This window comes from Canis lupus, chromosome 5 (genome assembly GCF_048164855.1).
Source record: "Canis lupus baileyi chromosome 5, mCanLup2.hap1, whole genome shotgun sequence".
In the NCBI taxonomy this organism is placed as follows: domain Eukaryota; kingdom Metazoa; phylum Chordata; class Mammalia; order Carnivora; family Canidae; genus Canis; species Canis lupus.
The window spans coordinates 79,743,860-79,857,342 of NC_132842.1; the positions used below are offsets into that span (position 1 = coordinate 79,743,860).

At 47.4% G+C, this 113,483-nt stretch overlaps 2 protein-coding genes and 4 long non-coding RNA genes across 9 annotated transcripts; 4 read left to right on the forward strand and 2 right to left on the reverse strand.

The window, feature by feature from the left end:
- Positions 1-204: 204 nt before the first annotated feature.
- On the reverse strand, positions 205-62,552 carry NBL1 (NBL1, DAN family BMP antagonist). 4 transcript variants are annotated; one of them, XM_072828072.1, is made up of 4 exons: positions 62,424-62,552; positions 3,186-3,380; positions 2,952-3,063; positions 205-1,636 (listed from the first exon to the last, which is right to left on the reverse strand). In XM_072828072.1, the coding sequence occupies exons 2-4, from the start codon at positions 3,350-3,352 to the stop codon at positions 1,388-1,390; spliced, it is 528 nt and encodes a 175-aa protein (XP_072684173.1). In that variant the 5' UTR covers positions 3,353-3,380; positions 62,424-62,552; the 3' UTR covers positions 205-1,387. The 4 variants fall into 4 exon arrangements, with proteins under 4 accessions (XP_072684173.1, XP_072684170.1, XP_072684172.1 ...); XM_072828069.1 differs by lacking the exon at positions 62,424-62,552 and adding an exon at positions 27,835-27,857; XM_072828071.1 differs by lacking the exon at positions 62,424-62,552 and adding an exon at positions 11,169-11,318.
- On the forward strand, positions 1,183-3,748 carry LOC140634310 (uncharacterized). Its single transcript, XR_012031827.1, has 2 exons — positions 1,183-2,108; positions 2,284-3,748. It is a non-coding gene; the product is annotated as an uncharacterized lncRNA (long non-coding RNA).
- Positions 28,630-62,562, reverse strand: MICOS10 (mitochondrial contact site and cristae organizing system subunit 10). Its single transcript, XM_072828074.1, has 4 exons — positions 62,424-62,562; positions 32,683-32,730; positions 31,369-31,478; positions 28,630-28,880 (listed from the first exon to the last, which is right to left on the reverse strand). Exons 1-4 carry the CDS (start codon positions 62,485-62,487, stop codon positions 28,866-28,868), a joined length of 237 nt encoding a protein of 78 aa, XP_072684175.1. The 5' UTR covers positions 62,488-62,562; the 3' UTR covers positions 28,630-28,865.
- Positions 29,865-42,480, forward strand: LOC140634309 (uncharacterized). Its single transcript, XR_012031826.1, has 3 exons — positions 29,865-30,053; positions 35,781-35,934; positions 40,378-42,480. It is a non-coding gene; the product is annotated as an uncharacterized lncRNA (long non-coding RNA).
- LOC140634311 (uncharacterized) lies at positions 61,141-69,789 on the forward strand. The gene is made up of 2 exons (XR_012031828.1): positions 61,141-61,241; positions 69,682-69,789. It is a non-coding gene; the product is annotated as an uncharacterized lncRNA (long non-coding RNA).
- Positions 69,790-106,800: 37,011 nt separating this feature from the next.
- LOC140633066 (uncharacterized) lies at positions 106,801-112,686 on the forward strand. Its single transcript, XR_012030705.1, has 3 exons — positions 106,801-106,961; positions 107,037-107,173; positions 112,614-112,686. It is a non-coding gene; the product is annotated as an uncharacterized lncRNA (long non-coding RNA).
- Positions 112,687-113,483: the final 797 nt, after the last annotated feature.

The window sequence follows — 113,483 nt, forward strand, 5'->3', positions numbered from 1 at the left end:
CAAGGCCAGAAATGGGTGCCCAAGGAAAGAGGTGGGAGCCAGGGAGGCAGGAGCCTCGGGCGCACCACACAGGAGGGACGTGTGAGGAGCGCCAGGCCGCAGGGCGGGCTGCCGGGGGGGCTCGCTGTGCAGCCGGACCCCCTCCCCGTGGCCCCGCTGGGGGACCCTGGGTCAGCAGAGCCACCCAGTGAGGAAGAGAACACAAGCATTGAACGAATTTATTCATGAGAAAACTCAGGGAAACAATCTACTCGTTACAAGCTCCAGAAGCTCTTGTCGGAACAGCCGTGAGGACGGGCCGGGGCACCCCCGGGACAGGGGCTGGGGGAGCTGCCGGCGCCCCGGGGACAGAGGAGCAGACTCACCCGCCCTGTCCCCAGGACCCCACTCCCCCTCTGGGTTAAAGTGCAGCTGGGAGGGAGGTGTGGGAACTGGGTGCCGGGAGAGCTGTGGGGACACTGGCCGCCAGGAGCCCTCCCCCCTCCTCTTCCTCGTTTCTTGAGGCTCAGCCAGGGTCCATCCCACCCGGGGCCCTCCCTGGAGCCTCCACACCAGTCAGATATTTAGGAAGAGCCCCCCAGGAGGGGAAGGCTGGCTCCATCAGCTTTCTGTGGGGTCCAATTTGGGGGGGCAGTGGGAGGCACTAGCATCTGGGATGGGGAGGGGTACTCAAGAGATGCTCTGGGAGTCCTCCCCTCCCCCCCAGCCCAAGTAAGCTCCTCCCTGGCCTTCCTCCACCCCCTGGAAAGCCAAGGAAGCCCGAGAGCCTGGCTCCAGGCTGCAGGGCCATGAGTCAGCAGGGTCCTGCCCAGACCTGACTCCTGAGCACGCCATCGAGGGAGGGCCACTTTGGTGCCACTGGGGAGAGGCTGCCCTGGGGATGGGAGGCTTTGGGGGAGGCCTATGGGGCTAGAGCTTTGGCCAGGGGTCTTCCTGGCCGGACCCAGCCCCTCCCTCAAGGCTGCTGTGGACAAGGTCGCCGCCCTTAGCTCAGGGCCCCCCACCCCCACTCCACCCTCTGCACCCCAGGGGCCCTGCCCCACCGGGAGCTGTGAGGACCTGATGCCCACCTCAGCAGCTTAGCCAACCTCCCTCCCCCCAAGGCACATCTCTAGGAGGCAGAAAGGAAGAGAACCGCCCCCCCACTCCGAAAAAGAACCCTGAAGACCTCCGCTACCTCCCCTCACTCTTGAATATATTAAATTGTGCGGCTTGGCCCCGACCCCGCCCTTCAGATCTCCATGGCAACCGGAAAGCATTCCAAGTCCAAGTCTGAATCCGAGTCCATCCAGTGCCAAAGGGGGGCTTCGGCCTTCCTCCCCACCGCTCCCCCACGGGTGAGACCCAGCATTCCACAGGGGACGAGAGGGGAGGAAGGGCTGGGGCCTCAGTCCTCGGCCCCCTCTTCCTCCGCGTGGGGGGCCCCGGGGGGATCCTCGGGCTCAGGGGTCTGCCCTCCAGGGTGAGGGTGGGGACGGGGGCCCGGCTGGGAGCCCGGCGCATCCTCGCCCTGCACGTAGACGCTCAGCCCGTGACTGGGCTCCTTGCCGCACGCCTGGCAGCTGCAGTGCAGGATCTTCTCCACCAGCTTGTCCACCCTGGGCACCTCCTCGTGGCCGGGGCACTCCAAGGTCACCTGGGGACGATGGGACAGAAGGGAAGACCTGTTTCCCAAGGGCCTACTCCTCATGGGACCCACCATCCCAGAGACCCCAGAATGCCTGAGCCAGGACAGGGTGGGGTACCCCAGGTAGCTCTGTTGCCCCTCGCAGGGAGGAGGGTGAGCATCAGCAGGAGCCACCCGGCGTGTCTCCTCACATCCAGTCCCGCCACCTCCCTACCCATCCCCTCACAGCAGCCTGAGGCAGGATATCCAATGTGGCCTGCCCCCGCCTACAGTTCCCCTCGGTGCTCCCCACTGCACTCAAAGAAGAATCCAGACTCCTTACTAAGACCCCCCAGGACCTCCGGGCTGCCTCTTGCTGACCTGGTGCCACTCCCACCAACTCTGAGCTGCCCGACCTGCCTGAGGCTTTGCACATGCTGTTCCCTCTGCCTGGAAGGCCCTCACCTAACGCAACCCCGACCACCTGTCCCAAACTGGCCAGGTAACTCCTACTTAACTGTTGGGTCCAGAAATCCCAACCCCAAACCCGCAGCCCAGCCTAGGTCTGCCCCACTGACCCCTTCAGCACCTTGTGCTTCCCCTAATGCCACACTCTTCCCACAGCTCTTCCTGTTCCCTGTCCTTCCTTCCTTTTCTCTCCGTCTTTCCTTCCACAGAGCACCCCTCCCTCCCAGCTCTGAGCATGGTGGCTCAAAGAATTCAGAGTCTAGCTGGGGGAACAGACTTGTCAAAATCACGGCAATGCAGGTGGAAAACTGTGACGGGACAGATGTCAAAGCAGAGGCACACAGTGTTCAGGGGAAGGGAAGGGCCCTGAGAATGACGCCGAGCTAAGGGCAGAAGAATGAACAGACGTTAACTGAGTGAGGAGGAGAAGAAAGGTATCCCAGGCAGGGGAAAGAGCATGTGCAAAGGCCCCGTGGTGGCAGCAAGCATAGCACGTACGAGAGTTGGAAAGAATGTCAAGTGTCAAGAAAGTAAAAAATAAAGCTGAGAGACGCGAGACAAAGCTCAAGGGATTGGTGAGCCAGGCCATGCTGGGCACCATGGGACACGGCAAGGATTTTGGTCTCATCTTAAGACAATGGGAAACCACTACAGGGGTTTCATCATGTGACTGACATCAGGATGGAGCTTCAGGAGGAGCTCTGGTCCTGTACACACTGGTGTCAGACTGCTAAGCCATCAGGCGGCAAGGACCACGTCCGTACCCCGCCCCCTGCACAAGCCCCGGACCCGTACACGGGGGGTCTGACTAGTGAACCCCGCGGCCAAGGCCAGGGCTCTGGGCGGAGGCTGGGCAGGGGCGGGCGGCAGTACTCACGATCTCCCACATGGACTGGGCCGGCATGCAGGAGTCGCAGTGAACCAGGGACTCTGTAGACTGTGGGAAGGTGTTGGGAACGCTGTAGCTGAAGCACTGTCCTAGGCACGCCCTGTGGGGGGAGAGGTCACTGTGCCCAGGACACCGAGGCGGAGGCAGGGATGGGCAGCCCGGGCCTCCGCCTCCCTCCCGGCCCCTGTCCTCAGCCCCTCCGCCCGCAGCCCCTGTGCCCACCTGTTCTGGATGGACTTGGCCTCACAGCCGCTGTGGCCCACGATCTGGGTGATGTTCTTGGCCTCGCACCAGGCGCTCTTGTCCGGGAACAGTGCCAGCTTGTTGATGGGCGGTGGAGCGGCCAGCAGCATCGCGGGGAGGACGGCCCCGACCAGGACCCGAAGCATCGTGCCCGCGGCCTCTAGAGCCCTAGAACTGAGCGGAGACTGCGGGTGAGGCCAGCGGGGCCCAGGGAGCTGTGGACGGGGGGCCGGTGGGGAGACACCCGACTGCCCGGATTCCAATCCTCGCTCTACTACCTACCAGCGAAGCACAACCTGGGACAAGTTATTTCTCTTTTCTGAACCTGGACAGTGAGGCTGCTAACCCGGGGGCCTGGGGAGGGCATCACCACGGTCACACGACAGCCCTCGGCGGGGAGGCTAGTAGAGAACGGGGTCACCGTCACAACCAACTGTGCGGTTCTGAGCAAGTTAACATTTTATGTCTGGGCCTTGGTTTCTTTGTCTAAGAAATGGGGATGGTGAGCGGGGATGGCAGGGGACTGTGATGCTGGGGGACCTCCGGGCAACACAAAAGCTAGCCACCCAGCGCGTCCCCTGGGCATGCTGCCCAAGTGTCGGCCACCAGGAAAGCTGACCTCCGCCGTCCCCCACGGCGACTTCTTGCGCCACCTCCGCTGGCTGGACGTCAGGTGAAAAAGCTAACTCTGGACCAGGCTATTTCTTTTTTGTTTTTTTGTGTCTGTTTTTTTTTTTTTTTAAGATTTTATTTATTTATCCATGAGAGACACAGAGAGAGAGGCAGAGACACAGGCAGAGGGAGAAGCAGGCTCCATGCAGGGGGCCCGATGCAGGACTCGATCCCGGGACTCCAGGATCACGCCCTGGGCGGAAGGCAGGCGCCCATCCGCTAAGCCACCCGGGCGTCCCAGGCTATTTCTTTTCTGGATTCCCCACCAGGGCTTCAAGCCCTGCGTCTACACCCCCACCCCCACCTCTGCCAGGTCCAACCCAACCTCGCAGACCAGCCACGCGCCTGATCCCGTCAACGGATGGGAGACGCTAAAGCAGAATCGGCCAGAAGGTGGCGCTGCAGGGCAGCGTGTGTGCAAAGCGCTGCTGAGCGGGGGCTCTCCCAGGGTGCCCCAGCTTCACCCTCTCCCCTACCTCCAAATGGTGGAGGAGGGAGGTGTCAGGGCATCTTGGAAACGAAGGCAGGGCCTGCAAGGGGGTCCTCTGGGGACAGGGCACGGGAAAGGGCGCTGGACTGGGAGCCAGCAGGCCACACCTGCTGTGCGACCCTGGGCACCAGGCCTCGGTGTCCCCGCCTCTGAAAGGAGCGAGGCGCCTCGGGACGCTGGTTTCCAAACCCAGCAGACCATGCAAGCCCCCTGGGGACTTGCGGAGTGAAGGTCCTGGGTGGAGCGGGAGTGGGCATGGCTAGCGAGCTTCCAAGGCGCGACAACTGGTCCCGCTCAGCCGGGGATTCCGGGCCTTGGGACAGTCCCAGGAGGGGCCCGGGCATGGCTGAACCGGGATCAGGGCCCGGGGCTGTCCCACAGATGCCCAGCCTCAGAGTGGGAGCCTGGTCCTACCCTCAGCCCACTTCCTTGGTGAAGCGTCCAGGAAGCGGGGGTGCCGGGGGTCTTGCCCCTTCCTACAGGGAACCCCAGGTGGGTGGCTCAGCTGGGCTTGTGCGGGGGGGGGGGGGCAGCCTGCAGGGCTGTGACCACGTCTGCAGCACCGCGCTCTCCACCCAGAAAGTCTGCTCAGCTCCATCTCCCTGCAGAGACCAGTCTCCTCTGCTCCCAGCCAGCGGGGAGGGGCGACAAGGGGAGAGGAGGGGAGTCGGGTTGGTGTGCCCCATCCCGCCTGCGTCTGTGTCACGACCCTGGCTCTCACCCCCAGGTTTCTGGTCTCGCTCACCAGACGGCCGGCAAAGCCCACGGTTTAAGTCCAACCACATCCTAACAAAATACAATGAGCTCCTTCCCAACTGGCAACCTAACTGATTTTTCAACAAGCCGGGCGTCCAGGAGGCTTCCTGACCCCACTGGCCCTCCTCCGTCCGTGCCCAGGGGGTGAGGCTCTGAGTCCACAGCACCCCACGAGGGTCCCTGCAGGCACCCCCCGCCCAGGCCAGAGCTCCCGGGGCCTCCCCAGGCTGGACGGGCCCCTCAGAGACCTCAGCCAGCCCTGGGGACTCTGCCCACCCGATGGACAGGGCAGGAAGATCGGGCCTGGGCCAGGAGGTGAGGGGCCAGGAGCAAGTTCATGGGGAGTAGCCTGCAGCCCAGGCGGGTCTGCTTTGCACCTGAGCTTGGGGGCGGTGGGGATGGCAGCCACGGGCCAGGGTCAGGCTAAGGGGGCAGCGCGGGGGCTGGGGGGGTGCTGGGGTTAATAACAGGCTTACTGAGACAGGGCAGGGGTGGGTTTTTAGGGGAGACACAGGCCTGGAGCACGGGGACTGGTTATTAGGGTCAGGTTCTAGCCATAGGGCATCTGCCTCTCCAGCAAGCAGCCCAGGGCTAATCCAGTGGTGCCCACGATGGGGGGGATGGGGGGCAGGGGCTGCAAGCCAACCCGCCAGGCCCAGCCAGGCCCTCAGAGGGGGCTGGAGCCACAGTCTGCTTGTCCAGGCCAGCTGCCCTGACTTCCAGCCAACTGCCCTGCTTGTGGCACAAGCAGGGCCCCCCCCCCCCACCCCAGTCCCCTGGGCCCTCCCACCTGGGAGCCGTGTGACTTCAAGAAATAAAGCTCAGCTCCCTGCCCCTACTTGCCTCAACCGTAGGATGGGGAGCACCGCCCCACCGCTGGGGAGGACGGCTGGGAGGATGCAATCAGCAGGCACCCAGCCCTGGCCAGGCCTTGTCCCCTGGGAGAGCGCAGGGAAAGCGAGGCAGGCCTCAGACTCCTGGTGCTGGAGCAGGAGGCAGGGGGGACCTGGGCAAGTCTCTCCCACACAGGCATGCCATGGGGATGCACCCACGTTCCGCCCACCCTCACACCCACCCCCCAAGAATCCCTGCTGCCCCCCTCGCACTGGGGTGGGCTCTCTGCTAGCAGGTTTTCTTCTTTGCTGGTTTATGTTTTGTTTTTTGTTTTTTTCAAGCAGCAACTTAGCTAATTTTTTTAGACAGCAGTGGGACCTTCCTTCCGGAACAAGAGCCTCACCCAGAGATTCTCATCTCTTCCTCCCTCCCTGAAGGTCACACCACAAATCACAGGACTCCTAGAAGGCCAGGGTGGGAAGAGGGTTCCCCCCAGGCCAACCCCCCCTTGCCTTGCAAAGGGGTCAGCCCCCAGCATCCCCCACACAGACACACACACCCCGGCAAGTCAGGCCAAGCAATGCTCTTCCCCGAGGCATGCGGGGTCCCCGCAGTGTGACGCTCAGTCCACTGAGCACCTTCTAGACGGTGGAGGAGACAGCAGAGGGTGAGGCAGGGCAGCTGGGGGCCCAGACCCTACGCCCCCTCAGAGCCAGAGCCTGGCCCGGGAGGTCCAGGGAGGAGTTGTGCAGGTGGGCAGTCAGGGGCGGCTGGGCCCGAGGGAGGAGAGACCCTTAACTCTGGACTTAAGTCAGGATTAGAGTGAGCTACCAGCGATGGGGCGAGGAGGGGGCTCCCGGCTGAGGGCACCGCAGGGGCAACGGCAACGAGAGGGGCTTCAAGGCTGAGAGCCCCACGCACGCCGGCCCGTCTCACGGGCGCAGGAGCCGCCGCGGACTGCGGACAGGGCACTGCTCTGGGCTCTCACACGTACGCATTCCCGCGTCCTGACACCCCCCAAGAGCTAGACACTGCTATGCCCCCCATTCTACAGATGGGAGAAACTGAGGCACAGGGAGCTTAAGAGATATGCTCAAGCTGACAAAGTGAAGGTTGACGACACCAGGATTTGAACACGGACAGTAATAAGGTAAAGCACCGGCCACAGAGGAAGAGAAGGCACCCAGGGAACCCAGGGAATGGTCCGGAGGCAGACGCCCTATGGCTAGAACCCGACCCTAATAACCAGTCCCCGTGCTCCAGGCCTCTGTCTCCCCTAATGGTCCGGAGTTGGCGAGAGGCCCGGGGCTCCCTGCCCCTGCCCAGCGGGCTGTGTCTCTCATCCTGACTCGCACAACCGGGGAGCAGAATTCAAGTCCCGCTCCCGACTCCCCCACCCACGAGATCCCCCAGTGACAGCGTCCAGCCAGGGCCAACCCCTGGCTCCTGGGAGCCTCCGAGTCGCGGCGCGGTTCCATCGGGGGTGTCGTCAGCCCGGGGTGACTGCCTTCTCACCACCCTACTGCCGCTCCCAAATCCAAGCCCCCCAGATCCTCAGGGGCCTTGTGCCACCAGCAGGCGCATCCTGAGGCTGCCAACAACACAGAAGGGAAGTTCCCTGGGGGGAGTGGAGGGGACGCTGGCTGGTGGAGACGGGGACAGCACCCAGCTCTCTCACACCGGGGACGAGAGGGCAGTGAGCAAACGCGGGAGAGCCACTGGGGGGCTGTCTCCCGCTCCTTGGTTCAGAAGGTCCCCAGGAGGGGCGGGGGCGGTCGCAAGAACGGGCTTCCCGGTTGGGCCCTGGGGTCCTCTCTGTTTCCACTCCTCCCAGAATCTAGCATCTTCCCGGAGATGCTCGGAGATGCTCGTCAATACCCAGAGGCCCGGGCCCCAGCCCTGGATGTTCTGACCCTACAGGTCCAGGGTGTGGCCTGAGCACGGACAAGTGCTCCCACATGATTCTGAGGCCCAGCCAGGTTAGGAGCTAGGACTCCCCAGACTCCCCAGGGAAGGGAGCCCCACAACAACACGGCTGACTGACGGGAGCCTCCCAGCCTGACGCCTGGATTCCAGGGCCTGGAATGAAGTCCTTGGTCACTGGAGGGGCCCAGGTTTCAAGGGAGACCTCCAGGCCACCCACGGCCAGCCTCGGTGAAACCCTTTGTAGAGCAGAGTCCATTTTGCATAAAAAGTGAATCACTGCCCATTTCCTCGTTGGGGTAAATCTGAATATTCGGGCCATGTAAATCAGGGTCTTCTCGGTAGCAAGGTCTACTCCCCACCATTCACACATACACACCGGCCCCTGGTGTCACTGTTCCCAGCAACCAGCCAGGTGTGGAAGCAGGTGAGGGCAGGGCTAGCAAATCCCTGGTGGCAAAGGAAGCCTCTCCTCTGCTTCCGGTACCTCTCCTGGGCACCTTTCCCACATAGGACCCCCTACCCCCTCCCCTCCCCCCCCCCCCCCCCCCCGCTGGATGGAGGCTTCCACCTGTGGGCCCACCATCCGGGACACTGCGACTGGCCCAGCCAGCACATGGGGTTGGTGGTGTGTTGCTCCTGAACCGATCGGATGACCCTAGTGCCCCTCTGTCCCACTTTTCCTGTCCACATAACACACAGGATCTGGGTTCTCCACAACACACTCTCCACCACTGACTGCCACAGACCCAAGTTCACAGCCTACCTCGGCCAACTTAAACTTTCCGTGCCTCGATTTCCTCATCTGCAAAGCGGGCACACACTGTGCGTGGAAAGGTCTGCAGAGGGCAGCTGCCACGGGATAAAGCCTCAGTGAGGTTAGCACCACTAGTGCTAGCCTGGGGTCCCTGAACCCGGCCCCCACCCTCCTGCCTCCAGAACGGTGCCCCTCCCCTCCCCACTTCCTCCCACCAGATCCTGGGTGGGTCCTGAAAAATACCTAAATCCGGCGTTGCCCCAGCCCCCATGAAACTGGATTTAGGGGGAAACTCAACCCTGCAAGATGATGGCTCAGAAAGGGTGTTTCAAGCTGTCGAGTGCTGCCTCACATGCTCACTGGCCAGGGTGGGAGCCCAGAGGGAGACCCCGCTCAGACTCCCACCCTGGGGCCAGTGACTGAGGCACAGGGTCTTGAGAGATCAGCCACCTCGAGCCCACCCTGGAGGAAACAGGCTGGGCCTGGCTGCCAGGCTGTCCCGGCTGCTGGTGCGGAGGGTGTGGCCTCTGGGGCCCGCGGGCCTCGGCTTGGGCTCAGCCAGGGTGCGGCAGTCCCTGCAGGTCCTGGACGGAGCACAAGGACTTCCTTGAATGGTGCAGCTGGAAAGGTCGCTCCGGGACGCCGGCCAAGAGGCGTCAGACCCCGGCCCGGCTCCGCTCAGCGGGCTCTCCCCGGCCCGCTCTGGGGTCCGAGGACAAGTCCAGGCCCAAGCTCACCCACGGACTCATTGTGCGCCTGGGCGAGGGAGAGTCTCGTGGTCACAGACGGAGCCACTGAACATTCGCTTTGCCTCCCTCAGCCTCCCATCTGCCGCCTCTAAAATAGGGAGCGTGGCCTGGGAATGTCCATTCAAGCGGGTTCCCTCAAGGGCAGCCCGGCTCGGGCGCGCTAGGACCACTGTGATTCCATGACCCCAGTCTCACCCAGGCTGGCTTCCTTCCTCCCCGGGGCCGGCAGCGCTGGCAGGGCATGAACTGACCGTCCCGGGGGCGGGGGGCGGGGGGCGGGGGGCGGACACACAGGGCCAGGCCCATGCCCCGAAGGCCGGCCCGCCTCTCCCAGGCAGCTCCACCTTGCCGGCCACAGCCCCCAGACCCTGTGGCCCCCAGACCCGGACCGACGCTCTCCCACCTGCAGACCCTCCTGCCCACAGCCCGAAAACTATCCCCCAAACAAATCTATGCTAATGGGCTGCTGCAGGGCCGGCCTGCACATCTGCTCAGCAGAAGTCCCACTGCAGACCTCACCAGCATCCCTGCCCACTCTGCAGCCTCCGACCCTTGGGGCTGGGGGTGGGGAGAAGGAGCCAAACTGAGCCTGAACTCTCACTTTAAAAAGAATGAGGATAGGCCCGTGGCTAATGCAGACCACCTACTCCCCCCTCCGCCCCTCCACGGAGGCCCAGGAGACAGAGGTCCAGCTTGCGGGGGCGGGGGGAGACAGGGGCAGGGGTCGCCAAGCAAATGCTCCAGTCGCGCTTTTTCTTTGGCCCCAACTAAAGGCAAACCACACCCAAGCAGTGTCAGCATCTGGGGGGAGTTTCTGGAGGCTGGTGGTTTCCACAGTAACAAAGGGTGAGGGGCTCCTTGTTGACAAATTGCTTCCCCACCCCCCTCCCCCCGCCAGCGCCCAGCCTTTGGCCTCCAGCCCTGACCTCTGTTTTCCTGGGGTTCCCGTAGTTACAGGCTGGTGTCCTCCAGCTGGGCGAGGGCCTCCGAAAGCCTGAAAATGTGCCCCGGTCCCCCGATGCCTGCCAAGCCCCTGGCCACGCCAAGGCAGGCAGCTGCCCCCTTTCCTGCGGCTTGTAAAAGCTCAGGATCGCCCCGCCCAGGGAGCAGGGCGGGCAGGTGGCCGGCAGCGGGGCCCCCGGTCCAGGCCGCCTCGCGGGGGTGGAATTCTTAAGAAAACTGAGCCCCCGGAAAGGCGGGCTCCCCCTGCCCCAGACTCAATTCCAGGGGGATGACCCAGGCCAGGCCCCGGGGGCAGGCGGAAGGGAGGGGGAGGGCTTCGCTCCGGTTCCCGGGTCTAGGAAACTATTCATGAACCCCGCGGAGACGAGGGGGGGCTCGTGCCTCCGACCCCGGGGATCCGGGAGATGCACACACACGGAGCCCCCCGCTACCCCGCGCCCGGGGGCAGATGCGAGAGACACGGCGTGGAGGCAGAGGCTCGAGCGCGGGGGGACCCGACACGAAGGCAGACCCGGGGGAGGGACAGAAAGGAAGGGACGGGGGCAGGGGGCGGACGGGGGCGCGGGGACAGGCGGCCGGACAAAAAGGAGGCAGGAGCCGCGGCTCGCGGGCGGGGCGGGGGGAGCGGGGGAGAGGGGGAGCCGGGGGAGCCGGGGGAGCCGGGGGAGCGGGGGAGCCGGGGGAGCGGGGGAGCGGGGGAGCCGGGGGAGCGCGCCCCGCGGCCGAGCTCCGAGCGCTGCCCCCGCGCCCCGGCCCGCCCTGCGCTCGGTGCCCCGGGGCCGCCGGAGCGTCCGGGAGCCGGTCCGGCCGGGACTTACCGCGCGCGGGGCGCCGCCGGGTCCTGCGGAGCTGGGTGCGGGGCGCGCGGGGGCGCGCGGGGCGCACGGGGCGCGGGGCGCGGGGCGCGGGGGGCGGCGCCCCCGGGGGCTCGGGCGGCGGCCGGCGGCGCTGGGGCGGCCCCGCGAGGCTGGGCTGGCTGCGCTGCGCTGTCTGCGGCCCCGGGCGGGCGCGCGGTGCGGGGGAGCGGCGAGCCGAGCGGCTCCGACGTCAGGGGTGTCTCCGCTCCAAATAGGGAGCGAGGGCGGGGGCAGCGGAGGGAGGGCCGCGCCGGAGAAAGGGCGGGCGCACGGCCGCTCCCTCCGGGCCGCGGGAGGGGGCGCCCCGGCCCCGGCCCCGGCCCCGGCCCCGGCCCCGGCCCCGGCCCCGCCCGACGGCGCGCCCGAGCCCCGCGGAGCCCCCGCCGGCCTCCCAGCGCCGGGCCCCGGTGACAAAGGCGGGGGCGGCCCCTCCGCGCGGCCCCGCGGCGCTCCCAGCCTGCCCGCCCTCGGGCGCGACCCGGGTCCCCGCGGGGCCCGGCCGCCGGGACGCCGCCGCCCCTCGCCCTCCGCCCGGCCTCCCCCCGCCCCGGCGCCGGTCCCAGCGTCCAAGCGTCCGGAGAAGCGCGCGCGAGCCCCGGAAGGACTCCGGACCCCGACTCCCTCGTCCCGGCCCCCGGGGAGGGCGGAGCGCAGGCCCCCGCGGCCCAGCTGCTCGGGCGCGCTCGAGGGTGGCCCTTGTGCCCCCTCGGCTCCGGGTGCTCTCGGGGGAAGGAGGACACGGCTCCGCTCCTGCAGAGGAGGAGCCCCGGACACAGTCGTGGGACCTGGAGATTTTGCCCTCAGAGCTGTGCACGGCCCTGGATTTCACCCCGGCCTGCCTGGAAGCTCCCGCCCGGGGACCTATGTCACAGGTGGCTGAGCACCCTGGGGGGCTCCCGGTGGGCTCTGATGGCCCCACACCCAGACGCATCCCGGTGCCTCTACCTCCTGCTTATGCCGTTGCCTCTGCCTGGGGTTCCCTTCTCCTTTCTTCTCCCCATAACGTGTTCTGCAAGCACCACACTGGAAAGACTTCCCAAGACCCTCGGGTAGCATAATCCATCCCTCCGGCTGTGCCAATTCCCCTCTACACCGGTTGTGCACGTCTCTCTTCCCCATTAGACCGAGAGCTCCTTGCAGGCAGGGATTGCCTGTTTATTCCAGTGTCCCCAGGGCCTAAGGAGGGGCCGGATGTATTTGGCTAAATGGAAATAATTATTAGCTCCCATAGATAAGTGTTCCCAGGAGAATGACAATAATACCAACCCTACAATATATAAAATGCATCTTATGATATGTATTTGGATGTGGAATGACAATCGCAATAGCTCACACATACCGAGCACTTCAGTGGGGACCCGGTCCCATTCTAGCCACCTGTCACCCGCACAATAATTCTATAAAATAAACAGTATTGTTATTCTCATTTTATAGGTGAGAGAAGCAAAACCCAGAGAGAGGTGTTAAGTAACTGGCCTAAAGTCACACAGCAGGAGACGAGGCCAGCTACTGTCTGTGGGATGACCCTGTCCCACAAAGTCTGGCCTTGCAGCCCGGTGCAAAGTAGACACTCAGGAAATAGTTACCGCTGTGCCCATCATCAGCCTTCTCTCTCTCTCTCTCTCTCTCTCTCTCTTTTTAAAGATATTATTTATGTATTCATGAGAGACACAAAGAAAGAGCCAGAGACACAAGCAGAGGAAGAAACAGGTCCCCTGCAAGGAGCCCAATGCGGGACTCGATCCCAGGACCCCGGGATCACGGCCTGAGCTGAAGGCAGACGCTCACCCGCTGGGCCATCTGGGTGCCCTGCCACCAGCCTTCTCAAGGCAGGGGGGAGCGGAGGCCTGCATTTTGAGAGAAGCCACTCCAGCACTGCAGGAAGCTAACTGTAGCCTCGTGAGCTTGTCAGATCACACAGAAAGCTGGGCGTGGTAGCCCTTGACGGTTCAGCCACAACTCTGAAACACAGGGAAGTTCTAGAGCAATCCCAAACACCTCATCAAGGACACGGGGCTTAGTGTTGAGTTCACACCTGCCTGGGGAAGACTGGTCATCTCAGAATGACCACAGTGTGGCCAGGGGTTCTGGAAGGTGACCTGTCAATAATACCACCAGCTACCGTCATGTGCCAGGTATTATGCCAAGCGCTATGCCTGCTTTATCCTATCAAATCCTTACCATGGTCTCGACATTATCCCCATTTTAGAGGTGAGAAAAATGAGGCCTCGAAAAGTTTAGCGACCTGCCCCAGATCCTACCAGTAGTGACTGACAAATTGTAACCTGAACCCAGACCCGACCAGTCCAAAGCCTGGGCTCCTGTGCCCACCACACCCTGTTGGCTGCCTCCGAGCCTCTCCCCATCAGGCTGCCTGCCGTGAGGATGCTACTCCACTGGGAGCCAGGGGGACGGGGCCCCTGCAAGAAAGGCAGAACCTGTCACGTCAGAGTCCCCGAGCTCGCAGAGACACACCTGGTTGGCAGCAGCGCGCCAGTTGCCCCGACAGGCCTGGCTGGCACAGGGCACGGGCCTGAAGCCAGAGCCTGCTGGCCCCGGGCCAGCCTCTTGGGGCCGAGTAATGTGGGGCCCAGGGCTGGGGTAGAGGCCTGAAAGCCTCTCTCCCCAGCTCATTAGCAAACATCTGGGCTCAAGAAAATGACCGACCTGGAATGTGGCTGGGCTGTGGGGAGCTGCTCCCTCCCCGAGTCCCGGGAATGTGAGCTCCCTCCCGCAGGGCACGGGCTCGGGCCAGCTGTTTCCTCTAATCCCGTCAGCCCGGCCTCGACAGGGGTGCAAACCTCTGCACTCTCCTGGAGAGTGAAAACAAGCAAAAGGCCTTCCTTCCCAGTCCGGCCCACTCAATCAGGGGGTTGGTACTGGGCCCGGGAGATGCTCGGTCCCTCCCTCTCCTCTGAGATAAAGACCAAGCATCTCCACGCTTCCGAGTTTGCAGCTGGGAGGGGCCGCTAGGACTCCTCACGGAAGGTTCTGGAGCCTTCCTGCTTGGGTCTGAATCCTCGCTCCATCACCCGCTGACTCCGCGACTCCGTGCAAGCTGTTTCCTGCCTGGGCCCCGGGTTCCTCCCCTGCCAAGCGTACCTGGTCATGGCACCCCACAGACTTGCTGGTCAGGACTCATTCACTTACTTAACAAATACTCATCGTGCCTACAGTGCGCCAGAAGGCACAGAGTGTGAGGACACAGCAGGGGACCCGACCCGTAAGGTCCCAGCCCCTGAGAGGCGAGCGTCCTGGGACACGGAGCAGAGCCCGCATGAGCAGGTGAATGGGTTTCCCATCGTCACGTGCTGTGAAGAACTAAGTAAGCCAGAGGGGGCGGTGGGACGGGGGAGCCCCAGGAGGCGGCTCAGAGGGGACACGGAAGGTAGGGATGTGATGAGTCAGGATGCGAGGAGTAAATGGGTGCAAAGTGCTTGGCACCGTTTCTGGAAAACACCCCGCGCTCCCCAGGTTTAAACCATCTCAGGAAGGTTCGTATGTAGTAGCAGAGGGAAGGCGGGGGTCGGGGTCCTAGGCTTTTGGCACAGGCTTCCTCCTCCCCTTCCTCAACTCCTGCACTTCCTGAGTCTGTTTCTTCATCTGTGAGAGAGGAATTTTAAGAGCAGGCAACGGCAGGCTCACCGAGAGCCACAGCCACGCACGCGGAGCAGCGCGGAGCCCGGAGCGGCAAGACCCGCTCTCAGGAAGCGGAGCGGCTGCTGTGGCCCTGGGCCCTGGACGAAGGGATTTGCCTGAGTCTGCGCAGCCTGGGAGCAGGTGCAGGAGCAGAATCAGATATTCTGACTCTGGGCCCGCCCCCTGGGCTGTGTCCTCTGGCCTTGGCGGCGGCCTCCTCCTCCTCCTCCTCCTCCTCCTCCTCCTCCTCCTCCTCCTCCTCCTCCCCCCCACTCCTGCCTCTGGAGCCTCAGGAAGGCTCTGGCCCCACCTTGGGCTCAGAGAAAGCGGAAGGAGAAGGTGGTGATGCTCTCCAGCGTCTGCAGAGGGATGGCCCTGGCTGGACTGGAGAGCCCCCAGGGGAGGCCCCGGGGGAGGGCCCGGGGCCCCACGAACAAATTTGAAATACCCTTTTGGGGGCAGCCGGGGTGGCTCAGCGGTTTAGCTCCTGCCTTCGGCCCAGGGCCTGATCCTGGAGACCAGAGATCGAGTCCTATGCTGGGCTCCCTGTATGGAGCCTGCTTCTCCCTCTGCCTGTGTCTCTGCCTCTCTCTCTCTCTCTCTGTCTCTCACGAATAAATAAATAAAATCTTAAAAAAAAAAAAAAAGGAAAAAAGATTACATTAGGAGATCCCTGGGTGGCTCAGTGGTTTAGCCCCTGCCTTCGGCCCAGGGCATGATCCTGGGGTCCCGGAATCAAGTCCTGCATCGGGCTCCTTGTATGGAGCCTGCTTCTCCCTCTGCCTGTGTCTCTGCCTCTCTCTCTCTCTCTCTCTCTCTGTGTCTTTCATGAATAAATAAAATCTAAAAAAAAAAAAAAAGCAATACCCTTTTGTTGGCGGGGGTGGGAGGCCAAGCATCAGAAAGAGGGATCAAGTGCTAAGAATGGAGGAAATGAGGGCGAGAAGACTGTCAGAGACGAGAACCGAATTCTGGAAATTTGTGAGAAATTTCAGCCCAGGTCCACCCGAGCCCAGTGGCTGTCCCTCCCGCACCCAGGCAGGCAGGCTCTCAAGGTGGTCCCAGCTGTACCTCCGCTCTGACGGTGGACGCCCTGATGTTGCCAGCGGTGGGGTGCTGGGGGCTGTGCCCAGCCACCCCCCTCGCCCCACACCTGTTTGCTTTCTCCCCCCTCCCCTGTGGCAGCGTCCGAGCGGGGCTGTCAGGAAAGGGGCACGTGTGCGTCACCCTGCTGCTCGTGGTGAACACAGTGAGCAGGGCTGTCATGCCGGCGGGCCACACCAGGGAAGTCACTTCCTGGACACCGTCACTTGCCCATTGTTTTCTCACATCGTTTCTTCCATTTCTCAGCTCCCGTGGCCACGCAAGCCCACAGAGAGGAAAGCTCTCCTTCCCCAAGAGTTGGTCCTTCTGGGCATATATTTACCATCCTACAGAACAAGAACAGCCTTCTTTCTTAAGGTTTCTGTGCTCCAGATAAATTCATTGAAAAGTACCCTTTTTAGGAACATGGGAACTCAGGGAGAAAAAGAAGGCACAGAAGCATATCATCTGGGGGGGTCTGTGCAGCCCCTCTCCTGGGGACACGGCCTCCAGCTACATCTGCAAACAGATCGGGCCATCTGGCAGTGAGTGTCCTCGTGGAACCTGCCCTCCCGCCCAGGCAGGCCAGACCCCAGTGGGTGGTGAGCCAGGCTGCACCCATCAGATGCTCTCTGGAGGAATCTGCACTGGGGCCACACGGGGCGGCTCAATCATGGTCCGAGTGGAATTCTAGAGATGTCTGGCTCCTGAAGAAGCTGACGAGGGCTTGGGTCTTGCCCTGTACATCCTTGACACGCACCTGTCCTTGGAATCTCTGAGTTTCTCGCAGTCTTTTTTTTTTTTTTATGATTTTATTTATTTATTCATGAGAGACACACAGAGAGAGAGGCAGAGACACAGGCAGAGGGAGAAGCAGGCTCCCTGTGAGGAGCCCGAGGTGGGACTCGATCCCGCGTCTCCAGGATCATGACCTAAGCCAAAGGCAGATGCTCAACCACTGAGCCACCCAGGCATCCTGAGTATTTTACAATCTTAAGCTAGTTTGCAGACGTTTATCATTTACCTCCCCAAAAAGTGTGATTAAAACGTCTTTCTTTGACCACTTCCTTAAGTGTCCAGCACAGCGGCAGGTACAGGGACAGAAGAAGGCACAAGGGGAAAGGACAGACACAGACAATGAGAAGTAGCAAAGTCCCAGGGGGCTGACATGCCTAAGAAAGGCTCGCTGGAGGAGGCAGGATTTGAACAGGGGCTGGAGATGTGAGCGAGGCTTGAGCCAGTCAGGAGCACTTGGGTGGCTCAGTTGGTGAAGCGTCTGCCTGTGGCTCAGGTCATGATCTCAGGGTCCTGGATGGAGCCCCACATCTAGCTCTCTGCTCAGAGGAGAGCCTGCTTCTCTCTCTCCCTCTGCCACTCTCAAATAAGTACATGCTCATGCTCTCTCTCAAATAAGTACATAAAATCATTAAAGAAAAAGGAGGGCGGGGGAATCCCTGGATGGCTCAGCGGTTTGGCACCTGCCTTTGGCCCAGGGCACAATCCTGGAGTCCTGGGATGGAGTCCCATGTCGGGCTCCAGGCATGGAGCCTGCTTCTCCCTCCTCCTGTGTCTCTGCCTCTCTCTCTATCATAAATAAATAAATCAATCAATCAATCAATCAATCAATCTTTAAAAAAGGGGGGGGGGGGGGCTTGTGCAAGTCAGGAAAGCAGTCCATACTAAGAAAGAAAAGGCCAGGAAAGGAAGTTTGTATTTGACAAACGTGTGGCCCCCAGGCCTCCACAGCACTACAGCGGATGACAGTAATGTTAACACCCCTGGGCTTGGCCCAGATACAGCCCCAGAATCCTTCACATCGCTCCTCTAGACAGTCACCACCAAATGGGTACATGTGGAGATGAAACATGGGTAACTGAAAATGTCACCCCTAGGGAAACGTGTCTCAGGAATAAATAATGAGTTTGATGGAAATAGAGTTAATAGACTACTATTCACTTACTCAGAAAATATTTATTGAGTGCCCACTGCGTGCTGGCTAAGGATACAGCAGTAAAACAAACCCCAATCCCTGCCCTCAGGGATCTTACATCCCAATGAGAAGAGACAGATGGCCAACCAAACATGTAGGTGCCAAGGTTGTGGGAAATGCTGGAGAGAAAAATAAAGCAGAGTGGTGGGTTAGGGTGTATGTGTAGGGTCAGAAAGACCAGAGTGGTCAGGGAAGATCTCGCTGAGCACGAGACATCGAGTAGAGACTAGAAGGAGACGAGGGCATGAGCTCTGTGGGTACCTGGGCAAAGAGCGGTCAGAGACCACGAGCCGAGGACAGCAAGTACAAGGCCCCGAGGTGGAAGCCTGCCAGTGTGGTCAGGCACAGCGAGGACAGAATGACTGGAGCAGAGGAACCAGGGAGAGGGTGGTAAGAGTCAAGGTCGGACAAGTACCGGGAGGGCCACACCTTGCAGGGTCTTTGGAGCCCACTGGATTGACTTTGGCTTTTTCTCCAAATGGGATGAAAGGCCACCGGAAGGTTTTGAGCAGGTGACTGACATAATCCAATTTCTGTTATAAACAGGCTGCTGTGTGGAGAATAAAGGGGGGGAAATTATGATATAACCCAACATGACTGTAGGCCAGGGACCAGGCAAAAGGCTTCTCCTAGAGTAACGAAGTCATATGTTGATGAATTTATTCTCCTAGTAACCTTTTGAAGGAATCGTCACCGTTCCCATTTACAGATGAGGAAAGCAGGGCATGGACAGAGGAAGTAACTTCCAGGACCCGACAGCGAGTAAGTGTCCAAACTGGAATTCAAACCCTCACCACCACCCCCACCACCCCCAAAGTGTGGCTCCAGAGCTCAGGCTCTTAGCCTTTAACTTACTCTGGAGAGGGCAGTGGGCAGAAGAGGCCGAGGGAGGAGCTGGTTGGTGGAGGGTCTTGAATGCTAAGCAAAGAAATTTGGACTGAGACCCTGTGCATTACTGGGGAGCTGCTGAGAATTTATGAACAATGGGCGCAAAACAGTGTTAAAACTTCTGGGGGTTCAGGAGGCACCTGGCTGGCTTCATCGGTAGAATATGCAACTCTTGATTTCAGAGTTGTTTTTGTTTTTTTAAGATTTTATTTCATTTTAAAGATTTTTTAAATTTTCTTACTCATGAGTGATGCAGAGAGGGAGGCAGAGACATAGCAGAAGGAGAAGCAGGCTCCCTACAGGGAGCCCGCTGTGGGACTCGATCCCAGGACCCCGGGGTCATGACCTGAGCCGAAGGCAGACAGTCAACTGCTGAGCCACCCAGGTACCCCAAGATTTTATTTTATTTTTTTAAAGATTTATTTTTATTTATGATAGAGGCAGAGGGAGAAGCAGGCTCCATGCCGGGAGCCCGATGCGGGACTCGATCCCGGGACTCCAGGATCGCACCCTGGGCCAAAGGCAGGCGCCAAACCGCTGAGCCACCCAGGGATCCCCACAAGATTTTAAGTAATCTCTATACCCAATGTGGAGCTTGAACCCATGACCCCAAGATCAAGAGTCGCATGCTCTACTGAGTCAGCCAGGGCCCTCCTCGGGGTTGTGAGTTTGAGCCCCATGTTAGGTATAGAGATACTTAAGAATTAAATCTTAAAAAAAAAAACAAAAAAACCTGGGGTAAGGGGGTGAGGCTGGAGGTTGAGAGGCCACCGCAAGTCTTACAGAGATTCTGGTAAGGTAAAAGAAATCCCCCAAGACCCCCCCTACCTTGACTGAACAAGGCTTGGGTTCAGCCCAAAAAGCAGCTTTATGACTGGTTTCTGGGGCCCATGGAGTGGAGTCAAGAAACCTGGAAGGATGTGGCTTCTGACCGACATGTTCTAACGCTCACCTTCTATGGCTCTATCTCCTGGTCTTTAAGGGATCAAGGTGGGACACCTGGACGGCTCAGTGGTTGAGCATCTATCTGCCTTTGGCTTAGGGTGTGATCCTGGGGTCCCAGGATCCAGTCCCACATCGGGGTCCCTGCGTGGAGCCTGCTTCTCCCTCTGCCTGTATCTCTGCCTCTCTGTGTCTCTCGTGAATCAATAAATAAAATCTTAAAAAAAAAAAAAAAAAAAAGAAGGGATCAAGGAAAGATCTATACCCCTTATACCCCTCGACAGGAGGACTTTTCCTGGTAAAACAAGTGGAACTTGAATTTTGTGCACAAAGTCCACCATAGAGTGAAGAGGAAGTGAAGTCTTTATTTCTGTGCTAAAAAGAGTCTGTCGGGACGCCTGGGTGGCTCAGTGGTTGAGCGTCTGCCTTTGGCCCAGGGCGTGATCCTGGAGTCCCAGGATCGAGTCCCACATCAGGCTCCCGGCATGGAGTCTGCTTCTCTCTCTGCCTATGTCTCTGCCTCTCTCTCTGTCTCTCATGAATAAATAAAGGAGATCTAAAAAATAATAATAAAATAAAAATAAATAAAAAAATAAAAAGAGTCTGTCGTGTGATATTGATATACGTCCATTTTAAACGGCAAAATGATTCACCTGGTCATACTTTGTTACATAGTTGATTATATAGTGAAATATTATTTAGTGGGCTGTCCCACTTTTCTCCAAAATAACACGGTGCACGCATGACCTCACATGTGTAGTGTGGCAGGAAGGGATCATTACAGCCGTCTTACAATGAGGCCCAGAGAGATCGAGTGACTTTCTCATGATTACACAGTGACCTAGGGAAGCAGCTCAGAAGAGAACAGAGGATGCTCTATAGTAAAAACCTGGGGAAGCCTTTCTTCTAATTGAAAGTCACTGACCCATACAAATGATCAGTCAGGGCCACCCACTTAATGATTCTATTTATTTATTTAGGAGAGAAAGAGTGAGAGAGAGCACGAGATGGGGGAAGGTCATAGGGAGAAGCAGACTTCCTGCCAAGCAGGGAGCCCAATGTGGGGCTCGATCCTGGGACTCCGGGATCATGACCTGAGCCAAAGGCAGACACTAAACCATCTGAGCCACCCAGGCGCCCAGAGCCACCCACTTGAAAAAAAGGTTAATTTAGGGGTTTTGAAAATGTATGGAACATTAAACTCAGCTCCCTAACTGAAAATTAATAAGGATAAAACTGTTTCATAATTATTAGGACAAGAAAAACTGTACTCTGGGTCCTGATCGCTTCCAGAGGTGTAGACAGCAGAAAAGGTAGAAGGTAAGGAAAAAGGACACGCCGAGAGACCAGAGGGAACTCATACTCCACCTCTCGGGGATCACAGAGGATTTCCACTCATCAACACACAGGAGCCAAGTAGATATCACGGATAATAAATACTGCTCTTTAGCAATTAAATCCCCAAAGCCAGGTTTCTCACTGCTAGATAAGGGAGTTACAAACTAGGATGGGCTAAGGCCAGACAAAACCCTAGGTCTGGGACTTTAGTTATCAGTACAAACTTAAGGTCACATACACGCACCCACACACCTATTTCCTGGCTCTGCGGAACAGTGACACATGGACAGAAATGGGCACAACTCTCCCCTAAAAGGAACCAGGGCTCCCTGGAGAAATGGCAGGATTCCAAGGCTGGGGTAAAGAAAACACTGGAAGAGTCTGGACTACCTTGTCCTTATGGAGTGGGTATGTCAGAAGAAAACAGGTGCCAGCTTGGAAGAGCTCCTAACAGGCGTACCTGGATAATCTGAGAAACAAATGTTGACAACCATGGATTATAATCAATTTAATAAAGTGAGACCCCATGAGTCCATAATGATAGAAATAAATGAACAAATAGCTTGGGAGGAAGGGAAAGTTCTTCCTCATAATGACGTCAAGTCATGAAAAATAATGAATTCTGGAAATTGCCACCGGATGCTAAAAATCACAATGGCTTGATGAGGAACAGGATATGTACGGTGTCAAAAGCATCTCCCCCATAATTTATTTATTAATTACAAAGAAAAATAATAAATGTATACTGGAGACACTAAGCCAGCAGCCCTTACACCAAGTGAGCGAAGTTCACTGCACTACTGTGAAGACACGTGGACATCCATGCATCAGAAAGATACATCTCTGCCCAAATTGCAAAACCTAAATTTAATCATGAATCGTGAGGAAACCACAGGCAAACCCAACTGAGGAACACTCTACAAAGCAACTGGTTTGTCCTCATCAAAAATGTCAAGAGCAAGAAGAAAAGCTGATGAACCGTTGTGGATTAAAGAAAGAGACTTAAAAAAAAAAAAGAAAAAAAAAAAAAAGAGACTTGACGACTAAATACGGCGCATGAGTCTGGACTGAGCAAAGGGCAGGAAGATGTGTTGTTCTGACAATTCACAAAATTTAACATGTACTGTGGATTGGAGGATACTACTGTATTAATGTCAATTCCCTGATTTATTAATTTTTTTTTAAAGACTGTGCTTGTTTACTTGAGCGAGCTTGCACGCCCATGAGACCACGAGTGCATGTGAGCAGGAGGAGGGGTACAGGGAGAGGGAGAGAACCTCAAGCAGACTGTGCACTCAGCACAGAACCTGACACAGGGCTCCAACTCACGACCCGGAGATAACCACTTGAGCTAAAAGTCGGAGACTGAGCCACTCAGGCGCCCCTTGTTTTTAAAGATTTTATTTTTACCATCTCATCTCATCTCATTTTCAACGTGGGGCTCGCACTCATGACCCCGAGATCAAGAGTTGCATGCTCTACTGACTGAGCCAGCTGGGCACCTATTAATTCCCTGATTTCGATAATTGTACTGTGGTTACCTATGAATGTCCTTATTCTTAGAAAACATACACTGAAATAGTTGTGTGTCTATGGACATAATGTCTCCATCTTACTCTCATATGGCTCAAAAATACTGCACACACACACAGAGATATACAGAATGGTACAGTGGACAAGGAAGAGTGTGAACAATTGGTGAACATGGGTAAAACGTACAAAGGAGTCCCTTATTTTCACAACTTTTCTGTAAATGTAAAATTTTATCAAATCAAGTTACTTATCCTCAGGGATCCCTGGGTGGCTCAGTAGTTGAGCGCCTGCCTTCAGCCCAGGGCATGATCCTGGGGTCCCGGGATCGAGTCTCACGTCGTGCTCCCTGGAGCCTGCTTCTCTCTCTGCCTGTGTCTCTGCCTCTCTCTCTCTCTCTCTCTCTCTCTCTCTCTGTCTTTCATGAATGAATAAATACAATCTTTAAAAAAAAAAATTTAGCCTCTTAAAAGTAGAGTATAAAGGTAGTATAAATATCACCAGTATACATTGTAAAGAGGGTTTTCATTTTCAAACCAGGCGACAGGTACATTTTACTATTTGTAAATAATGTCTTAAAAAACTAATTGAAAAGTGTAGTTTTTGGGATCCCTGGGTGGCACAGAGGTTTAGCACCTGCCTTTGGCCCAGGGCGCGATCCTGGAGACCCAGGATCGAATCCTACGTCGGGCTCCCGGTGCATGGAGCCTGCTTCTCCCTCCGCCTATGTCTCTGCCTCTCTCTCTGTGTGTGACTATCATAAATAAATAAAAATTAAAAAAAAAAAGAAAAGTGTAGTTTTTAAAATGCCCGGGTCAATAAAATGTCATGATGCTTCCTCATGTTTACAAGGAAGCTCTGATTCCCAATTATGTTTCTGATTAATAAACAGGAATTGTTTTTTAAATAAAGACAGCTGATTTCAAATTGGATCAACTTGTTATCAGTTTAAACTTAATGGAACGGATTTCAACTAGTTCAAGTGTGTCAAATCAGACTTAAACTGGATCGAGAGCCCCTCTGAATGACCCTCGTCAGTTTATTTATTTATTTTTTGGACCCTCCTCAGTTTGAACAGTTTACAACTGAGTAGTTAAGAGCTTAGGTTCTGGAATCAGATAAAAATCCTGCCTGTATCACCTCTTGGCTGTTTGTCCTTGGGCAAGTTCATTTATCCTTTCCAAAGCTGTTTCTTTTTCTTTTCTTTTTCTTTTTCTTTCTTTCTTTTTCTTTCTTTCTTTCTTTTTCTTTTTCTTTCTTTCCTTTCTTTCTTTTTTCTTTTCTTTCTCTTTCCTTTCTTTCTTTCTTTTTCTTTTCTTTCTTTTCTTTCTTTCCTTCCTTCCTTCCTTCCTTCCTTTCTTTTCTTTCTTTCTTTTTAAGATTTTACTTATTTTTTCATGAGAGACAGAGAGAGAGGCAGAGACACAGGCAGAGGGAGAAGCAGGCTCCACGCAGGGAGCCCGACGTGGGATTCGATCCCGGGACCCCAGGATCATGCCCTGGGCTGAAGGCGGCGCTGAGCCACCTGGGCTGCCCCGTTTCTTCTTCTATAAAATGAGGATATGAGTACTTCTCTCGTTGGGTGTGTTATAAAAATTAAGCATCATGATGTATATAAAGCCTTAGAACAGTAACTGTCACCACGTATGTGCCCCATAAATAGTATTATATAGTCACTTGAAGTGATCAAATTAAGCTCTGCCTGGCTCAGACTGGCTGGACCAGGAATAGGGAAAGATGACTCGGCTGACAGTTGATAATGGGCTCCTTTTTCTAGTCCCAGTTTCTCCCCTATTAAAGACTCTTCTCCTGCCCACTCCTGAATTCCTCCAAGAATTCTTGACATCGCCTTCCCCCACTCGCATCTCCTGGCTCTGTGCTCCAACCTGAGGATCGCATGATTGAAGCCAAATATCCTGAACACACATGTTCACTCGCGGTGCCGCCTCCTACCATGCCCGAAGCTCCCCAAGGAGGTCTTAAGTTCCCTTCCTATTCCTTCGTGTCCCCTGTCCTCCTGCCCCTCCCAGCATACCCCGTGCTCAGAGTAACTCTGAGTGTTAGCTCAGGTAGTTACAGAAGGGAGATGCCACAGTGGCTTTGTGCACGCGTATCTCAATGGAGCAGAGTGAAGACAAATGACACTAATACTCATGAAGATGCAGTGTTTTCTAACTACTTTCAGTTTATTACACGAAATTCATTTGAGACATCCATTCCCTCTCAGATCTTGCTAATTTAGACTCTTAAGAACTGGACTCCCAGGATGCCTGGGTGGCTCAGTGGTTGAGTGTCTGCTTTTGGCTCAGGGCGTGATCCCAGGGGCCTGGGATCAAGTCCCACATCGGCCTCCCCACAGGGAACCTGCTTCTCCCTCTGCCTGTGTCTCTGCCTCTCTGTCTCTCATGAAAAAATAAATAAAATCTTAAAAAAAAAAAAAAAAAAAAAAAAAGAACCAGACTCCTTGAGCCTTAGGATTACACCCATTCCGCACTGGGACAGTCCCCTACCCACCCTTAATAATAAATACGGTGTACTCCATTCTGATTCAAATAGCAACCACCTCCTTTTATTTATTTTTTATAAAAGATTTTACTTATTGATTCATGAGAGACACAGAGAGAGGCAAGACACAGGCAGAGGGAGAAGCAGGCTCCCTGCAGGGAGCCCGATGTGGGACTCGATCCTGGGACTCCAGGATCACACCCTGAGCTGAAGGCAGACGTGCAACCACTGAGCCACCCAGGCGTCCCTCACCTCTTTTTAATACTTGTGTTAGCACATATATGTAACTCCCAAAGCCTATACAGTAGGGATTCTTTTTTGTCCCTTTGCAGAGAAGGGAGTCATCTGGCAGGTAAGTGGTGGAATGGGAACTTGGACCCCCGCAGCCCCAACCCTGCTCCTGACTAAATCCTATGCTCTTTCCCAGAGTCCTCCTGCCTCTTCCTTGCTCCCCATCGGTCCTCTTCCTTGGGGACACTTCTGGCTCTAATAGTGATCACAGATTCTCACACCAGCTCCACAGACAGGCTGCGTGGTGAACACGGGAACCTCTGCCCTGCTCCTGCCCAGGCCTGTGCTCACCCCGACCTCATCCTTTGGTGTCCGAGGGGAAGTGGTGCTGCAAGCACACTTAAGGAAAAAAGTGGTGATAGCTTCCAGATGAGCTTGTTATTTCTAAACTTAACATTCTTTTTGGTACTTAGAATTTCCACTTTCTCCCTTCCACCCTTCTGCATTTATGTAATTAGAAAGCATGCAATGGGAAACTGTTTGTGTCTCTGTACGCTCAGGATGAAGGCTGCTCCAGCCCCATGGAGTACATCCTTGTGGAAGTAGTTTGCAGAGTTTATTTGGACAGATTCAAAAATAGTCCTTCAACAATACAATCAGATGGAACCACAACAAGTAAAATGTAATTATGGCTTGGTTACATTAAAAAAAAAAATGTAAACAGTGAGTCTTGGGAAAACTAAGTCTACAAAGATATCTCCTTCATTACCAATCTCTGCATTTCCTACAAGCAAGATTTCAAGACTGCATTCTTGGATCTTTTGGAATGGGTGAGAGAGGATGACACTCACTTAAGGAGACAGCTCAACAAAGTGTGTTCTGAGGCCATTTTTCAGAACAAAGACCTATTTCTGCATAAGGCAAATGCAGCCTGATAAAGACTCCCTCAGTGGGTACTTGGAATGCCAAAGTCATTCACCTAAATGAGTTCAAAATACATATTGTTCTGGGCCAAATTATACAGTGTCAAGCTCAGACTGTATGAATTTATATATGTTGGCAGAGCAGGCCACTTTCAGGGCGCCACAGCTTTATCCTAGTATCCTGTGCCCAGTTGGGTTCCCATCACTCTCTCCCCAAACCCATGAATTTCCTTGTATTTGGTTCCAGAAGGGCAGACAAGAAGCAAAGTCAAAGTTTCACGGCCCCACAAGGGAAAAGAGCCTCGGAGGACTTGAATTTCTGATGAAACTTAAAGTAGAACAGAATGTGTGCCTTTGCCAAAGAGCTGGAACTTTCTGGAGGTTGATTTGGGATGGGGGCAGGGAGTGGGGACAAGATTGAGTACTGTGCTTTGGGCCAGTCTCTGCTAAGAGCTACAAGGCAGGAATACAAAGTACTCTGGAATTAAAGCAAACAGTCAATGCTTCCTTTGGCCGGCCTTTGCCCAGAATCATTCCCTCACAGAGCTGACCAGTTTCTCAAACACATAAGTGGCGACTCAACGATGCTGGGCAAAGGGACCCTCCAAACATAATGCCCAAGCCCATGACTATAACGAGATAGGGAAGCTGGCTCCCGGTGTTCATTTTCATTCCGTACTCTCCTGACATTATCCAGAGAACCAGTGGGCATGCTGTGTTTTCTGTTTTCTTCTTTTTTGGAAAGGGACCTATTATTCTTCTCTCTGCCTGAATAAATACAGAAAAACTGGAGGGAAATAATAACTCTTAAAGCAAATGTGAAGACAAGAGTAAGGGATGAAACAGGTTGCAGAGGTATTTTTCTTTGAACGACATGGGTTGTCTTGATCACGGAATGAAGGGGGCAGAGTGGAAAACAGCAGATGGCTATGGCGAGCCATGGCTGTGACTTAGAGTCCTGGGCTCAGGCCCACTTTGGGCTTTAAGTGATTCAAATAAACAAAAAGGCCCACAGAGCAGAGGAGTCTGGATGGTTTCAGGGCAGAGAGCCACTGCTGCCTGTTCTGGTCCAGGGCTTAGCTTACCTTTTTGGAAGGGGGGATGGGATGAAGGAGGAAGGAGGGAAAAAAAGAGAGGGTATTTCTACCCTGAATCTACTCATTACAATGCTGGCAAGAACCGTCTAATCAAGGTTCCACAACTGGGCTGAGACACTGGTTCCACCCCACTGCCGGCCCCCACCCCACCCCGCCTTGCCCCCCGTGCTCTGGCTCCACAGACCCCCTCAGACGTTCCCAAACACCATACACACTGCGCGATTCTGCGCCTTTACATAAGCCACCTTCCTGCTCTTTCTCAGGGGCTCGAATGTCCCCATCAACTCTAAGTATCAGTCTGTGGTATTCCCTCCTCCACCAGGCCATCCGAAGGACACCTCGCTGCTCCTTCTCCTTGGTTCCTCTGTACTCCTACGCCCCTCTGCTTCAGCATCAAGAGTCTGCGTACCCGGTTTTCCAGCACATGCTAAGCACCTTGAGGGCAGGGGCTTGTGTCTTACCTTTCCATCTGTCTCTGCTGCCTGGAACGGTGCCTGGCTCACACAAGCTGCTCAGTCCACATGTACAGGATAAAGTGGGGTCAAGCTCTGCCCATCTTCTTTTTATTGTAAAGACAGAAACACAGTAGGAAAGCCTGAGCTCCCTCTGGGTTTCTGTACATTTTCAGAAGAAATGGCTGTGATATTACTTGTGAGTCCAGCCTCCTGGGTTCCAGTGAAACCAAAGGGATGAACTCAGGGAGGGGCATGACAAGTGGCCCCTCCGTCCACAACCTTCAGCTGCTGTGTGAAGGTAAAATTGACCCTACCAGGCAGACATGCCACCAGCTGTCCCCACCCCCTGGGGCAAAGCCCCCTGCACTGAAGCCTGGACTGTGTCCAGCCCCATGAAGCAGCAGGAAACCGTGACATGGATGGAGTGAGCCACCGCCATCGCCGCTCGGGTGTGCACCCTTCTGTATGGCCACCATCCGCCCGCGAGCGGCAGCCACAGCCGACGGGCCGCGACATGCGGGTCTCACAGAGCTGCTGCAGCAAGACAAGGCTCCTCGAGACGTCTGTCATCATCAGCAGACAAGGCAGCGGCCACCTCCAAGCACCAACTAAATGGGTGGAGGCAGTTTTGAACACAACCCGGCAGGGGACCAGGGGCGGGTGGTGGAAAGGGTGCACACCAGCTGTGGTTTCGGGAAGGCTCTGTGCGAGGCAGGGACCAGGAGGTTACAGCTGCTGGCAGTTCAAATACAGCCGTCCTTAGGCTCAAAGACCAAAGGCAAAGAAACGCAGGCAATGCACTGGGCTGCCTATTTTTAATTTATTTCCTTTAAGACCACCTCCTTGCGATTTCCAGAGAGAAAATACAAAACAAGAAACAGACTTCGTTTCAAATACATAAACAGTGTGCTGGAGTTTAAAGCATTACTGATAACATTGTTACAGAAGAATGTCAGCTTACTCCAGGGCACTTCAGTATTCCTGAGGAATAAACATGGTTTCTCTTTTCCTCCCACTGGGATGTTCTCAGGTGTAAGTCACTGCTCCTGCTCCTGGAAAGTAAGGACACTCTGATTACAAGTGTGCAGACAGCATTTTGACACCATTGCTGACCTAAGGGATCGAATGGCCCCAAACCTTAACACCTTGTTTGCTTTACAACAAGACGACTGTAAACACCCCTCCCAGGGCCTCAAGAGTGGCTCCCTAAACCTGAGGGGAGGACAGAGGGAGAGGACCAGAGCAGGACTAAATAGTCAGTATCCGGACAACTGTTCCTAAAACTCATCAAAGGGCCGCACCACAGGTGAGCGGACACAGCACGGCTCTGCAATCACACAGCCAACTACTGATGGGACCTTGTGCAACTTCCTTAACCTCGGGAAGACTGTGTTTCCTCATCTGCTGAAAGAGGGAAAAGTAGAACCTCTCCCACTAACCTACTGGGAGGGAGGTCTTGAGAAAGAACAGAAGGCAAGGCACCTAGGAGGGCCTCGCAAAGGCACAGCAGGCACTCAACAGACAACTACCATAAATTGACTACCTTGAAACAGCCCTGTGCTGTGCTCTTCTCTTCAGAGAATGGAGGATGAGCACACAGGGCCACAGACTCAAGTCCAGGTAAGGTTACAAGGCCATTTTGAAGCAGTACATACAAGGCTGTTAAAAAGGAACAGTGTTTTCCACAGTAGCTCCCAGCCATGAAATGTATGATATGCATATAATCACCCCTGAGCCATCATCCATGACAACTCAGTTTGAAACAATTAAAACATTCTGAACAAAGAAAAGACCTGAAGCTCCGCTCCTGTCCTTTCTGTTCTCTCCCCAATCCAGCTGTCGTGCCAAAAAAAAAAAGGGTCCGGGAGCGGTGGAAACTGCCTGTCGTCGGCTGCGGTGCCAGGCAGCTGCGCCTCTTCTCACACTGTCCCTATGATGACCCCACCCGGGCGCTGGCGCAGCGATGGCTCACTAACACGGAGGGCGGCCAGGCCTCCTGGCCAGACAACTGCCCCCTGCTCCAGTTCTATCTCTGAGCACACGTAGACTGGTGGCTCGGCCGGCAGTTGGCGACCTGAGCAGGTTCTATGACAGAGGCTACTGAGCTGCGGTGGGTCCTGTCGGTGGAAATTTGGTGACCCTTCTGGCTACAGCTCTTGACCAGAACTGGGACAATCCATTGTACCACATCTTCCAACTCCACTTGTTATTATGGTGCAACAACGGTAAGTCAATCACCCTTTCTGGGCTAGCCTCACTACCACCAACATTCTTATTGGTATAGCACTTCACAGCTTAAAAACATTTTCACAACAAATTCTCACAGCAACCACGTAGGCAGGAATTATTACTTTCGTTTTACAGACAGGAGACAGAAACTCAGAAGTAAAAACTCAAGATCACATAGGAAGCAAGTGGTGGGTGGCCCAGGACTCAAACCCCAGACTCCCGGCTTCGGGGCCCTTCCCACCAGCTCCCTGCTGCTGCCCAGATCAAAGCAACTAACTCTAGCTCAAGGGTGACCCAGAAAGGAGATGGTTTTACACATCCAGGCAACAGGATGCTCTTCACTGAAGGTGGTGTTGCTACGAAGAGTAGGCCTTAGTAAACCCAAGGCCTCAAGCACATCTAATAGGATATATAGTTTACTTCACTCATTCATTTCATATTTATTTGAGTGTCTACTTTGTTCCAGGCCCTGGGGATACAAAAATGAATACCACCCTGTCCTTGAGCACTTGGCCTCCCATGATCCTTTCCCCCAAAACCCACAGTAATCAATCATCTAACGTAAGGCAATGGGGAGAACCTCAGCAGATGTGCTACCTTCTCCCTGCGGAGGTGCGTGCTACAAGTTTTCATCTTGTCCACATTATTAAAAATCCATCTGTACACAAGAACTTACAGTCAAGAACCCACCCTCCTCAATAAAAAGCGGAATAATGTTGAGTCCCAGCTGTCTTTAGGTTTAGCCTGAGCATGTGTGAGCTGTTGACAGGGCACTCAGATCTTGAACATAAATGCTACTTACAGATATTTAAGACAAATCTACTGTACGGTGATGATAAACACCCAGGCAGGTTCATCAGTTCCACTCGCTAACATAAAAGTGTATAAGTGAATGCACAGGTACATCTCAAAGTACAGTGGGAGGGAAGGACTTCAGGCACCATATCGGTGTTAACATCTCTAAAGGTCAAAGAGCAATTAGGAGCTTAGTGGTACTATGATCACACACCTAATTTATTAATTATATGTGCTCTGAAGAATTCTTCAAGGACTCTGGAGAAATTCTTTGCTTTTAACAGAAAGAGAAATATTGAGATGCCTGGGTGGCTCCGTGGTTAAGCAACTGCCTTCAGCTCAGGGCATGATCCTCAAGTCCCAGGATCGAGTCCCACATCAGGCTCCTTGCATGGAGCCTGCTTCTTCCTCTGCCTGTGTCTCTGTCTCTCTGTCTCTGTGTCTCTCGTGAATAAATAAAATCTTAAAAAAAAAAAAAAAGAAAGAAAGAAAGAGAAATATCAATTCTGTACGTACTTTGACATATTTTCCATGTAGAAGATATGGAGCCTGGAAATCATGCTGACAGTTGGAGTAGGCCATTCCCAATCCCATGCCAGAACCAAAGGCTAATGGCCACATTCTTCCTAGTGAGCAGAAAAAGGAAATCCCAATAGGGAACCATTAAGAGAAGATAAAGCTTTTTCTGTGGCTTAAATCCATTTGCTTAGAGTTCAAAAAATATTCAACATGCATCCTATTGATGACTACAAGACGCCATACATTTTTATCGATATTTAATCAACAGCTAAAAACCAGAAAAGGGAGCCTATTAGTGAGTTTACTAATTTAGCAAATATTTACCAAGTACCTATGCTGCTAGGTTCAAGGTCTTAACAAGTGGTGCAGGACAGCCCGGATGGCTCAGCGGTTTAGGGCCGCCCTCAGCCCAAGGAGCGATCCTGGAGACCCGGGATCGAGTCCCACGTCAGGCTCCCTGCGTGGAGCCTGTTTCTCCCTCTGCCTGTGTCTCTGCCTCTCTGTGTCTCTCATGAGTAAATAAATAAAATCTAAAAAAAAAAAAAAAGTGGTGCAATATGAAAACAGTGGACATGGTTGAACCTTTGAATTTTTCTTTATCTATTCTAATCATTTGCTTATTCTAACTAATTTCTTATCAGAAATACCACCTTTCAGTAAGGTGCTTGAATTTTAAATGGAACCATGTGAACTTTGATTGCGGTAAGCCATAAGGCTTATTTATGCCAATACTATAAATGACTGTTTTGTATCAGCACTGTGAATTAATTATGACTCTCTAATGTATTCCCCACTCATTCTTCACAGAAAGGGGTCAAAGTGACCCCTCTGGCTTCTGTTCAATAGCCAAACCTTCAGAAGTTCTTCCACAGAGTGAAAGGGATATTGTCTGCCCCTTGCTTAGGAGAATTTCTGGCCAAAAAGCATGTGTATTTCTGGTCCACTTGTTTTTATGACCAGCAGGACTCTCATTTTCAAGTTCCTTTAGAAAAGATTATAATTAATTAGAAATATTTGTGCATGCAGATTTGGCCAAATGACTCACTGGCATAAAGTACAGGCTTTTCGGATGATATCATATTGAAGTTATCAGGCACCCTGACTCAACGCCCAGGGGAACTCTGGAGGTGCCCAACCCATTCTGACCTCTTCAGAGTCCACATTCTCTGCCTAGCACCTTTGACAGTGGCCTACCTAACCCCATAAATGGATGGGTGGCAACCACAAAGCTGTGTCCTCCAGAAGTGTGCCTGTTATGTATGTATGCACACTAGAACATTATGCTGAAAAGGCAGTAAAAGTCACACTTACTTTTAAAGAAGGTAAGTGAGAAAACAAGTCCTAATCCAAAACCAGTACCTACAAAGAGGGAGGAAAAACATGTTAAGTCTTATAATAGTAATTTAACAAAAGTAAAATGAACATTTCATAAATATGAACATCTGTAAAACAAATTGTTTCTTAAATAATTTGGTACTGAATTGATTTTCTCATTTCTAACCTTCTTATCACAGAGGCTTTATAGATGCCTTGGGTCCTTCTGCCTATAATAGAGGATAGAAACTTTATTCCCAATTCTGTCTAGACAAGTCTGGCAGGGTAGGGGAATGAGCCAAGAGACAGTTCTTGAGTAGACGCTCTCTGCTCCACTTACAAATAGCGTCTGGCTTCTTGGGCTCTCCTAGCCATCTTCCTTAGGGGTGCCAGAGACAGAACATTAGATAAACAATGCCGACTGGAAGCTCCCCTTGTCATTTTAGCATTTTGAGTGATGGCTACTTTTTGAGGAATAGGGAAAGGAGTGATCCAGAACATTCCCAAAGGCTGTCGCATGTCAGACACAAGTCAGAGTAACCAGACAGAGGGAAAGAATTTCCTCAAAAGCCCCAAATGTGGAGATCAATTCCCTTCCCTTGTTTACACTCATACTGCATTTTCAACCACTATCGGTCAAAATAAAAGAACAAATGCAAGCGTATTATAATTGTCTGGCAGAAAAAAAATTTAAATACCTAATTTCAGTCAAACATCACAGGAACTGGAACACCTGGGTGGCTCAGTGGTTGAGCGTCTGCCTTTGGCTCAGGTCGTGATCCCAGGGTCCTGGGATCAAGTCCTACATCAGGATTCCAGAGGGAGCCTGCTTTTCCCTCTGCCTATGTCTCTGCCTCTCTGTGTCTCCCATGAATAAATAAAATCTAAAACAAACAAACAAACAAAAAAAAAAAAACAAAAAACAAACAAACAAACAAACAAAAAAACACCTCACAGGAATCTAAGCTTGTGGAGGAAAAAGACTAGATCCCTATTTTTACCAGTATTTCTCAAACTTTGGTCATCCTAGTGCTGCCATCACAATTTTTGCTAAATCTACACCACCTTCACAATTCATCATTTTTTTTTCTTTAAAAGATTTTATTTATTTATTCATGAGAATACACAGAGAGGGGGAGGGGCAGAGACACAGGCAGAGGGAGAAGCAGGTTCCATGCAGGGAGCCCGACATGGGACTCGATCCCAGGTCTCCAGGATCACATCCTGGGCTGAAGGCGGCGCTAAACCGCTGAGCCACCAGGACTGCCCCATCTTTTTCTTTAAAAAAAAGAAAAAGAAAAAGAAAATCAATGCACGTATTTAAATAAATGAATTTGGCTTGAACTTAAATAACATTGGTGTAATTATAGCTTTGAGCGCTAGTTATATCTTTTTCATAAGATGTGTTAAGATGAATGTAAAACCATTAAAAGATTTTTTTTTGTCTATGGTACCATTTTAGGGCAAAAAAATAAATCACCCCTGGTACTGTAGCGATCAATACATGTCCCAAACTTTGAGGTAAACTCATTTTTCCATTATTGAAAAAATAAGTTATATATATCAAGGAAACACACCAAGATCTGATTATGTATTTTTTCTCCAGACTTGACCATTGCTTTCAGACCTCAGAGTATTGAGGCTCTTTATATAAAGCATCTACTCCAGAGTCCAACTGAGCCCCCAACCAATCTCTTGATAATTAAGCACCACCAAAAAATTCCAATTCTCACTTTGCCTTAATAGTTTTCCAATTTGTGCTGTTGGAATTCCAAGAGCTTCTTCCCAGTCTAACCATGACTGTAGGCTACTGCAGTATAAACATTCAAAGTACTCCCCGGTCAACCAGCCTAACCTCTGCTCCAAACACAGAACTTCAGCACAAGTAAGCAAGCCAAGTCACATAATCATGCAATCACCAAGCTGATGGTGGCCTGAAGAAAGTATTTATGCAACTTACTCAGAATGATTTCTGATCATTCTCTCCTGACACGTATATGGGGCCATGGTGTATGTTTCTTTCCTATGACTGAATGCTATACAAATATGAATTTTAATTAAAAATCATTACTTTGCCCTGTCCAAAGACCCTGCATTAGGTTTAGTGCCCAACTTTGAAATGCAGTATCTGAAAATCACTAAGGTCACCCTGATTTCTGTATAATTTATAATCTGGTGGAAAACTAGTCAGTTTACAGACCACAATAGTTAACTCTGTTCAAAGCTAACATCATCTGAAGGAAAAGGAACATTTTTGGTATTTCCCATGAGTACCCACCATTCTCTCCCCTTCCCACCCCCAAATTCTCTGTCAAACCAAATGACAACCTGATACAGGATTATCCCTTATTTTTTCCGATGCAGAAAATACTTTGCTCAGGGATACTCTGTTTAGTTAGGGGTATAACAGTGAACGGGGCCAAGGTCTGCCAGACTCCAAAGCCACTCTACCCACTATGTCTTGACACTGGCCCTACAATTTCAACCCCGAAACAATCACTATCCTCCCAAGGGAAAATTGGAGTGTCAAGATTTCTACTGCCAGTGAAGATAGAGCCAAAAACCAAACTGTGCTTCCCACGCAACAGCCCAGAACGCTCGGCAACCAGGGCAGTAACAAGTCTGCACAAGGCCAAAAGGGCTTGTTCAGATTCATTCCCAAACTAATCCTACTGCACACGTCACAGACACAAGTCCACCTGGTAGGTGAGATTCCAGAGCTTTAGAGAAATGCGAGCTATCACGATTGATACTCCTTGGTGAGAGAGAATCTGCTGTTCTCCGGTTTATAAAATGGCACCGGGTTCAATTTCAAAGCAACATGCCTCACCCCCTTGCAGCTGGAAGATGAGTAAGACAGTAAATTGGTACTAGAAAATGAGGTAAAGGATTTGGACTGGCTTACAGATTTCAAACCAGGCAATGGGATGGGGAGGTAGGCCAGTAAAAACATAATGGCTTACAATCAGAGCTTTTGGTCTTCTCCATCTGGAAGGCAATTTTTTGGCAAACAAATCAAAAGCCCAAAAGGAAAATATTTCAGCATTTTTCTTGTCCCTCTGACTCCATGCCTGTCTCTCCTATTTTTCCCCAAGGAAAGAAAGCTCTCTGATGCTCAACTTTTCCAAGTAGTAGACCAAGAATGATGGTAACCCACTGCTACCAGCATCGCTCACCACGGAGATGAGAAATGCTTCAACATCACTCAATACAGAACAAGAAATCTTTACCCTAGACACTTAAGCTCAGGTATATACCCCAACCACCTGGTTCTGCTCCCAGCAAAGGCAGCTATCTGCAAGTCTGAGATCCAAATCCTAGGTCAGACTAACCAATAGATGGAGTGTGCTCTGTGGTGTTCAACTGGGCTACTACCTCTTCAATTCTGAAGAGTGATCCCCCCCCCAACATCTTTTCTATATTTTTAAGACACAAAATAACAAGACTGTCCTCTTCAGAAGAATAGAATATGGAAACTGATTTTTCAATGCCAATGTTTTACTTAAACTTAGCTATCTCGGTTATTTGAGAGATTAGCAACCTGGAGCCACTGATGAGTTTCACAGGCTCAAGTTCTCACATGCTGGATTTGTTTTAAAAGGCAACATGTTGCTTCAAAGAAAGTCCCACCTGATCTGGGGACACCCACTCTGCAGCTGTTTCCACTAAAGATTGGCACCTCTAGGCCACGTTTAAACTTTGTAACAATAAAACATGAAAGGTTTGTCTTACAATAAAAACAAACCAACATGGAAAAGAGAAGAGTTTTCTCCGCCTTTGGCCACTTTTTTGTGTTGTTGCATGACAAGCTCTCTTAGAGGAAAAAAGCCAAAGGAAAAAGTACAAAGCATTTTTCACCTTCCCTGGAAGCAAATATTTAACTATGAATAAAGTTTATATAACTTTGCCTTCCCCCTACTCAAGCCTGTTCTTTTGCTCCATGCTGTCTGGAATGACAAATAACCCTACAGGAAAGAAATGCCTGATTATAGGTACACATCTTCCTCGTGGCAAAGTCCAGTTATGAGGGGAAGGAGGGGGGCAAGGCCAAAAAGGAAAAAAAAAGAGGAGCCTTATGGAATTGACATTAGGCAAGGAGCCCATGCTCTGAAACCATTTCTTTTGGAGAGGAAAAAGAATTGGCACAAATTCTTTCAAAAAGAAATTACTCCAAATCAATCTAACCCTGCACTTCCCTGCAAGCTTAGTGCCCAAAAGGACATCATAAAGCTGGCTAGCAGAGAAACAGATTTTTAGGAAGGAGCAATCCCTTAACAGTTCATCTGATACTATTTTTTTTATTTTTTTAATAATAAATTTATTTTTTATTGGTGTTCAATTTACCAACACAGAATAACACCCAGTGCTCATCCCGTCAAGTGCCCCTCTCAGTGCCTGTCACCCATTCACCCCCCGCCCTCCTCCCCTTCTACCACCCCTAGTTCGTTTCCCAGAGTTAGGAGTCTTTATGTTCTGTCTCCCTTTCTGATATTTCCCACACATTTCTTCTCCCTTCCCTTATATTCCCTTTCACTATTATTTATATTCCCCAAATGAATGAGAACATGTAATGCTTGTCCTTCTCCAATTGACTTACTTCACTCAGCATAATACCCTCCAGTTCCATCCACGTTGAAGCAAATGGTGGGTATTTGTTGTTTCTAATGGCTGGGTAATATTCCATTGTATACATAAACCACATCTTCTTTACATCTGATACTATTTTAATAACAAAACAAGAAAGAACTCACTCCCACTAATGACATGTAAAATACATATAAAATATTGCCATATCTTATGCCCAACTGGATTTTGTAACAAATTTAAAAGAAAAACAACCCAAAGCAGTACACCCATGTGTGCCTTAAGCTTTATTCTATGTAAGAAAGGGGAGGAAATAAATACATGTTGATGGCCATTATTGTGACATGTGGACAATTTCTAGTTCCAACTGTATTTAGAAAAAAATCTTTGCTCTTGCCATACCACCTATCATAAAGCTTTATTTCGCTGCAAATCATTAAGAAGCAAGCATAATCAGCAAAAATTAACAAGCAGGCTACATAATCTGATTGCAGACTTGGGATGTGAGCCCCTACACAGAACAAGTTGGAGCAGTACATGCTCCTGAGGAACCGACTTTGTAAAAGCTGCACTTGCCAATGGACTTCCAGGCAAGGAGGAGGGACTCATTGTTTGCAGAGACAGAGAAAAAAAAAATCCTCATAAAGTCACTTAGAAAACATTTCTATGAAAGATCACAGGGGGGAAAAAAGACCATGGGCCCATTTTATTTATCAATAAGTTATTACAATAACTAAACTCACTCCAGCTTATATTTAACGTCTTACTATTTTTTTATTTTTTCACTTTTATTTATTTATTTTTTAAAAGATTTTATTTCTTCATGAGAGACACAGAGAGAGGCAGGGAGAGAGGTAGAGGGAGAAGCAGGCACCATGCAAGGAGCCTGATGCGTAACTCGACCCCGGGACTCCGGGATCACACCCTGAGCCAAAAGCAGATGCTCAACCCCTGAGCCACCCGAGCATGCCTAGGTTTTTTATTTTAATTCCAGTATGTTAACAGCATACTAACACTATTGGCTTCAGGTGCACAATATAGTGATTCAACAATTCTCTACATTAGTACTCATCATGAGAAGTGGACTCACATGTCACACTTTAAATAAAGCTCCTATATTCATAAGCCTAAATCACAGTAATCAATGCTAAAATGTGATCTGTATCTAAAAATTAAGTGAAAATTACACAGCAACTCCATCGTAATTTCTATACCTTAGATCAAAATGTATGAGCAAAAACTTAAGTACCACAGCAATGGGCAGTTTTGTGAATATGAGAAGCTTCAGGAATTCCAAGCAAGTTTTTCAGATCCCTAGAAGCCATGTGCCAAGCAACTTTATCCTTAAATGTCGAAAGAAAAGATAAAGGTCCCAGGACACCTGGGTGGCTCAGTGGTTAAGCGGCTGCCTTCAGCTCAGGGCGTGATCCTAGAGTCCCAGGATCGAGTCCCACATCAGGCTCCCTGCATGGAGCCACCTTCTCCCTCTGCCTATGTCTCTCTCTCTCTCTCTCTCTCTCTCTATCGCTCATGAATAAATAAATAAAATTTTAAAAAGAAAAGATAAAGGTTCCAAAGCAAGGAGGGCTTTAGTCTCCTGAGTGGCCTGGCAAGAGAACTGGTGCCATCACAAGACGAGCCCACGTCAGCCACTGTTGGGCAGCTAGCTCTCTGACCTCATGTTCATTATCTAACACCACCTGGCCTCAATCCGCTCGGCCATAGAGTAAAAACAATCTCACAGGGTTACTGTAGCAGGAAAATGGAAGGTATCTTGGCAGTGTCTGGAACAAAATTCAACAAGTGGTAGGTAAGCTGTTACTTCTCTAATGAAACTCAAAATAGGTCAAAAGTGTCATGTAATAGTTAATCCTCTATTAAAATACAACCCACTGGCTTGCCTAGGATCACACTGTGGGTGGAAAGTCACAATTCCCCCCACCGCCAACTCTGCATAGGTATCAGCAATTTTTTATAGGAACACCTCCGGTTTTGACACACATTTTTTTAAAAATCAAGGATTCCTTCAGACTCATGACTAACTAGAACATTTTGCTTAAAATATGATAAAGATTTTCCTAGAGCTATCTGGTGTTTCATATTTATGCTTTGAATGTGGATTAATATCAAACTGATCTATTTATAACGGGCATGCTTTCCTGTTCAATCATGTTTCGATCAATGCTATTAAAATCATCAAATGCATTTGTTATGACAGAACAAATAAGAATGTGCTTTTATAGAGACATACCCTTGGGACTGAGTTTAGTGAGAATTACATTTCCAAGAAACATTCCTGATTTATGAAAGATGCTCAGGGCCCAATTTATGAGGGGAAAAAAAGTTTTAAGTCCACTCCAAACTGTGTTACTTAATGCTCTGAGGCAAAGACAGATTGTCCCAGGTGTCCATGTGTAAACGCCAAGTCATGTGAGTTAACCAGGAAAAGTGTGCCGGACCAGAGACCCAGAGATGGTAAATTCAGACTCTCAAAAGTCAACACTGCTGCAGGGTATATAGGAAACAGACTAAGAAGGTGGCTGTTTTACAAGACCTCCACCTTCCTGTGGCTCTCCGGACTAGACGGAGGCTGGAACATCTGTAGGAATTTCTCGAGTGGACGTCAATTCCCGGGATTCTGATCAGAACAAGCAAAGCAGTCAGCTGAAAGTAGTAAAGATAGGGAAGGTAAATGTGGAAGTCATTACTGGTGTGCTCTGCTTCAAGAAAGGCCCAACTCACTAAAAGGGTCCTTTTAAATGACTGCGTGTAGCACATGATCCAACTTACAGAATTCTGACAGCCATTCAACTTTTCAAGAATGCATAAAAGAAGAAACAGGTTTGGTACACATTTTCCTAACATAGAATTAGTTAATAAATTCACATGTGGGCATAGCATGCAGGAAAATGAAAAAAGGCTCTGAAGACCGAGGGAGACTGAAAAGAGGGAGACTGAAAAATACACACAATTACTAAGTTTCAATAAACACAGTAAAAGACGCAATGCATTACATTGATTTGAGGGGAGGGTGTTTGGAGGAACTAACATTTATAGAGTGTCCGGCACTGTATTATGTTTCTAAATATTATTTCATTTGACCCACAGAAGCACCTTGTAAGATGTACTATGATCCTGTCTTCCAGAAGAGGAAACAGTTCAGTGGAACTGACTTACCCAAGTACACACAACTAAAAAATGTAGAATCTGAACCCAGGCTGTCTGACTCCAAAGTCATGGCTCTTTCCTATACAAAGGGGTAAACTTCATGGAGAGTTGAGCAGAGCAGCAAGGGCAACTGGTCTAATGTTACATATTAATACCAAGCATTTTCTACGCTTGTAGCAGGTAGTTTATGACTATGTTACTCTTCAGTCACTCAAGAAAATAATAGAAACCACAGGAGTTTGACTTTTCAGGAGCGGTAACAAAAACCTGAAATTACTCAGAATCAATGAGAAAGAGTCAACAACTCAAGCTGGGAAGTACTTCCCTCTGTGCACCGGCTGTAGAGCAAATGACTCCAAATGGGCTGAGAGCTGATAAAATGGATCTAATTTCATCCAAACTGCTCAAAAGGGTGTCTTCTAGCGAGTTCCTTCCCTTCCAACACTCCCAATCCCTCTAGCCCATCCCCATTCATACAGTAACTGGATTCTCATCTTTGGGAAAGGAAATAGAGAAATCAGGGATTCAGGATACCCAAAATGTACATCATTATAGCAGTTATGTTGTTACCTACTCCTGATCCGAATGAAAAATTCAGTGGCGAAACAAGAACCAATAATTTCTTTTCTTTACACATTTACTTGAGCTACACTTATTAGCATTTATGAAGTAGAAGGCAAAGGTGTTTATTCTTTGGAGGTGGGAATTGTTACTCAGTGGTCTATTTCAAGTGATAAGGTTGTGTGGACTTGGGGGTAAGACAGGTTAAACGTGAATGAGAAGACCGGTTAGGTAACTTATTAGTTGTGTCTCAGTCCTTGGGCAGATGATAGAACGCTCCCAGCATCTGTTCATATGGAAATCAGGAATACTAAGAGCTCCTGCCCCAGACTAGGGACCAGTGAGGGTGACACAGCAGAATATGTGTAAAGAGTCTGAAGAACTGTGCATTGCGCATAGTAACTGTGATCCCCTTCTCCCAACCAGCCAAACCATCCTGGTGGGTCAGAGGAAGGATGGGGGAGAGGCTGGTAAGATTTGTTTCAAGAACAAATCAAAAGTTCAAATATTTACTGAGTGCTGTAGGGCAAGGCTACAGGGGTTCAACAAAGGTCAGAAATGAATAAGACAGAGCCTCTTCTCTGAGGAGCCTGTGATCGGGGAAGGATAACAAGTCAGGGACCCAGGAAACTGACTGGGACAGTCTTCTGCTGGTCCAGAGAGAACAGGTAAGAGGAACACACTTAGCTGGGAAGATTTTTTAAAATACTAATGAGGGAGGTCATTTGAGTTGTCTTAAAAGTAGACTTTGAACAGCCCTAGTTTGTGAGGAAGGGCACATGGCTCCATCCAAGGCTCACGGGGAAATTTGGGGGACTGGTGGGGGAAGGGAGGCAGTCTGCCTGAAGCTTGAGGTGTGTCCTAGAGAGGAGGTAAGGCTAGAGAGGGATTCAGCCCATTCTGAAGGCCCTAAAAACATGATGGCACTGAATCTAGTAGGCAAGAGGCTGCCCTAAAGAGTTTTTAAAAATATGACTGAAGCTGTGCTTTAGTAAGATTCATCTAACTAAGGTGTGTAGGATCACTTGGAAAGGAAGAGACATTTTGCTGGCAAAATTTACAGGACTTAACAACTGATTAAATGTGTGTATGTGGATCTGGGGTTTGGGGGCTGCAGCAGGGCAGGCTGTCAAAGAAAATGCTGAGAACTTCTATCTGGATAACTAGAAAAACATTGGTGCTATTTATAACATTCATCAAATAACCTTTTAATACCACAGTCCCTTAATCTAAAATATAACTGGGTTTATAAAACTGTAACATCTGAGGCACCTGGGTGGCTCTGTCTGTTAATCATCTGCCTTTGGCTCAGGTCGTGGTCCCCTAGAGTCCTGGGATTGAGCCCCATGTCGGGCTCTCTGCTCAGTAGGGAGCCTGCTTCCTCCACTTCCTTCCTGCTTTCTCCCCTTCTTCCTCTCCCTCTGCTGTTCCCCCTGCTTGTGCTCCCTGTCAAATAAAGTCTTAAAAAAAAACAAAAACAAAAAAAACCCTGCAACATCCAGGGGCACCAACTCTCAGTTGAGTGTTGAACTCTTGATTTCGGCTCAGGTCATGATCTTGGGGTCATGGGATTGAGCCCCATTCCGGGCTCCGGGCTCAGCTTGGAGTCTGCTTGTCCCTCTCCCTCGGCTCCTCACCTCCTCCCCAACTCAGGGTCAATCTGTCTAAAATAAGTAAATAAAATCCTTTAAAAAGGGGAACATGTACAATGTTTTCAGGAACACCACACAACATTTACTTGAAACACATTCACTAAACGCTTATGCTTCAGTATCCCATTATCTCATTTAATCCTCACCATTAAACTTCTTTTATTAGCTCCATCTTACAGGCCAAGAAACTGAGACTCAGAAAGGTTAAGTAACTTCCCCCAGGTCACACATCTGGGATTTGAACCCAGGCAGCCTGATTCCAGAGACCTGGTCCTTGATAGTCCGCTCACAGATACACAAAGCTATTATGATAATTGACTACCTAAAGTAAACTAAAACCTTCCCAAATTTGTCCTGACCAATACTATGTTGTGAGCATTTCCTTAATCACACAAGCTGAGTACCTACTGTGTGCCAGGTGCTATGGTAGGCCCTGCAATCGCTAGGTTCACTGTCCAGTGCTGGAGCCAACTGATCATCAGAGACTCCAAGGGCAAGGTACAACGATGGGAACAGGATGCATGAAAAGCACTGAGAAGGATGCCCAAACCATTCTGGAGGGTTAGAGAAGGGGCAAGGGAAATGCTCCCAGGAGTTCCACGTTGCCACATTATCCAGCGTGAGGGAGACAGAGCATGAGTTTTTCAGGCCACACTAAGGACTCCGACCTCTGTTGTAAGCAGCAGGGAAGCAATAAAGGGAATTAAGCAGGGAAACAATATATCTGATGAGCACTTGACAAATGGGGGCAGATGTGAAGAGACTCCCATCAGAGATGGGGGTACTGCAAGGCAAGAGCCATCACAGTAGCTCGAGTGGGAGGCAGGTCCAGACCGCAGACTCTCCTCTGTCCATCTACTGAAAAATGTCCTCTTACATACTGTAGTCTCTCAACAGCCCTGCCTCAGCCTCTCTTGTTATTCCCTGCTAGGTAGCACCGACAGGGACAGTATGAGGGACGGTATTTGAGGTGAGCAGCACAGGTTCCGCGTGACTCTGGCAGGGGATGGGAAGTGCTGAGCAGTGGGAGTGACCACACTCAGTGATGATTCTTAGATGATGGATCCTTAAGACATAGTCATGGAGGCACGTGGGTGGCTCAGTGGTTGAGCACCTGCCTTCAGCTCAGGTTGTAATCCCAGTATCCTGGGATCAAGTCCCACATCGGGCCCCCCCACAGGGAGCTTGCTTCTCCCTCTGCCTATGCCTCTGCCTCTCTCTCTGTGGGTCTCTCATGAATAAATAAAATCTTAGAAAAAAAAAAAAAAGACAGTCATGGACAAAGGTATAAAGAGATAAAAGGGGCTCAAATATTTGAAGAATATACCAATGGTTTTGAATTTCAGGTATCGTTGGTACAAATGGGAATATCCCAAATCAGCATTTGCAAAGGTATTGGAAGGGTTCACCTGAATTTCAGGGCCTTATATGAGTAAGCAACATTTTTTTCTGCTATTCAAATCTGACTCTAATAAGGGGCCCAAGCCTAGGCAACAGCACCCAGCTGACTTTATATTCCAGTGGTACTGTACTATCTTTCTTATAGGCATCATTATTGACAAAGCCCCATAAATAAACTTCTCCAAGTCACTGGACTTGCATATGTAAAGAAACCAAGAATTCAATTTTCATAAACTGAGTAAAGAAAAAAGTCTTCTAACACAGAAGTTATGAGCTGAAATAAAATGAATTTCAGGTTGTAGCGGGAACAAGAAAAATAAGCTGTGATTTTTTGAGGGTCACGGCCAATATTTTCTGGGAATTCGTAAGATTGGTAGCATATATTCTAATGTCAACAATATATGACTACAGCAGCAATATACTGTATTTATGCTTCTAATCAGAATGGGATATTTATGAGCTCACGAATTCAGGGTTTGTCACATATAGGTCTATACTAAAACAGTGAAACACACACACACACACACACACTCTCACACACAAACCCTACAACTAATGGATCTCAATTTAATCATTTGAGATGATGCCAAGAAAGTGGCAGCTTTCTTAGGACTGCTTCCTAGTAAAAGGTGAATTATGTTGCTTAAATCATTCACTTCAGTTAATCATTTAAAATCTATCACACACAAATTCTGAGTGGTTTACATGTGCAGGTCCTGACAATCAGAAACATTTGTTCTAACTTGTAAACATTTGTCAAAGTCTACAAATCTGTCAACAATTATGTCAGTGTTACAATAATTATAAATTATCCTAAGCATTCTAATGCAGCTTTATGTTGGATAAAGAAACTTGACATAAACACACTGGATTTCAATTCCTCCCGTATACAATGTTAACTATTAATCACACAGTTTTAAAATTCTATCTGAAGAAGACACCCAACTGAAGCAACTTTGGAAAGTCTGTATGGTTTTTAAAAAGCACTGCGATCTGCTCATTCTGCCAGCCATGCCTCAAACCATCTTGCTACTCAGCTCTTCATCATTCATTAATATTTTTTAAAAGATTTCTGTTTATTCATGAGAGACATGGAGAGAGGCAGAGACACAAGCAGAGGGAGAAGCAGGCTCCCCATGGGGAGCCCGATGCAGGACTCAATCCCAGGATCCCGGGATCATGACCAGAGCCAAAGGCAGGCACTCAACCACTGAGCCACCCAGGCGTCCCCGTCATTCATTAATATTGACTCATATTCTTGTATTCCATATTCTTCTCATATGCACACATGTGGTGTTTCTTTTTAAGGCCTTAAAAATAATGGGCTATTTTTTTTTTTTTTTAAACAGAGATAGAACCAGAGAGCATAGCAAGGGGAACGAATAGCAGAGGGATAGGGAGAAGCTGGCTCCCCCCTGAGCAGGGAACCCAGTGAAGGGTGTGATCCCAGGCCCTGGGGGTCATGGCCTGTGCTGAAGGCAGACGCCTAACCAACTGAGCCACCCAGGTGCTCCGGGTTACGCTTTCTTTAAAGTCATTCTAATTATTCTGTTTGTTCTTTTTTTTTTTTTCTTCATTTCCCACCTCAATTTCAGTTGCTGAAAGAGTATGTGCATATAGATATATGAATATATGACCTGTGTTGTGTATTAGTCTGAAAGGCTGTGGCAGGGGAGTCATAGGGAGTAAGAAGTTTAGAGAAGTTACATAAGCCTAGGGCAAGGTTTCTCAACCTTGACCACAGACATTGAGGGTGTACAATTCTTTGATGCTATTCTGCGCATTGTAGAGTGTTTGGCAGCATCCCTGTCCCCTACCTACAAGGAGATCAGTAGCACCCCCACTCCTCCATCCCCTATATAACAACCATACAAGCCTCCAGAGATTGCCAAATGTCCCCAGGGGGTAGGAGGTGATGGTAAATCACTCCCAGTGGAGAACCACCGGCCTAGGGGTTTACAATTTATGAAGTGCTCTCACATCCACTTATATTATCGTATCCTGAGCCTCATCAAAATCATGTAGGGACTAGCATCCCAAGCATAGAGACGAGGAGGGGGTCAGTGGGTAGAGCATGTGACTCTAGACCTCAGGGTCGTTGAGTTTGAGCCGCACACTGGGTGTGGAGCATACTACCCCCCCAAAAAAAAAAGCAAGTTTACAGACAAGGAATTTGAGGCTCAGAGAGAGCCAATAACTGCCCCAAGTCCATGTGGCTCTTCACTATCCCACACTGCTTCTCCAGCTCAAGACCCTCAGCTGCCTTATCCTTAAGTTTATGAATTCATGGAGGTTATTTGACTGGGGCCTTCCAAGGTAACAATGGGCCATCACATCCACCAAGAGCAAACTCATTAACAGGTCACCCAAAGAGAAACTCCATTAACAAACACCAATATAATTTCAAAGTTGGCGGAAAGCTTAAAAAGATTTTCACTTTATAAAGTACTAACCTGTTAAATAACAAAACTAGATCCAATGTATTCATTTAAAGATTATTCAAAACCTTCGACTAAAGGAACCAAATGGACTCCACAGATAATTTTTTTTAATTTTAAAGATTTTAGGTTTAAGTAATCTCTACAACCAACATGGCTCAAATTTACAACCTTGAGATCAAGAGTCTCATGTTCCACCAACTGAGCAGCCACATACCCCAAATAACAATTTTTTAAAGACAGAAACTATTCTTTATTTGCTTACATTAAGCAAAGTTGATGATCCTCCTTATCTAACATCATAATTCCCAAGAGATAATTTGGATTAAGTTTATTGTTTATCATTCCATTTATATAAATAGGATTATACATCATGCATGATGTTTTACAGTTTGCTTTTCTCACTTTATAATTATCAAGGACACCATTCTTTAACAGTGTGTCTTTTTTTTTTTTTTTAAGATTTATTTATTTGCTATTTGGGGAGGTGTGAGAGAGCACGAGTAGGGGGAGGTGCAGAGGGGGAGAGAGAGGGAGAATCCCAAGCAGATTCCCCACTAAGCACACAGCCGGACCTGGGCTCGATCCCATGACCCTAAGACCATGACCTGAACTGAAATCTAGAGTCAAACACTTAATCCACTGAGCCACCCAGGTGCCCCAACAGTACGTGTCTTTTAAATACTTTTTATTGAAATGCAACATATAGAAAGCTGCACAATTAAGTGCACCACTTGATGTATTTTCATAGCAAAAACCCCCAACGTACCAGGAGCCAGAGCAAAGCACAGAAGATTACCAACATCCCCAGAAGCCTGCCTTGTGCTCCCTTATCCAAAGCTCTCCATCAAGAGCAATCATATTCTGACTCCTACAAGTATAGAGTAGTTTTGCCTGTTTGTATAGGCAAATTTCTATAAATGGAATCACAGTATTTTAGCCTAACACTTGTGAACAGTTGTAGGTTGTTCACTATCATTGCCATAGAGTATTCCATCATATTGGTGTATCACAATTTACTTATTCAGTCTCTTTTGATGGGCATTTGGGTAGTTTCCAGTCGGTGCTATTATGAATAGTGTTCAATGAACATTCTAGTGCAAGTCATCTGGTGAACACATGTATGCATGTCTGTTGGGTAGATACCTGGGCATGAAACTCTTGTGTCACAGGGTATACAGACGGTTAGCTTTAGCAGATACTGCCAGTTTTCCAAAGTAGTTCACCGACTAATATTCCCACAGGCAGTCTGAGTGTTCTGGTTGCTTTTATCCTCACTGACATGGTACATTTTTCATCTTTTGTTTTTAAATAACTTTTGGGGTATAATTTAGTAGAATGAAATGCAGCCACTTACAGTCTTTGACAAGTGTATATACCTGTGAAACCACCTGTCCAGCCATGAAACACAACACTGTTGTCATCCCCAGAAGCTTCCTTGTGGCTCTTTGCAGTCTACCCTTCCCTCCGCCCTTTGCCCAGGCAACCACTTATCTACTTTGTCATTACAGATTGGTTTGCATTTTCTAGAATTTTATATACAAATGGCATCACATAAATGGAATACTGTAGGGGTGCCTGGCTGGCTCAGTTGATGGACCATGTGACTCTTAATTTCGGGGTTGTGAGTTCAAGCCCCACACTGGGCAAGAAGCCTACTTTAAAAAGATTTTTTTTAATTTTTTTAAAACAACACAATATACAATCTTTTGTGTCTAGTTTGTTACTCAACATAATGATTTAAAAAAAATTTTCATGAAAGACAGAGAGACAGAGGCAGAGACACAGGCAGAGGGAGAAGCAGGCTTCCCACAGGGAGCCTGATGAGGGACTCGATCTTAGGACCCCAGGATCACGACCTGAATAGAGGCAGACGCTCAACCACTGAGCTACTCACGTACCCCTCAACATAATGATTCTGAAAGGTATGTATGTTGTTGTATGTATTAGTGTTTGTTCCTTTTATTACTGAACAGTCCACTTTATGGATAGTCTGTATTTTGTTTACCCATTCACCTGTTGATAAACATCTGGGTTCTTTCACATATGGGGGCATTATGAGCAAAGCTGCTATGAATATTCATATATAAGACCTTGTGTGAACAAAGGTTTTTGTTTCTCTTGGGTAAATACCTATGAGTAGAACTGGATGACGTAAGAAACTACCAAGCAGTTTTACAAAGCGGTTGTACCACTATACAACCCCATCAACGAGAATTCTGGCTATTCCATATTCTAGTCAAATTTTAGTGTGGTCAGTCTTTAACTATTTTTTTTTTTAAAGATTTCATTTATTTATTCATGAGAGACAGAGAGAGAGAGAGAGAGGCAGAGACACAGGCAGAGGGAGAAGCAGGCTCCATGCAGGGAGCCCGACGCGGGACTCGATCCTGGGACCCCAGGATCACGCCCTGGTCCGAAGGCAGCTGCTCAACCGCTGAGCCACCAGGCGTCCCAGTCTTTAACTATTTTAATGGGTGTGGGTTCAAATCTCCTTATGATTGAAATTTGCATTTCCCTAATGACCAATTATATTTAATGTCCTTTCATGTGCTTATTTGTCACTAGTATAATTTCTTTTGTGAAGAATCTTATCCAACAACAACAACAAAAAAAGAATCTTATCCAACATTTTACCCATTTTCTCAAATGGATTGTCTTCATACTGTTAAATTTAAGAGTTCTTTATTTATTATGGGAACACATCCTTTGTCAGATGTATGTACTCCAAATATTTTCTCCCTTTCTGTGGCTTGCCTTTCTGTTCTCTTAATGGTGTCTTTCAAAGAGCAAAAGTTTTAGATTTTGACCAAATCCAGTATATCGATTTTTTTGTGACTCTTATTGTGACCTAAGAAATGTTTTTTGAACTCAAGGTCATAGACATTTTTCTCCTGTATTTTCTTCTGGAGTTTTTATAATTTTAGCTTTTACATTTAGGTCTGTGATACTTTAGAGTTTTGGGGTTTTTTTTAAAGATCTTATTTATTTATTCATGAGAGACACACAGAGAGAAGCAGAGACACAGGCAGTGGGAGAAGCAGGCTCCCTGCAAGGAGCCTGATACTGCACTCCATCCCAGGACCCCGGGGTCACAACCTTAGTGAGCCAAAGGCAGATGCTCAACTGCTGAGCCATCTAGGTGCCCCTCTTTCGAGTTAATTTTTACACATGACAATGAGGTTCATTTTTTTTTCTCTATATGGATACCCAGCTGTTCTAACACCATTTGTTGGAAAGATTTTCCACTCCCTTGTAAAACTCCCTTCTACTGATGGGTCTATTTCTGGACAGTGATCTAGATGTATCTCTCCCTTCTCCAATACCCAGGTCTCATTTACTGCAGCATTACAGTAAGTCTTAATTTCAGGTAATGTTACTTTTCCAACTTTTGTTTTTCATTTTAAAAACTGCCCTGGCGACTTTGGATTGCTTACATTTTAATGTAGATTTAAAAATCAGTTTCTCAATTTCTATAAATATCTCTAAGCCTTATTTTTCCTGCTAGAGAAAGAGAATATAAACTTCCCCACTGAGTTGCCAGGAGGGTAAAAAGGGGTAATATGTTGGTGTACCAAGTATGGTGGCAGATACCAGGCATTCATTTAATGTTAGCTTCCTCTCTCTTGGTCTTTAAATAAACAAGATCCAATCTAGCAATGCCCTCACATTTTACTAGTGGGTCAATGGCCACAGTGAAAATATTACCACACCAAAAGACTTTTATAAGTAAATATTTGTATTTTCACTTGGATTCAATACTGAAATGCACTTGCCAGAGAAAGCAATTCAGCATATTTACTAATAAACTCTTTCAGGCCACATTTTAGGAAAGCATAAAACCACAGCCAGAACAAAAATTTAAATGTTTTCAAGTTCCATATACGGCCTAATTACATTATTCTATAATACTAACAGAAAATTCTCCTCTAGCAAGATCACAATTTTCCATTATTCATATTGCTGCCACAAATGGAAAAAGTATTTTTGCTCTCAAAAACTGTTTAGAAATACATATAACAAAATATGGCTACTAACTCAACAATTAACATGTACTAATTTGAAACCCAAACCTATAAACAGCCAAAAACCTTTGAAGTATTTTAGTTCGGCCTAAGTGATATCACCCCATGAAATGGAGACATATCAGTTTGCAAACACAGGCTACCAAAAGACAATTTCTGGTGAGCCACCAATACTTTGTGGTAAGCCACATTTATCAGATGAACTGATATTTAAAGACAAACAATAATTTGCTTTCTTTTTCCATGACCTTATTCAATGGCTTCTTTCCATATAGTATTTTTTAACCTGAAAACGGCCTTCACAATTAATTTAACTACACTCAATTGATTACTGGATGAATACACAAAATCTACTGGTTAATTCTAAGGCAGATCAGCTGCTAAGTTATTTACTGTCCTACTTTCTTAACAAGGAAGAAACAAGACCAAATCCTTTCTTCTCATGAAAATGAATGCTTGGCAAAGCAATTTCATCTCTGTTGACTGAGCTGCATATAACCAGCGACCTATCTCAAGATGTACCAGATGCACCAGAAATTAATAAACTGCAAAATGTTGCTTGGGCTCCCCTCCAAGGGCAAGGGCTCCCCTCCAATGTGTCAAGGGCAACACCATTGTCCATCTATCTCCATACACAGATATGGCATCATCCCAACTCCTCTCACTCGCAAGCATTTCAAGTTCCATAAAGATGACTGCTGCACAGCACCATGACATCTGTCCCCATTCTACTCCTCTGTCCTCATCTGAGTTTTGGTCTCCTCTAATCAGATCACCTCATCTTCAGCATGAATTTGCAATAATATACTAACCCCATCCCTGCCCTCATCTTGGTCCCTTCTAATTCATTCTCCTCGTGCTACATCAGTGATCTTTCTGAAATCAGAAATCCAACCACGTCACTCTTCATCTTCACGTTCTGTGGTTTTCCTCAATGCTATCCAAAGAATGGCCATACAACCCATCAATTCCACCCCTAGGTACATATATACCCAAGAGAAATGAAAACATGCCTCCACGTAAAAACTTGTACACTTGATCAGAGCAGCATTACTCATAATAGCCAAAAAGTACAAACAACTTCAAGGTCCATCAACTGGTAAGTGGATAAACAAAATGTGGTATGATTCACATCAGTGTTCTAGGTCAACAGAATAAATGATATTAATACTAATGGTATTAATGGAAATAAAAATAATATTAAATACTAATAAACAATATTCTGTTTGTTAACACATGTCAATACTATCCAAAACAATCTACAAATTCAGCGCAATCCTTATCAAAATCCCATGATGAGGAGCCTGGGTGGCTCAGCTGGTTAAACGTCAGACTCTTAGGTTTTGGCTGGGGTCATGATCTTAGTGTCATGGGATCGAGCCCCACATTGGGCTCTACACTCGGTAGGGAATCCACTTGGTATTCTTTCTCCCTCTCCTTTTCTCAAATAAATGAATCTTTAGGGGGAAAAAAAAAATCCCATGAGCTGTCCTACACAAGTCAGAACCACCTATCCTAAAATTTATATGGAATCTCAAAAGATCCCTGAATAGCCAAAATAATCTTGAAAAAGAAGAATAAACCTGGAGGACTCACATTTCCTGATGTCAAAACTTACAACAAAACTACAGTAATCAAAACAGTGTGTACTGGCATAAATACAGACATACAGCCCAATCGAATAAAATACACAGCCCAGAAATATATTCTTGCATATACAGTCAAATGATTTTTCACTAGGGTGCCAAGACATCAAAAGGACAGTCTTTTCACCAAATCATTCTAGGAAAACTGGATAGTCATACACAGAAGAATGAAGCTGGATCCCACTTCTTTTTTTATTTTTTATTATTTTTAAAAGATTTTATTTATTCATGAGAGACAGAGAGATAGGTAGAGAGACAGGCAGAGGGAGAAGCAGCAGGCTCCATGCAGGGAGTCCAATGTGGGACTTGATCCTGGGAATCCAGAATCACATTCTGGGCCAAAGGCAGGCGCTAAACCGCTGAGCCACCCAGGGATCCCCCACCCACTACTTTAAAAAAAAATTTTTTTTTATTTATTCATTTGACAGAGAGTGAGAGAGCACAAGCAGGGGGAGCCGCAGAGGGAGAGGGAGAAGCGGACTCCCTGCTGAGAACAGAGCCCAATGCAGGGCTCGATTCCAGGACCCTGGGATCATGACCTGAGCCAAAGGCAGACACTTAAGTGACTGAGTCACCCAAGTACCCCTGGATCCTTCCTTACCTGACACCATATGTAGAAATTAACTCAATATGAATCAAAGAGCTAAATGTCAAGCCTAACACTCTAAAACTCTTAGAGAAAACATAGGGCAAAAGCTTCATGACATCGGATTTGGCAATGATTTCCTGAATATGACACTGAAACAACAGAAAATACATATATTGGTCTCTGCCCCCAACTCCCAGCAGAGCTCCTATATCCCTTGGAATTTCCCAGGTAATAGGAGTGTCTTGATCTAATGAGGCAAATCTTGGTGGGTTCCTGGATAGCTTCAGGGTGGGATGTGGTCAGGAGAAAGACCAAGCCGACCTTGGAATTTTCACCCCACCCCACATCCTCCCAGAAGGGGAGAGGGGCTGGAAGCTGATTTAATGACTGATTGTGCCTCCATGATGAAGCTTCCATAAAAATCCCCGTGTGGGTTCTGAAAACTTTGAGAACTTCCAGGTCAGTGAACATGTGCCAGGAGCGTTGCACACCCCTACTAAACAGAAACAGAAGCACCTGCATTTGGGCCCCTTCAGGTCCTCAGTATGTGTCTCTTCATCTGGCTGTCCGTTCATATTCTTTTTTTTTTTTTTAAGATATTACTTATTTATTCATGAGAGACACACAGAGAGAACAGAAGACCTAGGCAGAGGGAGAAGCAGGCTTCCTATGGGGAGCCTGACATGGGACTTGATCCCAGGACGCCGGGATCATGAACTGAGCCAAAGGCAGATACTCAACCACTGAGCCCCCCAGGTGCCCCATTCATATTCTTTAATATCCTCAGTGATAAACTGGGAATCTAGTAAGTAAACTATTTCCCTGAGTCCTGTGAGCCATTCTAGCAAATTCCCAAGCCCTAGGAGGGAGCCATGGGAACCTCAGGTTCATACCCAGCAAGTCAGAAGCAGAGGTAAGAATCTGGACTTGTGATTGGTATCTAAAGTGGGGGGCAGTATTATGTGACTGAGCCCTTAACCTGTGGGGTCTATGCTAACTCCAGTTAGTGTACTGAATTAGAAGACACTCAGCTGCTGGCAGAGAATTGCTTGGTGTGGAAAACCCACACAGTGGATGCCACAACTGCAGGGGAAAAATGGATAAACCACAAAAAGATTTAAATTTTGTGCATTAAAGACAATGTCAACAGAATAAAAAAAGACATCCACATAATGGAAGAAAATATTTGCAAACATATATTTGACAAGGGTTAATATCCAGATATACAGAGAACTCCTAAAACACAACAATAAACCAATTCAAAAATGGACAAAGGACTCAAGCGGACATTTTTCCAAAGAAGATATACAAATGGCCAGTGAGCACATGAAAGGAAGTTCAACATCACTAATCATTAAGGAAATGCAAATCTAAACTACAATGTGATACTAGCTTACATCCATTAGGATGGCTACTATCAAAAAAAGGAAGGAAATAACAAGTATTAGTGAGAGGTGAAGTAATGGGACCCTGGTGCACTCCAGGTAGGAATGTAAAATGGCCCAGCAGCTGTGGAAAACAGCGTGGCAGATCTTCAAAACGTTAAAAATAGAATTACAATATGATCCAACAATGCCACTTCTGGGTATATCTCAAAAGAACTGACAGCAGGTCTCCAAAAGATAGTTGTATACCCATGTTCATAGCAGCATTATTCACAATAGTGTCCATGAATGTCCATGAATAGTGTCCATGAATAAGCAAAATGTGTTACACACACCCACACCCACAGTGGAATATTAAGAGTTAAAAAGAAGGAAATTCTGATGCTACGACACGGATGAACTTTGAGGGCATCACACAAAGTGAAATAAGCCAGTTTCAGAAAGACAAGTGCAGTATGATTCTACTTACAGGAGGCACTTAGAAGGGTCAAAATCAGAGACAGAAAGTAGAACCGAGGTTGCCAGGGGCTGCCAGGATGTAGGAATGGAGAGTAAGTGTTAAATGGGTACAGAGTTTCAATTTTACAAGATGAAGAGTTCTGGTGATAGAAGGTAGCAATAATCCTTACAAATGTACTATCATTTACTTGCACATTTTTAAATGGGTCAGATGGTTAAGTTTTGTTATGCGTGTTTTTTAAGATTTCATTTATTTGGGCAGGCCCGGTGGCTTAGAGGTTTAGCGCCGCCTTCAGCCCAGGGCCTGATACTGAAGACCTGGGATCGAGTCCCACAGGCTCCCTGCATGGAGCCTGCTTTTCCTTCTACCTGTCTCTAACTGTGTCTCTCATGAATAAATAGGTGGAATCTTAAAAAAAAAAAAAAAAATGTGGAGAAGAGATGGGAAGTAACCCATAAGGCTATGAGGCTTAAATGCAATGACGTACATAAAATGTAACGTAAAACGCCAGTATCTGGCAGCACAAGCTAAGTGCTTGATAAACGGCAGCCACTAGCCTCGTTCTCTGCAGAAGCCTCTGGGACACCGCCCGGACAGTTTCCAAGGCCTAGAAATCAGTCCTCCACCTGGTCCACCTACTAAATGCCGACAAATGCTCCAAGGTGGAACTCCAATGTCACCACCTTCTTGGCACATTCCTCAGAAGGTAAGCCCCTCGGGGTAAGGCCAATGCCTATTATCTGTGCACTGCACCCCCAGGCTTCCCACAATGCCTGGCACTAAATTGTTTGGAGAAGTATACATTAATGGTTACTATTACATATATAACTGGAATACTGATCATCGGGCTTCCATACTACCCGCAACAACAAGATAAAAGCAAATGTGACAATTATTTTAACTTATGACTGCTATCCTTCATTCACATGCCTGCAGCTAATAATTATCAAGTACAGGTAATATCCTAACTGCTGTAGAGAGAGTATCTCATTTTACCCTTACTTGTAACAACCCCCGAGGAAGGTACCACCATTCTATAGATGAGGAAAATGAGGCACAGAGAGACACTTTTGATACCTTTTTTTCTTTCTTTCAAGTGAACTCTACGCCCAATGTGGGGCTCAAACTCAGGACCCAGAGATCAAGAGTTGTACACTCTATAAACTGAACCTCAGAAAAGAAAAGGAAAGGACCAGGAATGCCCCATAGTCCACTGAACAGCACACTTTCTAGGGCTGCTTCCCAATGTCCACGGCCTGTAATTTTCCCTGTTACTAAGAAAATGAAAAACGCACCTGTGCTGAATACATCTGGCTGGCAGGGACAGGCTTTTCCAGGAAAGCACCGCAGTTTTGGGCAACCCCTAGCCCAACCACGACATCTCCTTCCCCTCTTCTAGATCTCCTAACCAACTCACAGGTTAGTGAGACTAGATATTGGTACTCTGGCCTCACAGTGGGAGTGAAATGTGGGGAAGAGGGGAAGAAGGACCCAATCCATGGTCCAACTTTACAAGTCACATTATGAATCCTGGAATTGGATTTTCCTCAGAGCCTCCTCAGGCAAATCTGCAACTCTGAGGCCCGGACCACTGTCACACAGACATCAACTTGGTCATGAGGTCACAGCCGGGCAGCACAGATCTCCAGCATTCAAGAGTGAGTTATAACAAGGCTCTGGGGGCAATGGCAGTACTTCCACGACCCACACGTGCAGAGCTTAGAGATCCTCCTATCCCAAGGAAGCATCTCCCTAAGTCTCCGGGCTGGGTTTTTCTCATCTCCTGAATTATTTTCCCAGGTAAACAGAAAATAGATATAACAGCCCATCCAGTCCAGAGTGATGAGCACAAGCTGAGGGCACCAGCTCTGCTCAGAGCTTTTAAGCCCTCTATTTTGGCATGATAGCTATGCCTTCTATTCTCATTAACAAGAAGATGTGATTGATTCATGTGGGTACACATATGAGACAAATTACTCGCTATGTACAAGGGAAGCGAACGGCCCAGCCCATGAACAGAGTGCAAAAAGAAAACCAGAGCATTCAAAAAAATCTGATAAACCTTAAAAATAAATCCATAAAATTAGCAAAAAACCATTAATGACGCATTCCCATAAAAACTAACGGAACATGCCATTCATAAAATGTAATATTCCTCACTCCTTTTTAATTTCCTGCAATAAGGCTTTGGCACTACTGCTTAAACCAACATCAGCCTTTACTTGTTTAAATACAAAAGTGCTCTCTGGTTCATGTTTCTTAGAGGACTACTCCCAGACATTTCTAATACTACTTTATTATGAAGATCTGACAATAATTCACATTCCCAGATGAAATAAAAAGTTGGTAAAAGTCCCAAGATTACAGGGACACATGATCAAACATGTGAATTGGCAGAAATTCACATGAAATCTACCTTACTTGACTTTTCTTATTTTTTTTTCAGAGTTTATTTATTTTTAAGAGTTTATTTTTTAAAGAGACACACAGGGAGACAGAGACACAGGCAGAGGGAGAAGCAGGCTCCCTGCAAAGAGCCTGATGTGGGACTCATCCTAGGACCCTGGGATCATTGAGCCACTCAGGCGTCCCCTTACTTGACTTTTTAATTTAAATGCTAATTCAAAAATAAATAAAAATAATTTTTAAAATAAAAAATGCTAATTCATTTGGTTAATAAACACACACTGAGGAGGAAATATGGGCAGAGAATGTAATTTGCAAAATTCTCGGCAATACATATCATTCATTTAATAGTAATCACTGTATGCTTCCTCTATGCCAGGGGTTAGGGGATCAACAGTGAACAAAAAAAGTTTCTGGGTCTCACTGAGTTCACATTCTAGTGAGGAGGGACAATCACATAAAGAAACAAATCACAGATTTCAGATGGTGATATGTGCTACTGAGAAAAATTAGGGACGTCATGGAGTATAAACAGGACACCTAGGAACTTATTCAATGCTAACAAGTTTATTTTAAGAAAAAGATACATTAATCTCAAACTTTACAGAGGAAGTAGGCAATGCACATGAGTGGCAGGAATAACACGGGCCAAAGAGAAGGGCAAAAATGTGAGGGGGAGAAAGGAAAAGAAAGGAACAGGAGCTGAAAGAGAGAAACAGATGTGTAAGGAACAATGGCCTATTGTGCCTATTACAGGGAGGCATGTGTTTTGTTTTCTTTTGTTTGATTCATGGGCTTGATATATTAGGTCAAACTATTAGAAACCACCTATCCTACCACGCTCCTATTACACACAAAATAAACTGATATTTTAAAACCAAAATTAACAAGGAAAATAAAACTGTTTGTCTTATGACAGCGGAGGGTATTCATGAATAAACGTAGCTCTTCCTATAGGACAAAATCATAGGAGAATTTTCTGTTGAGACATTGCTCAAGCTTCAGAGTAAGAGATCCATGAAAAGCAGTTGCTTTTATGTTTTTTTAAAGTCTAGGGGATGACTGGGTGGCTCAGTGGTTTACTGCCTCCCTTCAGCCCAGGGCATGATCCTGGAGTCCCGGGATAGAGTCCCGCATCGGGCCCCCCGCATGAAGCCTGCTTCTCCCTCTCCCTGTGTCTCTGCCTCTCTCTGTGTCTCTCTCCTGAATAAATAAATAAAATCTTAAAAAAAAAAAAAAAAGAAAGAAAGAAAGAACTACTGTCTAAAGTACAAGCTTATATGCTCTTTAACTCGGCTGTACTACATCTAGGCTAAACGTGAGCAATGAAAATAGACATTTTTCAGCAAACCAGTGGGAGAAGAACAAAAACACTTCACATTTAAGGCAGCCAAACACACAGAGAAATGCTCACAAAGGGAGCTGTCCATTCACCCTGGCTTCCCTCAGTCAAGCCAGAGCATGAAATTCCCAATATGGAGCTGAAAGCCTGCACTGGCCCCTTCTTCCTCGCCTACATCTTCTCCGAAACCTCTATCTTCTGGCAGGCTGCCACTCTGAGTCTCCACCTCCTTCCTGAAGGACAGGGCAGCAAGCAGCCAAGGAGGTTTGAAGAGTCCCCATAACCTCACCGATTCCGGGAATTGGGCCCAATACGCTCACTATAGAATGTGCTCGTCTTCACCGACTCAAAGACCTCTCAGACCAAAGCCTCCCCAAGTAACACATCTGTGCTTCATCGATTTTAAGCACTTTCTCTAAGCTCACTACTAACCAGACAATGCCCTCCAAATCTGAACTCAGTTTCTCCAGCAAAATTAAAACCCCCTACTCAACTGCATTATCATTCTCAAACAATTCAACCATGTAAGCAGAAAAGCAACCAAAGTCATGACCATTGTTCTCACTGTTCTCCTGCCATCCCCCCATGGTCAGTTTCTAGTCTTTCATTACTTCAGATAAATGAGGTATACACACACACCCCTCTTGTTTTGGGTCCAGCTCCCATCAGTGAATCACCCCTTAACCATATATATATATATATATATATATATATATATATATATATATATATATATATATATATATTATTTTTTTTTTTCTTTCTAATGAGAGCTAGAGAGCAGGAGCAGAGGGAGAGGGAAAAGCAGACCAGAGCAGGGAGCCCGATGCCAGACTTGATTCCAGGACCCTGGAATCGTGACCAGAGCCAAAGGCAGACGCCTAACTGAGCCCCCTAGGCGCCCCCCCCTTAACCACATTCTAACCTTAGAGTCATCTTTGTAAGAAATGGAATGAGGCAAAGTTAACCAGTTGGAGAGAAAGATGAATAAAATAGCATTTATTGAGTTCCTACTATGAACTTGGCACTGTTCTAGCCTAGGAGGTGGGAATTACTATCTCCGTTTTATAAATGGGGAACGAAGTTGGACGTTTCTCAAGTACACCCATTCCTCTCTGGTCTAACAGAGCAGGCTTTCATCACTTCACATTCACAGCACCGCTGGCCTCGACTCCTGACCTGTTCTGTATAAAACACTGCCAGAACAATCATACCAAAATTCCATTTATATCACATCAATTCCCCGTTGAGGGAAGTGAAATGCCTTCTGCTCCTCTATTTGCCCACTGACTGGCCCAGAATGCAATAAATATTTGTTGCTTAAAACCATCCCATGATTCTCCACCAGCCTAGACCTAATGAGTCCGAGAAGCAGAAATAGATCTTTTAAGACAGCCGTGTTGAATATGCACCATGCATGTAAATAAAAAATCCAAAGGCAACTCAAAAGCCTTTCAGATAAAGTGGAATTTCTCTCAGACATTTCACAATTCTGACTCCACCCAAACCAGCCTCCTTCAGGGAGGAGGGGTGTTGGACTTAGAATGCCTGATTCTAACTCCTGCTCCAACACATCTAGCTTCTTAACGTCTCTGTGCTTCAATCTCCTGCTCTACAAAAGTTCACCTGGCCTCTGTTCCAGTTCTCCCGCCCTCCCTGACCATCCATGTCCAAGTCATTCTCCAGAGGTCAGATGAAGGCCCATTTTCCTTGCAAACTCACTGGATGACCTCAGCCCATCACTGAGGGACTGACTGGACTCATAACAGCTCTACTGCAGAAAGAGCCTGCATCACTCATTTCAACTTTTACCTGTAATCCTGTATCACTGTGCCTCATTTAATTATTCTCTTGTGTGTTACCCCCACACCAATGTCCCACTCACGTATGACAGCGACGCTACTCACAGCCTCAGGTGATCCTCAGTGGCACAAAATATTAACGTCAACAATTATCATGACCACCATCTGTTGACTATGTAAGTGCCAGGCCCTGTGCTCAGTATCCTATGTACTTTTACTATCCTTCAATCTTCCTAATCATTTTAGGTAAATCTTTTTTTTTTTTTAAGATTTTATTTATTTATTCACGAGAGACAGAGAAACAGAGACACAGGCAGAGGGAGAAGCAGGCTCCCTGTGGGGAGCCCGATGTGGGATTCGATCCTCGGACCCCAGGACCACAACCCAAGCCAAAGGCAGACGCTCAACCACTGAGCCACCCAGGTGCCCTAGGTAAATCTTTTTAGCTCCATTTCATAGTGAGGGAAGGGAGCCTACGCAAAGATACAAAACTAGCGAGGACAAGGGTGAAGTGCCAGAGAGGTGACTTCAAAGTCAGCTGTCTGCCTCCCACTCTTTACTGCCATCATGCTGCTTAGTACTTACTGTGGTCATTTAATATCTACATGTTAAATGTGAGTGGTTTACAATAACAAAAATTGTATTCCTTGGCTCACTTACAGAATAACCCATTCTTTTTTTTTTTTTTTTTTTTTTTATTCATGAGAGACACAGAGAGAGAGGCAGCGACACAGGCAGAGGGAGAAGCAGGCTCCATGCAGGGAGCCCGACGTGGGACTTGATCCCAGGTCTCCAAGATCACACCCTGGGGGGAAGGCAGCACTAAACCGCTGAGCCACCTGGGTTGCCCAGAATAACCTATTTTTTTTTTTTTTAGAATAGCTCATTCTATTTTTTTTTTTAGAATAACCCATTTAATAAATGATTCATACCCAAGCCTTTACTTATACTAACTCATAATCCTAACAACTCTGTGAGATAGTAACCTTGGCTACTGTCAATTTACAAATGAGACAGAAGGACAGAGGGATCCAACAACTCGCCCCAAATCACAGAGATGAGAAGCGAATTCAAGGCTGTCAAGCCTTGGCTGCCAAGTAAGTACTCCTCTTATTAACTCCTTCTCAACAACTTTTTTTTTTTTAATTTTTATTTATTTGTGATAGTCACAGAGAGAGAGAGAGAGAATGAGGCAGAGACACAGGCAGAGGGAGAAGCAGGCTCCATGCACCGGGAGCCCGACGTGGGACTCGATCCCGGGTCTCCATGATCGCGCCCTGGGCCAAAGGCAGGCGCCAAACCGCTGCGCCACCCAGGGATCCCTCAACAACTTTTTTAAGCACAAGAAAACCGAGAAAAGGCCTAGAGATACAGCAGTGACTAGACCACAAATCATCTCTGCTCTCATGGTGCTCCCCATCTTAATTCCCTTCCAACCCTGTCACTCAAAGGGCACAATCCTAAATCCTCTTCAATATTCAAGCTTCCCATGCAAAAAAACAAAAACAAAAACAAAAACAAATTTTGGATAACAAGAGCCAGTCCTCAAAGAAAAAAAGCGTGGGACCTGAAGCCAGAAAACCTGAGTTCAAATATCCAACTTTGCATGGGGCGAGCGACTCTGTCGCTTACCCGACCCTGGACGCATCGGTTCACCTCTCCGCGTCACCGCCTGTGGGAGCTGACGTCATGCACAGCGTGCGGCCCTTAGGACGGGGCAGTGACGTCATAATCCGTGTCGTCACTGAGCACGTGTTGCAGGCTCCGCGGGAGTTACACCAGGGACACCCCGCCCCATCCCGCCCCCAAAAGTGTCCAGTGTCTTACTTCCCGGGGCAGTTCTCATCCCAGATCTGGAGGTCTCCAGTCTCAAGGCCGCGGGCGACTCGGGCGCCAGGCGGTCGGGCTGCGACTCGGCATTGACAGCCACGCTCGCCAGGGCCCGGCGGCGTCCACAGGCGGCTCCCCGTGACCTTCCCGGGAAGGCGCTGGCTTCAGCCGCCGAGCTCGGTGCCCCCTGACCGGGCTCCACGCCCCGCCCGGGGAAATGCGGCGGCGGGAGGGCACCGGCCGCGCCCCGCAGGCCGCCCTCTGCCCGAGCAGCTCCGCAGCCCTGAGCCACCTGCCGGCCCGACCGCGCCCGCGCCCGCGCCCGCGCCCGCGCCCCGGGGCTGCAGCAGGCCGGTCGGCCCGCCCTCCCCCGGGGGCTCCCCCTCCAACCCCGCCTGGACAGCGGGGCCCGGAGCCGGCCGCCCGGCGCGAGGCGGGAGGCCCCTTACCTATCTTCACGACCGCATCCGCCATGCACCGGTCCCACTTCCTGCCGAGCTCTGAATCCGACATGTTCCCCACCCGCGGCTCCCGCTTCCCTTAAGGTCGGGCCCCGCGCGCTCCGACTCCCGGCAAGTCTCGCGAGAGCCGGCCGCCGCTTCCAGGCCCGGAAGGCCGGCGCCGGCCTGCCAGATATCGCGAGACGGTCTGCACGCGCCCGCCCCTTCCGGTCCCCCCTCCTCCCCCTCCCCGTCGGTCGTCAAGGTGACGGGTTTGCCGGGAGGCCCGAGGTGACCCTGACCTTGGAGCCGCGCCTACCTGAGCCCGCTGCGCGGCTGACGGGCTGCCCAGGCGGCCCAGGCGGCCCAGGCGGCATCCAGAGCTGGTCGGGAAGGCCCTTCCAACGCACCGGCTCCCGACGTTGGCCTTGGCAATTCCTGGGGCAGATGAGGGCGCAGCGCATGATTTATTCATTCCTGTTACTCGTCTTGGCTGTTTCGACTGATTGCGGCGGGGCTCCCGCCTGCACCCCCAGCCGCCGCGGAAAAGCCACCTAGGGCAGAGCTAAGGGATGCTCTGGACCAGCCGCCCCGGAAGGGTCACCTAGGGCAGAGCTAAGGGATGCTCTGGACCAGCCACCCCGGAAAGGTCACCTAGGGCAGAGCTAAGGGATGCTCTGGACCAGCCGCCGCGGAAAGGTCACCTAGGGCAGAGCTAAGGGATGCTCTGGGGACTCGGACACGCGCTGGACCTCCTTGTCCCCGCGCTGGACCTCCTCGTCCCCGCCTTCACTTTGCTCCGCGGGCTCCCAGGACCCGGCCTTTCCGAGTCCTGCTCCGGACTCGAATCTTTAGGTGCCCTCCCAGGGTTGCCCTAAGGGTGCACCCATCCATCCCCCCTTGGCTCTGCACACTGTCCCAGAGCAATTGCAACCACTGCCAACCTCCATCTCCAGATGCAACGGTCCAGCTCAAGCCTCCTGTTCACAACTCAGCCTTTCTGCTGCTGGCGTTGGCCTCAGCCCGCCTTCCCCTTTTACATTCCCCCTCCGACCAACAAATACACATGTGAGCTCATTCGTCCTCTGATTAGAAGCTGTCAGTGAGGGTGGCGCAGCAGTTTAGCGCCTGCCTTTGGCCCAGGGTGCGATCCTGGAGACCCGGGATTGAATCCCACGTTGGGCTCCCGGTGCATGGAGCCTGCTTCTCCCTCTGCCTGTGTCTCTGCCTCTCTCTCTCTCTCTCTCTCTCTCTCTGTGACTATCATAAATAAATAAATTTAAAAAAAAAAAAAAAGCTGTCAGTGACTCCCATCTGCCTGTGGGATATTGTGGAGGCCAACAAAAGTAAGGCCTTTCCACCTCCAGTTCGGCGTTAGCACAAGTACAGACCTCTCAGGCCCCTGTGCTTAATGCCTGTGGCAGGAAGTCCCATATCAGAATGAGAACAGAGCTTAAGAAATTCCTCCACCCCTTCTGGAAATCCCCTAGACCAGCCCATAAAAATCCAGCTGAAACCCACCTAGGGGTCCAAGTCCCTGCTCCGCCGTGTCGGTTATACTTGGACCCAAGCTCGAGCTTGTTAATAAACCCTCCTGTGCTTGCATCGGTGTCAACTCCTTGGTGGTTTCTCGGATTCGCAATCTTGGGCACAACAATATATGCCCAAGCCTCAAGGAGTTCATTCTAGGAAGCTTACACTTAATGGATCTTAGAGCACCACCCCCTTCCCAACCTCATCTACTAATAGAGCTTACAGCCCCCTCTATCCTCTTGTTGTCCAAGTAGCTTGCCTCTCCCATAGAGATCTCTACATTCTGTAGAAACAGCTCTTTATAGATGTTTGTATCTGCCAGTAAAACTAGAAACTCCTTATGGGCCTGAGCTGCCTCTTCATCTCCACATTCCGGGCACAGAGCAGAATGCCTCGGACAGTAGGATCTTCTATGAAGTGCTTATTGAACTGAATTGAACTCATTTACCCAGTAATTTATTCATTTATTCTTGGCAACTTTATTTTTTTTAAGATTTTATTTATTCATGAGAGTCAGAGAGAGAGAGAGGCAGAGACACAGGCAGAGGGAGAAGCAGGTCTACACAGGGAGCTCAACGTGGGACTCGATCCCAGGACTCCAGGATCATGCCCTGGGCCACAAGCGGCCCTAAACTGCTGAGCCACCCAGGCTGCCCTCTTGGCAACTTTAATAGTAGAACTCCTGTGCCAGTCCTTGCTAGACAGAGCCCCTTCCCTCAGGAAGGTTTTCTCCATGACCACCTTTCTTCCAGCTCTCATCTGAGCTACATTTCAGATTGTATTGTAATTCTTTGTGTACAAATTCTTGGACCAAACTGGGAGTTCTTCGGGAATGAGGGCTGTGCCATTTTTTGCATCTCCAGTGACTAGCAGAGGGCCTAGTGTGTATGGAGTCTCAATAAATGCTTTTTGAATGGATGTATAAATGAATGACTGATTGAATGAGTTAGAGAAAAAGATTCTCTCAGAGTACCTGGCTGGTTCAGTCAGTAAGGCCTGTGACTCTTGATCTCAGGGTCATGAGTTGAAGCCCCATGTTGAGTGTAGAGCATATTAAAAAAAAAGGGGAGGATCCCTGGGTGGCTCAGCGGTTTGCCACCTGCCTTTGGCCCCAGGTGCGATCCTGGAGTCCCGGGATCGAGTCCCATGTCAGGCTCCTAGCATGAGCCTGCTTCTCCCTCTGCCCCTCTCTCTCTGTCTATTGTGAATAAATAAATAAAGTCTTTTAAAAATTTTTTTAAAAATGTTCTAAGGATATTGTGTAATGTAACAGTTGTGTTGAAAAAGAAAAAAATTTAACTTCATTAAATACCTATGAAGTGTCACAAATAGCACCGGGCATTTCCTATAATTCCATTTATCCTCTTAGCAGATTGAAATTGGTATCTTCATTCTCACAAATTTGGAAACTGAGTCTCAGAGAAGTCATGTGGAAGATGCACAAGGCTCTGCATTGTGTTGAGTTAGAAACTGACAGAGGCATTTTTATTGGATTCAAGAGAGTTGTAAACTTTGGTAGAAGGCAGAGAGCAACTTACAAAAGCAATCAGAGGCAGATGGTATAGCGTGAATTCTGGAGCCAGGCTGTCTGGGGTCTGATCCCAGCTTTGCCATTTCCTAGCCTTGTATCTATTATTCTCTCTTTCCACAGTTCCTTTCCCAGCACGATGTTTTGTTCACTGCTGTATCCCCACTGCTAGAACATTATCTGACAATGTTTGCCTGATAAATACATGGTGGTGGTCGAATGAATAAAATAAATGAAAATTCCGGAGTTTTTATAGCTCTCGGAGAACAAAGACCAATACAAGTGTGGAACATATATATTAAAAAAAAACTGCAATACATTCATTATAAACTTAGTTATGTTTGAAATGATTAAAAATAGATTTCTCAAGCAGGAGCGCCTGGGTGGCTCAGTGGTTGAGCATCTGTCTTTAGCTCAAGGTGTGATCCCGGAGTCCTGGGATCGAGTCCCACATCGTGCTCCCCACAGGGAGCCTGCTTCTCCCTCTGCCTGTGCCTCTGCCTCTTTCTCTGTGCCTCTCATGAATGGATAAATATAATCTTAAAAAAAAAAAAAAGTCCCAATGCTGGAGAAGGGAGTTACAAACATGGAATAGGGGAACCCTTGCAAGAATTCTTCACTGTTGGATTAGAATTGAATGTATTGGTATGAATTCATGGTATTTAATATAATAGAGATAAATTTAAATATACGTATGTGTATTTCCTGATCCTGTCTGCTTAGAGGGTGTAAAACCACAACACTGGGCCCCTGGGTGGCTCAGTTCGTTAAGTGTCCAACTCTTAATCTCAGCTCAGGTCTTGTTCTCAGGGTTGTGAGTTCAAGCTCCACACTGGGTGTGGAACCTACTTTGAAAATAAATAAATAAATAAATAAATAAATAAATAAATAAATAAATAAATAAATGCAAGCAATGACACATCAGTAGCAATAAGCAAGCCTAGCTTTTGTCTTCTAAATACCAGGACTCCTTAGAAAAATGATGGAGACTCCAGAGCTGGAGCAGGGAAAATACAAGATGACCCTGGAATGTCTTCTTGTGTCACAAACACAAAGTAAGGAAGTCTTCAGAGGTTAACAATGTCATGCCAAAATGTTTTTATAACTCCAAACTGCCAAAGGAGTGCTTGGTTCCTAACTGGAACTCTGTATAAGTCACTGTTATCACAGCTAGGACTTCTCCCAATGGTATGAAACAAGTTTCATGAAGATGAAGTTTGACCTTCAGATGGGTAAAGACAAGGGGGATCCCTGGGTGGCTCAGCGGTTTAGCGCCTGCCTTCAGCCCAGGGTGTGATCCTGGGGTCTCAGGATCGAGTCCTGCATCGGGCTCCCTTCATGGAGACTGCTTCTCCCTCTGCCTGTGTCTCTACCTCTCTCTTTCTCTCATGAATAAATAAAATCTTTAAAAAAAATGGGTAAAGATAGAGTCTTGCAATAAAGCAATTCCACAGCAAGAGAGCCAGCATCCTTTTATACTGAATAGGAGAAAAATGAAAAAGTGAAAACTGTCACTTAAGTAGTCTAGATGTCACCCTCAACTGATTACTCAGGTACACATAAGCTCTTTGTTTAGTTTACTAGATTGTAAATCCAGCTTAGTTAACCAAGCAGATTAGAATATTTTATAGCACAGCACCTGCATAAATAAAGGTCTTTGCGATTCCAAGAGGGTCTTTTTTCCCCTAAGTTCCCTTCAATTAAAAGTGAATTCCTTTCCTTTTTCTTTTTTCTTTTCTTTCTTTCTTTTTTTTTTTTTTATTTTATTTATTTTTTTTAAGATTTTATTTATTCATGGGACACCTGGGTTGCTCAGTGGTTGCACCTCTGCCTTCGGCTCAGTTCATGATCCTGGAGTCCTGGGATTGAGTCCCACATCAGGCTCCCCTAAGGGAGCCCGCTTCTCCCTCTGCCTATATGCCTCTATCTCTTTCTCTATGTCTCTCATGAACAAATAAATAAAATCTTTCTTAAAAATGGAATGAAGGGGTCCCTGAAAGAGAAGACGATGAAGACACTTTGGAAAATCAATGCTTTGCAAATAAGCAGACCTACTGAATTGAATAGTGCCCCCTGCCCCCAATTCATGTCCTTCCTGGAACCTCAGAATGTGACCTTATTTGGAAATAGGGTCATGGCAGATGTTATTAGTTAAGATTAGATCATACTGGAATAAGAGGAGCCCTAAATCCAAAATGACTGGGGTCCTTATAAGAGGACAAGAAAGACAGAGACAGGCAGATGCAGGAGAAGGTGGCTGAGTGATGATGAGGGCACAGACTGGAGTGATGTGGCTGCAAGCCAAGGGATGCCAAGGACTCCTGGCAATCACCAGAAACTAGAAGAAAGGCATGGAACAGAGTCTCCCTCTGACCCACCAACCAGAAGCCAACCCCGCAGATGCCTTGATTTTGGACTTTTAGCCTCCAGCTCTGAGAATAAAGTTCTATTATTTTAAGCCACCCAGTCTGCAGTACTTTGTTACAGCAACCCAGGAAAACAAGCTAATAGGGAACTGGCTAGATGGGAAATCGGAAATTGTGAGCTGGATCTCAGTCTACACTGACATTAATTGTTGGTTGTGTACATACATGGAGCAGCTCCCATCAGTTGGGCCCCCCATCAACTCTCTCTTCAGATTCTCATGTTTGCTTCTTCCCCTTGTACTGTGGACATAATACCGGTAAGGTTCCCACTGTTACTAACTGCGAAGTATTGAACTCTCCTCCATGTCCCACTTTGAGCGTACCACGTGTTTCCTACCAGGATCCTGGCTGCTAAACCCATGACAGACCCTTCTCCTCCCCTGTTCTCTTTCTGGCCCATCACCTTCTTTCCTAGTGCATATCAAAATTTGCAATCATATTCTCTGTGTACTCCTCTCCTCTCTGCCCTGCCCTGTTTCTCCCACCAGACTTTACATTCCATGAAAGCAAGGACTTCATGGGTCTCATGGTCATTGTATCCCTAGTGCTCCACATGGTATCTGATCATATTGAAAGCATTTTAACTAATATTTCTTAAAAGAATGAATGAGGAGCAGGAATGATGGTGTGTGTGTGGGGGGGGGTTCTTTCATTTCCACATCTCTAGCACCAGCTGTGCCAGGTACGAAGTGGTGCTCAGTCAACACTCTGTGTTCTCACATGGCCCCCCATTGGAGGCCAGAGGGTCCCAGGGTGGGACACAATTGGAGGGTAACAACCAGAGCAGATTTAAGTGTAGCTTTGCGGTCAGTATGTGTTTGAATTGATGTCAGAGAGAGTTTGAGTCTAAGGGAATGCTTGGAAAGATGTGTTTGAAGGTGCATTTATATGCATTTGAAGATACACTGAAGGGGCATGGAAATGGATTTGTGAGAGAGTGTGAGTTTGAGACAAATACCATCACTGAGTTACTTTGGATTTAAATGTATGAACTTGAGAGTAAGAGTTGGTGCACGTGTAATCATTATAGCCTGAGTGTTGATAGTTCAAAGACCAACCAAAGCCATGGATTTATCCACAGGACAGCTCTCCTGGCCAACTTAATGTGAAGTTAGCTTTGATTTTTGTCTGGATTGTATGAACTCAGTCATAATGAAGTTACTGGCTATCACTTGCCTGTTCTGTTTGGTTAACAAAAAATTGGGGATTTCTTAGTCAATGCAATTCATTTGGTAGGGAAAATATATTTTTTTCTTAAAGATTTTATTTATTTATTTGAAAGAGAGAGAACACAAGCAAGGAGGAGGGGCAGAGGGAGAGGGAGAAGCAGACTGCCCACCGAGAGAACCCAACACGGGGACTGGATCCCAGGACCCTGAGATCATGACCTGATCCAAAGGCAGACACTTAACCGATGAGCCAACTAGGTGCCCCTAGTAGGGAAAATATTTCTAAATATAGGCTCCAAAGAAAAGAAAAGAAAAGACTTTCTTGGCAGAAAATAGGTTGAGTAACTTCATTTTTATTTATCTTCTGTCTCACAGCCATATAGGTGGGTGTCTCAGCCCTGAACTGGCATTTAGGTCTGTCGGGTTCACAAGTTACACCTCTATGGGAATGTAAGTTAGCATAACCACTGAGGAAAACAGTATGGAGTTTCCTCAAAAAAAAATTAAAGATAGAATTACCATATGATCCAATAATTTCACTACTGGGTATTTACCCAAAGAAAACGGAAACACTAATTTGAAAATATGTAAGCACCCTATGTTTTTTGCAGCATTAGTTACAATAGCCAAAGACACGGAAGCAGCCCAAGAGTCCATTCACAGATGAGTGGATAAAGAAGATGTGGTGTCCGTATACACTGGAATATTACTCAGCCACACACACACAAAAAAAAAAGAACGAGATCTTGTCGTTTGCAACAACATGGATGGAACTACAGGGTGTTACATAAGTAATATGAGTCGGAGAAAGACAAAATATCATTTCATTTATGTGTGGAATAAAACAAAACTAATGTAACATAATTGTGTGTCAATTATATTTCAATTTAAAAGAAATCTAAATACATAAATAAGAAAAAATAAAGTTATACCTTTATCTGGAAAGTTGATGGATGGATTTCAGAGGGTCTTTCCACAAATCCTTGAAACTCTATGCAAATCTTTATGGATGAATGCATATATTTTTTGAGTCTGTAGCTTGCCTCAGATTGTCGAAGGGACCCACGGATCCAAGAAGGTTAATGGTGGACCTGGAGCCAAATACAGGCCTTGGGGAGGACTCCAGTCCCTCCAGCAGAGGGCAGTGGCACCCACAGTCGCTGACCTCCTTGACCTTACAACACTGGTGTCGAGATCCTAGTGGTTGAGCCAGGTAGGCCTGACCTAAGAGCACCAGAACACCAAGCTTCCCCTGTTCTTCCCCTGTTGGGTCGGTTTTGAATCCCATTTCCAACACCCAGGTGCCACATCATGGGATGTGTGAGTTCTCAAATAGCGGCTCTGGGGAAGGCTCCCTTCTATCAACTTCTTGAAAGGGCCTGGAAAATTCTTCCCAGGAACATATATTTTTTCTCAACTTTGTTGCTCCTTTGTCAATGCTGGTTTCTCTTGCCTCCTTCGTGGATATGTTTAGGCCACCAGGACAAACACTGACTCAGAGTTCCTGGTTGGGAGACATTTTTCAATGGAAACTTAAATGAATTGACTATGACTCTCAGTTGGATGCCCTTGTCTACAGAATAAACAATTCTCCCATTTACTTAACATTCAAAGCCTTTCGAAAAGGCTCCACTCCCTCTCCAACTCTTTCTTTTCATGGGACTTTCTCCCATACATTAGGTCTCCTTGGTGGCCAAACTATCCTTGCAATTGCTTTGGGCTTTCTGACAAGCTCCTGAAGGGATCTTTCCTTCCCTCCTGTTTTCCTGTCTTTCCCATCCCTCAGCCCCATCCTCCACGGAGCCGTCTCCAGCTGAGAAGCAATGGAACAAGGTTAAGGACTCTGAAAGAATGAGGAAGCAAGCCACACAGATACTGGCGAGAGAGAGTCTTGTAGGCACATAGAAGAGCAAGCACAAAGGCCCTGGGGTAGGAGTCTGCTTGACTCTATCTATAAAGGCACAGTGTGGCTGGAACGGAGCGCACAAACAGGAGATAAAATCAGAAGGGTGGTAGAAGCAGATGGTATAGAACCTCTCAGGCCATAGCAAAGCTTGGTTTTACTCTGAGTGAGACGGACAGACATCAAAGGCTGGAGGGGAGGAGTGACCACTTGCGTTTGAAAGTGTTGAGAACAGAATGTGGGGGCGAGAGCAGAAACCGAGAGCTGGACAGAAAGACTCTTGTGATCATTTAAGAATTACGGGAAAGGAGGCAGTGAGAAGAGCTTGGCTTCCAGATATATTTTGAAGGTAGAGCTGATAGGATATGCAGATGGATGGGATGTGGGTTTGAGGAAAAAAGAAAGAGGACTTAAGAACAGTTCTAAGATTTTGGAAGTGAGGAAAGAGAAAGGTAGGAGTTGAAGCTGTGATAGAAGAAAACAGGCGGGGGGCACCTGGGTGGCTCAGTGGTTGAGCCTCTGCCTTTGGCTCAGGGTGTGATCCCGGGGTCCTGGGATCGAGTCCTGCATTGGGCTCCCCGCACGAAGCTTGCTACTCCCTCTGCTTGTGTCTCTGCCTCTCTCTGTCTTTCATGAATAAATAAATAAAATCTTTTAAAAAAAGAAGAAAACAGGAGGATGGAGTTTGTGCAGGGGAACAGAAGCAGGAATTGGGTTCTAGCTAGCTTAAGTTTGGAGCTGCTGAGACCCAGTTTATGGGCTGCCCTATATTGCCTCCCTCCCCATCCTCCCCACTCGCTCTTGACTCAAAGAAAGGCCTGACCACCACCGCTAATGGCCTCCTGCTGCCTCAGCCTCTGGGCCCCATCGTGCCTGCTGTCTGGGGACCTGCACAAGCTCCCCACACCCGGCCCACATGTCCACACACTGAGGCTACAGCTTCTCCAAACACTTCTGAGCCCAGATTAGGCTCTAAAGCATGGCTGGGAGAAACAGCCTCCTAGGGAGTCCAGAAAGGCCGGGGACCACAGGCCTGACGTGCAAGGGGTAAACTCTTATCATTGAGAGACAAGACATAAGAAGGAGCCAACAGATGAAATCTATTTCCTTCTACAGGCCAGAAATAAACTCTTCTCCTTCCTGCGAGGCAGCCCTGAGGTGCTGTGGTCCCTCCTGACACACACACACACACACACACACACACACACACACACACGGCCTCTCTCTGGACATGTTCCCGTGTGACCGAGCCGCTAGCTGTGTTCTCTTGTGAACATATGGCTAGCTAGATAATGCACCTCTCTGTGTTTGCTTGCCCTCCTTCCTTGCCTCCTTTCCCCTTCCCCCGCCCCCCATCTCTGCCCTGGGATTGCACTCTTCCAACAGAGCATGCCCAAGCATAAGCTGGGCCTCGGGGTCTGATTTCTAAGGCACCCAGGCTAAGTCAACATTTGAGGGGAAATACAGAGTAAGCAGAGGGAGAGGTCAGTGCAGTTGAAAAATGGGGAGTTCAATGCATACATGTGCTTCTCTAAAATCACCTAAGGAACAAGTATAGAGGAGGAAAAAGGAAGAGCAAGCGCTGAGCCTATGAAAGTCTAGCCTGGGGAGCAGAGGATGAATCAGCAAACGAGAATCAGAAGGAACAACCGTGGGTGGAAGGAAACCCAAAACGAATAGTTTCCTGGAAGCCAAAGGATGAAAAAAAATGTTTCAAGAAAGAGAACATGACTGGCTTGGTCCAAGGGAGGTGAGGACCCGGCCGTTGGATTTCTCACCAAGGTGGTTCTTTGGGGTTACGTTGACAAGGACGGTGTCCTCGGAGGGGTCGGAGCCAAAGACTGGAGATGGTGGGTTTGAGAAAGACCAGGAGGAGAAGGGTTGGAGACGTTAAGTGCACCGATCTTTTCGAGGAGTATTTCTCTAAAAAGGAACAAAGAAAAGCGGTGATAGTTCGAGAAGCAGTGGCATCCAGAGCAGGTTTTCAGGGTCAGAGGAATTAGTCATGTTTGCAGGCAGATGGGAATGATTCAGGGAAGAGGGTAAAACTGGTGGAACAAGGGAGAGACTGCAGCCTGCAAGATCCCCTGCAGAACCCTGAGGGTTTAGATTCCATGGGGCTGCAAGTAGGAGGTTGACTTCTGACGAAAGAGGGAGAATGCGAGACATCTGGAATTTCCTCTCCATGGATGCCTGGGTCTCTAGGGCCCAACTTTTAAAGTTGAACATTCACTTTTTGATGTGGTTAGAATCCCTGAGCCCGCAATATGTTCCCGAGAGAATTTAATTCAATGGGAATCTGGCGTGCATCTGTGACTAATTAATGCTGATCAAAAACAATTAAATATTAAATGTCAGTGCTGTTACCTGGTTCCTTACTAATAATTGCAAAGGGCTGAATGTAATTATCAAGTCCTGACCGCCATAGGAACCAAGTTCATGTTAAAATAATGAAAGACGAAGACTGAGCTAATGAAAAAGCAGATTTTGTGAGTTTTTAAAAAATATTTGAAGCAGTGAAATGCTAAATATCAAAGTGAGGGTATTGCTTAGAGTTCTCCTCAGCATATGGGTTGGGAAGGGCCTTCTCTCTAAGAGAAATAATGGCAGCACCACTTAGCAATGTAGGGAACATCTCTAACCGTTCCCCCCGCAAGAGAATATGTCTTCAAACGCGGATAACTATTATATGATATACATAAAATGATGTAATTCATTCAACAACTGTTGAATGAGGACTTGATCTGGCCAGTGCTTGAATAGTCCTATAGTAAGCTTTGAGGATAAAGAAACGCATACGACGAACCCTCTGTCCACACAATCTAGTCTGGTGTTTCTCTGGGGATGCTCTGATGTCCACATGGGGTGCTTGGCTCCTGTCTCTCCACTTTCCTGCTCCCTGTGAGATCGGGGGGGGGGGGGGCTGCTGTTTTCTCCTGGTTTAATAAACAATACTCTTGTTTTCATATCCTGCACTGCTTGTTTTGGAGTGCTTTCTTTTTAATGATGGGGGCAGAAATGCCCTTATTTTGCCCTCTTGGAACTGGCAGGCAGGCCCCCACGATCCCTGTGGTCCTGGCGAGGGGTGGGGTGCATCCAGCAGACCTGACAGACGGGCTGCTTCTTACCCGTCGGCGCAGTGTGGGAGTTCGAAGCACAAAGACCAAGCAGTGACTTGGATCAGTGTGGTTGCCGAGAGCCAGGAGAGTGAGTCAAGCCCAGAGGACCATCCAACACAGAGATGGGTGGAGAATAGGAACCATAGTACGAAGCCAAAACAAAGAGAGTTGAAGACTAAGAAATTTATGAACGAGGAGTAAGCAGGGTAGAAAAACAAGGAGGTGGTCTGGAAGGATTCCAGAGACAGACTAGGGATGCTTGTAGTGACTTCAAATCTCGCCCCTGCACCAGCTTGAATGTGCTGCCCACGTCACCGGAAAGGATCATGGTGGATGGACAGTTTGACATGATCTCCTCCGCTGCCCATCTGAAAAGTGGTGAGCTCACTTCCTGAGAGTCCGAGTTCTGAGCTGTTGAAAACTGTAAAGTGCTCGTCTGATGCTCTTGGGATGGTACCTGGTACTCTGAGTTCTCAATCTGTAAGTAGGGGACAGGTGTAGTTTCCTCCCTCTGCTTTACAGACGCACGGGGAAGGTTGTGTAGATTAATGAGACTTGCATTCTGACTTTCCCCTTTGGCTACGCAGGATGCTCAGATAGAGACCATTTATCCTGAGAGCTCAGACACGTCTGTCTTCATCTGGAAGCTGAATGCAGGAGAGGGATGTAAGAAGGGGAAGGGGAAGGGGAGAAGGAAAGGAAGAAAGGAAGAAAGGAAGAAAGGAAGGAAAGGAAGAAAGGAAGAAAGAAAAGGAAGAAAGAAAAGGAAGAAAGAAAAGGAAGAAAGAAAAGGAAGAAAGAAAAGAAAGAAAGAAAAGAAAGAAAAGAAAGAAAGAAAAGAAAGAAAGAAAAGAAAGAAAGAAAAGAAAGAAAGAAAGAAAGAAAGAAAGAAAGAAAGAAAGAAAGAAAGAAAGAAAGAAAGAAAGAAAGAAAGAAAGAAAGAAAGAAAGAAAGAAAGAAAGAAAGAAAGAAAGAAAACTCACAATTCTCTTTAGCATTCTTTGGGTGCTAAGCACTTTCCATGTGTTGCTTCCTTCAGTCTTTAATAGCCATCTGGCCTGAGCCTTCTAACCCACTTTTATACATAAGGAGAGCAGGCTCTTGTAAGCAGAGAATATGGAATTTCTTTTTTTTCTTTTTTTTAAATTTTTATTTATTTATGATAGAGAGAGAGAGAGAGAGGCAGAGACACAGGCAGAGGGAGAAGCAGGCTCCATGCACCAGGAGCCCGATGTAGGATTCAATCCCAGGTCTCCAGGATCGCGCCCTGGGCCAAACCAGTGCACCACCCAGGGATCCCGAGAATATGGAATTTCGACACAGGTCTCTCTGACTCCAAAAGTAAGATCTTTCCAGTACAGCGCAGGGACTATGGCTCTGCCCACTGCCAACTCTTTTCCTCCCTCCCTACTCATCTCAGAGAGAGAAACACTGCTTCCCGAAAGATGAAGATAAGCTGACTCGTGGCTGAACTTCCCTCTGAAATATGTGACTCTGATCTTTTGAACCATGAATAAAAATATTTGACTTTGACTTTTAATACGGCTAAATGTAAGAGATCCTCTTATCCTTTGAATAAATACATGCTGAACACCTACTTTTTAGAAGATACTGTGCTAGATTTCTGGAAGATCTGGACATGTACAAAATATACATGAATCATATAAAATTACTTTCATGGTTAAGATTAATGGGACTCTAGACATACTAAAAATGCCCAGTTTTCAGTTTGAAATTTGACTGGCATTCACAAGAGAGGTCAGAGCTGGACCTGCCAGTTGGGAAGTCACACACCTGGAAGTATTGAAACCTTGAAAATGAATGGATTTCTCAAAGAAGATAGAATTACACGGGATAAAAATAAAGACAACCAGAGAGCCTTAAATTACACCAATTGTTAAGAGCTGTAAGAGAAAGTCAACCCGCAAAGCCCTAGGGATGAAAGAGGAGGAAGGGATGAAGGAGGAAAAGGCAAACAAGAATAATAAGTCTAGAAAGGTCGTGCACACAGAGCTCCAAGAAGTGGAAATGGTCCAAAGTGCCCAGTGCTGTATAGAGGGCAGGACGAATGGAGTTGGTTTTTTTTTTAAAGCCATAAAGGAAGAGTATTAAGAGGTCAATGATTCTCTGCAGATGTGGCATCTTAAGACAGTAGCCAGAGCAGGGACACCTGGGTGGCTCAGTGGTTGCACCTCTGCCTTTGGCTCAGGTTGTGATCCCGGGGTCCTAGGATTGAGTCCTGCATCAGGCTCCCCACAAGGAGCCTGCTTCTCCCTCTGCCTATGTCTCTGACTCTCTCTGTGTGTCTCTCATGAATAAATAAATAAAATCTTAAAAAAAAATAAAAAGACAGTAGCGAGAGCAGAGAGACGAAGATACGTTGGGAATGCTGGTTCATTACACAGAGGTAAAAGGAAGACACACCCACATAATACCCACATCCAGAGTAGGCTCCAGAGGGGCTGAAGACCTAAATTTTTTTTAAGATTTAAGAGAACCCAACCCATATCAGTTGATACAGAAAGTGGTTTTAGGAAGCAAGCTAAAATGAGATTTTAGAGCTGGATCACCTGCCAGGTGCCTGACAGTGAAGACCCTATCATTGGTGGGTTGTGGAGTTCCAGCAGCCTCTCACATGCAATTACTGCGCAATTGTTAACATTTTCACTGGGGGTGAATGGAATAGGACAGGAAGGGAATTAATCGATGGGGGCAATTGCTCAATGGTTTCAAACACTGGAATTAGATGGCTATTCCTGGAGGCTACCAATGCCCTGGAGAAAGATGATGAAAGACCAAAGAGAGAGGGTGAACCAATGGAGGGTGAACTCACCCTCGTGGTCCTGGAAGATGGCAGTGGACTACTGCAAACCCTACCAAGGAACAGCAGCAATGGCAGCTGCTGTGCCGGATGTGATATCTTTGCTAGAGCAGATTAACGCAACCTCAGAGACAAGGCATAGGGTCACTGAATTGGCACATGCATTCTTTTCCATCCCTACCAGAAACGAAGACCAGAAGCGGTTTGTCCACATGGGACGGAAAGGGTGTATGTGCACAGTCTTGTCCCAGGACTATGTCAACTCTCCTGCCATTATCTAAACGGGCTGGGACCCCAGATCATCTCTTGAATAAGAACCAGTCTTGGCCCTGGATTATTTTATGGTCTAGAAAGAAAGAGACAGGGGCACCTGGGTGGCTCTGCTGTTAAGCGTCTGCCTTCCCCTCAAGTCATGATCCCGGGGTCCTGTGATGGAGCCTCACATCGGGCTCCCCGTTCAGTTTGGAGTCTGCTTCTCCCTTTCCCTCTGCCCCTCCACCTACTCCTGCTGTCTCTCTCTCTCAAATAAATAAAATCTTTTAAAAAAATAGAGACAGAAGGTAACCAATCACAAAACAATTTACTCAAGGATTGCTCGTACTAGTCAGGATTCTTGATTGTGATCGCAAGGGACAGAAACCCAATTCCAACTGGCTTACACAGAAAGTCCCAGATTCTAACCTCACGGATCAGGCTTGGCTGGTGCGTGCATCCCTGAACCCATCACTATGGTTTGGGGAATGGAATACTCTGATTGGCCAGGCATAGTCATGTGCTCAGTCCTGGGCACATGAGGGATGACATAGGGTTAAGATCTGCCCCTTGGACCAAAAGCCAGGAAGGGAATGGTTCCCTAAAGGACAACTAAGGACAATCAAGAAGTTGGTGCTGAGCATGTAAAATAAGCAGATGTCCCCTGGAGGGCTCAAGTAGAGTGGCCATCTTCCCTGGGGAAGTCAAAGGAGGCTTCATGGAGGAAGTGGGCATTTGATGCAGGCTCCAAAGAATGAGTAGGAGTTTATCAGGTGGGAAGGACATTCCAGGCAGAGGGCCAAGCAGGTACAGAGGCATAGAAGTGGTGAACGGGAGCTCCAAGTCTAGAGAAGAACGCAGTTCTCTGTGTGGGGGATGGGACAGGAGACTGGTCCCCACTGGGACCAGTGTAGAGAGCAAGACACTGTGGACCCATGCCCAACACACTGATATGAAGTTATTATTGTCAAATATTAATGTGATGGGGGGGCCTGGCTGGCTTGGTTGGATGAGCATGCAACTCTAGATCTCAGGGTCGTGGGTTGGAGTCCTGTGTTGAGTGTAGAGTTACTAAAAGAAATAAATAAGCACTAAAAAATATGAATGTGGGATCCCTGTGTGGCTCAGCGGTTTGGCACCTGCCTTTGGCCCAGGGTATGATCCTGGAGTCCTGAGATCAAGTCCCACATCGGGCTCCCTGCAAGAGGCCTGCTTCTCCCTCTGCCTGTGTCTCTGCCTCTCTCTCTGTCAGTGTCTCTCATGAATAAATAAATAAAATCTTTAAAAATAAAAATAGGGAAGCCCAGGTGGCCCAGTGGTTTAGCACCGCCTTTGGCCCAGGGCCTGATCTTGGAGACCTGGGATCGAGTCCCACGTTGGGCTCCCTGGAAGGAGCCTGCTTCTCCCTCTGCCTGTGTCTCTGCCTCTCTCTCTCTCTCTCTCTGTGTGTGTGTGTGTGTCTCTCTCATAAATAAATAAATAAAATCTTAAAAATAAATAAATATATAAAAATAAAAATAAATCCTTATAAACCAAGCATCTTCTGGATTCTGGGCTCTGTCACACACTCGTGACTGCACAACAGATTTCTGCTGGTGGCATCCTTATCCCCATGATGCCTATGTTATAGACATAGGAACGAGAGCACAGAGAGGTTGAGTAATTTAGCCAAAGTCACAGGTAAACAATCCGCAAAGGCTGGATCTGAGCCCAGTCAGCCTAACCCCAGTCTTCAGTTCTTTTTTTTTTTTTTTTTTAATTTATTTGAGAGAGAGAGAGCACAGAGGGAAAGGGAGCGAGAGAATCTCAAGCAGACTCCTCGCTGAGCGTGGAACCCAGTGCAGGGCTCATCTCACAACCCTGAGATCAGGACCTGAGCCCAAATCAAAAGTTGGACACTCAACCCTCTGCAAACCCAGGCACCCCTCCAGTCTTCAATTCTTAATTACTACCACCCTGCCGCTGGGCTATGACGCTGTGCTGATTCACAGGGGCATGTAGGGCTTGGCATACGATCCAGTTTGTTTTAGTAACATAAACACGGGCTTTAGAAATCGCCTGGAGTTTGGGCGCCTGATTTTTCACTGAGCGGCTGGGTGACTTTAATGTCTCTGAGCCCCAATTTCCTCAGTTGTAAAGGGGGGGAAGAGTAGGAATGCCCACCTTGCAACTGGAAGGATTTCATGAAGTGATATCTATAAAGTTCCTGACATGGTTCCTGCCACGGCCCAAGAGATGTTTGCGCCTTATTTATTGATTTTTGCTCCTGTCTTGTCAAGGATATTTATCTTAGATCGGGGTCTTAACTTCTTTGTGCCATGGGCCCCTTTGGCAGTCTGGGGAAACTGATAAAGATTTCTCCGAATACCCATTTTATTTTTACTTTATTATTATTTTTAAAGATTGTATTTCTTTGTTTTAGAGACAGAGAGTAAGAGAGCTGAGGGAGGAGCAGAGGGAGGGGGAGAGAGAGAATCTCAAGAAGACTCTGCCCTCAGCCTGATATCATGTGGAGGCTCGATCTCACGACCCTGAGATCATGACCTGAGCCAAAACCAAGAGTCTTTTTTTTTTTAGTATTTTATTTATTTATTCATGGGGGGTGTGGGGCAGAGACACAGTCAGAGGGAGAAGCAGGCTCCATGCAGGGAGCCTGACGTGGGACTCGATCCTGGTCTCCAGGATCACACCCTGGGCCAAAGGTGGCGTTAAACCGCTGAGCCACCTGGGCTGCCCCAAAATCAAGAGTCTGATGCTCAACTGACTGAGCCACCCAGGTGCCTCTCAAAATAATGATTTTAGAGTCAAACAGTAAAATGCATAGAATTACCAGGGAAACCAAGTATGACAAAATACCATTATCAAAAATGTCTTAAATTCAAATTTACGATAGAGTAATTAATACATGTGCTTGCCAATGCATGAAACCATAAAGTGTAGTGGGGTCTAATAGTTACCATAAGTTCAAAGAGGTGATGAAGACAAAAGACATTTGAGGATAATCTGTGGCACCAATCATGTAAAGTGAAAATATCTGTGATCCTTATTGGTAACAGTCACTGGCCTTGCTAAGTCTACTGGGGTTTGTCGCCTACATTCGTTAAGTGAAGGAAATGCAAAATTCCAGGAAGAGGTTAGTGGGGGAAAAAGATGTAATTGTTCTCCCCATCCAAGTTCATGGACCCCCGAGTTAAAAACAGGTGGATAAGAGGAAGGTGACGTCAGGGCACCTGGGTGGCTCAGTTGGTTAAGCATCCAGCTCTTGATTTCAGCTCAGGTCATGATCTCAGGGTCCTGGGATCAAGCCCAGCGTCGGGCTCCAATGCTTAGTGCAGAGTCTGCTTGAGATTCTCCCCTCTGGCTCTCTCTGTCTCTCTCTCAAATAAATAAATGAGATCTTTTAAAGAAAATAGAAAAGGTGATGTTGGGGAAACCCTGAAATCAGCTGGTTTTTGTTTGGAGGCTCCTCATAAATGCACCTCTTCGGTCTTGCCTTTGAGTGTTATTTATCTGGCTCCGTGTGGAGAGAAGTTACGTATCTCAGAACTCACTATGTCCAAAAGCAAACTCCTGATCTCCCTTCCCTGCCCACATCTGCCCCACTCAAAACCAGCAGAAACCTTGGAAGCGCCCTGCTGCCTCTCCCTCTCACAGCGCATCTAATCCAGCAGGAGGGATCCCTGGGTGGCGCAGCGGTTTGGCGCCTGCCTTTGGCCCGGGGCGCGATCCTGGAGACCCGGGATCGAATCCCACGTCGGGCTCCCGGTGCATGGAGCCTATTCTCCCTCTGCCTGTGTCTCTGCCTCTCTCTCTCTCTCTCTCTCTGTGACTATCATAAATAAAAAAAATAAAAAATTAAAAAAAAAAAAAAAAAAAACTAATCCAGCAGGAAATCCTGCTGACTCTGCCTTCAGAATAAATCCAGAATGCAACCACCATCCGCTGCTCCCAGCCCCCTCTGAGCCACTACAGTGTCTCACCTGGGACTGCAGCAGCCCTTCCCGGCTCTCCTGCCTCTTCCCCGCCCTCTGTGGTCTAGTCACAACACGGCAGCGTGGCCCTTTATGTGTAAGGATTCCTTGCACACTCTGCTCACCCTCACCTTCTTGCTGTTGTTCAGACACTCCAGGCACACTCCCACCTCAGGGTCTTGGCACTGACTTGACTCTTCCCTCTGACAGTAATAATTTCCCTCAAACACCAACCCCACCTCTCATCCTCCCACCAATGTCACCTCCTCCGTGAGGCCTATCTTGATTACCCCGTTTAAATGTACAGCTGTGTCTCCAGCCTTCCCAGGGCCTTAGCCCACTCAATTTTTTTCTTTTGTCCTCAGCATGTAAGACGTATTTTTTTTTGTAAGACGTATTATTACATAATTTACATATTGATTACATTTTTTTCCATCTACCTCCTTCCTCTGCTCCACCCCCAACTAGAATAGAAGCTCCATAGAAAAATAGATCTTGGGGCTCCCCATGGGGAGCCTGCTTCTCCCTCTGCCTGTGTCTCTGCCTCTCTCTCTCTCTCTGTGTCTCTCATGAATAAATAAATAAAAATCTAAAAAAAAAAAAGAAAAATGGATCTTTGCTCACAACTAGAATGGGGAGTGGCACATCATAGATGCTCAATAAATTGAGTAAATCAACGAATAAAGCGCGGTTAGCGGATTGCTCGTGGTAGTGACCCCGCTCACGCCTAGGACTCAGAGTCAGGCCGTGTTTCCTGTGGACAAGCTGTGCTCCCCTGGGGCACCACATTACACCTCTCTGAGCCTCAGCTTCCTCGTCCGTAATATGGAAGTCACAAAACCCATGTCACACCGCTGTGGGGATTCAACAAGCCTGGCACCTTGCAGCTTTCCTAAATGCTGGTTCCGGCCCCCTTCTGATCTGGAGTAAGCAACTTCCTCCTCTTGGCACAGGGTCCCGGGAACTCCCGTAAAAGGGCAAAGGCTTGTGTCCCCCTCCTTCATCCTGTTCCCAAAAAAAGCTCAGAATAGAACCACCGTCTCCCGGCTCTCCTCTTGGAGTTGTAGCCAACAGACCACACGACCACTTTTTTCCTGTCCACTACTTTCTTTTGAGGTGGAAAGTAGTCGTTGGAATAACTTACCCAGGGGCAGGGAAAGGAAAAAACAGCAAAAATTGTTTTAAAAGGGAGTTATACAAGCATATGCAGGAAAACCCCATTGAGGGACATAAATGCTGATTCAAAGGAGGAGGAAATATGAAATTGGACAGCTTTCCAGGCCTTCCCTGGTTCTGAATTTCCTCTCTTCCATCACACATTTTTCTCGCCCACAAAATAGGCATTAAGGAAGATGACGGGTCAAAAAATAGACCATGCAGAGAGGAGGAGGGGGGTTGAGGTTGTTGTTAGCAAGAGCAGAAGGGCTGCCCCCCCGTTACCACCAGCCAGTTCCCTGAGCAGTGCCGGGGACAGGCGGGCTGGAGCAGAGGCTGATGTCTCCCCAGGGAAGGGGAATGAATTCTGGATCCCCAATGGAGCCCGGCTTCCAGGGCTGCTTTGATCTTCTGCTCTTTTGGGGCTGGGGGCCGGCGCTGGGACCCCAAGGACCACAGAGGGCCCCCCGGCCCCAGGCAGCTGTCGCCCCATCCAGCCCAGTTACGGGCTCCCCTGCCCTTGCCCCGCAGCCCCAGGGAGCCTTGCCTCCCCTGTCCTCCCCACCCCAAGGCAGAGCCGAGCTGGCGTCTGCAAATGAGTAAGTGTGAAGCGAGACTGCACACTGGTCTTCGTTGAGGATCTGTTTTTGCCAAGCGTGGTGGAGAAGATTGCATTTCTCGGTTATTTTTAAATCTGGGTTTCTGGAATTTGATTTGCAAGAAGAAACAATGACAACAACCAAAAACCCCCTAGGGAACTCCAGTCCTGGGGGGGCCAGGGGCTCCGGGCATCCTCTCTGGGCCGCTTCATACTCCCTGGAGCCCACAGGAGCTCAGGGAGTGCTGGGCTGGCACAGAGGGGATGCTGAGGGGTTCCGGGCAGTTCCAGAAAGGCATCGCCCCTGCTCTCAGGGGGAGAGAAGGCCCCACCTATGACGTCCCACTTCTGGTGCTCACGCAGGGGCATTTGCTGCCCACCAGGCCCTGCGCTGGGGTGATGATGCCAACAGTCTGGGTCCCTGGTTGTACGGGGCTCATCCTTCAGATGAAGAAATTGATGGTTGCAACATATTTACGACATGGGGCTTGACGGGAAGATGCAAGGTTGTAGGCGGAGCTGTGGACCTAGCCCAGAAGGATCCAGAAAGACTCCAACACTGAAAGCTGAAGAATGCATGAGAATCAGCAGAGCACAGCCAGAGAGGACAGGGTTATGGAGAGGGTGGGGACCACAAGACCGAGGGCACTTCTAGTTCTGTTCCACCTCTGACAAGCTGTGTCATTTAATAAAGCAAATTTGCTTACCTTCTCTGCACCTTGTTCTCCTCATCTGTGAGGTAGGGATAATCCGCACCTTTTACTTTAAAAAGTTAACATTTATTGAGCCTGTACTAGATGCCAGGCACTGTGCTATGCATCCTACATTAACTCAAAAGATGACTTTCAAAAAAGATAAAATTTTGTCTCTCATAAGGATATGAAATGAGCCTGCCTCAAAAATTTTATGGAACCTGTTAAATAATGAGGGAACCAGTTAGACATTGATGAGTGCAATGGAGAAATTAAAGTTTTCCATCATTATAGGGAGATAAGGAACAGCAAAATTAATCTGTAAACACATACAAAACAGGCAAGGTTGGTCGATACCCACAAAACAATCAACTGCACTCTGCTAGACACAATTTGCATATCAACAGCTAAGAATAATCTGCATTACTCTCAATTTTCTACAATTCTGAGCTGCAAAGTAGCTCAGTGGTAATGAAAGAGGTAATGTGAATCCAGTCAGAATGCCCACTGCATTTCTAGGTCTTTCCAACTTGTCCCTTTGGTCTCTGTCAACCCCTTATGATCATAATCATCTGAAAGAAAAATTATTCTTTTTTTAAAGTTTTATTTGTTTTTTTGAAAGAGAGAGAGAGCAAGCATGAACAGGGGGAGGAGCAGAGGGAGAAGGAGAAGCAGGCTCTGCTGAGCAGGGATTCCCCTGGCGGGGCTAGATCCCAGGACCCCAAGCTCATGACCTGAGCCAAAGGCAGACGCTTTACTGACTGAGCCACTCAAGAGCCCCGAAAAATTCTTCTTCTTTTTTTTTTAATTTTATTTGTTTACTCATGAGAGACACAGAGAGAGAGGGCAGAGACACAGGCAGAGGGAGAAGCAGGCTCCATGCAGGGAGCCCGACGTGGGACTTGATCCCAGGTCTCTAGGATCACACCCTGGGCCGAAGGCGGCGCTAAATCGCTGAGCCACCTGGGCTGCCCCGAAAAATTATTCTTGATCACAAAATAAGTCTCATGAGATTTGGTCTGATTGTTTACATAGGTTCAGTGAGTTTATTAATTTGTCATATGGACCTCCTAAATTTGCTTTGCAAAATTTAAAGCCATACGGTTTTAAATAATTACACAATTAACTTTTGTCTGGAAGTTTTCATAAGGAATCTCCAAGTGGAATTTTAAAAGGCTCTATTATCTGTAATTCCTAGGTTAAGAAACCAACCTAGATTTCTTTCACCTGTCATAGATAAATTCGGGTGAGTTCATCTCCTTTTGAGGTCCCCCAAATATTCCAAATATCATACCTCAGCACCAGTAACTCAGGCACCAGGACAGTTTTCTTGGAGAGCTCTGTAGGCATAAGCTTCTTAAGTAAAGCCAAAATTCCATTCCTTAAAATGTCTTCTCATACCTGATTTGATGAGCATCTTTCTCAAATATGACACTTGGTGCCTTGATGTACAATTAATTTATCCCGGTAAGAAGTAGGACACACTCTTATTGAACCTGCACAAGTAGCTATTACCATGCAAAGTAAAAAGATATCAACAGTTTCTGGATTCTGTAGGGTCAGTGAAAATCAGATATTTTAAATGGTTTAGTTCAGTTTATAAAAGCAAAATCAACTAAGTTGTTATGGATAACAGATGGCTTAAGAAGAAAGACAAAGGGCTTCCTTATGAATCTGGAAAACAGAACATTATAAGATCAACAGTATTCCAAACAAATAACTACCATAACATTTCCCTTGTCAGTTCAATCAGCCCTATGTAATTAATTCTTCTTCAGCTGGCTCTTGAGTTAGAGTCTCATGAAGCCATCTGCTTAACTATAGAGTCCTGGAAATCCTGACTCAGTCCACTGGTACAGTCTAAAAGCTGTCTAAGCTGAGTCAGCTCAGGTTTGAGTGCCAATAGTTTTAAGTATCTGGTATAGTCGTTTGCCACGAAGCTCTGAGACTGGGTTCTTTGAAGGAAACACAAACCCTGTGTTTACAGCAGGGTCTTCGGGTAAGCCTCAGAGTTATTGTGGATGAAAAAATAAATAAATAAAAAAAGAGTTATCGTAGATGGCAATGACTTAAAATGGCTCTGGTTAACTTATTTCTGATCATTTCCCAATGTGCAAGGGCTGATGACGAATCATAACAAGAATCATGGAACTGGGGGCACCTGGGTGGCTCAGCAGTTGAGTGTCCGACTTTGGCTCAGGTCGTGATCCTGGAGTCCCAGGATCGAGTCTCACATCAGGCTCCCCTCAGGGAGCCTGCTTCTCCCTCTGCCTGTGTCTCTGCCTCTATGCGTCTCTCACGAATAAATAAAATCTTAAAAAAATAAAAAGAATCCTGAAACTGACTAGGAAACTGCGTTGTTTCTGGCAAGCTAAACAAAGATGATGAAACCATTCCAAAAAGAATAAAATTTAGGCAAAATACTCTGAAGATAATGATTAAGTCTATTTTCTAAGAAGTTAGCTAATGTTACGTCTGATCCACAAAAATAGACGAACATAATTGGTACAGAGGAAAGCATCTTAAGAGAGAGCATATAATAATCCTGAGACATAATTTTTTTTATACCAAGAATATCAAGAGATTCAGTAAGTTTAAAGTAGGACCTAGAAATCTTATAGATGCCTACAGATCTCTATTCCACAGTAAGTCTAGAGTGCATCCCACTGGATCTAGACCATGCTAGATCCAAAATGAAGAAGGAAGACTACAGCAAGTAAACATTTTAAAGAATATCCAGGCTCATTATACGTGGTGCTGTAGTTGCCAGTTTCATCAGTCGAAGCACTGACAGGACTCTGACATGGGAAAACTCAACAGAGCTATTTCATGATGGTTTTTGTTCTTAAGAGAACCAGCTCCTAAGAGTGTTTTCCTACTATGGAGAGCAAGGAGGTTGTCCGAGGGACTTCCCATAAGGCATACAATTTTAAAATATTTATACACTTTTTAGTAGGCTCCGTCCCAACACGGAGCCCAACGTGGGGCTTGAACTCGCAACCCTGAGTCACGGTTGGGTCAGATGCTCATCCGACTGAGCTACCCAGGCATCCCTGAATTTTTGTTTTTAAACAAAGCTTTACTTTTCTACCAAAGTAACTAACTTCCATTTCATAGATAATACTGGGGCATGTGGGGATAGCTGATGAAGACCTGTCAGCCATACCCCAGTATTGTAGCAGATGAGCAAAACTTACAGTGCAACTTTCTACAGCCACACATTTCTCTTACACCTTTTAAAATGCCCTGTTAGAGTAATTAGAATAATTCAGAATACAGCCTTTATATAACAAACATATACGCAAAGTATAAAAGTTGAAAATTATGCCTAGTAAACAATGTTTCACTGTTGTATCTTAGAAATTATTTGGGTATCGATGATTATCCATTCAATAACTCAATTATCAGTTCAAGGTTTTCGGTCCTCTGAAGACCTTGGGAATGATCTATCAGCTGACATACTGTTAAGACAGGATCACTGTTAAAGTGTGTCACTCCCTTTGCTCAGCAGGGAGCCTGCTTCTCCCTCTGCCCCTCCGCCTCCCCATGCATGACCTCCCTCGCTCTCTCTCTCAAATAAATAAATAAAATCTTAAAAAACAATAGCGTGTCGGAGTGATTTGATTTAGTTGAATACAGATCTTCATTTCTTCATTTTGTAAATGTTACACATGAATACGTTAGCTTATTTGATCAATAATCCTGAATGAATTCGGAGTAAACAAACCCAAGTATAATAAAATGTACACTGTTATTATACTCACGCTGGTAAATCAGACATAGCTGTTTTTATTAAAGCAAAATTGTTAAGCTAATCTTTTTTTGCCAAAGATTTATCTTATACATGTGAGGCAGGCAGGCTGGGTCCAAGGACCCAGGGGAGGCTCCCACAGGACCAGCCAACAGGGTCTTTGGCTTCTTGCAGATAGAAATCAAAGAGGAGGGGCGCCTGGGTGGCTCAGTCCTTTAAACCTCTGCCTTTGGCTCAGGTCATGATCTTAGGGTCCTGGGATAGAGCCCCACGTCAGGCTCCCTCTTCAGCAAGGCAGTCTGCTTCTCCCAATCCACGCCCACCCCCCCCACCCCCCCCACCCCCGCTCATGCTCATTCTCTCTCTTGCTTTCTCTCTCTGAAATAAATAAAATCTTTTTCAAAAAGAATGGTTTACTTATCACACATTAAAGTATTAGAAATTTGGGATCCCTGGGTGGCGCAGCGGTTTAGCGCCTGCCTTTGGCCCAGGGTGCGATCCTAGAGACCTGGGATCAAATCCCACGTCGGGCTCCCGGTGCATGGAGCCTGCTTCTCTGCCTATGTCTCTCTCTCTCTCTCTCTCTCTCTCTCTCTCTGTGACTATCATAAATAAATAAAAATTTATTAAATTTTTAAAAAATAAAAAAAAAGTATTAGAAATTCAATTTCCTCATTTTATTCATATTTTAGAAATATGATCACTTTTTAAAAATCTCTATGAAATTCAGAAAAGAGCTCCTTTACTTCAGAAGACTTCTTAACCTGATTTACTAATATCCTCCGAAGATAGGAAAACTTTACATACTTAGAAAAGAGATAAGAGCCTTGCTGTATTACAGATACACAAACATACAAAAAGCCTCCAGCTTCAGACCTACACTGTAGCCAAGGGTCAAGAATAAACTGAAAAACATGTAAAACTCACTGGTCCGGATATCAAAGAGCTCTTTTCCTTCCTGGCAAGCATAAAAGTCTTCATTGATTTGAGCTCAAATAGACAAACAAAAAGACTAACGAGCCAGATTCTCTGCCTCTCTCAGCAGAGAATAGATCTCTATAATCCATTAACCCATTTACAGAGATTGCTAAATGTTCTGACCGTAAAAATCAAATTCCCCATTACTGTCGCCACTAAAGGAGAATAATTTATTGGCTGTAAATGAGCCAAAACAAGAAACAAAACACAATCTTAGTAGAGAGAAGAGAGAAACAGAGAGTTAGGAAAGTCGAGATTCCCTTGTTAGTTGGGATCTATTTCTGAGAACCAAGAAGCTACGGGCTTGCGTTTAGACCAGCCCCGAGGCACACTCCTGCAAGCACGGACCGGCTGTCAGGTGGGTCTGGACCAGCCGTCAGGTGGGTCTGTAGGATGTTTTGGTGGAACATTAAAGGATAATTCTCCAAAAAAGTAAAATCCTGACTCTTAGACAGAGTGAACTTTGGGCAGCCCGGGTGGCTTAGCTGTTTAGCGCCGCCTTCAGCCCAGGGCCTGATCCTGGAGACCTGGGATCGAGTCCCACGTCGGGCTCCCTGCATGGAGCCTGCTTCTCCCTCTGCCTGTGTCTCTGCCTCTCTCTCTCTCTGTGTCTCTCATGAATAAATAAATAAAATCTTTAAAAAAAATAGAGTGAACATTGTCAAAGACTTTACTGAACTCAAGTACTGAGGGAACCACTCAGATACTATGGGTAGGAATAAAACTTTGAAAAGTTGGAAGTGCTACCCTTGATAGACCGGGGATACTAAAATGAATTTTCAAATAGATGCAAAACTGACAAAACTGGCCGAATTCCCCAGGGCAAAACCAACTGCATTTCATCACATACAATTTGCATTTCTATTAGCAATAATTATTGCATTACTATCAGTTTCCTATGACTTACAGAGTTGCAAAATAACTCAAAGACCATGAAAGGTAGCAATAACTGTGACGGGTAAGTTCATCAGACACCCATTTGTGGGTTTTTTTGTTTTTGTTTTTTTTCCCATTTCAAAGTCTTTCACAATTTTTCCCTACTTTTTTTTTTTTTTTTTTTTAAGTAGGCTCCATGCCCAGCATGGAGCCCAATATGGTGCTTGATTTCAGGGCCCTGAGATCAAGACCTCAGCTGAGATTAAGAGTCAGCTGCTTAACTCACTGAGCCACCAGGTGCCCCTCCTTACACTTTTTAAGTAGGTACTATTATCCGCAGTTTAGAGAGAGAGAGAACCCAAGGCAGAGAGGGATTGAGTCTAAGGTCACACAGCTATGTTAGAAGTTGAACTATTATGAAATGTATCCATGATTTCATCTTTTTTTTTTAATATTTATTTATTTACTTATGATAGACATAGAGAGAGAGAGAGAGGCAGAGACACAGGAGGAGGGAGAAGCAGGCTCCATGCCAGGAGCCCGACGTGGGACTCGATCCCGAGGCTCCAGGATATCGCATCCTGGTCCAAAGGCAGGCGCCAAACCGCTGAGCCACCCAGGGATCCCCCATGATTTGATCTTATAAAAAATTTTAAACAATTTTTAAATTTGGGAGCACCTGGGTGGCTCAGTTAGTTAAGCATCTGCCACCGGCTCGAGTCATGGTCTCAGGGTCCTGGGATTGAGCCCCGTGTCTGGCTCCTGCTCAGCAAGGAGTTGGCTTCTCCCTCTCCCTCTGCTTGCTACTCCCCTTGCTTGTGCTCTCTCTGTCAAATAAATAAATAAAATCTTTAAAAAATGAATAAATAGGGCAGCCCGGGTGGCTTGGTGGTTTAGCGCCGCCTTCAGCCCAGGGCCTGATCCTGGAGACCCGGGATAGAGTCCCACACTGTTCTCTCTGCATGGAGCCTGCTTCTCCCTCTGCCTGTGTCTCTGCCTCTCTTTCTCTGTGTCTCTCATGAATAAATAAAATATTAAATAAATAAATAAATAAATAAATAAATAAATAAATAATAAAAAATATTTAATCTGATTTTAAAGTAACCTACCTTTAATGTGGGGCTGGAACTCACAACCCTGAGCTCAAGGATCACATACTCGGGATCCCTGGGTGGCGCAGCGGTTTGGCGCCTGCCTTTGGCTCGGGGCGCGATCCTGGAGACCTGGGATCGAATCCCACGTCGGGCTCCTGGTGCATGGAGCCTACTTCTCCCTCTGCCTATGTCTCTGCCCCTCTCTCTGTGTGACTATCGTAAATTAAAAAAAAAAAAAAATCACATGCTCTATTGACCGAGCCACCCAGGTGCCCCTCCATGACTTGATTTTAATGAGGAATGGTAAGATGTCAGACAACTGACAGATGGAGGCAACTGCCTTCAAAAGAAGGATTTAGGGCAGCCTGGGTGGCTCAGCGGTTTAGCGCTGCCTTCAGCCTGGGGCGTGATCCTGGAGATCCAGGATCGAGTTCCACGCTGGGCTCCCCGCATGGAGCCTGCTTCTCCCTCTGCCTGTATCTCTGCCACTCTCTCATGAATAAATAAAATCTTAAAAAAAAAAGAAGGATTTATTATTTAAAACTCCCAAGGAGTTAAGTTTAGGGTCACCCCGTGTGGAAAAGCACCAGGACAAGTTAGACACAAAAAGCACCAGCATAAGCCTTGATTGCGGTTTTCAGGGCAAGGAATGAGAGAGGCTAGACAAGCAGTTGAGGATTGGCTAGTTTGAATTATGTCAACAGGCTCCAGGCTATGGGGTGACCCTGGTTGTCTGGCTACCTGGCCTCCGGTTGTCCAATTAGGACAGGGAAATATTGACTTGCTGCATGGGGGTTGGATGGAGGAGGGGCTCGGGGTGTGGGCTTTGAATTGACTGGTGTGTGTAGGATAAGGCATGCTTGAAGGCCAGTCATTTACTGTCTCTACGAATTAGCTAGCCCTGGGAGATGCAATCTCTCCGGGATTGGCGAGGCCCTGAGATGTTAAAGCATCGTAAAGTTCTGAAAGTGAAAATATGATTAATGCATAAGCCTGAACGTGAACTCCAGCAGACCAATTGTGTGTATCCCACGGACCCTGCCTCCTTTCATAGAGTTCTGGTGAGTGCTCACGTTGGGTATATACTGCTCACGTAATGCTTAGCACATTGCCTGGCACTTAGTAAGTTCTTTATAAATCACCAAGACTATTATGCAAGAGCCAAGAAGTAGGAGAGAGAACAAGGCATATTTGGACAACTAGGCAATGCAGCCTGGCTTTACTAAGGAATGCTAGGGAGCGTGGGGGGTGGGAGAGGCCAGGTCCTGGAGGCCTTGTTAAGGAGGGTGGAATTTACCCTGAAGGCAAAGAAGAACAACCAAAGAGTTTTAAACAAGGCTCAGATTTGTTCCGTTCGGAGGGCCCCTTTCTGGCTGCAGTATGGAGAATGGATTTACCCCAGGACAGCGCTGGAGGCAGTGTGACCACCAGAGCTCCACTCGGGCTTTGTCTCCCCAGCAACCTAGCAGCACTCCTGGAGGTTCCTCAGGGCCTCTGCCTCCCCCTCTCTTTCAGGGCTTTGTGTGGGGATGGGGGGGGAATCGGAGCTCTTGAGCAACCCAGCCCAAGCAATAACTCAGCCCATTTACGGGGTCGCTGTGATTGGGTCCACGATGAGTCTAAAAACTGAGTGTCAGAACTTTGACTACTAGAAAACCCGCTTTGGGGGGCCCCTGGGTGGCTCAGTCAGTTAAGCATCTGCCTTCGGCTCAGGTCATGATTCTGGGTCCTCGGATCGAGCCCCACTTTGGCCTCCCTGCTGAGTGGGGTCTGCTTCTCCCTCTCCCTCTGCCACTCTTCCTGCTTGTGCTCTCTCTCTCTTTCTCTCTCTCTGTCTCAAATAAGCGAATAAATTTTTTAAAAGAAAAAGGAAGGACAAAAAGAAAACATGCTGTTGTGTGCAGAACTTGAACCTGAAAGGATAGGAGAACTGGAGCTACTGCAACCACCCTGCTCCATAAAGGAGAGCGGGCCTGGAGGTGCCTGGCTGGCTCAGTTGGTAAAGCCTGCAACTCTTGATCTCCTGGTTCTGAGTTTGAGCCCCACATTGGGTATAGAAATTACTTAAAAATAACATCTGAAAGAAAAAAAAGAGAGAGAAAGAAAGAAAGAAAAAAAGAGAGAGCCTGGAGCTGCTGGGGGCATGACCTAGAATAGAAGTAAGCCAACCCCGTGGGAAACAGAAAATGAGTTCCAATGGCAACATCTGAGCCCTGAATCCAGCCTTGCCTGAAGCTATTTACTTCCTAAGGCCAACTTTTTGCCAAACCAATTTGAGTTTGGTTTCTCCCTAATTCAATGGAGGTAAAATGAAAGCAAATGGCTCACTGCAATGCGTTCCCTAACACTGACCAGGTGCAACAGGTAAAAAGCAGCACAGTCCTCCGCCTTGACTGGATGTGTCCTCACCAAACTAATATACTGGAATCTAATCTCCAGTGGGATGGTACTGGGAAGTGTGATCTTCGGGAGGCCATGTGGGCAGAGCTCTAGAAAATGGGATTCGTGCCCTTATCAAACAGATCTCAGAGAGCTCCCTTCCCTCCCAACACAGGAGGAGGGCAAAAAGACAAGAGTTTGTGAAGTGGGAAGCAGGTTCTCATCAGACACCCAGACTGGCAGCACCTTGACCTTGATCTTAGACTTCTCAGCCCCCAGAACCTCGAGAAATAAATTTCTGTTGTTTATGTGCCACCCAGCCTATGGTAGTTCATTCTAGCAGCACGGACAGATTAAGACATCTACTGATGGTTTTTATTAGTGAGAAGAAAAAACAAGGTTAGTATCCCAAGCCCTCCAATGCATTAATGGTAAAAGCTGGCACAACTGCTGGACCCTAGGATAAAAGTTGGACCCCAGATATTAAAACTTTATACCCTCTGACCCAGCAATTGGACAGTAAGCGATAAATTCTACATTCTTACACAAGCAAGCAAACAGAAAGATACAAATAGAGCATTATTTATTAGAGCAAACATTAGAGATAACCCAAATGCCCATCAAAGAGAGACTGGAAAAATAAATTATGGAATTTCTATAAAATCAGAACTACCACACGCTGGCAACTCCGGCAACATGCACAGCCCTGTGCACAATGAAATACGATGCAACGCTTTATTTTTTTTATTTTTATTTTTTAAAAGAGTATATAAAGACATGGTGAATTGTCCATGATGTATCCAAGAAAAAGTCACAAACATATATGGTATAATCCATTTGGGTCTAAGAACTTCCTATTTTACAATGTCCTAGAATATCCAGCAAACTGTCAATTGTGGTTGTCTCAGAGAGTCACCTCACCGGGAAGTTTACGTATTCTGGGGTTTTTTTTTGCTTTTGTTTTTAAAGATTTTATTTAGTTGTTCATGAGAGACACGCAGAGACACAGGCAGAGGGAGAAGCAGGCTCCATGCAGGGAGCCCGATATGGGACTCAATCCCAGGATCCTGGGATCACACCCTGAGCTGAAGGCAGACGCTCAACCACTGAGCCACCCAGGCACCCTTATGTATCCTGGTTTATCTAGTCCTTTAATGTTTTATTTTTCTAAGATATTTCTCACTTCCCTAAGGAAAAAAAGATGAAGGTGAAATATTTTTTAGAAGTCTAGATATGTGTCTACCTCTGTTCTTTTAACATTAAAAAGATACAGTCCGCATGTGTCTACCTCTATTCTTCTAACATTAAAAAGGAAAAATAGCTCAAAATGCTCTAAAAACAATGACATCATTGAAGGAGGTTAAGAGGAAGTTGTACAGATATTTCAGCAAATGTATTTAGGGTCCTTCTCTCCAAGTTCTGCACATACACTTCTAAGGAGAGCATGAGCATCAAGCCCTTTGGCATTGACAGAGCTCCAAAATTACCAGATCAAAAGCTAGAAGTTCTGTTTTTGTGTTGACAAGCATCCAAATGTTTGAAAACATGGGGGAAATGGACTGACCTTTCCCCTTCTTCATCCTGTTGTTTTGGCTTTGAGCAGGAAGTGCTTTTGTATCCCATTTCAGGGCCTGATGTCTGACCTAGAGCCACGGCTCCTAGCAGCAGAAGAGGAGTCAGAGGGAATGAATGACCAATGAGTTGGGAGGGAAGAGTGAATAAGAAGGTGTTGATCTCTTGGTGGTAACAGAAAATCCAGCTCACGCTGGCTTAGGCAACATCTCTTGGAAAAGTCCACTGACTTCAGGTTTGGCTGTATCCGGAGGCTCAGCAGCATGTGACCAGTCTCTGTCTCTTTGTTGTGAAACTATGTAGAGAAAGAAAAAAACCCACTTTGTATAGGAAGGCCCTTTCCTAGCTGTGGCACTGGTGCTAGCCATTCCAGGCTTATATTTTGTTCTCTCTTAAAACTGGCAGGAAAGTGGTGCCTGGGTGGCTCAGTCGGTTAGGCATCTGCCTTTGGTTCAGGTCGTGATCCCGGGGTCCTGGGATCCAGTCCCACATTGGGCTCCCTGCTCAGCGGGGAGCCTGCTTCTCCCTCTCCCTCTGCCTGCTGCTCCCCCTGCTTGTGCCCTTTCTCTCTGTGTCAAATAAATGAATAAAAAAAATTTTTTTAAAAAAAGGTTTTATTTATTTATTCATGAGAGACACACAGAGAGGCAGAGAGAGAAGCAGGCTCCGTGCAGGGAGCCCAATGCGGGACTCGATCCTGAGACTCCAGGATCACACCCTGAGCCAAAGGCAGATGCTTTAACTGCTGAGCCACCCAGACGTCCCATGAATAAAAAAAATCTTAACAAAAGAATGGGCAGCAAAAGATGCTCTATTTCTCCAGCAGCCTCACTGACTTAAATTGGTCCTGATTCTCTTTTATCTCAGTGCGGTCACATGGCCCTACCCAGGCAGTCACTGCAGCCAGAGGATAAAGCAGGGGGACCAGTGCAGCCTTGCCCATGTGCCTCTTCCTGGGGCTCTTGAGAACTATTCCAGTTAAGCCATTTGAATTGAGTGGGGAGGTGGGGGGTGAGGGGAATGGCCCCCCAAGGAAAATCAGAAGAAAGGAGAGTTTCAGAAAAACAGACGTAAAATGCAGAAACAGCCGGGTGGCTAGATGGGGCTTCAGCTCTGTTTCAAACAGTGACAAATGCTATGAAGAAAAATAAAGCAGGGTACCAGGGACGAGAAAAAGCAAACTGTTTCGGCTCTGCTGTGGGACTAGAACCCCTTGCCCTGCTCTTGAGGCTTTGGGGCATTTAAAAGGTCAATGCCTCAGCTCTTAGTTTTATAGTCTGGAAATTCCCCCAGTGTGAAGTAAGGGAATTCAAGATCAACATTCCGAGGTGGGGGTGGGGTGAGGGGGTGGAAAGAGGTTCATTTTCACTCTAGGGCGCTTCAGGGTCCCGAGCTTCCCAACGTTCAAGGGAAGCAGTGCCCTTCCCGGGTCAGGATTCTTCCATTTAACATATATTCATCGAGGGCACCTGGGGGGCTCAGGGATTGAGCATCTGCCTGCAGCTCAGGTTGTGATCCCGGGGTCCTGGGATCGAGTCCTGCATGGGGCTCCCTGCATGGAGCCTGCTTCTCCCTCTGCCTGTGTCTCTGCCTGTGTCTCTGCCTCTCTCTCTCTCTCTCTCTCTCTGTGTCTCTTATGAATAAATAAACAAAATCTTGAAAAAAATAACATCTCTTCATGGAGTGCTACTCTCTCTGCTCCAGGGCGGGTCCACAGGGGCACAGCAGCCCTCGGGCGTTTGCTCTCTGAGATGAGTCAGACAGTGAAGAAATGAACAGATGTGTATAGCGTGTCTGCTGGTGGGAGATGCCAGGACGAGAGAGAAAGCAGGGTGAGCGAGATCAAGGTCACCTTCTCTGCCGAGAAGACATTTGAGCAAGGACTGAGGGACCCCATCGGTGGAGTCCCGCAGCTACCTGGGGGAACAGAGCTCTAGGCAGAAGGCAGGGCAAGATCAAGGGCCTTGCGGCAGGAGAACACTTGCATAATCGGACAGAGAGAGCTCAGGGAAGAATGGCAGGAGATAAGATCAGAGAGCCAGTGCGGGGACAGATGACGCCGGGTGGGCCATGGTGACAATTTTGGCTTTGACCCTGAGTTAGACAAGAAGCCACTGGGCACCGTGAACAGAGATGTGCTGGAACCAGACTTCGGGTTTGCAGTGAAACAAACAGTAGAAGGAATATTCTAACAGCTGTGTGGGCAACACACTGGAATAAGCAAGGCTGGGAGCAGGGAGACGGATAAGGTACCTGTTGCAATGAGAGATGACCCTGGCCATATTTTCTGGATGAGGGCTGCTGCTAGCGGGAGAAGATTCTGGATGGGAGGCATGACAATGAATGAATAAGACAACCATGTCTACCTTGGTGGGTCATAAAACAATGATTGTGCTGTTCGTATTTATGAGGCCATTTGGAGACTTTCAGCCAATCAACATCCAGCTCCCTCTTCCTCCTATTAGGACCTGAAGCCCCCTGGCTAGGAACTCACTTGGGGTCTTATAGGAAGGGCCAGGCCTGGCACCCTGATCCACCCTTATAAATGGGGCCAAGAGGGCCCAATCCTTCCACCTTCTGTCCCATGGTACAGAATGGCCGCAGGACTTAACTCTCAGCCAGTGGCCTCTCTAAGGACACAGAGAATGGAAAAAGGGGTTGGAAATCCCAGACCCTTCACAGAGGCAGCAGGTGAGCCTGACCTGACCTGTAGCATAACCTTAGCTATAGTTTCTGCTGCCCAGTGTCCCTCCAGACAAGGCCACCAGTGCATTGTACAACTTTGGGGGGCACCACTTCATTCTATTCTAGGTTAGTCTACAGCAGGGATGAGCAAACGCGTTGGGTAGGTATTTCAGGCTTCACAGGTCATGTGATCTCCGTTGAAACTACTCCACTTTGCTGTTACAGTGCCAAGGCAGCCATAGGCAACGTGTACACCGAAGAGTATTCTAGGGCCAGTTATTGTTCTCTGCAGTCCCGATGGAGGAAACCAGCAGTGTTGTAAGAGAGAGGTAGTTCTAATAAAACTTTATTTGCAAAAGCATGTGGCAGGCAAGAAGTGACCAGCAGGCCATGGTCGGCTGACTCCTGGTCTGTAGGAACAGTGCTTTTCGCCCCAAGAATTGTACAAATGTGGCTGCTGGGCTTCTGGAATTCCCTGGAAAACCCCTTCCTGCTGATTTTCCAAGCCAGACCCACAGCGTCCTCTTGATTCTGTGAACCCCCATAGCTTTTGTCTCGGGCAACACAGGCTGCTGTAACAAAATATCATAGACTGGGGGACTGAAACAACAGACATTTATTTCTCTTTATTTCTCACACTTCTGGAGGCTGGGAAGTCTGAGATCAAGGTGCTGGCAAGGTGGGCTTCATCCTGAGGCCTCTTCTGTAGGTGGCTGGCATCATGCTACGTGCTCACATGACCTCCTCTTTGTGTATGCTGTGGGGAGAGGGGGCGCTAGGCCTCTGGAGTCTCCTCTTACAAGGGCACTAATCCCATCATGAGGGCCCCACCCTCATGACTTCATCTCCTCTAATTACCTCCCAAATGCCCCCTCTCCAAAAGCCATCACACTGGGGGTAGGGCTTCAAAATACGAGTTTTGGGGAAACACAAGCATTCAGTCTATAACATCTCTCCTGATGTATTTTGGCTTTGCCTAAGCGAGAGTTCATTTCTGTGGCTTGCAACCAAGAACCCTAATTGATGTAGCACTTACTCAATTTGATTTAATTCCACGAGGCCCTTAGCAAAGGGGATAGCTCAAAGTCCCTCGCTCCCATTGCTGGAGAAAGCACTCGAAGCCGATTATGACTAACAGGAATCATTAGTGTCATCGTGATTTATGATACATCTGTGTGTTTAAAAGTCTCCTCACTGCATAGTTTTAACTTCCTATCTCTTTCTTAGAAGGTTGCTGGTTTCTTCAGTCGAGGCTGCTACAAACAATAACTACCCCCAGGACGAGTTGGTTCAGGAACCAGCCTTCCTCCCCACCTCCTCCTCCCATCAGCTGCTTGGCTTGGCTGTTAGAACTGCGTGCTTCCTGTTTACAAAGAGATATGAAATATATTAGTTAAAGAGTCCTCCCCTAATGCTTTGCTACTTCCTTCTGCTTCGCAGGATGAATTTCACTTGGCCTTGGAATTTTATTTGTCTTTGGAAGTCATGGACTTGATGATGTTTGGAAATTTATGACTATGTAAGAACAGATCTGTAAGGTACTCAGTTCACATTACTCATTTGTATTTTATATTTATTGACCTCACCATGTTCCAAAGAGGATTTCCTAAATGTATATTGTGCAAAAGATTAAAAAAAAAAAAAAAGTCAGTGATGAAACTGGGCCAAGCAAACATTAGGGGAGGGAATAAATCAGATGAATTAAGAGACAAAATAAAACATGATGTTGCCTAAACACATATTGCCTAAAATTCTGGGTAGAGGTTTCCCCGCTGGCTCAGTTGGTAAAGCATGTGACTCTTGATCTTGGGGTCGTAAGTTCGAGCCCCGTGTTGGGTGTGGAGCCTACTTTAAAATAAACAAATTTAGAAAAAAAATATAAAGTTCCTGGTAGACGTTAGAGATGTACTACAAATCTTGTTTTTGAGCTTCCTGGTTGTCATAGCAAATAAGGAAATACTTCTAATGTGGTTTTAAGATTAAAAACAAACTAATTACCCAAACAACATAGCTCGTTCTTTTTTTTTTTTTTTTTTTAGATTTATTTATTCATTTGAGAGAGAGCAAGTATGAGCAGGAAGGGCAAAGGGAGAGGGAGAGCGATTCTCAAGCAGACTCTGCGCTGAGTGCGGAGCTTGACACAGGGCTCTGTTTCATGATCCTGAGATCACGACCTGAGCCAAAACCAAGAGTCAGACACCTAACTGACTATGCCATTCACATGCCCCGAAATGACTGGTTCTAATTCTTTATCCAACAAGGGAAGTTGAATAGTTGCATTTTTTTGTTGTTGTTTTACTCAGAAAACTCAAGTATTTTAACCCCAGAAAATGCTTTTGATGCCCTTAGGAAAACTTAAAGAAGGTTTAGCGCTGCCTTCAGTCCAGGACCTGATCCTGGAGACCTGGGATCGAGTCCTACGTCGGGCTCCCTGCATGGAGCCTGCTTCTCCCTTTGCCTGTGTCTCTGCCTCTCTCTCTCTCTGTATGTTTCTCATGAATAAATAAATAAAATATTTCTAAAAAAAACTTAAACAAAAATCTCACTTTTCAAATCTGATAAATTAGAGTTGGCTGCTCTCACTGCAAAATAATCATGCTTTTTCACAAGCAGTCCCTTTAAGACACTTAAAAGATACTTACTATTTAAAACTTAAATAGTAATAACATGACATTTTTAAGTATTTGCTTACAGATGGATTTCTATAGGGTCTGGTGGGACCTGAAAAGTCTTCCAGTTCATCCTTCCAGTCCAATATGGAAAGATCATTAACATTTTTTTCAGATTGTAGAAAAATCACATAGCATTAGATTTATCATCTTAATCATTTTAAGTGTACAGTTCAGTAGTGTTAAGTATATTCACATTTGTTGTGCAGCAGATCTCTAGAACCTTTTCATCTTAGAAAACCAAAACTCTATACCCATTTTAAAATTTTATTTATTTATTTATTTATTTATTTATTTATTTATTTATTTATTTGACAGAGAGACAGAGAGAGAGAGAGAGAGAGCATGCACACAAGCAGGGGGAGTAGCAGAGGGAGAGAGAGAAGCAGGCTCACCACTGAGCATGGAGCCTGATGTGGGACTCAATCCCAGGACCCCAGGATCACAACCTGAGCCAAAGTCAGATGCTTAACTGACTGAGTCACCCAGGGACCCCCTTTTTAAAAAAATTTAAACTCTATACCCATTAAAAAACTTCCCACCTCCACCTCCCCCCAGCCCCAGGCAACCACCATCCTACTTTCCGTTTCTACAAGTTTGACTACCCCGAGTACCTCGTATAAGTAGAATCATACAATATTTGTTTTTCTGCAACTGGTTTATTTCACTGAGCAACATGTCCTCAAGATTCATCCATGTTGTAGCACTGAACTGATTTCCTTCCTTTTGAAGGCTGAATAATATTCCATTGTATGCATTACCACGTTTTCTGTATTCGTTCATTTGTCTTTAGACATTCGAGTTGTTTCCACAACCCAAACTGTGAATAATGCTACAATAAACATAGGTGTGCGAACATCTCTTAGAGATCCTGCTTTCAGCTCTTTTGCGTATAGACCAGGAAATGGAATTGCTGGGTCATATAGTAATTCTATTTTTAATGCTTTGAGGAATCTGCACTCTGTTTTCCATAGTGGCTGCACCAGTTGAAATTCCCAGCAACAGTGCACAAGAATTCCACATCCTTGCCAACATTCGTTGTTTTCCATGAGATTATTAGGTTTTTTGTTGTTGTTGCTGCTAAAGATTATTTATTTATTTATTTGAAAGAGAGCATGGGCCAGGGGAGGGGCAGAGCGAGAGGGAGAAGCACACTCTCCACTGAGCAAGGAGCCCGATGTGGGGCTCAATCCCAGGACCCCAGGATCATGACCAGAGCTAAAGGCAAATGCTGAACGAACTGAGCCACCAGGTGCCCCACATCATTAGCTTTCGAGGAGTAAGGGAATAGAGACCAATGCACTTACAGTTTTGTGTGTAATGGCAGTGCCTCAGCACATCAGCACTCCAAGTACCTTTCTAAGATATCCTTCCACTATTTAAATTAAATATTTGGGACTCCTGGATGGCTCAGCAGTTAAGCTCTGCTTTCATCTCAGGGCGTGATCCTGGAGTTCAGGGATCAAGTCCCTCAGGGAGCCTACCTCTCCTTCTGCCTATATCTCTGCCTGTGTGTGTGTGTGTGTGTGTGTGTGTGTGTGTCTCTAATGAATAAATAAAATCTTTAAAAAATATCTTTAGGGGTGCTGGCTTAGTCAGTAGAGCATGCGACTCTTGATCTCAGGGTCATGAGTTCGAGTCCCACATTGGGTATGGAGATTACTTAAAAATAAAATCTTAAAAAAATAAACATTTTTAGCAAAGTAATACACTCATGGAATAAAAAGCAAATGGTGTATAAGATATGCAGATTGGGGAGGAAGAGATAAAACTCACTTTGTTCCCAGGTGGCATGATCGTGTTTATAGAAAATCCCAAACCATCAACAAAAACCTGTGGAACTAAAAAGCAATTACAGCAAGGTTATAGGATACAAGTTAATACATAAACACCAATCACCTTCCTGTATACTAGCAATGAACAATTGGAATTTGAAATTAAAAGTAATACGGTTAGAAAGGGGAACCCTCAGGGATCCCTGGGTGGTGCAGCGGTTTGGCGCCTGCCTTTGGCCCAGGGCGCGATTCTGGAGACCCGGGATCGAATCCCACGTCGGGCTCCCGGTGCATGGAGCCTGCTTCTCCCTCTGCCTGTGTCTCTGCCTCTCTCTCTCTGTGACTATCATAAATAAATTAAAAAAAAAAAGGGGGGGGAACCCTCTTACACTGTTGGGAATGCACGCTGGTGCAGCCACTCTGGAAGAGTGTGGAGGTTTTTCAAAAAGTTGGAAATAGAGCCACCGTAGGATGCACCAATTGCACTACTGGGTATTTACCCCAAAGATACAAATGTAGTGATATGAAGGGGCACCTGCACCCCAGTGTTTATAGCAGCAATGTTGACAATAGCCAAACCATGGAAAGAGCCAGATGTCCATTGACAGATGAATGGATAAAGAAGATGTGACATACATATAGAGATATAGATATAGATATCTATATATAATGGAATACTACTCAGCCATCAAAAGAAATGAAATCTTGCCATTTGCCATGACATGGATAGAATTGGAGGGTATTGTGCTAAGGGAAGTAAGTCAAGCAAAGAAAGACATTTATCATATGATCTCATTCATGTGTGGAATTTAAGAAACAAAACAGAGGAGTATAGGAGAAAGGATGATAAAATGAAACAAAACAAAATCAGAGAGGGAGACAAACCCTAAGAAACTCTTAATCATAGGAAGCAAACTGAAGGTTGCTGGAGGGGAAGGGGGTGGGGGAATGGGGTGACTGGGGGAGGGGCATGAAGGAGGGCACGTGATGTCATGAGCACTGGGTGTTATATAAAACCAATGAATCATTGACCTCAAAAACTACTAGGAAACTATATGTTAATTAACTGAATTTAAATTTTAAAAAATTGAAAACAGCAACAAAACAAAACAAAGCAAAAGACTCTGCTCACCTCTCTGCATTTCCATCTCTTTGATCCTTAACTATTCCCACCTTTAACTTTGGGCTGGGTTTGTGGTGGTTAAAGGAAGCTTTGATTTAAAAAAAAAAAATAATAATACTGTTTACATTAGCACCCTCCAAAATTACATATTTAGGTATAAAATCGAACAACATATATACAAGATCTAGATGAGGAAAACTACAGAACTCTGATGAGAGAAATCAAGGAACAACTAAAGAAATAGATATTGTTTGTTCATGGATGAGAAAACTTCATATTGTTATCGGTTATTCCCCACTGGATCTGTAGATTCAATTCAGTCAAAATGCAAGCAAGTTATTTTGTGGATATCAACAAATGAAGTTTATTTTTTTAAATTTTTTATTATTTTAATATTTTATTTATTTATTCATGAGAGACCCAGAGAGAGAGGCAGAGACACAGGCAGAGGGAGAAGCAGGCTCCCTGAGGGGAGCCCGATGCAGGACTCGATCTCTGGGCTTGGGATCACGACTTGAGCCGAAGGCAGAGGCTCAACCACTGACTGAACCCCCTAGGCATCCCTCCTTAAACAAATTAAAAAAATAAATATACGGTAATCAAGACAGTGTGGTATTAATGGAAGAATAGAGAAATCAGTGGAACAGAATAGAGAGCTCAGAATTCGACCCACACAAATGGAGTCAATTAACTTTTTTACAAAGGCAATTCAGTGGAGAAAGGATAGTGTTTTTGACAAATGATGTTAGAACAACTGGACATCCACCTGCAATAAAAAGGATTCTAGATACTGACCTTACATTTGTTACAAAAATGAAACTCAAGATAGGCCATAAAGCTCAATGGAAAACATAAAACTGAAATACTTCTGGAAGACAACATAGCAGAAAATCTAGGTGACCTTGGGATTGACCAGTAGTTTTTAGACACAACACCGAAAGCACAAACCATGAAAGAAAAAATTGATAAGATGATCTTCATTTAAACAAAAACCTGGGATCCCTGGGTGGCACAGCAGTTTGGCGCCTGCCTTTGGCCCGGGGCGCGATCCTGGAGACCCGGGATCGAATCCCACGTCGGGCTCCCGGTGCATGGAGCCTGCTTTTCCCTCTGCCTGTGTCTCTGCCTCTCTCTCTCTCTGTGTGTGACTATCATAAATAAAAAAACAAAAACAAAAACCTCCTCTGTGAAAGACAGTTCATAGCGTGAGAAGACAACCCACAGGCTGGGAGAAAATATTTGCAAAACACGTTATCTGATAAAGGACTTGTATCCAACACACACAAAGTCTTTAAACTCAACAAACCAGAAAACAAGCAACACAACAAAGAAATGGGGGAAAGCTCTGCACCAACATTTCACCAGAGAAGATGCACACATGGCAAGTAAGAATATGAAAGGATCTAAATACCACATATCATTAGGGAATTTTGAGTTAAAAGTCACAATGAGGTGGCACTTGGGGGGTTCGGTGGTTGAGCGTCTGCCTTTGGCTCAGGGCGTGATCCTGGGGTCCCGGGATCGAGTCTTGCATCAGACTCCCTGCATGGAGCCTGTTTCTCCCTCTGCCTGTGTCTCTGTCTCTCTGTGTGTGTCTCTCATGAATAAATACATAAAATTTAAAAAAAATCACAATGGGGGACGCCTGGGTGGCTCAGTCGGTTAAGTATTCAATTTGTAATCTCATCTCAGGTCTTGATCTTACGGTTCTGAGTTCAAGCCCCAGAATGGAGCCAAGAAAGAAAGAGAAGAAAGGAAAGAAAGGAAAGAAAGGAAAGAAAGAAAGAAAGAAAGAAAGAAAGAAAGAAAGAAAGAAGAAAAGAAAGGAAAGAAAGAGAGAAAGAAAGACAAAGAAAGAAAGAAAGAAAGAAAGAAAGAAAGAAAGAAAGAAAGAAAAATTAAAACCACAATGAGATGCCACTACACACCTAAAATCCAAAACACTGACAACACCAGATGCTGGTGAGGAAATGGGGCAGCAGGAAAGTCCCTTTCACTCCTACGGGAATTCAAGATGTACAGTCACTTTGGAAGCGGGTCCTGCAAAATTAAACATCATCTTACTGTAAGATTCAGCAATGACATTGCTACAGTTGCATTTGTATTTACCCAAGTGAGCTGAAAACACACACAAAACCCTGCACATGAATGTTTATAGCAGCTTTATTCACAGTTGCCAAAAAAAATCAGAAGCAACCAAGATGTCCTTCAGTAGGTGAATGGCTATAAGCAAACAGCGGTACATCCAAACAATGGAAGGTATTATTCAGGGCTCAGAAGGAAATGAGCTATGGGGCCACGAAAACCCAGAGAGGAAGTTTCAATGCGGATTGCTAAGTGAGAGAAGCCAGTCTGAAAAGGCTTCGCTCACACTGTAGGATTCCACTATATGACATTCCAGAAAAGGCAAAACTATGGAGGCAGGAAAAAGATGGGTGGTGGCCAGGGGTTCAGGGAACATGAGGGCTGGTGGGGATCGGGGGTGGGGACAAAGGAAGAAGGGCAGCCTGGGAGGTGGTTTAGACAGTGAAACGATTCTACACGATACCATAATAGTGGATTCGTGATATTACGCATTTGATGAAACCCATAAACCATAGACCTCAATGAAGGGCCCCCACTGTACACTATGAACTTCGTTGCTAGTGATGTATCAGGAACGCGTCATCAGGCAGGACGAATGTTCTACGCTCCTGCAAGATATTAAAAATTGAGGAAATTGTGCTCGCTTCGGCAGCATAGACACCAAGATTGGAACGGAGAAGACTGGCCTGCCATCTGCACAAGGACGATGCGCAAAATCGGGAAGCGTTCCATATTAAAAAAATTTGAGGAAATCGTGCATGAGGTGAGGGGAGAAGGGCTATATGGAAAAACTCTCTGTACTTCTGCTTGATTTTCCTGTTAACCTAAAACTGCTCTCAGTAATCAAGTCTATTAATTTTTAAAAAGTGAATGGTCTTGCAGCAGACAATGCTGTGCATCTTCCCAGGACCACCGCATGTCCCCTGTGTGTCTGAGTTCCGGCGGGTAGGATGAAGCAATGTGAGCCATTTCCGGGGGGGGACCTTCAAAAAGTCCCTCCAGCTTTTTCTTCTTTTTACAATGACCCTGTTCCAGATGATGGGGCTACAAAACTGAAGAGGGCTCTCCCACCCACACCGGATTCTGGAAGAATGAGGGGGAAAAAAACCCCACCTGTTATCGTGCTAAGCCACGGAGGTCTTTGGGATTTATTATTGCAGCATAGCATAATGTAACTGGACCAAAATAATCACCAAAAGGGTTATAACAAAACAAACTACAACAAAAGTAGCAGCTCCCCTACCTCACCTCTCCTCGGTCTCTGTTTTGCTCCCCAGATGACTACTTGCAATGTTTCAGCAGCTTCTTTGAGCATTTATGTTCACATTTCTTTCTTTCTTTCTTTCTTTCTTTCTTTCTTTCTTTCTTTCTTTCTTTCTTTCTTTCTTTCTTTCTTTCTTTTTTTGGTAAAGATTTATTATTGATTTATTTGAGAGAGTGAGCGAGAGAGAGAGCACGAGTGGGGGAAGGAGCAGAGGAAGAAGCAGACACCCCGCTGAGCAGGGAGCCCAATCTGGGGCTCAATCCCGGGACTCTGGGATTATGACCTGAACTGAAGGCAGACGCTTAACCGACTGAGCCACCCAGGCACCCCTATGTCCACATTTCTAAATATGATTTTACTTCTAACTTCGTATTTATCCACTTTAGGTATTATCTATGAACTTCCTATTACAGCAGATCACCTTTAGTGTTCTTAAATCATCAACAACCCTGACTGTCCCCTTTCCAACTTTGCAATGTGATAAATGTGACCTTTGGGGTTAAATCTACATTTAGTTTATACATTATGCAGGATATGCAAATATAGAACACTGATGAGCCAGATAGTATAATGGATTATGTGTCCCCCCCTTTTTTTCTTAAGATTTATTTATTTATTTCAGAGAGCATGAGAGAGAGCGTCCGAGTGCAAGGGGTAGAGGGAGAGGGACGGAGAATCTCCAGCAGACTCCCCACTAAGCGCAGAACCCAATGCAGAGCTTGATCCCAGGACCCTGAGATCATGACCTGAGCCAAAATCAAGAGTCAGGTGCTCAACCGACTGAGCTGCTCGGGTACCCCCACATTTCCTTTCTTGAGCAAGTTTAAGTTTTATTTGTATCTGTGTCTATATTTGTCTCATTTTATTTTTATTTGCTTAGTTGATTTTTTTTTTTTTAATTTCCGGGTCAACAATTTTTTTCCATACTTCTACAGTGGATATTTGTCATTCTTCCTTGTTGCCCAGATGTTAAACCCTTCCTGTATTTGGGGAATTTCCCCTTAGGAGACTTGTGGGAAGCAGAACGTCCACCAGAGAAGTGAGAGATTCTAGAAGCTCACTGTCTCAACCTCTTGCAGCTACAGCACTTAACTTGGACATCACCCATCAGACGCACTCATCTCAATAGGTAACTACTGGGTGCAGAAGCAGAAAATGCGAGGACTATTTTTTTATTTTATTTTTATTTTTATTTTTTTTGCAGAAGTTACAGTGGGGCAGCAATGCAAGACAGCAGCAATCAACTGTGCCAGGGACCTGTCAGTGGCATCTCTGCAAGCTGTAGGCCCACTACTTGGGGACAGCATCAGTGTCATCCTCGCTACACCAGCTGACAGCCTGGTATGAGGAGTTGTTTCTAGTTGGGAGGCCATGATGGGCGTTCTCCAGCCCTTGTGGGATTTTATGAGTCACCTAATACTTTTTTTTTTTTAAGATTTCATTTATTTATTCATGAGAGACACAGAAAGGGAGGCAGAAACACAGGCAGAGGGAGAAGCAGGCTCCCTGCAGGGAGCCTGATGGGGGACTCGATCTCAGGACCCCAGGATCACACCCTGGGCCAAAGGCAGACGCTCAACCACAGAGCCACCCAGATGTCCCCAATCCTCTTTTAATAAATTCCCTTTTTCCTTAAGTCAATTAGAGTCGGTTTCTCCTAGAAGAGCTATCGAGGCAGTCTTCCACGGGGTCACATGCAGGGCCAATTTCCTGGGTGTCTGATCCCTGCAGGAGGCACCGTCTCTGTTCTCCGAAGAGTCCACCCACTCGCTTTGCTTTCACCATCTTGAAATTCTTAAGTTTTAAGCAAGAAGCCTCTTCGTTTTCATTTTACACCGGGCCCTGCAAATGTTGCGGGCAGCCCTGGTGGCCTGGAGCAGATAATGCGTGAAATTCCCTATTTTCCAGGAGAGCTCCATCCCGGGGCCCTCTGCCCCCCATTCCCGTCTGGAATGAGCCCCTGCACAGGTGCCTTACTGAGTCATCCTCGTGCCATCAGCCTGGGAGCTTTCCTGGCCTTTTCCCTGGGTTGGAGCCACTGTCTCCTGGATACGGGTCTTTTTGTTTTCCTCTCATCTGGGTGGAGCACATCATCAATCACTTTCTGAGAGAAAGTGCATGCGAGGTAAAATGCTTTGAAAGTTTGCATGTCTGAGGGGCGCCTGGGTGGGCCAGTCAGTTAAGCACCTGCCTCGGCTCAGGTCCTGGGCTCAGGTCATGATCCCGGGGTCCGGGGTTGAGCCCCATGTCCGGCTCCTGCTCAGCACGGAGCCTGCTTCTCCCTCTCCCTCTGCCTGCAGTTCCCCCTGCTTGTGCTCTCTGTCAAATAAATAAATAGAATCTTAAAAAAAAAAAAAGTTTGCAAATCTGAAATTATGTTGATTCCCCCTCACACCTAATCGAGGGGTTGGCTAGAGGCAGAGTTCCGTGTTAATGGTATTTTTTGTGCAACCTTTTGAAGGCCGAGCTCCTCTGCCTTCTAGCTTCTTCTTCTTCTTCTTCTTCTTTTTTTTTTTTTTTTTTTTTGCCTTCTAGCTTCTAATGCTGTTTTGGGGAAGTTCAGGCCATTCTAGTTCCCAAGGGTTTCCATGCGGCATGTTTTTGATTTTACTTTTCTCCATCTCTCTCTCCCTGAAAGCTTTTTGCCCACAGATTTCCTAGGGCTGGTCCTCTGACTACAAAACATATTTCTTCATACTTCAGAAGGTCCAAGCTGGGAATGATAATTACAGAGCCTCCCTCTTTCTTTCACTCACCAAGTTATTTATTGAGCACTTCCTGAGTGCCAGGGAGCGTGCGAAGCGCCGGGTTTGCGATGGGGACACCGTGGGACAGGGTCCCGCCCTCACTGGAGCTTGTGTGACAGCAAGCAGATGAAGCGCGTGGAAATAGATCAAACAATTGCATGTGTCAGTGCTTATGACGAAAAAAAGAGGGGGTTGTGAACGTGAAGCATGAGGGTGGTCAAGGAATGTCTCCCTGAGATCAGAAAGATAGGAAAGAGCCAGATGCGTAAAGAGGCAGGGTGGAATGTTCCAGGTGGAAATTTCCACAGATGCTGAAGTTCTTATGCAAGTCTGGTGTTCAGGGGAGCCTGATTACATCTAGAATCTCACCTCTCACTCCCTGCCAGCCCTTTTGGCCTCCCTGCTGTTCCGTGAACATAGTGGGTATGCCCCAGCCTCAGGGCCTTTGCACTTACTAAGCCCTCTGCCAAGAATGCTCCTCCCCCCCATATCCGCATGGCTTATACCCTCACCCCCTTCGGGGCTCCAACCTAGCCTTCTTGAGCCCATTTCTGGCTCCCATATTGGAAACTGCAAATCCATTCCCCAATATCTCTACTCCCCTCTCTCTGCTTTTTTGGTCTCCCTTCGTACTGATTTCCATCCAACGTACTGTATTTGTTTACTTCTCTTGTTTACAGTCTGTCTTCCTTCAACGTAATATAAGCTTCCCAAGGGCAAGGATTTGTGTGCATTTTATTCCCCACTCTATCTTCAGCAACAAAAACAATATCTGGCACACAGAAGGTTCCTGATAAATATGTTCTGAGTGAATGGATGGCTCTGGGTGGGAAAGAGTTTGGCGTATTTGGACACAGTAGAAGGTCAGTGTGTGGGACACGGTGAGCAGGTGGGGTAGGGAAGGAAAAGAAGTTCAGAGAGCTGGGCGGAGGGTAGACACATGGACCTGGTAAGCCATGGAAATGAGGGTGGATTTTATCCTAAGAGTAACAGAAGACCTTTCAAAAGAATCTAAGCAGGGGAGTGACATTATCCAATTTGAATTTTTTAAGGTCCCCTCATGGCACCTGGATTTAGGGTAGAAATGGAATCTGGAAATGGGAGATGGGTTAGGCAATTGCTGGGATAGTCCAAGCCAGAGGGGATGGTGTCTGGGACTCAGGTGACGGTGGTGTAGACAGAGAATGTGACCAGCTTCCAGATTTGACAAGAAATCTGCACTTGACTCTCGTCTCAGGCTCCTTGCTACAAAGTGAGTATGGGCTTACGGATCTTGACCTCTTTCTGTAAGATCTTCCTTCAAATTTCAAGTCCAGTTTGGTAGTTAAAGTTCCAGTTGGAACTGGAATCAGAGGAAGGGGGATCAGAGGAAGGGGATACATTAGATCCCACCTGTCCTCAGAAGTTATGACCAAGAACTCAGAGGAATCCTTCCCCTACATTCCAAGTCCTCAACCTTGGATTTTTCTCTTCTCTGTACTTGGCTCATGGCTGATTCTACTTAGTCTGTCTTTCTTTCTTTCTTTCTTTCTTTCTTTCTTTCTTTCTTTCTTTCTTTCTTTCTTTCTTCTTAAGATTTTATTTAATTTATTTATTCATGAGAGACACATAGAGAGGCAGAGACACAGGCAGAGGGAGAAGCAGACTCCTTGCAGGGAGCCCAATATGGGACTCGATTCTGGGACCGGGATCATGACCTGGGCTGAAGCCAGACACTCAACCGCTGAGCCACCCAGGGATCCCCTACTTAGTATCTCTTGAATCAGACCAGTCTTCTCCATCCCAAGAAAGCAATTTTTCCTTGTTCTCTTCTGCTCTGCGCTCTTAGTTCACCTGGCTTACGGGTAAACCTCTGCATTTGCTCTGGATTGTAATGACTGATTGGCTTGCCTGTCTTCCCCAGCAGACCATGAGGTCTTGGGACTCATGGGTCCACCTTGGTCCACCAAGGACCTTGTGGACTCATCTTTGTGTCCTGGCCTTGTCTGCAGCAACTGGCATGTAGTAGGTGCTCAGTAAAAGACTGTTGAAGTTGGGGTGCCTGGGTGGCTCAGTCAGTCAAGTGTCTGTCTTCAGCTCAGGTCATGATCCCGGGGTCCTGGGATCGAGTCATACATCGGGCTCCCTACTCAGTGGGGAGTCTGCTTCTCCCTCTCCCTCTGGCCCCTGCTTCACCAGTTCATGCACTCATACTCTCTCTTTTTCTCAAGTGAATGAATAAAATCTCAAAAAAAAAAAAAAAAAAAAAAAGACTGTTGACCTTGATGGCCATAGCCACACTGGCTGTGCCCTCAGGACAGCCTGATTGCTAAAGTCCTCATTGTGAGATGAGAAGAGCTGGCTTTTATCTTTATCAGCCTGCAGTTCTCAATCTGGTCAGACACAGACACTCTTTCCAGGCACTTTTCCATATTAGGCAGGGACTTCCCAGATGCAAAGGACTATAAGAGGTCTCTCCAGTGAGTGCAGGGCCTTGGCGAGGCAGGGAAGGATCCTGAAGTTATCTCTAAGTAAGTTGAAAGGATTAGCTGCTGTTAGAACCACATGGGAGCCCTCAGTAAGGAAATAGCTTCTCTGAGACGGACCCTCCTGAAACTGATAACATGGTTCTCCTAAATATGAGCTACTGACTGGCCTGCTTGTCACAAAGCCCGACTCTTCCTTCCCAGCTGGGTATCTGGTGGTGCCAATCCCCCCGAGGACTGGTGTGCAACAGCTAACCACAGTGGATCCCACCTGGGATCCTAGGGAGGAAGACATCCTCAATTAGCCAGCAGGCACGGACCAGTAATAGTCATATCACAGGTAGAGTGTGGGTTCAGGCTTTCTGAGTGGTGCTGAAACCATACGGAGGATGAGTTGTCAGAAGTTTCCATGAGTCAGATCTTGTCAGAAAAACACTCATTCAACCTTTTATCAAGAGTATTCATGCAAACGTTAGTGTGAGTTTTCTATCACTGTGTAACGGATCATCCCCAAACACAGCAGCTTAAGACAACACTTATCTTTTTTTAAGATTTTATTTATTTATTCATGACAGACACAGGGAGAGAGAGAGAGAGAGAGAGAAAGGCAGAGACACAGGCAGAGAGAGAGAAGCAGGCTCCATACAGGGAACCCGATGTGGGACTTGATCCTGGGTCTCCAGGATCACGCCCTGGGCCCAAGGCGGCGCTAAACCACTGAGCCACCAGAGCTACCCAAGACAACACTTATTACGCCATAGTTCCCGTGGGTCAGAAAATTGGGAGTGACTCAGGAGGATGGTTTTTGCTCAAAGTCTTTGAGGAGGTTGTAGTCAACTCTTGACGGGGGTTGCAGTGATCTGAAGGCTTGACTGGGGCCGGGGGACCTGCTTCCATGACAGCGTGCCCTCATGGCTGCTGGAGAGAAGCCTCAGTTCCTCATTGCACACACCTCACTCAGAGCTGCTTGAGTGTGCTCATGACGTGACAGCTGTCATGGAAACCAGGGCAAGCGATCCAAGAGAGATGGGGATGGAAGCCTCGATGGTTTTTGTGACCCGGTCTTGGAAGTTGCACACTGTCACTTCCACTTTATTCTGCTGGTTAGAATTGAGTCGCTAAAGTCAGCTCACAGTCAAGGGGAAGAAGGGAATTAGAGTCCACATGTTGAAGGGTGGGTCAGAGTTGGAGTCATATTCTTAACCACTTTATCCAGTCAAGAAGAAACAGGAGGGACGCCTGGGGGGCTCAGGAGTTGAGCTTCTGCCTTCAGCTCAGGGTGTGATGCCGGGCTCTGGGCTCTTTGCAGGGAGCCTGCTTCTCCCTCTGCCTATGTCTCCGTGTCTCTCTCTCTCTCTCTCTCTCTGTATCTCTCATGAGTAAATAAAATCTTAAAAAAAAAAAAAAAGAAGAAACAAGAAAATTGGAAGTCTCGAGGCTGCAAAAATTCCTATTGCCACGAGATCAAAGGAATTCGGCCTGAAGAAGTTCCACATGGAGCTCTGGGTTGAGAAGGACGGCAAGTCTGTTCATTAATTCACTCATCCGTTCATTATTTTCATTCCACAGCTGTCCATTGAACATCTACTGTGTGCAGTTGGGAAACTGAACTGGAGGCCAAAGGCCTCACGAAGAGGCACAGGTATAACTAAAGTAACAATTGCTAGCCTTTATAGAGCGCTTACTGTGTACCCAGTGCTGCAAAGAGTTTTATATCTAAATATCTCATTGCATTGTCCCAATAATCCTTTGAGATGGGTACTATTATTATTCTCCATTTTATAAATGAGAAACTCAGACTTGGAAAGGCAAGGTCGGGTGCTGTCCAAGGGTAGAAGCCATGATTTGAACCAAAGGACTCTGACCCCAAAGCCCTCATGCTTCTAGCACTACACTGTGGAAATAATGGTCACAAGTATTATTCCTACTTTATTTATTTTGTTTTAAGATTTTACTTATTTATTTGAGAGAGAGAGAGAGAGAGAGCACGAGTGATGAGGGAAATGCAGAGGGAGAGGGAGAAGCAGACTCTCTGCTGAGCAGGGAACCTGATGTGGGGCTTGAGCCCAGGACCTGAGATCATGACCTGAGCCAAAGGCAGACCCTTAACCAACTGAGTCACCCAGGCGCCCCTCTTCCTACCTAGTTCTGTGCTCCTGTTGTCCAGCTGAGGGCTGTGGGGCTCAGAGAGGTTGAGTGACTCTTGCAGGCTCAGCTCGTCTGGAGCTGTGGGCTGCACAGCCGGTTCCTGGGACCTGCAAGTCTGGGCTCTTTCTTCTACACTCACATAAGACTAAGACCTTTTCTGTCCTTCTTCCTGCAGAAATGGAGCTAAAATGGAAAAGGGCCCAGGGGAGCGGGGAGGGGTGTGGGAAGGGGAGAAATGATTGCTGAGGCCTGGAAGCTTTTACAAGTGTGGATCTGCCCTGGTTGTTGAAG

Excerpts from the sequence above, each read along its gene's own strand:
- NBL1 (XM_072828069.1), bottom strand. Across the intron at positions 3,064-3,185 it reads GCCAAGTCCATCCAGAACAG|GGCGTGCCTAGGACAGTGCT; the intron begins GTGGGCACAGGG and ends CTCCCCCCACAG. Across the intron at positions 1,637-2,951 it reads CCCAGTCCATGTGGGAGATC|GTGACCTTGGAGTGCCCCGG; the intron begins GTGAGTACTGCC and ends CATCGTCCCCAG.
- MICOS10 (XM_072828074.1), bottom strand. The coding sequence starts at position 62,487 with ATGTCGGATTCAGAGCTCGGCAGGAAGTGGGACCGGTGCATGGCGGAT. Across the intron at positions 32,731-62,423 it reads GGATGCGGTCGTGAAGATAG|GTACTGGTTTTGGATTAGGA; the intron begins GTAAGGGGCCTC and ends CCCTCTTTGTAG. Across the intron at positions 31,479-32,682 it reads CTCACTTACCTTCTTTAAAA|GAAGAATGTGGCCATTAGCC; the intron begins GTAAGTGTGACT and ends TCTGCTCACTAG.